Source organism: Chlorocebus sabaeus, chromosome 13 (assembly GCF_047675955.1).
Source record: "Chlorocebus sabaeus isolate Y175 chromosome 13, mChlSab1.0.hap1, whole genome shotgun sequence".
In the NCBI taxonomy this organism is placed as follows: Eukaryota; Metazoa; Chordata; class Mammalia; order Primates; family Cercopithecidae; genus Chlorocebus; species Chlorocebus sabaeus.
This window is the reverse complement of record NC_132916.1, coordinates 17,881,160-18,002,942: the sequence shown is the minus strand read 5'-3', so window position 1 is coordinate 18,002,942 and position 121,783 is coordinate 17,881,160. Positions and strand designations below refer to the sequence as shown.

At 36.9% G+C, this 121,783-nt stretch overlaps 1 protein-coding gene and 1 long non-coding RNA gene across 2 annotated transcripts; one reads left to right on the top strand and one right to left on the bottom strand.

Moving 5' to 3' along the window:
* Nucleotides 1-24,592: 24,592 nt before the first annotated feature.
* On the top strand, nucleotides 24,593-33,826 carry VIP (vasoactive intestinal peptide). Its single transcript, XM_008007626.3, has 7 exons — nucleotides 24,593-24,756; nucleotides 25,971-26,087; nucleotides 27,968-28,090; nucleotides 29,074-29,178; nucleotides 29,933-30,064; nucleotides 30,891-30,979; nucleotides 32,720-33,826. The coding sequence occupies exons 2-6, from the start codon at nucleotides 25,981-25,983 to the stop codon at nucleotides 30,934-30,936; spliced, it is 513 nt and encodes a 170-aa protein (XP_008005817.1). The 5' UTR covers nucleotides 24,593-24,756; nucleotides 25,971-25,980; the 3' UTR covers nucleotides 30,937-30,979; nucleotides 32,720-33,826.
* Nucleotides 28,681-112,157, bottom strand: LOC140713233 (uncharacterized). Its single transcript, XR_012095123.1, has 4 exons — nucleotides 111,926-112,157; nucleotides 40,485-40,558; nucleotides 33,787-33,891; nucleotides 28,681-32,600 (listed from the first exon to the last, which is right to left on the bottom strand). It is a non-coding gene; the product is annotated as an uncharacterized lncRNA (long non-coding RNA).
* Between the last annotated feature and the right edge of the window lie 9,626 nt (nucleotides 112,158-121,783).

Sequence of the window (121,783 nt, the reverse complement as noted above, 5' to 3'; positions counted from 1 at the left end):
ACTACCAAGAAAGTGCCCATGTACATTTAAACAACACTCTAGTAATTTCGTCTATCACATTAGCTTATTATTATTATTATTATTATTAGAATAGAGATGGTGTTTTGCCAAGTTGGCCAGGCTGGACTTAAACTCCTGGCTTCAAGAGATCCGCCCATCTCAGCTTCCCAAAGTGCTGAGATTACAGGTGTGAGACACCGAGCCCGGCCCGTATTAGCTAATTATTTATCAAATAATGAATCTCCTCACTGCTGGCAAATGTACTAAGAAGGGCATGCTCCCACATATTTCTGGTGGCAAGGTAAACTGGCATTGCCCTTTTGGAAGACAGTTTGATGAAATGTATCAGGAGTCTTGCACTGGACAGACCGTGAAGTTTCCTAGCACCTGCCAGGTACACGGTTTTCTCTGAGAAAAGTGGCAATGAACTTGTATGGAGACCAAGCCCGCTATGCTGGCCCTGTGGGACTGGATCAGAGCATTCCGTATCAAATGTGAGTAACCGACCGAACTAGATCTGCCCTGCTTTGCGTGAGAGGGTGGGGATGAAGGGAGAGAATGGGAGAACTGCCACTGAGAGACCTCGAAGGGAAAGGAGAGACTAAAATAATAAAGACCTGGAGTAAAATGGCTGCAGTATCTTTTGAATAAACTTCCATTACTTAAGATTACTCATATCTTTTTATGACGTTACAACTTGAAATAAATTCATCCCAATACCAATTCAAAGAATGAGTGATGGCCGGGCGCTGTGGCTCACACCTGTAATCCCAGCACTTCAGGAGGCTGAGGCAGGCAGATCACCTGAGGTCGGGAGTTTGAGAGCAGCCTGACCAACATGGAGAAACCCTGTCTCTACTAAAAATACAAAATTAGCCAGGCGTGGTGGCGCATGCCTGTAATCCCAGCTACCCGGGAGGCTGAGGTAGGAGAATCGGTTGAACCTGGAAGGCAGAGGTTACAGGTTACAGTGAGCTGAGATTGTGCGATTGCATTCCAGCCTGGGCAAGAAGAGCAAAACTCCGTCTAAAAAAAAAAAAAAAAGGCTGATGAGAAATAGACCATATAGTCTAGACACTGGGATAGTTCTACCCTCACCCAGGCAAGCAGGACCCATGTCTCATGGGGCCCCACACTTCAGAATACCTTCTTTGAAGTTTTCTAAATCACAGTTCAGTGTGTAGAACTGGCCAGGGCTGGCAAGGCCATCTGGCCAGGGCACATGAACCTAGACCAAGACCTGTGTGGATACTAGTCCTTTTTTGTTTTTTCTGTACCTTTCAGGTGATCTTTGACCCTGTATCTAGCATGTCAGGCCAACCAGATGTCTCAGGAGCTCTCCAGGACTTTTATCTATGGGGTCTCCATGGTTGAACCCCAGTTTCAGGAGGACAGCCTGGCAATCAGGTCACTGCTGCTGATGGGAGCGTATTTCTTTCACAGAATCACACGATACTGGACAGCCAGAATGGTACTGACATGCTGATCTGGGGTGACTTTAACTCAGAATGAAGAATCTATGGATAATAACTGTCTAAGTACTTCTTCTCAACTCACTTAAAATATTTATGGAGGCTGGGCACGGTGGCTCACTCCTGTAATCCTAGCACTTTGGGAGGGCAAGACAGGTGGATCACGAGGTCAAGAGTTTGAGACCAGCCTGGTCAACATGGTGAAACACCGTCTCTACTCAAAATACAAAAATTATCCAGGTGTGGTAGTGTGGGCCTGTAATCCCAGCTACTTGGGAGGCTGAGGCAGGAGAATCCCTTGAATCTAGAAGGCAGAGGTTGCAGTGAGCCGAGATCATGCCATTGCACTTCAGCCTGGACAACAGAGTGAGACTCTGTCTGAAAAAAAAAAAAGAAAAAAAGGAAAAAGCAGGCTTCATAGTTAAGCCTCTGCTTAGCTAAAATAGAGAACAAGAGGGCTGAAAGTTAGATTATTGACTACAGTTGGGCAGGAGGAATGGCAATGGGTGCCATTAAGTAACAGAAATCAGTCAAATGGTCAATGGGAATCTGAGAGTAGAGGACTGTAGGGTATGATGGGAGTAGCCTAAGGTACTTGTTCAAAGCTGAGGAGCAAATTGAGGGAAAAAAATTGACAAAATGTGTGACAAGGAGTTAATGCTTTTACATAAAGAGCTCACAGGATCAATTAGAAAAATCGTTATAAGAAAGAAATTAAGAAATTCACTAGTGAAAATGAACATAAAGAATCCTAAGTAGGAAAAAAAAAAACCCTCAACAACCCTGAAAGTGGAAACACTAAAAACTCCTATTAACCCTAGAACTTAAAGTATAATAATAATAAAAAATAAATAAAAATAAATTTTTAAAAAAAGCTCATAAAAAAACAAACAAACAAACAAACAAAAAAAAGAATTCACAAAGAGGCAGGGCATGGTGGCTCATGCCTGTAATCCCAGTACTTTGGGAGGGTGAGGCAGGAGGATCACTTGAGCTCAGGAGTTTGAGACCAGCCTGGGCAACATAGCAAGACCTCATCTCTACTAAAAATAAAAAAACTAGCCAGGCTTGTAATCCTAGCTACTCAGGAGACTGTATTCCCAACTACTTGGGAGGCTGAGGTGGGGGCATAGCTTGAGCCCAGGGGGTTGAGGCTTCAGTGAGCTGTGATCATGCCACTGTACTCTAGCCTGGTGACAGAGTGAGACCCTGTCTCAAATAAATAGATAATTAATTAACTAAAAATAATTCACAAAGAATAGCAGCAAAATATAGTCGAATTTTGATGATTGACAAGCATATCAAGAATCAAGGACAACATGTGCTTTCCAGCTTAGGGACACAGTGTGATTTGTGGAGAATGAGTTAATTGGAGAAAACCATCGTATCTCTGAATATCTGGTTTGGAGAGACACTCATGTTTTGAAGCAGTTAGGAATATAACTTTTCAAATTAAGAAAAAGAACTCTAACAATATCTGAAAACCTCTATAAAAATGCTTTGCAGAGCTATAAGGATTGACTCACACTGATGCTAGGTGCAAATATTCTTTGGAAATTTAACTATGCTAATATTATTACTAAGATCGTTAGTTTTGGTTAGTGCTCCAGTGTCAGATTTCCACAGTTTTTTTTTTTTTTAAGTGGTTTGTCTTTAACCTTATTTTACTATAAGCCCTGCTATTTTTAGCTCTTGGTTTCGTACAACCTGAGGAATACATATATAGTGTTACAGCAAAAACATAAACACCTAAGTCTGTATATGTACGTAAGAAAAATTTCAAAAGTTAAATGATTGCTCTTAAATATGAATGTCTTATCACCAAAGTAGCTTGCTGAATGTCTTATCACCAAATCATCTAAGTATAATGCAGAGAACCCAGCTGAAATCCAAGGTACAGCTGCCGCACAATTCAGGAACATTTCCTAGTAGGATGGAATTGGCCACAGTTAGAAAAACACAAATTAAGGAAGAAACTGCAGAGTCAAAACTCAGACTGCAGACTCCCCCTGCTTTACCCACTTGGTGTGCTGAATATTCAAGCCTACATATTCAAACCTTGTGATCTGCTGAGCACCTACACCACAGGTGCTCAGCAGACCAAAAGGGTCTGAGGGAAACAAGGGATTCCACCACATTCTAATTAGGCAAATCGCAGACTTGGGTAGATCCAGTGGCCTTTGCAAAGTGTTTTGGGGTAGGGATACAGACAGAGTCAGGCAAATATCTTCCAGATAGCTCAAACTATAAAAAGTAAAATTTAAAGGCCCCTTTCTTCAAAATGGAAAGAAGGGAATTAAAGTAACCCTCAGAGAGAGGCAGTAAAAAGTAGATGTGCCAATCACATTGAAATTCTTAGTGTAACCAGGCAGCTTAACTTCAAAATGCATTTTAAAACTTGCATTTTTCTTTTTTTTTTTTTTTTGGATTTCAAGATATAACCTTGCAGCAAACTGCAGAGGCATTTTCCTTAGCCTTAAAATAGATTCCATGTTCCACCCTTTCTCACCATATATACTCCCTTCACATTTATCTAACTGTATGCTAGCATCTAATTATGTGCCATCTTAGAAGTTCCAGGGGCCAATCTTGAGACAGAAAGTCCAAATGTGGACTCAGGTGCAAAATTCCAGAGATTACTTCAAAGTGGCTACTCAACAACTTGGCCATTGTCGAAATGACACCAGTCCACGCTCCCCAGTGGACTGAAACCCAAGATAGCCACTGGAACAAGACACACAGACATTATACTCTGCATAAGTCTTACATGCCATCCATATCAAGTTTTCCCTTTTTGAGTCCTTGCCTTGCCCCTCACAATTGAAGTGCTTGCTTTGGATGGGAATCTGGCCATGTCTCCATTGCTACTTTTGTTTAGTAAAATCACTTTCTACCAGACCTTGCTCTTGTTAATTGGACTTTGCAAGTGGGAAGCATCCAGACTTGCATTTGGTTACGTTGGTCCCTGCAGTCCCTGAAGCCTAGCTATATCTCTCTTTCCTTCATAGGTAATGAAACCTTTATTGGAATCTACTAGATACCACAATCGCATTTTATCAAATTTTCATTTTTATATAAACAACATTAGATTAGGTTACAATAACTTGCCAGAAAGATTTCTAACTAATACAGGGATTCAATACATACTGCTTTATTTCTGAAGCTGATAAATTGAGAAATATGTGTCTAAGCATATTATCTGAAACTATGTTAGCAACTGCTGGCGAAATTAAATATAGAAGATCTCTTTTGGGAAAATAGGCATGTAGACAAATAAAGTATAGGTTATTCAACAAGTGGTAGAAACAGAAAATAATAATGAAAACAAAAATTTAAACCATAAGATATCAGAATTAAAATAGATTACAATCTTTATAAAAATAAATACAATGAGACACACATATACACAAGATAGAAGACTTCTTTTCAATCCAAAATTCTAACTGCAAGTCAATAAATCTTGCCTAAAGTGAAGTGGCTCAGAAAATGTGAAAGTAAAAGGATAGGCAAAAGTATGTTAGTGTGTACCTAGCATGGAAAAAAGTTGGTCAAGATGAAATATGTGAAATAGGACAAAGAATATTACTTTAAGTTAATGAAGAGCACACTCCCAATGAGGAATGAGGTGTAAAGCATCATGAGTAAGCACCAGAAAATGCCTCTTTTTTTTTTTTTTTTTTTTTTTTTTTTGAGACCTGGTATCTCCATGTTGTCCAGGCTGGAGTGCAGTGGCACGATATCAGCTCACTGCTACCTCTGCCTCCCAGGCTCAAGACACCCTCCCACCTCAGCCTCCCAAATGGCTGGGACTGTAGGCGCATGCCACCACACCTGGCTAATTTTTATATTTTTTGAGGAGATGAGGTTTCACCATGTGGCCTAGTTTGCAGAAATGACTTTATAAAACAAACTACAGAGTGAAGGATGCAAAAGAATATATGAGTAAGTTTGGAAGCCTTGTCTTATTTGTGGATAAGAAGTGTAACATTTTAAGATAGTTTATACCCAAATTAATTTATAATTCAGTGTGATGAAAGCCAGAATCCTGACATACAGACTTCTTTTTTTATATTTGCTTTTGTCTTTTAACTTAGATGAAGATAAAATGTCATGTGGAAATAAGAAACAATGTCATCAAAATTCTGACAAAGAAAAATAACAGAATATCCTTGGCCTAGCAGATATCAAACTGGTCTTAAAGCTAAAATAAAAATTAAAGTCATGCAAATGAACAGAAGAAAATAAATAATACTAAAATAGAACTAGGCTTATATGGGAAATTAATTATGATGAGAGTGATTTTCAACAAATGAAAACAATTGATTAATTAATGTTTGAGAGAAAATTAGCTGTAGAGAAAAGTCTCTTTGATTCAAAATAAATTCAAAATGAATAAAGAATGTAAACAAAAAATGAAATAGTGGCATGCAATAAAAATAAATATTTAAATATTTACATGGGAAAACTTTTCTAAGCTAGTCTTTGAACAATGTGATTTCAAATTTTTTTTTAATTTTGAAATTAGTTTTTAAAAGACTAAAGTTTTCAAATACAGATTCAAAATAATTCAGATTTATTATAAGTGTGTAGTATTTATTTACTATAGCAAGTGGCCTTATAAGAAAGGCAGAGGAAGATTTGGCACAGACACAAAGAAGGGAAGGTGATGTGAAAACAGAACAGAAAGAGATTTCTGGAAATTCTGATCTTGAATTTTGGAGTGAAGCAGCCACAAGCCAAGGAATGTCAGCCCCTGTCAGAACATGGAAGATGCAAGGAATGGATGCTCTTAATGCAGAACCGTAAGGTGAGCTAAAGTTAAGACATCAGTGCTTTCTCAGAACCTTCCTGGACATACGCATGGCCCTTCACATGTGTGTGGATTTCTAGATCCCCAGGAATATGTCAGAGCTTTTTCCTACAGACACTTCATTTTTTATTTTTGTGTGTGTGGTTTTGTTTTTATTTTTTTGTTTTGTTTTGTTTTTTGTTTTTGTTTGTGGGGTTTTTTTTTGTTTTTTTTTTTGTTTTTTTTTTGAGACAGGGTCTCACTCTGTCACCCAGGCTGGAGTACAGTGGCATGATATTGGCTCACTGCAACTTTCACCTCCTGGGCTCAGGTGATCCTGCCACCTCAGCCTCCAGAGAGGCTGGGATGACAGACACCTGCCACCATTCCTGGCTAATTTTTGTATTTTTTTGTAGACATGGGGTTTTACCATGTTGCCAGGTTGGTCTCAAACTCCCGAGCTCAAGCAACCTGCCTGCCTTGGCCTCCCAAAGTGCTGGGATTACAGGCATAAGCCACCATGCCTGGTCTTCCATGGTTTTCTTAAACACTTTTTGCTCAGCCTCTTTTTACTCCAACTGGTGTCTCTTTATAATGCAACTACAAAATCAGACAGTTGCTGCTGATTGTTTTTAACAAGCGCCTTGGAGGAAAAAGGGAGTTTTCCACCTAGTGAACTCTGAATGAAGTTATATAAAGACAAGCCCTGTGAATGAGGTTTTCAATAAGTTGCCAGTCAGGTCAAATAGTGACTACTGCTGAGGCATGGAGCTTTTTGAGAAGCTCTAACCCATTTTGACTTCTCTGATGACTATTAAATGGCTGTTGGTTTCTGTAAGCCTGCTGATTTTCATGGCTACCTTGGAGCTGGCAAGAAGGACTTGTGCAAGGACTTAGGCAAGTTAAAATGTCACTAAGATCTCTGTTCTTAACAAAATTCAGTTGCTTTTCTTGAATAAATGCTCCTGGAGTTGTCGCAAGTCTTTGGTTAATTTCCAGAGTACTTAACAAGTTGCTTTTTCTTTTGCCATTTATTTCCACTGTTTTTATGGCAGAGAAAATGTTCAGAAGACCTTATCCCATCACTCCAGAAGTGCTTCTGCTTGTTAACATTTTGACATATAGACAGTCTTGCCTCTTAAAGTCTACTTGCACAAAGAGCCAGGTCCTAAAAATTAAAAAGAGTCTATCAATCCTTCACCAGAATACTGTGGTGATTTCTCCTGTCTCTGCTTTTCTTACGCTATGAAATGAAATGTAGGATTCAAGACTTCCTTTAGAGGTAGATGATTGCTTTTAAGAGCATACTCTTCCTCAATCATAAATACCTTGTGAGACCAGATTGTGGAATTCCTACTGATGGTTAAAAAGTTCCCACATCATATTTCAGTTTTAAAACTGTAACTATATTATTCTAAGGATTTCAATCCTCCAACTCTTTAGAGTAAATCTCCGAATTCATTAAACTTATTTCTGGTTAAGTGCAAAACTTATGGTTCAAATTCCTCCCCAAAAGATTCTGAAGTGAGGAGATGCTCATGTGTGTTAAACACTAAAGACAACTGTGTTGCTTGGCAAAACTGCAATGTTGGTGTTTAGACACTTCCATTCACCTGCCTGGAAGGGAACATAGTCATGAGCAGTGTTCTTTCTGGGTGGAAACAAGAGGTGGGAACCGTGTGCAGTGACACATTTGTCCTTTTTCTTTCCCTATGTGCATGCATGCTTTTCCACAGATTATACCTCATGGAAATTCTCATCAGAAAAGACACTTCAGTAACATTTCCCACATGCTTTGACATTTTTTTTTTCCCGAAAAATGTTTCATTCTATTAGGTTAATTCCACCCCAAGGTATTTGCATAAGTGGCGTGGGTCTGGCCTTTGACGTTATCTTCCTGAATGATCTCTGATTGCTCACTCAGGCATATTGTAGACTCTCGGTCTCATTGAATCTTGTGCTATCTTTACCAAATCAAATCTGTAAAGTTCACTGGCAATTTAAAGTATTGTTTTTGAGTCATCTTGACATTTTGACTTCTTAAGTGTAAACTGAAAAATGCATTTACTGGAAATTTGTTTTTTAAAATAAAACAACATATGCCAGATCCCTGATCTACAGATGATTTATAAAATCAGGCAATGCTTATGAGGTAATGCTGCTGAAAGAAGGTTTCAAAAAAGGAAATTTATCTCCAATGTTTCTAAAGCACATAGAAGAATAAGACTGTCTTTAACAGGAGAAAAAAACGTACAAAGAAGGGTGTAAATTATAAGGATACCATCCAATTTTTTTGTAAAGCAGGTAGAAAGGAGGCTCAAATGCTAAAAGGGTAAAAATGTTTAGCATTGTTGAAAGAACTAGAGGAGAAGATTGTCTTTATTTCAAAGCTGTAAATATTATAAATAGATTAACTTTTTGGTAAGTGAGCCTTTATTAAGAAATAAATGCATATTGGTTTGAATTAATAGAACCTTTGGATATTTCATAAGTAAGATCTTATTTCGTAGTAATATTGAAAGTTGAAGTTTTCCTAGTAGATACTTTTTATTAATAACTTAAGTAGTCTAGAGTTAATTCTTGCTACTGAATTGGATCACCAAATGATGAATTCTGTCACTACATTTACATTAACCATTTAGTTATATCCATGGATATTGATGTTTAGAGGTAAACAAAATGTCTAAATAGAGGCGAAGAGGAACTCCAAATATGCTTACCTCATGCATTCTAAAGTTTAGAAGTTTTGGCAGTTGAGATTTTGCAATCACCAATGGATCGCACAAATTGATGAAATAATTTTTATTACTCTTTTCTGTTTTAATATAAAATTTCTAAAGTATTATAACAATTTGAAATAGAAAATTTAAAATATTTAACTATTTACTTAATTTCAGAATTAAGTGTTTAATTAATTGCTTACTTTGATGAGATCAGGCACATTCAGGGTGGTATAGCCATGGATGAATTGCTTACTTTGAATGAAATGGAATGTAAAGGAATGTAACAGTTTTTTAAAAAGCCCTTTATTCTTTCATTCCATCTTTTATTTCTTTCCCCTTTGCCTTGTTATATGGTTTTTATAAAAGGGTCTCTAAACAAGATAACATAAATATAAAGTAGGTGATAGAGTTGGGGCCAAGGGGAAGTAAAGTGGAGCCAGTAATAAGGTTAGTGCTAAAAAAAACAGAGTCTTGCATCGTAAAAACCAACAAAGGGCCATGGATTTAGTTCTTAGCTTTTTAGCTGTGCACTTAATGAAAGGAAAAAGAACAGATACATATTCACAGTGCTCATAAGATAAAGACAAATATTTCATTCCAAAGAAGCACAGTGAGTTCTGATTTGAGGTCCTAACAATATTTGAATTTTATCATAAAAAGGATCCTATGTGATGCAATGAACAAATTGCTAAGTAATACCCTTAGGATAAATACAGTAAGGAATTTTATGGGGGTGTGTCTTAATTTAGGGAGTTGTCATCATGACAGAAAAAAAATCAGTGAAAATAATCCTATTGAGGCAAATCCCACCATATCAATGAGGCAGAATTCACTTCCATGGTACTGTGAGGGTATCTGGAGAGAACTTCCTGACCAGGTTCAAGACCCCAAAGGGAATTGATAAATTTTGAAAGAGAGCTCTAGGAATCCTATAAATTGTGTACATCGGTGGGTGTATATGGCCATGGATGCATTTTTCTGAAAACAAGGTTTGCAGTTTTTAACAAAGAAACTTTGCCTTAGAAAAGGTTGAGAGTAAAGAATAGGCTGCATGTCCATTATTAATATCTTTTTTTTAAAAAAAAAAAAGAAATTCATGAACATGTATGATCTTTAGTTTTGAGAGTGTACTCCATGCCTACTTCTCGGAATAAAAAAATTCTGTATGACACATTAAAGAATAAAAGCATAAGCTCTAAGAATCAGTCAACAAGAGTGGTTTTCACTTCCTCTTAAGAAAGTTGAGATGCTGATTTAGTGCTAATTGGTAGAGAACCTGGCTTCATATATGCTTGGAAGTAAGCACGGTATATATTCCTAGGAAAGATATAGATCTTAACAGAAAATGATGTTGTGAACGTTCCAAATGAAATTATGAAACTTTGCATTTTTATCATGCAGTGTGTTAATAAGTTTAACACAAGTATTTATAAAGCAGGTATAACCAAAAGCTTATCTTGAATAATACAAAAGAAAGAGTTGAATAAGTCACTCATAGACTGTCTGGCTTTGAGCAATGTAATTTCCTGGAACAATATGCTAAGATAAATTGCTTGCAAAATGTACTTCTCTTTAACTGAATGAGGTACCTTGCTGAATGGGGTTGTTAGCTATAAATAAAATAAAAGATTTTTTTTTTTCTGGTAATACAGAGTTGGGGCAGAAGTTTCTTAAGGTCTTGACTAGATCATGAGGATAAAATTACTATGCCTCTTATGTATGTATGTGTTTATATATGAGTTAAGATTTAGTATTATATATTGTATATTAAGAAAAATATTGGAGATATCTATATCTATTTCTAAAGTCTCCCAGAGAGATTGAATAACTTGCATAAGGTCTTATACTGTATCTATGTGATGGAGCTGGGATTCAAGCAAGTGCAGTGCAGCTCCAGAGCTCCTGTCTTAGCCATTACACTATGCTCCTTCTATGTACGATAATATGATCATACTACTTGCTTATGAAGAAATGTTCACTCTCCACGCTGTGAAAGGGATCTAGGAGAGGAACAAGGCATCGTCTACTTCATTCAAAATGCTATTAAGTCATAAAAGAGCAAGTTATTGTGAAAGAAAGAATAAACCCCTCTTATTTACTACTAGAAATTAGTAACTGCTCTTTCAAGACCTGGTATAATCCATATCTTGTTTAAAGTTTCACAAGGAAGAGGCATACAGAGCAGCTAATATAATAGCTGTATCTCTTCTTTTAGCCAGTGGCTGTTGAAGTGTAGGAAGTATTGTTTCACTTGTACAAAGTTAAGAGGGTTTATTTAAGTGATTTATTTTCCTCTCTCAGTTTCTCCAGCCAGCTTTATGACTGTTTGAACCAGTTGACATAGCAATTCTGTTTCTAAGAATTTATCCCAATCAAATAATTTGAAGAAAGCAAAAAGCCATATTCATGAAGACATCTAGAGTATCTTTATTTGTAACAGAAAATAAGAAAACATTAGTGGGGAAAACCATAGGTCTTATATCAAGGGACATAAAGACAGCTATATAAACACAAATATAAATAATTACAAAAATTTTGTAAAATCGTGGAAATTGTCTGCCTAAATGTCAAGGAAAAACAGCATTAACAACTATCATAGACATATATTTAACAACATATATAGACATATGTTGAACATATATTGTAGACTTGTTTAACATCTATTACAATTTGAGCAATTAAAATGTATACTTGTGAAAGGAAATATGGAGAAAATGGAAATAGCTTTATTTTAGTAAACTTACAATTATTTTGTTATTCTTTCCTTAATATTGTGATTTTTATCTTCCAGTGGACATTGCCAATTCCTTGACAAGTTCCTAGGTTTTCACTAGAGGTTTTCAGGATTTCACTAACCATGAATGGAATTCCTACCTTTCAAATACTGGCTCCTCCACTCATTAACAGGATGACTGTGTGCCAGTTAATTAACTTCTTTATACCATATTTTTTTTCCTGCTGCATATGGAGCGAATAACACTTACCTCATAGACTTGTTGAGATCAAATGAGATAATGTAAATTAATCCTTAAGTTTACAGTGTTTCCCAGCACATACTGTGGGCTTAAAAGAAACAAAGCAAATAACCCAAATGGATTAGCACATTTAGCTACCATTTGTTGAGTATTCAGAAGTTTGGACTAATGTGTGAGACATTACCGTTTTAATGGTGAAAGAAAAAAATGTAATTAACATGTCAGAACAAAATTTAGTTTTGTTTTCAAAGTCATGTTGATAAAAAATATATAATGCATCACAGAATTTTAAATATAAGGCACAATTACAGTTTTTCTAGTCTTTTAGAAACAAAGGTATTTCAGTTAAATACAGCTCAAAATAAATAATACAAATTTGAAAAATACAGAAAAGAATGAAAAAGAGAAAATATTATCAATGGCTTCATCCAAAATACAGCTCCTGTTAACATTTTGGAGGTTTATTTTTAGGCCTTTTTTTTTTTTTAATACACAAAGGATACTTTTTAAAAAAATAAAATTATATTGGGAGTTTTATATTTCTCTTTACACTTAACACTAGAAGTGGTTTCTTCACTGCCAAATAGTTTCCCTAAAAAAAATGGCTACATTATTTTATATCGATCGGAGATTGTAATTTATTAAAATATTCTACTACTTAAATCTGCAATGAATAGTATACCTTTTCACTATTAAAAATAAAACTATTCTAAATATTTTTTAAAATTTTTTTGTTTTAGGATTATTTTTATTACTTCCTTAGCATAGTTTTCTAGAGCTAGAATCATTGGTTTAAATTGTGATTATTTTTAATGATTTTGATATAGATTGATGTACCACACTGCCAGCAAAGAATGAATAAAGATAATTTAAAAATTTTGCAAGATGAGAGTTTCCATAATTTTAACTTAAGCCTCTTTCATTTTTGATGAAAGGCAATAATTTATGATGGAATATTTAACTATGTTAATTGATCATTTTAAGTTTGTATTGCATGAATTTTCTATTCATATTGTTTGTCCTTTTTTTAGGCATTTAATATTTATTACCAATTTGTAATGAATGCTTTAGGTTTGGAAAATATCAACTTTCTGTTATATTTTCTTCAAGGATTCCCTCTGTGTCTTTTTCCATTTTAAGTTTAATATTTTTAAACAGATAGAAGTTTTACATGTACATGTATTCGAGTAAACCCATAATTTCCTTTGCAATTTTTTATTTTACTTGAAATTTTAAATATTTTTAATGTCATAAATTTGATAAATATTCAAGTCTATGTTTTTAAAAATACTAAGTTGTTAGGCAGTTTCATTTATTTGTATGTAACTCTTTAGTCTGGTGAAAATTGAATCCAACTGGCTGTTCATCTATCTGAGGAAGGTGTTTATATTCACTTCTAAGTTTCTTTCTCTTTAGAATTCTTAACTCAGAGTAAGAAGAAAAAATTAAAAATATAAAAATACAGACTCCTTCTTAAATATTTTTAATATATATATCTGTATATGTGTGTGTGTGTGTGTGTGTGTGTGTGTATATAGAGAGAGAGAGAGAGATGCAGTTTCGTTCTTGTTGTCCAGACTGGAGTGCAATGGCACAATCTTGGGTCACTGCAACCTCTGCCTCCCAGGTTCAAGCGATTCTCCTGCCTTAGCCTCCTGAGTAGCTGGGATTACAAGCATGCACCACCACGCCCGGCTAATTTTGTATTTATAGTAGAGATGGGGTTTCTCCATGTTGGTCAGGCTGGTCTTGAACTCCCAACCTCAGGGGATCTGCCCACCTCGGCCTCCCAAACTGCTGGGATGACAGGCGTGAGCCACCGCACCTGGCCTGAAATATAATCATTATCCCTACCAAAAAAGCATGGTAATTTCCATTTCACTTTCTAAAAGTGCTTAGAAATTTGCTTCTTTTCTTACTGTTTAATCATATAGAATTTTTGGCAAACTGACAAAAGAGCCTTAAATAACCAAAAGTAGACATTGTACAAAAATAGAAATCTAAACTTGAAAAATAAGAATAAAATAGTTCTAACTTTTATGAAGTGATGGAAATTAAAGTATACATCTGACGTAAATGCATAATTAGTTGACATCATTTCAGTAAGTTACTCTCTTCCAAAAGAGGCTCCAGTTTGTTTTAAACAAGTATACCTCTCCCAGATGAAATCCTTTTTAGATGGAGCCGTCTTGCTAGGAAGTGAGAACAAAAGGGCAACTATTTTTTACTTTTGAAAAACTAATTTATTTATACAAAAATTTACAGCATATTTAGTTACATTTGATTTATAGATATATTTTTCTTTAGCCATAAGCACATTCTTAATAAGAATAATTTTAGAAATATGAAGTTAATTTTGAAAGGTCTTTATAGGTCAAGTTTATAAAGACAGTTAACGAAGCTGAGAGAGGAGTTTTGGGAAAACCCTAGTCACTTTTTATTTCCTGTGATAAATGTATAGGAGCTATAGAAATGAAAAAGGGTGGCATAAGTGTACCAAGGTTCTAAGAACAGTGAATTGCTAAATAGTTTTTCCCTAGTGTGATGCATTGATTTGAAATTATTTCATAGAACAAAGAAAAAAAATCCCAACTTTGGCAATGTTTCCAGTCTAGGTAAAGTGACTATGAAGTTTTGACATCGAATATGTCCATTCATGCTAAGGAAAACTCTTAAACAGTCTAAATAGAACCCCTTTGCTTTTGAGTGAAGTGGAGATTTTAGATCCTGGAATTACTCTAAAGGCTTTAAAGTTAAAAACATCAGTTGGAACTCTTTTTCCTCTTTTTCGCATAAGAACATTTCCAGATTGTTTTCTTTTTGCTTCAGCAAAAAGGAGGAGATTCAACATTAAGATTAAGTAATACTGGCTGCAAAAATAAACAAAAACAAAAACCTTCCCACTTTTCCACCTTTGAATATTTATTCTGATCAGCACTTATTTGGGGGCAACTTATAATGTACTAGGTATTGGGGATATAATGATACATAAGACGGTTTCAGTAAGAGGCATAATTAAATCAATTGATTACGTAAGTGTGCTGTAAAATACATTATTACAAAAAATACAGATAAAATGCAATAAAAGCAAAGCTAGAAAGGCATTCTAGAGGTGTAATGAATCATAGACTTTAAAAACTGTATGTTTTTTTTTAATAGAAAATACTCCCTTTTCTTTTGTGAAGTTACACTATTTTTCTTTTTAACAAGACCTGGACCAACATTTATGCATTTAAAAATACGTCCCAATAAATGAATCAAGCATTATTCAGATGACTTAAAGGACTAAGAAAACAACCATCATTGAATGAAACTTAGCTCTAGAGAAAAAATAGACATGGCTGAGGAATCTTTAGAAACAAAGCTGGTAGGTTTGAGTAATAGCCATCCTGTACTAAGACTAAGTGTTATTTGAGGCTGGGAAAGAAGTATTGAACACTGGACCAAAAGAACTGAAAAGTAAAACAATAAAAGTTTTTTTAAAAAGACTTGAGGTCCAAATCAAATACAGCTGAAATAAGCACAATTTCAATCTCTTTCATTCTTTTATCTGAAGTAGTTACTGAGCACCGATTACCTAACAGCAACAAGCTTTTGCATGCTAAAAGTGTCTGGCAATGGAGGATATGGCATACACTGTAGTGATCCAACATGCTCAGTGTTAAGCTGAGGGAAATACGGGGTTAAACGAGAGCCCAAAAACACAGCACCTCACCCAAATTTGATGGGAGAAAGGGTTACAGTCTTCCTGGAAAAAAATGTTCTACTGTAAGCTGAGACCCGAAGGATAAAAAGAGATTGGAGTGGGTGTTTCTGAGGGAGGAAATGGTATGTGTGACAAGCCAGAGATATGGGAGAATACGGTACTTTTGAGAACCTGAAAGTTGTTCCACGTGGCTGAGAATAGATTGCGGGTGGATGGGTAGGGGACAATGAGGGGCCATTGATGAGAATAGCGCGATCCAGGTTTGCAAGCCCGTTTCCTTCAAGAGCAATGGGGAACCATAGAAAGATTTTACACAAGGGAATGATATGATCAGAGACATTCTGGGGGAAGATCACTTTAGCTGCATTATGGAAAAGAGCTTGGAAGAAAAAAGGTTGGAGCTAGTGGAACCTTATTTGAGTCTGTAGAAGTTGCACAGGAGAGGGAGAATGGAGGGCGGGCCTTCTTTAGTGGATTCTCAGTTTTGTCATCCAAAGAACTTGAAGTCCCACATTGATTTCCCCCATCACACGTAACGTATGATTGTATACGTGTAAGTATGATTGTCAGAGGCAGAGGTCATCGATAACTGTTTATACACGTAAGTATGATGGTCAGAGGAAGAGGTCATTGATATCTGTTTCTAGAAACTCTGATGACTGCAAAAAGTGTTTTTCATTTCCTTATTAAGAAAAATGCCAAGAATTGTCCTTGTGAATGCAGAGAAGAAAGTAGCACCCTATGCCTTCTGTCTAGTACTTAGACTCAGCACTATTTTGACAGAAAAAGTGACTTTCTCTCTTTCCCTCCATAGTATTTCGATTGTTTCTGTTTGTTTGTTTGTTTGTTTTTTGACAGAATCTTCCTCTGTCACCCAGGCTGGAGTGGAGTGACATGATCTCAGCTCACTGCAACCTCTGCCTCCTAGGTTCAAGCGATTCTTGCTTGATTCTCTTGCCTCAGCCTCCCATGTAGCTGGGAACACAGGCATGCACCACCACGCCTGGCTGATTTTTGTATTTTTAGTAGAGACAGGGTTGTGCCATGTTGGTCAGGCTGGTTTTGAACTCCTGGCCTCAAGTAATCCACCTGCCCCAGCCTCTCAAAGTGCTAGGATTATAGGTATGAGCCACTGCGCCCGGCTCTTGCGTGGGATTTCTTTGAGACACCCTAGAGGCACTGCAGCCACAGAAAGGAGTGTGGATCTAGGAAGCGACTCCCCGTTAGGGTGCATCTCAGCAACATTTCTTTTGGTTGTCATTTGGGGATAAGAACTATTTCCAAGCAAATGTAAATCACTCAATTGAACTGCCTGTTAACATCATCACTACACGTTGCTCAAGCATCCCGGTAAATCCAGAGGGTCACAGCAGCAAGGCAACCACGCCGCCCTCCCCATTCTCCATGCTCTATTCTGTGGGTTTTGAATTTGCTGTCCTCACAACCCACTTGAAGAGAAAGGTGAAAGGTCTGGATCTCAGCTCCATTACTCGTTGGAAGTCACTTGCCTCTTTTCAGTTATGAAGTTGCTAAAATGTCTCAAAACAAAGTGACAGGACTAAATTACCTTAAATTCTTTCTAGCTGAAAATGATGGTTTTATGAGTCAGAAATGAAAACATTAGTGTTCCAGACTTGGAAGTACAGGGAAGTGACTACAGATACAGGACATTAGAATGATGATTAAGAAGAATGGTGATTTTTAAAAGCTTATCAAATAGCTGCAGCTCCTGCTTCCTTGACAGAAGGAGTTTCTTTCCTGAGGGTCAGGCGCCAGCAGCCCTGGAGACGCAGGGCCCAGTTTGCCTCAAGTCTCCTTCCCAAGGCTACTCTACACCTCCTCACAAAGACCCCATGATGGTTTGGTGTCTGGCTTCTGGCAGCACACTGACCTTTTCTCTGGAATTGTGTCAGCAAAGGATCCAGCTTCTTTTCCTGGAGGGACTGGAGGAGCGTCAAGGGTCTGAATGCACTTCTAATGTATTTGTGTTTCAGCTAGTCTTCAAAAATCAATTGTTCACCAATTGGACAGACCTGCCTGGGGCTAGAAGGCCCTTCCTCCAAGCCCCCACACTGATCATTTTAAGAATTCTTCCAATTCAAATGAAAACTACCAAAAATTTTAAAACGTGCAGGCCTTCTGAAGCTATCCAATCCTAAAATTAAATATTGGGTATGGGAGTGGGAATACAACAGGAAGGGTCCAGGAAGGACTCCGAAGGCTCTTTCCAAAGAAGAATTGAGGACAGTTTAATAAGGAGGTAGAACTGAGGAGAGTTTAATAAAGAGGTAGAAGTAGTGAGGTAGCAAGTAATCCATGAATAAGCCTCAGCAGGGAGCCATTGGCCCCTCTAGGGCTGCAGGAGAGAGGCCATCCTACAGAAACTGGATCTTGTGGATGAAGGTAGCCTCCTCCAAGCCATGGCCTAGGGGAATAAATACCCAGAGCTCTCTTTCTCTCCTCTTTGGTCCTTTCATTTCCAACCAGCACATCTCTTTTTGCTGAGCCCAGCCAGCAGCCAGAGGACCAGGGTGTGGAAGATGTAGTCCATAAAGGTCACCTTCAAGGAAGCAAAAACAGTGGAGAAGAGCAGAGAGGGTGCCCAGCAGGGGCAGGAGCTGGGCGGGGAGAGCCTGTGGCGTCAGATCTCGCCCAAGAGTAAGCCGAAACTCAGGGTTCTTGGGTGGTCCTCTAGGGCTGAGGCAAACTGAAAGAAACAGGCTTAGCATTAGGTCCACGGAATGGGTTGGAGAAGCCTAAGGTGAGGAACCAGACAGCAAAGCTGGAGACCAGCTAGAACAACTGAAGAACAAAGAGAGGGAGCGAGACATGTGGCCTCCAGGGTCAGCACAGGCCTCCATCCTGCTCCCGTGCTCCATTCTAGGACAGAGCTCAAAGTTACCGAGCTTCAGTCCCAGGGCCTCTTTCAAACTGGTTTTAACACTAAGTAGGGTATAGGGTCCCTAGCAGGCTCTTCCCAGGCAAACCATGACCATACACTATTCAAGGCCATTTGTAAAGTAACAGTGAGTATGTATTTTCACAGGCCACAGAGTATAATGAACATAAAAATTTGTTTTTAAAATGTTTACCTCTGCCAGGTGCAGTGGCTCACACCTGTAATCTTGGCAATATGGGAGGCTGAGACAGGAAGATCACTTGAGCTCAGGATTTGGAGGCTGCCGTGAGCTACTGTTGTGCCACTGCACTCCCAGCCTGGGTTACAGAGAGAGACTCCAAGTCTAGGGGGAAAAAAAAGTTTAACTTAATCATTTCTAGGTAAAGGCAATAATTTTCAGATGTAAAATTCTGTCATTTCAGATTTTCTGTCATTTCAAATTTTGTCTTTCCAGATGTGGAAAGGGGATTTGTCTCCTCTTTTCCCTCAGAGCAGCATCTAAGCTTCTGAGGGAGGACAGAGCAATCTGAAATCTGGGAGGCTTCCTCTGGGCACTTCGGAGATGAAATAGGGCTGGCTGTCACTGATTGAAATATTCAGTGACATCTGGTCATCTACCCACACTGGCTCCTGGTAGGTTGTTTAAAACCTGTCCCTTGCTAGGCCATTTCCACTCTTTGTTCCCTGGATGGCATTTCAGGTTTTCCCAAGCAGGGTGTGCAACTGTCATCCAGGTTTCTCCTGTACCATTATCCAGAGTGTTTCTCCATGATTTGCTTTGTCTTATGTCAACCAGATGTGAAATGAAGCCAAGTTAACCTCTGTTGTTCAGTCCCTACACTTGATAACACAGGGTTCTGTCATCCACCCCTTCCACTCTACCATAAACTCACACCAGCTTCCCCATCTCAGAGTTGCTTCCCTGGCCCATGGAGAAAAGATGTAGTGGTAGAGGGGCCATGAGAACTCACTCAGAAAATATTCTTGCCAAATCTTCATTCTAACATCTAGACTGCAGCTTTCTTAAGGTTAAAAGCCAGAAATTAGACATAGTTGTTTTTCATTTGATCCATACAGTAAACAGAGGGTGTGATTAAGTTAAAGGTTGGTTACATGAAAAGTGTACAATCATCTCTGAACACTCAGACAGATGCCTGAAACCACTGATAGCACCTAACCCTATATAAACCATATATTTTCCATCTGTCAACAAACTGGCTAAGTGACTACCTGGGAGGTAGCATAGACAACACAGATATGCTGGACAAAGGGATGATTCACATCCCGGACTGGAATGGGCAGGATGGCAGAAGATTTCATCATGCTATTTGGAATGGCACGCAATTTAAAACGAATACATGGTTTATTTCTGGAATTTTCCATTAATATTTTCAGATTGCTGTTGACCACGGGTAACTGAAATCATGGAAAGAGACACTATAGATAAGGGAGAACTACTCTATGTGGTGGGGGAACACATATGTAAGAGATGACATTGTGAAGTAGATAAAATTGGTTTTAAAATCTTTAATACTTTATTTTTCAACTTCCACATCCTAGTATTTTGTGTTCTTGTGATTTCTCTACAGCCTTCTTTTTGAAATCTATTTTCAGGAAATCATCTGATAAATATAACCCTAATAAAGTTCAAATGACTTGCAGCACTTACACATTATTCTTTCTACATCTAATTCGATTTGAAGCAAGAAAATTCTGAGACAAAGGAATAATTTTCTCTAAACTTCTCAGCATCAGTAAGTGGGACAGATAACGAGGTTCTGGAGTTAAGGGAGAAGTTGTCCTCAATCATATCATTTATATCATTACTTGTTTTGCTTTATATTTACTGATATAATTTTAGATTCCAGAATGAATTCTAATAGGTAACTTTAAAGGGAAAATTGAGCTTTATTGTAACATTATTTTCATCAAATCACTAGTATGACAAGAATACAAAATCCTGAAAATAAATTCAAATTTTCTAAGTTAAAAGAATTGAAAGTGTTTATATATACTCTAATATATATTGTAGAGGACTACGTGCTCACTAACAGGGTGTTCCCGATAAGTCCTGCTCTCGCAAACGAAGCAGGGCGTTCCCTAAGCAGGGCGTTGGCGGTCTGTTTATATGTAAATATCTTGAACATCCAGAAAGTCAGGGAAAGGTCAGAAAAACAACAATGTGTCTTGTGACTTGGCAACATTCCACAAACGACTGTATAAAATAAAGCGGAGCGCGCCTTTCGAGGCGGCCGCCATGTTTGTCTTGTCTTGTGTTGTCTTGTGTGTTCATTCCTTTGCTTAGGAAACACGCGGACCCCAACAATATATGCTTTAAATATATAAACTTCTAATATGCTATACAAATATCATACATATGTATATACGTCTTATGCAAATGTATACTTTTAGTAAAAGTATACATGTATATTAAATGTATGTATATATTCTGTATGTTATACATACATACATGTATAATATATTGTATAGGATATATGTATTTATGTACATATACATGTATACAGTACATAATACATTATACATTAGGTATATAAAATATATATACACACAAATATATATTTCCTAATACAAGTTATTGAAGATATTGGATTTAAGAATATTAAAGCAAACATGTCATCTTAAACATCTGCCAAACAGGAGGATCTAGAGGATTGAAAACCTTTTTTTGTGAAAGAACAAATAGTACTTATTTTAACCTTTGAGAGCTGTGCAGTTTGTTGCAACTATCCAACCTTGCCGTTGTAGCACAAAAGCAACTATAGAGAATACATATATGATGAAATGTTTTTATGTTCCAATAAAACTTTATTTATGGACACTGATGTTTAAATTATACATAAGTTTTGGCCAGGTAAGGTGGCTCACACCTGTAATCCCAGCACTTTGGGAGTCTGAGGCGGGCAGATCACTTGAGCTCAGGAGTTCCAGACCAAAACTTGGCCAACATGGTGCGCACTAGTGATCCCAGCTACTCTGGGGGCTGAGGCACAAGAATCGCTTGAATCCAGGAGGCGGAGGTTGCAGTGCACCAAGATTGCACCGCTGTACTCCAGCCTGGATGGCAGAGTACATGAAACTCCATCCCAAAATAAAATAAAATAAAATAATAAAATATAATTGTCATGTGTCACAAAAAGTTCATTTAATTTTTTTAACCACTTAAAAATATAAACACCATTCTTAGCTTGAAAGACATAAACAAACAAAAACAAATTAATGAAGAAACAAACAAACAAAACCCAGAGGGGTCAGTCTATTTAGCTCACAGCCTGTAGTTTCCAGACCTCTGATCTAGACTCACCCACTCAGGATTACCATGGTAGACACTGGCTAGGTCTCAGAACTGGAGGTGAAATACGGCAGGTAAAACCATCATACAAAGAGGCAGAAGAGCATAAGCTTAGGCATTTAATCCATAAGAAGAATATGGACCCTCTACTAGCGTATTGCACTAAAGAAAAAAAGGCAAATTTGGATTTCTGCTAATATCCTGAGCTTAAAAATCCCTTCCATGTAATTCCCTTGCATCCACTATGTTTGAATTTAGAATGTCAGTTTTATTTCCCTGCTCTTGGTTCTGTTGGTGAAAAAGGGGAGAGGAGATGCTAATATTTTTATGAGCTGTCAATGTCCATATCTGACCTGCTAGCATCAAAATGGTGATAGCAACAATTACAGAATATTACCAATTCTAAATTGAAAGAATGCTGACTCAAAATCAGACAGTCTATCTTCCAGTCTCGTATTTATTATTAACCACCTGAGTGGCAAAAATTACTGAAACTTTCTGGAGATCAGTTTACTTATCTGTAAAAGAAGGATCTTGAAGATTTTTCTACCCATATAAATGAATTATAGTTCCCCTTATTACAAACACCACTTTACTAAGAAGGCGTAAGGCAAAAATAAACGTTGCCAGAAATGTAGGCAAATTATGGAAGAATATGTCAAAGGACGGAAAAGACAGATTTAAAGAGTCAATTCACATTTGTATTTTTCTATTTATTTACTAAGTTTTATGGCAACTGAGAATCCAGGATAAATTCAACTGCAGTACTTTTTTTTATGTTTATTTTTTCTGTAAGCATCCATAAGTTAAGCCGGTTAAAGGACCTCTGGTTTACAATTCATTTCCTTGAAAGAAAAAAAATAAACACAATTTTATAAAATCTGTGAATTAAAACTTTGAACCTGCAGATGGTGCTATGGTTCCATTTTCAAATTGTTTTGCCTTCTACTTTAAATTCGTAAGAGAAAATGCAGTTCTTTGATTAAGTTTACTTTTATTCAGAGGTAATAAAATTGAATTATTTCTTTTAATTTTAGTTTATTATTATTATAATAGAAGCAACTGTCTTTTCTATTGAAAAAAGCCACTATAGTTACTCTTTGTAAATGCTAAGTGCTTGCCTAGGCCAAATAATAATCAGCTTTACATCTTTTGTGTTTAAAATTTTTCTTCTTATCATTCAGCAGTAATTTGTCTGTGACCCTCAATTAAGTTGCTTTGCCGTTGCTGCTCTTAAATAAAATTGATTCACTAAGAATTGGGTGATGAAGAGCTAAGGATAAAAAAATTCCATATGAGAACCATTTCAACCTCTAGTTTGTAATAATCAGGTAAAAAAAGATTTCCTGGAATTAAGCCACAGGAACTCTGGCTTGAGTCAGAGCTGTCAACTGGGAAACAAATTTCCAGACATTTTGAAATTTAATTCATTTAATTTTTCTGGTAACTGGATTAGAAAATATGATTAAGCATAGCAGGATAGTCTTTTACTGGATCAGTCTGACTTTGAATGAAGCAAATAGATACTAAAATCTTAAAGTAGAAGAAAGAGGACTGTAAAGTCATTCTTTCTTATGAAACTTACAAACAAAATGTAAAAATAATACACATGGCAGAAATTCTTTAACATAAAAGGAAAAATGGCATTTTACTCTGTTGTTTAGGAAATTTTTCATGTGGCTGCATTTTTTACCTTAAACTCTGATTGAATGTGTGCTAAGCTACCTTTAGTTACAAATCCACAAGTAGAAGTGAAGTATTTATCAAAGTACTACATAAATGTTTTTCAACTAATTATTTGAAGCCACCTGTCAAGTGATTGAATCAGAGATGTTCCAAACTGGTTTGAGCATGTGTGTGTGCATTGGGGGTGAGGGTAGAAAACTAATTCTACATTATGCAAAGACTTATAAAAGTGATGAGGAAAACCTTTAAAAAGAAAAGATAATTAAATTCCTTGAGGTATATAGTCTGACAACAATTTATTTTTTGGATCATTTGACACAGTGCATGTAAAAGTGCATTGGGAATTGTGCCTTTTTATACAAATATGAAATAGCACTACTTCTACTGCTTTGTATACAAATATGAAATAGCACTACTTCTACTGCTTTGTACAACAGCGTGCATATCTTACTATCTTAGAGACTTTCTGAGACATTTATCTTGAGATTAGTTTCAACAAAAAGGAAATGTAATAATAGAAAGGTGAAAATTATCTCTAGAGCTTTTAAAGTTAGGATAGATTTCAAGATTAAATCTAGATCTATATGAATAGCATACAAATTAAAAATATTAACAGAATTGATATTTGGTAATAAAGTATAATTACACATTTATAAGCATAATGAACATAAGTGTTTGTTGCTTTCTGCATTTTTTTCTACACATGAAGTCTTTATTTTCTGAAAGAATCCCAGTGGCCATAGCTATAACACTACAATCATTTTTTTATTTCACTACAATTAAGTAAAGGTTAAAACATTTCACATTGAGCTTGCTACTTTGTTTGTTTAAACAAAAGTAAATTTCCTCTTATCTTACATCTTGAAGTTACTCACTATAAACTTACATAAATTAGACATAATGACAATTAAGTAAGAACTTCAAGCACTACTCATCCCATGGCCGTCATACTGTGACGTCTTTCAGAGCGCTTTGTGATTGCTCAGTCCCAAGTATAAGCCCTATAAAATGATGGGCTTTGAAATGCTGGTCAGGGTAGAGTGAGAAGCACCAGCAGGCAGTAACAGCCAACCCTCAGCCATTGCTAAGGGCAGAGAACTGGTGGAGCCTTCCTCTTACTCCCAGGACTTCAGCACCTAAGACAGCTCCAAAACAAACCAGAACAGGCAGTTCCGGGGGGAGAACGAGTGGGCAAGGTAAGTGAAAACTTTACCTTTCCTCTTCTTTTTCCCTCCTGCCTCTGAAACTTTTCTCACAACATACTGAATTTTTCTCTCTATTGAAAAGAATTTGATAGTGCTCTGCTTTTGCAACAGCAAAAAGACAAGTTTCTCAAGTCACCTGGTAAGGACAGAAATACTTCAATTTCTCTCATATAGATAGATTTTCTGAATTCTTTTGTTTGTAAGATGCTTTACCCTGCTTGCTCTTTTACTGAATACTGATTTTCAAAAATAATTCATTCAAATCAAGTTTACTTGTATGTAGATTTTTGACTGAAAAGTTCAGTGGGCACATTTGCTTTTGAAATTTTCAACTTATTTTTACAGTGCTTTTTTTTTCCTATTTCATATGTTGGTTAAGTGAATCTAAGATGCATTTATTTTTTGCCTTAAGTTTAAATTCTGTAATTTTTATAGGCAGCAAGAGAAACAGATCTTGAACTCCTAAATTTTTAATCTAGAAACTAGAAATGAAATGTGTAAGTTGATTAAATGCAAGAAATGCAAGTTTTGCTTTTAACATATCTTTTTCTTTGATGGAAAAATTCATTTCAGTGACAATATATGATTCAGTGATATTTTGATTATTAATATTCACTACTGAGTTAAGATGTTCAAATTCAGGTGTAAGGAAATAAGTTTCCAGTAATATCTACACTTGAAAGAGGAAAAAGTAATGTAGATACAAAATCTTTTTAAAAATTATATGTATATATACACACTATATTTATACATTTGTACAAACACGAGCAGAAGAATTATTAAATAGATGATACGCCAGTCTTATATTAATCGGATACTGAAATCTTAAAGCGAAGAAAATCAATGTCTTGAAGCTGTTTCCTTCATCAAAAAATACACTAAGCCTGGGTAGTACAGCCCTGTTATGAAAAGATTGTCCCCAGGGTTATTTCCAGCACTATAGAAGTATGGCATTCAATAGATACTGGGGCCAACCATGTGCCCAGACAGCAGGTGAAAAGGATTCTACTTTTTATTCAAGTACCTGTCACTGAGAGAAATACTGATTTTTGAATGTATCATCTTGCAATTTACCTCTTTCTACAAGAGGAAAATTACTCTTTACAAACTCTTCAAGAACCATTGAAAATTACTGCTAGGCACTCAGAATTACCTTGCTGGTAACATCTGTGGTTGGAAGAACTAAGGTGATTCTCTCTCTTTAGAGGCACAGAAATGGACACCAGAAATAAGGCCCAGCTCCTTGTGCTTCTGACCCTTCTCAGTGTGCTGTTCTCACAGACGTCGGCGTGGCCTCTTTACAGGACACTTTCTGCTCTCGGGTAAGCTCCCTTTCAATTCAGACATCTGAGCATTCCTTCTTCATCTAAATGGGAATTTCCTATACGTTTTGTTGGACAACTGAATAGTATAAATTATGTATTATTTATTTACATTTTTGCTTGATGTGTTGAGTGAGAGGTATTTGTCAACATCAGGTCATTCTGAATCTTGGAATTCACTTTCAGAGCATGAGAGACACTGTCAGTGATTAGTTTTATGGGCTGAGTGGATCACATTCCCAAACATGGTGAAAGGAGGCTCTGACTTTCTTTTTATTCAACACCAATTTTAGATGAATAATAAGCTTTTATCCATTGTTAAGTCAGTTCAATTTCTGGTAGAGAAAAAGCTGTTTAGTTGACAACCACATTTTAGTTTATTTTCAAGATTAATCAGTAAATAATTAGAAGATTAGCAGTTGATTAGTGAAACATGTATAAAATCATGTTGCACAGAAATCTATCTAGGCAGAGTCAATTTGCCAATATTAAATATGGGGTAATTGATCTATTGAGATACCCTCCCCCAATAGGTAAATTTTGATATACTTTGTTTGGACCATAAATCCTTAGTTTTATTGTTCTATATGTTATATATTTCAAATCTAGAAAGTTTAATACAACTCATGTTTAAAACTTTATTAATGTATGCTAAAGAAGTAAACAGTAAATGAAAACTACATTAGCTTGAATTTTTCTTTCAGTTTACGGGCACCACTATATCTCCAAAGGAAAAATAATAATTCAGTTGGTTTTTTTTTTTTTTTTTTTTGCTTATTTGCTCATTCTTGATTTTTTGATTAAGGTAGACTTATGCTCAATAGAGAGAATAACCTCTTAGCTATTAGTGTTCTCTGTGAAATCTGTTTAAATACAGCTCCAGTGTTGCTTTGATAACTAAATAAAATGGTTTCATCTGAAGTTCTATCACAGCAGATGAACAGTCATAAGAATGCTGACATTTCTGTTGATTGCTAAGCTTCAGACCCACAGAGGACTACTTGCTAGTGACTCCCAACTCCCAAATCACTGGAAGATATATAAGTGTCCAGGAGCTGACACGCTCCTTAGAGATTTGCCCTAACAGTGAAAATCTGCACACACAAAATTATAAGAGTTGCCAGTGATTAAAATATGTAAGCATCTGCAAATATAGTCATATTCCATATATGCATATGACTATCCTTAGTCTTTCAATGTAACATTGTACATACCTTATTAAAGTTGTGTTAATACATAAGATTAGAAACCAAAAGGCCCCATACAATTTATTGAATTCAAATTCATCTTCATAGATGAGCTATTCATCTATGGAGACATTCTTTGAACTTTGTCAGTACAGAGAAATATATCCTGCCAAGGTAAATGTTTGAAGCAAAGTTTGAGGGTCTGGAGAGAGACAGAAGCAGTTAATACTCCATTCTTCAGAGATGTTTGGAACAGGTGATACTGAACATCACCAAATACATAAATTGTTACCAGTTCTCATTCAGTATTAGTTTTTTCCAAGTTTCTATTTTGCATAAAATCTTTCTACATGTGAAATTTGACTTTGCAAAGTGAAGATATTCTTGGCATAGTAAAGTACACCAAAGAAGTACAGTTTGCTTAATGCTTCGATAAGATTGAATTAAGTAGCTCTTACGTTTTGTATATTCAGCTTATAAAAGTCATATGACATCTACTTTGTAGGACAATAGTAATTTCCTATTTATGCTCTCATTATATGAGCCATTAAGTCAAATTATGTTATTCTCATATTGTGACTGGGTAATATTTCCCAAGAGTTTAAGTATCTTATTTTAAATGGTTGTGGAACCGCTCGCACTGTCTTCTGAAAAGGGAATGTATTATACTTCTCGTGTAACTTTCCCTATCAGGTTGGGTGACAGACTACCCTTTGAGGGAGCAAATGAACCTGATCAAGTTTCATTAAAAGAAGACATGGACATCTTGCAAAATGCATTAGCTGAAAATGGCACACCCAATTATGGTGTATCCAGGTGAGTTTACTTTTTATAAAACTATCCAGTGAGTTTTATTTTAGCAAATGTATTTAAGAATTACAAACGTGCCAATTTTATCTCACCATGAAGCTATTCCGATAGCAAAACACTAGAGGTTTCCGTGTGTCATGGCTTCACTCATCCTGATTTATTGCAGCTCTTGCAGCTGTACATGATTTTCATACTGAAAGGTTGTAACAAGCCAGGATGAACACATCATTCACTTCCATTCTGTTGCACATAATTCCAACATCACAGATTGCACCAATTCTGATAAAACTACAGCATTTAGCATTCCAATGACGAAGAGTTGCCGAGGAGTTTTGTCTCTATATAAAGAAAAGGTATCTGATAGTTAGAGCTGTTCGTTCATAGAACTGCTTGTCTGAGCATCATTTCAAGTACAGACCAAGTAGCTCTACAGGACTTGGTATAGACAAAGTATAAAAGGTTCTTCATTTGAAAGAGAAAAGGTAGAATGATAGGCTTTAATGCCTTCTCTATCTTAAGAGGTTTTGTTTCCAAGTATTTTGGAAAAAGAAAAAAAAAGCTATACTGGGGTTTATGAACTTTCCAAAATCAGAGTATTTTCCCATTGTGTATGTCTTTATTCAGTGGGGCAGACACAAAGCACCATGTACAAATAGCAGCTAATTTAAATAGATCATATTTTTACACCAATTTTTAGTAGAAAAAAAGTAGTTATAAGGATTCAACCATGAAGGAATATTGAAATGTGCTTCTAGAAATGCCTGTTTCTTTAATTTTTCAGTGTCTTGGGCTAGAAATACAGGGTATGTCTTGATACAAGTGACTAGAAGATCTCTTCTGTTAGGGAGTTAAGAAATCTCCTTTTGAACTTTAGTTTTAATGAGAAGCTTTCTTAATAAACCCATAATTTTTTGTTATTTAATGAGCCATAATAATATTCTAGAAAGCCATTTACAAAATAATAGCTATTTTTTTCTTCCTTGTTTTAGAAATGCCAGGCATGCTGATGCAATTTTCACAAGTGACTTCAGTAAACTCTTGGGTCAACTTGCTGCCAAAAAGTACCTTGAGTCTGTTATGAGAAAACGTGTTAGGTAAAGAAACTTATTATTTTTATAAAATGTGTTATTATTCAACCTGAATATTGTACTTTCACTCTTAACAAGTTATTTACCTTGTTTGAAATTGAAAACTCATCGATAATGTTTAATTTAGTTAAATGAAATAACTTGTATTGTTCAATAACATCTATCAAGCCCATGGATTAAGACTTTTTCATAATATCATACTCATTGACTCCAGACACACGTTTTTCTCAAGTAGCAATCGTTTACCAATCTGCAATCAAATTGAACAAGACTCAGTAAAACAATCAAAAAGAGATAGGATAGACTGAGGTAAATGTTAAGGTCAACCATAGAATATTCCTTTTACTTCCTGCTCAAACTAAATGGAGAATGCCAAATGGCTAACAGTCAAATATTTAGATGACGCTGCTCAGGGTAGCATAGCTTCTAAAGATGTAATTATGTTTTTTTAAAAAAGTTTTCTCCCAGTGGCAGAGCACAACTTCAGCTATCCCCAGATTTTTATTTTTGGATGAATTATTTGCTCAGCTGTACAGAATGTGTCATAAAACAGTCCCAGGTCGTGCCAAAATATGGCAGATGATTCCTTGCTTCTCCTTCATCCTTAGGTTTAGTTGTATTTTTCTTTCAGTCTTTTTATGATAGAAAATTAGTTGGCCATGGGAATTCCTTTTTATGTGGCTCCAAAAAACTTGGAACATGTGTATATTTAGCATTTCTTGTGAAAACTCTTTGATTTCCTTTTCCTCATGTTCCTTAGCAGAAACATCTCAGAAGACCCTGTAGCAGCCAAACGTCACTCAGATGCAGTCTTCACAGACAACTATACGCGCCTTAGAAAACAAATGGCTGTAAAGAAATATTTGGACTCAATTCTGAATGGAAAGAGGAGGTAAAGAAAAGGAACTTGCTAAAATGAGAAATCATGACTGACTTTCAAAATAGAAGCTGCACATGAAGACCTCTATCTCACTATCTATCTATACTACATGAAGCAGTGATTCTCAACCTTGGCTGACATTAGACTACCCTGCAGAACTTTAAAAATACTGATGTCTGGGCCTTCCCCCAAACCAATTGCCAGGAAATCAGTGTCTTCCGTGGTGTGGCCTAGGCATTCGTTTCTTTTAAGAGTTCCCCAGTTGACGTTACTGTGCTGCCAGTGTTAAAAACGATGACTATAGAGACATCTAGTCTGAATCTAGGAGCAAGTTTCATCAAAAGTGATGATTTTTAAAACATGTAAAGCATAGTCAATTGCAATTTGGTAACGTGTGGAACTCACTTCATGTGCATATTCAATACTCTTATCTAGTCAAATTAAACCATTAGGTATTTTGTATATTTAGATTCTGTAAAATCGGTATCTCTCCGTGGTGTGTAAACATCGGACACAATACATAAACAGTGTAGTGTTCTGTCTTTTTATTCCAATTGTTTTTGTTTAAATGATGAGTATTAAGGATAATTCTGTTTGGGTGTGATCAGACAAGATGACCTTCTTTGCCCAATACAGATGATAATTCTGTAAGAATAATTTTAGAAACTCTAAGATTGATAAATAATTCATAGGTACTAACAAACTTCAAAGGTAATTGTTTAGCCCCCAATACACTTTCAGAGCACAGAGAACAGCACAGCCATTATGTCATAATAGTTTCTTTAGAACCTTTCTCATCTGAGAGCCTTAATATGCACAATGTTTTTCTGCTCTGCAGCAGTGAGGGAGAATCTCCTGACTTTCCAGAAGAGCTAGAAAAATGATGAAAAAGCCCTTTGGAGCAAAGCTGATGACAACTTCCCAGTGGTGGGTATATTTGTGCATTCCTTCTGTATTCTTACGGCAGTCTCTGATTATATCAGTAGCTAAGAGTCACTTAGTAAGAAACGTCTTAGGGTTAAAGAGTTTCTCATCATGAGACCTCATCCAAGGCAGACACTCCTACAACAGTGGACCCCAACCCAGTAAACAGCTTAGAATGATTCATGTAATTTTTTGATCTCATAAAAGAGCACACTCACAATAAGCAAACGTTTTGAGATCTGAATAGTGTTCCTGGTTCACTTGGGGTTATTTCTACATTTGTATCAAGATAAAAAAAAAAAAAAACAGGAGACTGACTCAAACTGACAAGAAAAAAATGGGCTTTCCTTTTGAGGATCAACCCGTGCTGCTTTTATTAATTGCAGGTTTAGTCCCACAATTGACTGTTAGCACCTCACTTAATTAAGTACAGGGAAATACCACCAAATTAGAGCATGGCCCATTATCATGAAAATATCAGGGCATTCTGGGTCTAACTATATTCCTTGAAACATGGCAAACTTCATACAGCAAAAGTAAAATTCAGCTTGTTTTACCTGTAAGTTTGTTTTACCTACATGACTCCAATAGCATTCTCTGTAAACATTTTTTTTGAGCAGAAAAAACATGGATAGACTTTTTTCTTTGTGAAGTAATAAGCTTGCTATCAAAATTGATTTTATATAAATGTGGGTTCAAGACATATTTCTTTCCTGAGTTATGTCACATTATTATCTACGTTAGCTCATAAAAAATCTGTAATACTGGGCAAGTGCTTAAAGAAATTTCATGCTGTCACCATATGAAAGGTTAGCAGATTTTAAAGGGCTACGGAGTAAAATATGTTTGGCTTTGTGGGCCATCTAGTTTCTGTTATCATGACTTAACTCTGCTATTGTAGCACAAAAGCAGCCACAGTTAGATGTAAAATGAATAGGAGTGACTGTGTTCCAATAAAACTTTATTCATAAAACCTGAAGGCGAGCCAGATTCCAATCCCTAACTAGGTTAAGGAGATTAAAATCACCCATGCTCTAACTAAAGGTAATTCACGGCCTTACCTCAGTTCCTGATGGAGTTATCTAAGGTTTTCAAGAGTCATCAAGAGTGGACATGGTGTCTGGGAAGACACCTGCCTAACTGACTGCTTTTGTCCACTAATTACCCTTCGACCTCTAAGAGAAAGGCAGAGGCAGGAATGTGACTCACATAAACTCCTTATCTTTTATAGACATTTCAGAGAAACAAGTCCCTTTGCTCAAAGAAGAAAGTTAATTACATACAGCTTTTTGAAAGAGTGTTTATAAGAAGTCTTCTCCATCAAATTAAGAAACAGAGTAGGCACTAAAATATAAAGGAGAATTGATTAATCACACTGTGCTTTGTAAATGATAAGATCACTTATGAGATTCCATCCTCCATCCTTTTCTTTTTTAAATGGGTGAGTTTGGACAAATTCTTTGAAGAGGAAATCATGTGGGTCATCCATTTGTGAAAATTACAAATGGTGAATCATTAATAATGGTTAGTTAGACGTCTTTTCACATTCCAGTTCCTCTCTGATAATCAGTCCTCTAGAAGCTGCTCTCTTGATACGTCCCAGGACATGATCCCCTGCTACGGGCTGCTAACAAGGGACAAAGAGAAATAAGTGTTTATCAGATAAGTAAATCAATAAATGAAACTAAGATGCTAGAAATAAAATGTATTTTATGCCTAAAGCAACAATTTTTTCTTTTTCAGAATTCTTGAAGGAAAACGATACGCAACATAATTAAATTTTGAGTTCTACATCAGTAATTCAAGAAAAAAACTTCAATACCCAAACCAAATAAAATGTATTGTGTTGTGAATGTTGTGACGTATTCTAGCTAATGTAATAACTGTGATGTTTACATTGTAAATATTATTTGAGAGTTCTACATTTTGTCTTTAACTCATAAAAAGCCTGCAATTTCATATGCTGTATATCCTTTGTAACAAAAAAAAAATATTTAATGATAAGTAAATGCTAGGTTAATTCCAATTATATAAGACTTTTTTGGAAGAGTAGTAATAGAGCAAAATTGATGTGTTTATTTATAGAGTGTACTTAACTATTCAGGAGAGTAGAACAGATAATCAGTGTGGCTAAATTTGAATGTTAAGCAGATGGAATGCTGTGTTAAATAAACCTCAAAATGTCTAAGATAGTAACAATGAAGATAAAAAGACGTTCTTCCAAAAAGATTTTCAGAAAATATTATGTGTCCCCATATTTTATAGGCAACCTTTATTTTTAATGGTATTTTTAAAAATCTCAAATTTGGATTGCTAATCACCAAAGGCTCTCTCCTGATGGTCTTTCAGTTAAGGAGAACGACCCCTGCTTCTGACATTGAACCTTCCCTTTCTGCTAGTGTTAAGTATGTGTAAAATGTGAAGTGAATGAAACAGTTGTTCAATAATAAATATTTTTGCCATAATGACTCAGAATATTGCTTTCGTCATATGAGCTTCCTTCTGTGAAAGTACATCTAAAGACATAACTATTTTTCCAAAATAATTTTAAGAAATCAAATAGAGAAAATAAAGACTTTTGATTATCACTGCAGATAATTTTTTTGTTTGATTATTTTATATGGTTCAGTAGTAACTCATTTTAGCTCTAAAGTTCTTGGCACTAGATAGCTTTTGTGGTATTTGATTGTGTGCGAGTTCTAAAATAATGGTGGCTTAAATAAAAGAGAAATTTCTTTCACACATAAGTCAAGAAGAAGGTGTCAGGGTTATTATGATGGTTCTGCTCAGCAAAACCCTCAATAACATACACCCCTTTCAGCTCATCCCTCATCTCCAACGGTGTGGCACTTTTCCTCATGATCCAAAATTACAGCTAGTGTTCCAGCCATCATGTATGCATTCCAGGCAACAGGCTATAGGAAGAGGCACAGAAAAAAGGGATCAAATAGTATATGCCAGTTCTCTTTGAACTGATACCTTATACTAACATCCCCTTTACTGGAACATAGTCTTATGGCCAGTCATTTGCAAGAGAGGCTGGGAAATGTAGTATGTTTTCTTTGTTTTGTTTTGTTTTTCTGGGTAATCATGTACCCAACTTAAAACTAAGACTCTATTAATATAAAACAAGGAAAGAGGCCGGGCGCGGTGGCTCAAGCCTGTAATCCCAGCACTTTGGGAGGCCGAGACGGGCGGATCATGAGGTCAGGAGATCGAGACCATCCTGGCTAACACAGTGAAACCCCGTCTCTACTAAAAAATACAAAAAACTAGCCGGGCGAGGTGGCGGGCGCCTGTAGTCCCAGCTACTCAGGAGGCTGAGGCAGGAGAATGGCGGGAACCCGGGAGGCGGAGCTTGCAGTGAGCTGAGATCCAGCCACAGCACTCCAGCCTGGGTGACAGAGCAAGACTCCGTCTCAAAAAAAAAAAAAAAAAAAAAAAAAAAAAACAAGGAAAGAATAAATTTATACAGTGATTAAAAAAAATTTCAGGCTTGGATCTTAAATTCTCATTCAAAAAGCTTAAACAAATAATAAAGAGAGTGAGAGTCAGAGCCTTACCATTAGTGAAGAAGCATTATTCCCAGAAGGCAAAGTTTTGCTTGGTTTTGTTTGCTGCAATTAGGACAAATGGCTACATTGAGAGGAACTAGTCTAGAACTACCAGTAATTGCAAAGCAGTTTTCACAAATTGAAGTAAATTGAGCTCCTTGTATCTCTTGTTCTTATCTGATTCTTCAAATTATTGCATATTTATTAAGTGACATTTTTACGAGAAGCACTGCAGTGAAAACAGACAATTTCTGAGTATTAAGTGTACGTAAGAAGCTTATAAAGATGAAATGGAACCGTAATTTCAGTGTGAAACTAAAGAGTTTTAATTTTATTTTATTAATATAAATCTTTTCAATGTATTCCCTATTGCTTCAAGAAATTCATTGAAGAAATATTCACTGAATGATTATGATGTGCTATGTAGCTATTTGAGAGATTGTTCTGGGCTGAGGGAGCAGCAAGTGCAAATGAGGGAACAGTCCTGGCATATCTGGACAGCAAGGAAGCCCATGTGGCTGGAGCAGGGTGAGCTGGACAGGGACTGAGTAGGAGAGGAGATCAAAGAGGTTACTAAGGACTGGACCTTGTAGGGCCTCACAGGCCACTTTAATTGTTTGTGAAGTGAGATGAGATACTGCAGAGTTTTGGACAGAGGTGTGATATTTTCTGAACTGCATTTTAACAGGATCTTTCTGGATACTCTAATGGGAATAGAGTAAAGGAGTGCTAAGGGTGGGAGCAGGAGGACAAACTAGGGGGCAAGTGCTATAAATCAAGTGGCAGATGATGGTGCCACCAAGGCAGAAGCACTGGAGGTATTGAGAAGGGGTATCTGAATATATCTTGAAAAGAGAGTCAGGTTTTCTTCAGATAGACTGAAGACAAGAAGGAGGAGAGGCCAAGCATGGTGGGTCATGCCTGTAATCCCAGCACTTTAGAAGGCCGAGGTAGGAGGATTGCTTGAGACCAGGAGTTCAAGAAGGAGGAAAGTCAAGAATGATATCGAAGGTAAATCACCTGAGGCAACTTGAAGGATGGGGTTGCTAATAAGTGAGACAGAGAAGACTGGGAGGAGCAACGTTTCAGGGAAAGGTGAGCTTAGTTTGGATGTACTAAGGCGGATGTTGAGTAGGGAGTTGGAGATGTCATGAAGAGGAGATGCTGAGCTGCAGATGGGCAAGTGGGAAACTTCACATATAGATGGGATTCAGAAACACAAGACTGGATGAGATCAGCAAGAGACGAAGTGTTGCTAAAAAACAAAACACAGCAAAAATAGAAACCTTAACACATAATCCTTGAGGGTTTTTTTTTTCTGAGTGCCGTCATAAGAAGGCACCACAGACCAGGTATCTCAAACAAAGAAATCTATTGTCTCACAGTTCTGGAGACAAAAAGTGCTAGAGCAAGGTGTCAACAGGGTAGGCTCCTGTGAGAGCTGTGAGGAAGAATCGGATCCATGCCTCTCCCCTGGTTTCAGGTCGCTTGCAAGCAACCTTTGGCTGGTAGAAGTATCACTTCTACCTCTATCGTGACCTTCAGCTAGCATTCTCCCTGGAGTGTGCATGTCTCCAAATACTCACTTTATATAAGGACATCCATCATTTTGGATTAGGGCCAATGCTAATAATCTCATTTTAAGTTGATTTCCTCTGTAGAAACCCTATCTGAAAATAAAGTTACTTACATTCTGAAGGACTAGGATTAAGGACTTTCACATATGAATTTTTGGGGACACAGTTCAGCCCATAATTTTGGGGCATGCCAACATTAAGAGTTTGGAGTTTTGAGGAACAAATGGGATAAAAACGGACTGGAAAAAGAAGCTATTGAAATAGGAGAAAAATTGGAGACCATGTCATCTGGAAAACAAGTGAAGAAGATCTTTCAAGGAAGAGGGTATAATTAACAGAATCAAATCCTGCTACAGTGTAGATTAAGATTCATTTATTTAATCCTTCTGCAAATATTTATAAGGAACTTACTATCTACCCAGCACCATTTTAAGTTCTGATAATAAAGCAGTGAATAATACAGACCAAAATTCCTGCCCTCATGGAGCTTGCATTCTTTGATTTGAAACAGATAATAAAATAGTCAAGTAAAATATAGTTAAGTAAAATATATATTGTTTTAGAAAATGATAAATGCAAAGGAGATAAATTATGGACTCACAGTTCCATATGGCCAGGGAGGCCTCACAATCATGGCAGAAGGCAAGAAGGAGCAAGTCATGTCTTACAAGGGTGGCAGCAGGCAAAAACAGAGCTTGCACAGGGAAACTCCCCCTTGTAAAACCATCAGATCTCATGAGATTTATTCACTATTACAAGAACAGCATGGGAAAGACCCACCCCGTGATTCAATTACCTCCCACCAGGCCCCTCCCACAACACGTGGGCATTTTGGGAGCTACAATTCAAGATAAGATTTGGGTGGAGACATAGCCAAACCATCAAGTACTTTGGCTTTCTGTGGGAGAAATATCAAAAGCATGTTTGCATGCTAAGGGGAAAGATGCAAGAAAGGGAAAATTGGTGATGCAGAAGGTAAAGTGGGGTTTTACTTGAGTGATGTCCTTGAGAAGAGAGGGAAGTGGGTGATTCAAAAATAGAGGGATTGACCTTTGCTTGGCAGAAGCTCTCTTCAACCACAGTAACAGGCAGAGTGGTTGGCTCCAAGGTGGATGAATGGAAGGGTGAAGTGGTGGAAGTTTATGGAATGCCTCTTCTGATTACACCTATTTTCTCAGGGAAAGAGTTGAGAGTAAGGATAAGTGAGGAGATGTGAGGAAAGTAAAAGAAAAATACAAAAGAGTTGGGTGGATGAGTGGGAGAGTAAATAACTAGGAAAATATGTTTCTTATACTTAGAGTCCAGTGATGACTGAGGTAACTTAGAAGAATGGGTCAAATTAAGTAGTACAAGATGATTTTTTATTATTTTGAAAATTTAATGAAAACAAGGGACCTTTTTCCAGAAATACATGTGTGTATACATGCACACGCACACGCGCGCGCACACACACACACAATATAGTACTTTCAGAGCATTCACCAAATCTTACATGCCCATGCATGAAATTTCACAGTGCTCAGCAGCTGCTGTTTAAGATCCCTACTCCAGAATCATGTAGTGGTTGAAGTCATGTGGAGACCATCCTACAGCTTGGGAAAATGGTATGTAGACCACTAAATTTATCAAGGGTGAGATAATACAGATCTGGATTTAGACTGGTGGAAGTGAGAAAGAATAGAACTTGAGTCTAGTGCCCATTGCTTTACGGAAGGCTGCATCAGCAAACCACTGAAATAAAATGCTTGTTGGGACACTGAGTTTAATTCCAGGAAGAGAGGAAGTGTCAAAACCTAGATTAGCTAGGGTAATCCTGAATTGACTAAGATAATTATAAAATTGACTGAAATTAATTTTTTAGTATTTTTTAATATAAGGGCGGTTTGGGATACAAATTAATTTCAGTTATAAAATTTCAGCCTTATTGCTACATACATGAGTTTGAAGTGAGACTAAGATTATATTAGAAATCATTCTCTACAGATCTGAAAATAATATTCTATCTTCTCCTTTCCTTTCAGTGGATACACACAAAATCTACCAAAAAAAAAAAAAAAAAAAGGAGAGACGTAATATTCCTGGAGTTTCTCAGGTTTAATGTGGTATATTAAGCTCATGAACATGTCTCCCTTTCCTTGCCAAAGAAATATTATCCCGTGCTATCAAAATAAGAGAAAGGAGCCATAAATGGTCAAGAGATTGCAATACATTTCTGGGGAAAGACGGGCAGTGGATTGAAGAGTGGATCCAGGAAATTGATAGGGCAACTTCAATGTTGAACTACTGTGGACAGTTTGTAGCAGATAAACTGTCCTATGGGAAAGCTCAGATTTGACAAATACAAGTGGATATTTCTTCCTGATATTTCTAGGAGACTGTATAACCTTTTACAAGTTCTGAATCCAAAGAGAAATCAGTTGCAAAATCAGGAATGCAAGAATTAAAGCTTAACAATCAACGTAAAAGCGTTGCCCACTTGGAGGCATCTTCTTGTGTTGATTGCCTGAGGTTGCCATAAAAAGAATCATTGAATGGGGAGCTTAAACAACAGAAATTTGTTTTCTCACAAGGAGGCTAGAAGCCTGAGATCAAGGTGTCAGCAGGATTTGTTTCTTCTGAGGCCTCTCTTTCGGGCCTGTGTCTTCACTTGGTCCCCCCTCCATGTACATCTGTTCCCAAATTTCCTCTTCTTATAAGGACATTAGTCATACTGAATTAGTGTGCTCACCCTAAAGACCTCATTTTAATGTAATTACTTATTTAAAGACCCTATCTCCAAATACATCCACATTCTGTAGTCACATTCTGTAGGGTTAGGACTTTAACATATAAAATTTAGGGGGACCCAATTCAGCCCATGGCACTATTGATGTCAAGTCAAAAGCAAGAGCAAGAAATGCTGATCGGTGGAGTTGCCTTTTTGTGACGTTTTGTATTATCAAATGTCTTTATCAGGAAGAAATTATTTTCACATGTTATTGAAAGATATTTCATCACAATATATGGGTATATAATAACAAGCCATGTATTTATTATTATGCTGTTTTTGTTACAGAAAATCTCTGAAACATTCAGTGTGATCCTATCACAGAAAAATTTTCATGGTTGCAGTTTGATTTTTTTTTATTATTTTAAAACATATAAATAATGTGTTATGAAAAATGCAAAACTACTTACAAGTTTGGAAATTCCTGAGAATTCCTGCCAATTCTGATTGATCTTTCCTGAATACCAGAAATTAATATTTGTCAGGAATTTGGAAACACTATAACTGAGGGCAAGCTTGTGGAAGGGCCTGAATACAGGGGCATACATTGAAGACTTACATACAAGATTATTGATCTCCCATTTCTGCTACAGAATGCTGAAATTCCTGGATGCCCAGAAGAAAAGTAATTACAGAGTTATTCTCTAAAGAAATGGGGTTGGACCCGGGGGAGTAGTTGCCTTGGGAGAACTAGGATGACAATTGTGAGAGTCGAACCCAGAGTTAGTTAAGCCTTTCTCCATGTGGGGTCACCTTGGTTACATTTGGCTTCCTACACCTGCTCAGCCTAAAAAGAAACCTGCCTTCGAATAATGCTTTCTCCATGTGGATAGAGAAATCCCACATGTTGTAGTCAGACTTTCTAGCTCCCTCTCCCCTTCCCTCCCCTCCCCTAACCTCCCCTCTCCTCCCGTGCCTTCCCCTCTCCTCTCCTTCCCCTTCCCCTTCCCTTCCTTTCCCTTTCCATTTTATCTAACAGATTTTAAATTAATGGTGGAAGGGGCTATCATAAACGGTGTCTACAAGCGAACAACCAAGGATCTCCTGGCATTTGAAGAAAACTTGAAGAAAGTCCAAAGTTTTTAAAAAGTTAAATATATAGTGAAAATAGATGCTAGATAATAAAAGATAAAGTCTAACCGAAAATGAATAATATTGCACATATAAAGCAAGAACCTAATGCAGGCTGGGTGCGGTGGCTCACGCCTGTAATCCCAGCACTTTGGGAGGCCGAGGCCAGCGGATCACAAGGTCAGGAGATCGAGACCATCCTGGCTAACACGATGAAATCCCGTCTCTACTGAAAATACAAAAAATTAGCCAGGCACGGTGGTGGGCGTCTGTAGTCCCAGCTACTCGGGAGGTTGAGGCAGGAGAATGGTGTGAACCTGGGAGGTGGAGCTTGCAGTGAGCTGAGATCCGGCCACTGCACTCCAGCCTGGGCGACAAAGCGAGACTCCATCTCAAAACTAACTAACTAACTAACTAAATAAATAAATAAATAAAATAAAGAACCTAATGTAGTGTATTAAGCAAGGTTCTCTAGAAGAAGAGGACTAACAGGACAGATATATACATGAAAGGGAGTTTATTAAGGAGTATTGACTCACATGATTAGCAGGTGAAATCACATGTAGGCCATTTGCAAGCTGAGGAGCAAGGAAGCCAGTCCAAGTCCCAAAACCTCATAACTAGGGAAGCCGACAGTACAACATTTAGTCTGTGACCAAAGGCCCAAGAGGCCCCTCACAAGCCACTGGTGTAAGTCCCAAAAATCCAAATGCTGAAGAACTTGAAGTCTGATGCTCAAGGGCGGGAAGCATCCAGCACGGGAGAAAGATGAAGGCCAGAAGACTCAGCCAGTCTAGTCCTTCCACGTTGCTCTGTCTGCTTTTATGCTAGCCACGCAGGCAGCTGATTAGATGGTGCCCATCCAGATTGAGGGTGGGTCTGCCTCTCCCAGTCCACTGACTCAAATGTTAATCTCCTTTGGCAACACCCTCACAGATATATGCAGGAACAACGCTTTACATCCTTCAATCCAGTCGAGTTGATGTTCAATATTAACCATGACATTCAGGATCAGAGAAGAAAAGCTCATGGACTTCAAAAACTGCCTAAATTAAAATAAAATTTAGTTTAAAAGTATGTCAAAATGAAACAAATTCTTAAAGTATTACAGATAAATTAGAGATTAAGAATGAGTCTTAGAAAATCAATAGAGGTCTTGGGTTTGATAAATAGAAGTTTCAGAAAAAGATAATGGAGAAGAGAGGAGAGAAAATAATCAAAGAAATATCAGAAATGTAATGTTACCTTCCCTAGACTGTACTTCATGTGAGATCTGGATACATGCTTATTTTATTCATGAATGAATGCACATTATGTACTATATTAACTGTTTCAGGTGTTGAATTCGTAAGTTGGAAACTACATTCTTTGGTGAAGGACACCAAATTTTCTTTAATAATCACTTCAGATAACTCAAAATGTTTCTAGACATCTTAACTCTGATTATATTTTCAATATCTGGGAAGGTAAATTGTGAATACTTAGTTTTCTAACACCTCTGAAAGGATTAAGGTGAATCTATCCATTCTAGTAATCAAAGTTACACTTTTTCTTCTATACGTTTTTATGTAGAAGATATAATATAATATATATGACTATGAATACTATTGTATTCTATATTAATATTCATACTAACACATACACACATACACACACGTACACATGCACACTCTGGTTTTGGGCTTCAGAAGCAGAAATTATCCTACAAGATATCTCAAAGACAGAGACTAAGAGTTCCATAATCCTATCTATGAGTTCCTAAGACCCTTAGACCTGCACATTTGAGTAGATCTAGATTTTAGAAAAATATACTCTAATTACTGATTTCCCTATTCTTGTTTGGTGTTCCACATTTAAATGGTCTCCTGTCTGGTTAACTGACAACAGCTGCAGTTTTTGGAAAGGAGAAAGAGGGAAAGGATACATAAAAAGCATCTGCCTTTTCACAACCCTCTGTTAACAGCTTTTTCTCCCTGACTATTAGAGAGAAAACATTTCGTTGGTCCTTCTCTTTTGCCTTATGTAATTGCAAATCTCTGGCAAGATGCATCTCCTTTCAGACTTTAACTTGTCTCATTTTTCCCCCACACAATTGTGCTCTTTCTTTTCTTGTTCCTTGGAAACTCGCCCTCGTTTCATAATTTTGCTTCTTCCCCCTTTGCTGTTCTGTTCTCTATAGAGTTATGGGTTCATTCTCTCGGGTATCTCATTCTGTCTCATGTCCTACCTACATATTAACCTCATCTGTTCCAGAGACAGAAAATGCATCTAGATCTCTCCAGATTTCCTTTTGTCTTTTAAATTTTCTTTGCAAGGGATCTTAGACACATGCATCACACTTGTTAAGGTACTTTTCTCAATTTACATTTCATTTACCTTTCTGCTTTAAAAACATAGAATCTTTGAGCTAGAAGTTGCCATTATCTGTAAGTTTGTAGTTGACTTCTGAGGAGATTACTATGCCATTATTCTTAATTTTTCTTCAAAGACATTTCCCCTTACTTTGATTCTTATAAAGAAATGTTAGCTATACCCTTATAAATTTGGGTAGATATTAATGAAATAAGGATTTGGAGCAACAGGCATATACCAAAAAAGAGAGCTTATCACAGATGGGTAAATCTGAAATTGTGTGTAGGTAGTGAAGATAAAACTAATGGAAGAGAACTGAGAAAATTCCCATTTTAAGATATTAGGTCTCATGAGGACTCAAAGGCATGAGAATGATATAACGGACTTGGGACTCAGAGGAAAGGGTGGGAGGGCATGAGGGATAAAAGGCTACACACTGCGTACAGTGTATACAGCTCAGGTGAGGGGTGCATCACAATGTCAGAAATCACCACTGAGGAACTTATCCTGAAAGGACACAAAGACACAAAAATGCGTACCCGCCCCTCCGCCACACCCTATTGCTAAACCCTTGTGTTCCGCTCTCTAATCTCTGCACGTACCAGAGATTTCGTGAGTTCTGTAAGTACCTGTTTTTCTTTCTGAGGCCGGGTCACAAGACGTGTTTAGGTAAGATGCCCCCCATGCTGCCATAAACCGGTTGTGCAACCTGACGCAATATAATTAACTGCCTTTGTGTAAAAACTGCTCTCCCGCCTCAAGGGTTGAACCGAAATATCAGAAATGGCGGGAACCAAGCATAGTTAGCCAAATCGCCTTGTTCAAACACTAGCCAATCATGCATCTGATTTGTATAATAATTCTATGCCCACTTTTCTCAGACTATATAACACTGTTCGGAGCTCAGTAGAGGAGCTCTCCTGCCCGTCTCGTTTCACGAGCAAGTGAGAGTTCCAGGTTCGAACCTGTAATAAAGATCCTTGCTGCTTAGCTTTGACTCTGGACTCTGGTGGTCTTCTTCGGGGAATAAACGGTCTGGGCAAAACAATCCATGTAACCAAAACCCTCCAAAATTAAATTAAATTTCCCCAAAGTTATTGAAATTTTAAAAAGAAATAAATATAAAAACAAACAAAAAGAAAAAAGAAAAAGAAGTGAATCTTGGTTTAAAAAAAAAGATCTTAGCTCTTGTTGAGCAGCTGCTTATAGGAGAGGCTGGGCTGAGAACATACCTGAAAAGTAAAGGACAGTTGTAAATAAACAAAAGATGATAGTAGAAGTTGGGTTATATGTACAGGTTATAATTATAATATTTTAAAATATTATGATGAAACTATATACTGACTTTTACAAATAAAATAAAAATATTTTACTTCCCAAATTGAATACTATTTACTAAATTGTGGGACATAACTACCAACTTGTTTCTAATTGGAAAATGTTTGGAAACTAAATGACAATGGGAATAATTTGTAATGAAGTGATATTGTATGGAATATATTAATTTAGTGATGTTGCAGGTGGAAAGGTAATTGAAGCTACCAAGGTTCACACTTCCTTTTGGGAAGTAATAAGTAAGTATTGATGATACAAGATGTATTGGAACAAACGACAAAGTATAAATATCACTTTTCTTTGTCCCATGACTCTCAGTGGGGCACAAACAGCAGGGGCTAAACAGGAGAGGCTGTTTCTCAATGGACACTGTCCACGTAGGTAGCCAACAACTTCCATCCACCATTAGCTTGAATGAACTAGAATATTAATGTCGTTAGTCATCATGTATTTGTAATAAGAAAAATTGCTAATTAGTGACTCTTCTTAACAGTCTGTATTATCAGAAAGAAAACATGACTCTAAAAGGATGGGTGATGAATAAAGAATACATGCAAATATTCTCTGGTTTTCCTGGAACTGGGAGAGGCCACCCATGCAACTGAATGGCTTTGCAGCATGAAGATGAAGGTTTAGATTCCTCCCTTTTTCATGACTTCTAATGTCACTATGCAGTCTCATGGGAACCCAGGAACTCATTCTCAGGTTTGCAAATGAAGCTTCTGTATGTGACTCTAAAAATGTAGCATTAGAATAGAACTGAGAGCCCAAGTCTGTTACAGAATCTGATGAGGTTCACACCAGAGCAATCGAAGTGCCCACACATACGTTGACATGCAAGTCATAGGCTGATGCAATTTTCATGCCTACATTATTGTTGCCTGATATGGTTGGTGAGTTACTACAAGACAGAATAGAGGCTCACCTTCCCCCCAGAATCAAGGAGTCACAAGGACATCAGCCTCACTGCCTGGAAGGTACAAAAATGTTTCAGCTTCAGGACATTGAATTGAGTGTTTAAAAACTGCATGGTACATCTAAAGTCCCAGACCGGCTGAGAAGCAAGATTCACTTTTCCAGGAATCAAACACTCAGGGTATTAAAGCAGTAGCTGGTTTGCATCAGGACTCTCTCCCAAGGGCCCTCTGCAGCCCAGGAGCTGCCTAAGTCAGGATTTGCCTTTGGTCTCTCTTGGTTCAGTGACCTTTCTTTCCTTCGGTCCATTCGCCAGTACGGGGCCAGCATCTCTGCTTTAAAGGGGGTTAAATGGCCTCAAGAGCCTGCCTCAACCTTAGTCAACAGTTCATTTCTGCTCAAGCGCCAAACTGCAAAGATCAGTTGCTTACCAATCTGACCCACAGATCAACTCAGAGACAGAAATAGCTCTTCCTGGTTCCAGGAAGGGTCAATATTCACTAAAGCACAGTGCACATGGACCCTCGGTGCTTATTTTTTCCTAAAACATAGCTACAGGAGTTCACATAATGGGTCTCTGTTCCGTGCTTACAGTTGCCATATTTGTTTACCTATTTTTCACTTATAATGCCAAAAATGCTTGCAAGGAAATCACAGATTAGGATTTGAGGAAAAATAATCAGTAAGTCCATGTGTTAAATTCATAATTCAGCTCAGATAAAAAGGAATCTGATCACAAATTATAACCATGATTCAGAGCACAGAAAATTGTTTTGGAATTTGGATTACTCAATGTGAATTTATCCTGCTCCCATCTCATTTTAATTTCAATTCTTAAATTATTACTAGGACAAAACTTAAAATAAAGAAATGTTGTGGAAAATAAGATGTTAAAACTATTTTTAAAATACACTTTACTGAAGGCAAAACCCAGTGTTCCCTTCATCAGCATAGTGTACTAAAGCGTCATCAAATTCCAAACTTCCTATTCCAATAAAATAATGTAAGAGTTACTTAACTTCGTTATCTGGTCCAGATATCCATCAGAATTTAGAACTGCACTTCTGTGGATACTGCTACTGTTGAAACTTTCTTAGTTCATCTTTTCAGACGATTATGATAGCCTTCCTTCAGAAAGTAGTTCATTAAGAGAGGAGATTATAAAATTTAAAGGAGTTGGGAAAATTGTGGCAATAATTTGATCCCCACAGCTACTGTAAGCCCCTTGCCTATCTCGATTACTCTCTGAGGCTACTCAAGAATGTAGAATTACATACAATATTTCCCATATTTCTTGACTAGAGGGGGATGTAGTTTACAAGCTACAATTGCATTGCTGGGTCTCTGTAGCCTAGGAGAGGTGGAAGTGGTGAAGGGCTGGCTTTGAAATGGGGTGTTGTGGAGATCACAGCTCACCTAGCCAGCTCTCTCACTGTGCCCTGAGCTAGGTAAGTCAGTCCTACTGCCTCCTAAGTGCCCTCAGCAACTTGAATGGAATTGCTACCTTCCCATATACAAGAGGACTGACCAGCTCTCTCAGATTCTCATGCCCTGAGGAAAGTTTATGAACCTCCAGAGTCCTCCCTCAGCTGGAAGGTCCTTTTAACCTCAGCCTATGCAGAGATAGATGCATTCTTTCCAGCTTACCTCTTACTAGCCCACTAGTGTCTGAGGGAAACCACTAGTCAGACCTCCAACAATGAGGGTCAAACCCAAAGGATTTCAAGAGTCAGGTCATTAAAACACATGCAAGAGAATCTGCACACTGTTCTTTCATAAGATTGGTAGAAACTTTGATCTGTTGGAGACAGACTCTCCTATATAAAGTCATATCATTTTTAAAAAGTATATTTTGTCCAAACAATCCAAGTATTTGGGCCAAATTTACATCTAGGTGTTAGTTTATGATTCCTGAATTCTATTAAAAACTGACATTACTAAGAATAAGCATACAGCAAATTAGGGTTATACTTTCAAGAGTAATGAGCAGCTTGAAAGAGGAAGATCTGGTTGAAAAATCAGAGTAAATGAAAGAAGCAGGAGAGACTATGATGGGGGAACTCAGACATATAAATATAGAAATTTATAACATAGGATTTTATCTTAATACAATTTAAGGCAGCTCCCAATGGAAAGGTCACAGTATGAATTTAATATATAAGTTTTAGGAGTTAGAAAACATTAATATTGTCTTTTGATGAAGAGATACTTCCATTTTGACAACTTTGATTTATTAATTTTCTATTCTATGGTTAGTTTCTGTTGTGTTTTTTTTCCCAAGAAATCTTCACCTGTCCCAAGGTTGTGGAGTATGTTTGCATCTAGAAGTTTTATGGTTCTACATTTATAGTTAAATGTATGATCTCAAATTAGTGTTTGTAAATGGAGTTAAGTAGTAGTAGTTGAGGCTTTTTCACATTGAACATCCTGTTGCCTTAATATTTGTTAAAAATATTTTCCTTGGCTGGGCATGGTAGCTAACACCTGTAATCCCAGCACTTTGGGAGGCCGAGGTGGGAGGATCACTTGAGGTCAGGAGTTCGAGATCAGCCTGGCCAACATGGTGAAACCCCATCTACACTAAAAATACAAAAATTGGCTGGGCATGGTGGCACACACCTGTAATCCCAGCTACTCGGGAGACTGAGGCAGGATAATTACTTGAACCTGGGAAGCAGAGGTTGCATTGAGCCGAGGTCATACCATTGCCCTCTGCACCCCACACTCCAGCCTGGGCGACAGAGTGAGACTCCGTCTCAAAAAAAATATTATTTTGCTCATTTAACTGATTTGGCTTCTTGATTTAAAAAATATCAATGGACAGTATATGTGTGGGTCTCTTTATGGCTGTGTGTTCTCTTCTCTTGGCTTAGTTATTTATGCTAATCCCAGTGCCACAATGCTTTGGCTACTGTAGCTTTATCATAAGTCTTAAAATAATGTAGCAGAGGTCTTCCACCATTGCCTTCTTTTTCAATTCTGCTTTGGTCAGTCTAGGACTTTGGCATTCCATATTCATTTTAGAATGAGTTTGTCAGTTTCTTCAAAAAACAAAGCACCATTCACTTTATCCTATCATCAATATAGTCTTATAATTGCAGGTGTAGGTGCTGGAGCTGGGACTTAGATTTTAGGGAGCAGCCCCAACAAAAGAGCATGTCAGGAGTTTTCATGGAGAAAGGAAATGTCTAAATGGAAGGGAGAGGCAAAATGGGAGGCATTGCAAGATGTGATATGAGAGGAGACGTGAACAGAGTCCTGACTATGGGCCTTACCACTCACCAAGCCCTCACTGGAGTTTCAGTGACTTTATAAAAGAGCCACTGGTACTCCAGACACCCAAGGAACAAAACACAAACAAAAGAACAAAGAAATATGATGATAATAGTACTTCTTCACTTCTCCAGGATAAGATAAAGTAAAATGTCAGTTCAAACACAACTTGCAGGGGAAATACACATTGTAAAAATCAGACACTAAAAGGGTGAGTGCGGAGATGCCTGTGGTCACTCTTTGACTGCTGTGGAGAAATATACAGCTTCAAAGGAAAGAGCCACTTGGCCAGTGATACTTGACTTATGTATCATTCTATTGCCAGAAGTGAGCACCTAGCTGATGAATAACCTCTTTTGCTTTCGAAGAAATCCTTACGTATCCTGAAGCTATCTTTAACTTGTAGATTTTATAGTATTTGGCACTGAACCCAATATAGTCTCAGGTGGAGGCAATTGGGAAACAACTTTTGCACAGCTGTAGTATATAGTCCCACACACCTCCACCCGGGACGGTAGTTACTATTTTAATTGACAGAGTCCATAGGTTTCTAGGGCTCTTTGAAGGTGGTAAGAGGATCTTCTGATAATTTAAACTAGATCACCTTGAAAGAAGTGTAGGTAACTGGTTTTGAAAATGTGTCAGGTGCAGTGTTGTATATTAGACCTATTGAGAAACTATTACAAAAATAAAAATATAAGGCCAGGTGCAGTGGCTCACGCCTGTAATCACAGCACTTTGGGAGGCCAAGGTGGGCTGATCACGCGGTCAGGAGATCAAGATCACCCTGGCTAACATGGTGAAATCCCATCTCTACTAAAATACAAAAAAATTAGCAGGGGGTGGTGGCAGGCAGCTGTAGTCCCAGCCACTCAGGAGGCTAAGGCAGGAGAATGGAGTGAACCCAGGAGGCGGAGCTTGCAGTGAGCTGAGATCGCACCACTGCACTCCAGCCTGGGCAACAGAGTGAGACTCAGTCTCAAAAATAAATAAATAAATAAAAATAAAAAATAAAAATATAAGAAAAGATGAAAACTCAAATGAAGGCAGTGACAGTGGAAATAAATAAAAGACAGATATTTAGAGATATTAAAGTGGTGGCCAGGCGCAGTGGTTCACGCCTGTAATCTCAGCACTTTAGGAGGCCGAAGCAGGCAGATCACCTGAGGTCAGGAGTTCAAGACCAGCCTGGCCAACAAGATGAAATGCCGCCTCTACTAAAAATACAAAAATTAGCCTGACAGTACCACTCCATGAACTTTCACAAAGTGAATATGCTCAAATAACAGCATCTAGAGCAAGAAAGAGGCCATTATCAGCACCCTACTTGCCCCATTTCAAGTAATACACACTGTCAGGCCTCTGAGCCCAAGCCAAGACATCCCATCCCCTGTGACTTGCACGCATATGCCCAGATGGCCTGAAGTAACGGAAACATCACAAAAGAAGTGAAAATGCCCTCCCCCACCTTAACCGATGACATTCCACCACAAAAGAAGTGCAAATGGCTGGGGCTTGCCTTAAGCAATGATATTATCTTGTGAAATTCCTTTTCCTGGCTCATCCTGGCTCAAAAATCTCCCCCACTGAGCACCTTGTGACTCCCACTCCTGCCTGCCAGAGAACAATCCCCCTTTGACTGGAATTTTCCTTTACCTACCCAAATCCTGTAAAACGGCCCCACCCTTATCTCCCTTCGCTGACTCTCCTTTCGGACTCAGCCCGCCTGCACCCAGGTGATTAAAAAGCTTCATTGCTCACACAAAGCCTGTTTGGTGGTCTCTTCACACAGATGCACATGACACACAACCCCCAAGGGTAACCACTGCACTAATTTCTAACAATGTAGATCAGTTTGCCTGAGTTTGAACTGGACATGACTGGAATTCCACAGTAAACGCTCTTTTGTGTCTGGCTTCTTTGACTCAGCATTGTTTTCTTTCATCCATGTTAATTCGCATTGCAATAAAGAATTCTGCTCTGTGGCGGACATACCCTAAAGGCCCACAATGAGCCATGGCCCCTTCCCTCAAGTGAGGAAAGACCTGTGACTTGTCTCTAGCCAATAGAATATGTCAAAGAAGATGAAGTGCCATTTCCATCCTGCCAGCCTTGAAGAAGCCACCAGGTCTGCTATAAATTCCCCACGGAGAAGGCCATGTGGCAGGGAACTGCAGGCTGCCGGTAAGAAGCCAGAGTCCTCAGTCACACAGCCACAGGAAGGGAATTTTGCCAACAGCCTGAATGCACTTAGATGCAGATTCTTCCCTAATACAGCCCTCAGATGAGAGCACAGCCTGGCCCGCACCTTGATTAAAATCTTGTGAGACCCTGAGCAGAGGACCCGGTTAAGTTGTGTTAAGACTCCAGACCCATGGAAACTATGGATAATGTGTGCTGTTTTACTATTCACAATAGCAAAGACGTGGAATCAACCCAAATGCCCATCAATGAGAGACTGGATAAAGAATATGTAGTACATTTACACTATGGAATACCATGCAGCCATCAAAAGAAATGAGATCATGTCCTTTGTAGGGACACAGATGGAGCTTGAAGCCATTGCCCTTAGCAAACTAACACAGGAACAGAAAACTAAATACTGCATGTTCTCACTTGTAAGTGGGAGCTGAACCCTGAGAACACGGACACAGAGAGGGGAACACCACACACTGGGGCCTCTCGGGGCTGTGGTGGGAGGAGGGAAACCATTAGGAAAAATAGCTAATGCATGCAGGGCTTAGTACCTAGGTGATGGGTTGATAGGTGCGGCAAACCACCATGGCACACGTTTACCTACGTAACAAACCTGCACATCCTGCACATGTCCCCAGAACTTAAAATTAAAATAAAAAATAAGAAATAAATAACTGTGTGCTATTTTAAGTGACTTTGTTTGAGGTAATTTGTTATGCAGCAACAGAAATCAAGTATATACTGTATAAATACACTGTAATTAATTTACCATTCTATTATTAATAAATGTCATGCGAGTCTGTATGAAGAGACCACCAAACAGGCTTTGTGTGAGCAATAAAGTTTTTTAATCACCTGGGTGCAAGCGGGCTGAGTCCGAAAGGAGAGTCAGTGAAGGGAGATAAGGGTGGGGCCGTTTTACAGGATTTGGGTAGGTAAAAGAAAATTCCAGTCAAAGGGGGGTTGTTCTCTGGCGGGCAGGAGTGGGAGTCACGACGTGCTCAGTGGGGGAGTTTTTTGAGCCAGGATGAGCCAGGAAAAGGAATTTCACAAGATAATATCATGGCTTAAGGCAAGGACCAGCTATTTTCACTTCTTTTGTGGTGGAATGTCATCGGTTAAGGCAGGGCAGGGCATATTCACTTCTTTTGTGATGTTTCAGTTACTTCAGGCCATCTGGGTGTATACGTGCAAGTCACAGGGGATGCGATTGCTTGGCTTGGGCTCAGAGGCCTGACAATAAGTATTTCAGTAGCTTTCCATTTTTGTCTATTAAATGGTGATGTTATATATTCTTGTGTATATATATATTTTGTGGGGGGTTTTGTATTGGTCAGGGTTCACTCAGAAAACAGAAACAACCAAGTAATTTGAACAGGGAAGTTTCATATATAAAAAAAAATTTTTTGTGTCTTTGCAGGGGATTGGCTACTAAAAAGGGGACAAAAGAGAGTTCTACAAAGTACCTAATGCTAAGGGAGACAACAACTTGGAAGAGGACCCCGCTCTAAGGATGGGATTCAGATCTCAATGGAGAGGATGAAGTTAAAATCCAGTGGAGGCTGAAGTTAGCGGAGTTGTCCCAAGCCTAAGCTGCTCCATTATAGCAGGTGGAGGCCAAGGACTGGGACTGGGAATCAGGAAAGCTCCCTCTGGGGTGCTGGTGGGCGGAAAATCCCCTGCTGCAGTGCCTATGACATTTATGAGATATTTGGAGGGAGATGAAATTCTCTGGGAAGTGGGTTTGGGTCCCTGTAGGACTCACTGGGAAATCACCCATAGGAGATGCTGGGAAGTACCCACAGGGACGTCATTGAAACCAGCTGCCAGTGAGTTCCACTGGGTGTACCACAGCCTAGCCTTGCACTGTAGGAACAACAAGAACAAAAAGCAGGCACCTTACAGGAAGAATCTTCTTCCTGTAGCATCCCTTCCAGACCTTCTAACGGCAAAGGAACACTATTTAGTAGCTCCAGCTCCAGTATCCTCAGCAGGGCAATGAACAGTGGTTTTGTGGCTGAGAGGCAATAAACTGACAACTGGTACAGGTGGGCACCCATAAGAGACTCGTCATCTTTTTATCCTCCTTTAAATTAGTGTGAAAGTAAGAAACAAAATGATTAAAAATTTTTACGGCTCGGCGTGGTGGCTCACGCCTGTAATCTCAGCACTTTGGAAGGTGAAGGTGGGAGGATCACAATGTCAAGAGATCAAGACCATCCTGGCCAACATGGTGAAACCCTGTCTCTACTAAAAATACAAAAATTAGCTGGGCATAGTGGCACAAGCCTGTAGTCTCAGCTACTCAGGAGGCTGAGGCAGGAGAATCGCTTGAACCTGGGAGGCAAAGGTTGCAGCGAGCCGAGATCGTGCCACTGCACTCCAGGCTGCCAACAGAGCAAGACTCTGTCCAAAAAAATAAAATAAAATAAAATTCATAATGTCTTTTCTTTAGAACAAACTATATTGGACAAACTAAAGGCAATAGCAGAAATCAATAAAGTAGAAAATAAGGAAATTATAGAAAAGATCTACAAACCTCTTTTCGCTATCTGAAATATATTAATGAACTTGAAAAAAGAACTTTGGCAAAATTAATCCAGAAAAGTAGAAAGAAGGTGCAAAGATATATACCAAAATATTAAGCACGAGAATGAAGAACTAATTGCACATTGAGAAGAGATTATAATAATAAATAAGGAGATCATCTTTTATGCCAAAAAATTTAAAATTATAGGCACAATGAAAAATATATCCAAGTAGGAATAGAAAGAATAAATTATTTTACAATTATTAAGGAAACTTTAAAAGTTGTTTAACGTTGCTGTGGACTGAATGTGTCCTCTTACATGTCATATGTTGAAGCCCTAATCCCCATTGTGACGGTATTCGGAAATGGGGCTTCTGGGAAGTAGTCAGGGTTACATCAAGTCATGAGGGTGGGGTCCTCAGGATGGGCTGGGCCCCCATAAGAAATGACACCAGAAACCTTGCACTGTCTCTCTTCCTGCCACGTGAAGACACATGGAAAAGACTGCCTTCTACAAGACAGGGAGGAGCCCCAACCAGAAGCCAACCATGCTGGCTTCAGGACCTGGGACTTCTAGACTCCAGAATAGCAAGAAAATAAATTTCTATTGTTTAAGTCACTCTGTCTATGCTGTTTTATTCTAGCAGCCTGAGCTGACTAAGACAAATATAATTTCACAAAGGAGACCCCAGATGCAGTGTCTTGTTTGTTTGTTTATTTATTTATTTATCTATTTTTTTGAGATGCAGTTTCTCCCTTGTTGCCCAGGCTGGAGTGCAATGGCGCCATCTTGGCTCACTACAACCTCCGCCTCCCGGCTTCAAGCGATTCTCCTGCCTCAGCCTCCTGAGTAGCCAGGATTACAGATGCTTGTCACCACGCCCAGCTAATTTTTTGGGCATTTTTAGTAGAGACGGGATTTCACCATGTTGGCCAGGCTGGTCTCAAACTCCTGACCTCAGGTGATCCGCCCACTTTGGCCTCCCAAAGTGCTGAGATTACAGGCATGAACCACTGTGCCCGGCCCCTTGTATATTTATAGCTGAGCAAACACTTAAGGGACAGATTAGTTCAATCTCGGGTCCATTTCCAGGGAATTGAAGAAGGATTCCTATCTAAATCATTCTATGAAGTCAGCATAACATTTGATGCTAAAACTAGATTAAAAAATGCAGGAGAGGCCGGGCGCGGTGGCTCACGCCTGTAATCCCAGCACTTTGGGAGGCCAAGACGGGCGGATCACGAGGTCAGGAGATCGAGACCATCATGACTAACACGGTGAAACCCCGTCTCTACTAAAAATACAAAAATTAGCCGGGCGCGGTGGCAGCCACCTGTAGTCCCAGCTACTCGGAAGGCTGAGGCAGGAGAATGACGTGAACTCGGGAGGCGGAGCTTGCAGTGAGTGGAGATTGCGCCACCGCACTCCAGCCTGGGCGACAGAGCGAGACTCCGTCTGAAAAAAAAAAAAAAAAAAAAAAGTGCATGAGAAAGGAGTGCTACAGGCCAATCTTACTCATAAACATAGACGCAAAATCCCAAACAAAATATTTTTAAAATTATTTTTAATTTTGTTTTTTACAAATTGTAATTGTATAGAATTATGGGATACACAGTGATGTCATGACATATGTATGTTGTGCAATGATTGTATTCCTTAAATACTTATTTATTCCTCCTGTTTAACTGTGACTTTCTATCCTTTGACTGACATTGCCCCATTCTACCACCCTTATTCTCTGGTAACCACCCTTCTACTCTCTGCTTCTATGAATTCAGTTGTTACAGATTCCACATATAAGTGAGAACATGTGGTTTTTGTCTTTCTCAGACTCACTTTTTACCTAGCATAATGTTCTCCAGGTCCATCTATGCTGTTGCAGATGAAAGAATTTTCTTCCTTTTTGTGGCTGAATAGTAGTCTATTGCATATATGATATGGTTTGGCCATGTTCCCACCCAAATCTCATCTCGAACTGTAGCTCCCACAATTCCCATGAGTCATGGGAGGGACCCAGTGGGAGGTAATTGAATCAGGGAGTGGGTCTTCCCCCATACTGTTCTCTTGGTAGTGAATAAGTCTCACGAGATTTGATACTTTTATAAGGGGTTTCCCTTTCTGCTTAGCTTTCACTCTCTCTTTGCCTGCTGCCATGTAAGGCGTAACTTTGCTTCTCCTTTGCCTTCCGCCATGACTATGGAACTCCCCAGCCATATGGAACTGTGAGTCAATTAAAACTCTTTCCTTTATAAATCACCCAGTCTCAGGCATGTCTTTATCAGCAGCGTGAAAATGGACTAATACAGTATATGTACCACATTTTCTTTATCCATTCATCTGCTGAAGGACACTTCAGTTGATTCCATAACTTGGCTATTGTGAATAGTGCTGCAATGAATGTGGGCATGCAGATATCTCTTCAACGTAGTTTCTGGATTATATGGTAATCCTATTGTTAGTTTCTTGAAGAACTTCCATGCTGTTTTCTATAATGGCTATGTTTACATTCTCACCAACAGCGTGTGTAATCTTCGTCTTTTTAATAAGACATTTAATCACCATTTCGATGGGTATGAGATGATATTTCACTGTGGTTTTAATTTGCATTGTGTGATGCAATGTGATGTTGAACATTTTTTCTTGCTTGGTAGAAATGTGTGGTTGAGTTTTTCCTCTTCATCTGGGCAGAGCTTTAGGGTGGGCTTTGAGGCTGCACTGAGTCATTGTTTGAAAGCCTGGATGTACAAGTCTAGTGCCTGAGCTTTGCTAAAAGGGGCCTTGAGGCTGGGGATGGAGGCTAGCCATCTAGGAACTCAAGCCAGGCCAGGCTCTGTGGCTCACATCTATAATCCCTGCACTTTAAGAGGCCCAGGTGGCAGAGTTGTTTGAGGTCAGGAGTTTGACACCAGCCTGGGCAACACGGTGAGACCCCATCTCTACAAAAAATAAATAACCAAACATGATGGCATGTCCCTGTGATCTCAGCTACCTGGGAGGCTGAGGCAGGAGGATCTCTTGAGGCTGGGAGTTCCAGGCTACAATGAGTTATGATTGTGCCACTGCACTCCAGCTTGGGTGACAGAGGAAGACACTGTCTCTAATAAATAAACAAACTAAGACTCAAGCCTAATTAATATGCTCTGGGAGCAACCAGTCTGGCTCTACTGGTGGGCTGTGCTGCTGGTACCTCTGATCGGCACCTCTGCTGGCAGTAATATGGAGCTACCACCAAGATCTGGGTGCAGGTCACTATGGGCAGTGCCTCCTTGCTTTGTTTCTATCTGACCCAAGGCGGTCTAGTCATGCCTTTCTCCCCTGTGTTCCCCATGAGACAAAGTGGGCTTTGGCTTCGCAGGATGCTAGGGGACCTGGATGTGAGTTTTTTGTTCTCTTTTCCTGCTGTTGATCCAGGGGATCCTCTGTGTGTGGTGCTGCGTCGACTTGGAGGATGTGGAGAGGCAACACCTGTCTAACGCTGTTCTTATTCGCTTCCATGGTCCATTCAGGTGTCTCAAGCTTATTCCCAAGTTTTGAGATTTTCACCAAGGTGTTCTTATCAGTGGATAGTTGTAGTTGAGCTTCCTATGCCAGGGAGAGCAGCCTGGGACCTCCTGTTCTACCAGCTTCCTCTGAATACCCCAAACAAAGTACTTGCAAACCAAATTCACCTGTGTTTATAAGATAACACGAATTGATTAAGTTGGGTTTCCCAGGAATTCAAAAGTAGTTTAATGTTAGCAAACCTAAAAGTGCTATTCATATGAGCAGATTAAAGCACGTAAAACTCTATGACAATAGGTGTACATAAACATTTGATGTATTTCAGTACCCCTTCATGGTAAAAAAAAAAAAAAAATTAACAAAGTAGAAATATATAACTTGGTAAAGGTTTACACCAAAAAATTACAGCAAATATAATTCTGAATGGGAAAACATTAGAAGCATCTCTTTAAAAATTAAGGGTATGTCAGAGATACAGTTGTTTTTTCTACTCAATTTTGTACTATGTGTCCTAGTCAGAGAAGGTAGTAAAAGTAAACTCTTGTATATCATCACCAGCAGATATGTACAAGAATATTCCTAGCAACACTATTTGTAAAATCTTCAAACTGGAAACAGCAAATAATGAGAAATATGAGATTTAGATATTCTTTACTGCCCTAGGACCCTTGTATAGTTTAATCTGTATGTAACTTTTCTGGTTATATATAGACCATGGTATCTTTTTCTTGTCTGAGAGGGAGAGATTTTTTCTTTTATGCATACACCACAATGCTTATAACTTAAATCAATACATTAAGTATTTAAAAATAATTTGCAAATCAATAGCAGTAATAATTACTTATAGAAGAGTTAATATTTTCATACTTTATTTAAAATTATATATATATTTACATGTATGTGAAATTATCATGTAACGTTTGAAGCCAATCTCATTTTTGAAGAATTATATTTATTTTCTGTTCCAGTAATCAGTTTCACATTATTCTCATTTATCCTTCTGTGAATATTTGAGTGTAATATAGATATTTTAAATGAAATTAAATATAAGCATATGTGAATATCTTTGGACCTTTATAGATGTATGGGTTATAAGATTACTCACATAGAAAAACATAATGATGCCCAAAGGGAACATAAATATTGCAGATCATAAGTAATTACACGCTCAAAGGCTCATGGAATTGTTAATCCTATTCATGATAGGAATTCACTCACTAAAATTTCCAATTCATCGTTTACACTAGTGAACTATTACACTGCCAACCTGACAACTTAATATTGTCAAGAACTTAGCTGATTTTAGTTGACTTGTATGTAGGAAGGCTTAATGCAATTTATGTGCAATTCAGATATGGTACAAAGCCTAAGAAGATATGAAAAATAGCCTACTCTTGGAATGGTTCACTTTATTTTCCGTGAACAGCTTAAACCAAACTGAGACCACAAGTTAAATTGGGAAATAATTTGTTGTTAGTTTCTACACCCAGAGCCAACAGCCTGCCTAGAACAACCCTACTGGGCATCCATCAGTTATATTTCTTGGTAGACAAGCAGAGTGTAGTAGAGCTCATTTTGAATTTAATTTCGAACCCCATGGTCTTAACCACTTTCCCATTCCTTTCTGTGGCCTCTTAGTTCATCCCTGAGAGTTAGAGACTTATGTTTTCATGAGTGGTGATGAATGCTTAACAAAAAAATCTGGGGACATTTAGTAGAACCCTTGAGGCCCAGCACTGACTGGGTTGACAGAAGCCTTTTGTTTTTTCTGTTTGTTTGTTTGTTTGTTTTGAGACGGAGTCTCGCTCTGTCGCCCAGGCTGGAGTGCAGTGGCACGATCTCAGCTCACTGCAAGCTCCGCCTCCCGGGTTCACTCCATTCTCCTGCCTCAGCCTCCTGAGTAGCTGGGATTACAGGCGCCCACCACCACGCCTGGCTAATTTCTTGTATTTTTAGTAGAGACGGGGTTTCACCATGTTAGCCAGGATAGTCTCGATCTCCTGACCTCATGATCCACTCGCCTTGGCCTCCCAAAGTGCTGGGATTACAGGCATGAGCCATCGCGCCCGGCCGCCTTTTGTTTTTTAATTGCTCTGGGACTAGGGTTTTGAATTGTTGGCCACAGCAAAAACTTTGGTTCTACCTCTAAAAGCTGATTCCAGAAAATGGGAGAGAGAAGAAAGAAGAAATGAGAAATGTTACACCAAAATGTAAACCCTATGGAGCAGAGAATTTCTTTTTCTTTTCTTTTCATTTTTTTTTTTTTTTTTTTGAGACAGAGTCTTGCTCTGTCACCCAGACTGGAGTGCAGTGGTGCAATCTTGGCTCACTACAACCTCCACCTCCCAGGTTCAAGCATTTCTCCTGCTTTAGCCTCCCGAGTAGCTGGAATTACAGATGCCCACCACCACACCGGGCTAATTTTTGTATTTTTAGCAGAGGCAGGATTTCACCACGTTGGCCAGGTTGATCTCAAACTTCTGACCTCGTGATCCACCCACTTCGGCCCGCAGTATTTCAAGCCTGTAATCCCAGCACTTTGAGAGCAGAATTTTAAAAAATCTCCTGTGTTCACTAACATATCCTGAGGACCTAAAATAGTGTTAATACAAAGTTGTTCTGCAAATATTGGCAGAAGGAATGACAGAAGAAAGAAAAGGAAGAAAGAGGAGAGATATACCTGGGTGAGCAGGCGTTCCTGTGGCAGGCCACCATCTGCTTGGCTCTCCTGTGACTCCATCTGGTTGCTCACCTCCAGTGCTTCTATTCTCTGTACAAACTTCCTGACTTTTAAAGCTGCAGCTTTCTAAGGCCACTTGTCTCGCCCTTGGAGGATGTGGCTTCCTGCTTTTAAAGGCACTTTTTAAGCACCCAGTTACCTACTGAGGGTGAGACCATCATTGGGTTTGCCCCACTTAACAAGCTATTTTGAATATATGGAATATATTCAGTCTTAAAAAAAAGGAGATTTAAAATTGTGGCACATGCTACAACATAGTAGATTATAGGTTATAGGTTAAGTGAAATATACCATAGTCACACTAATTGAAACAGAAAGTAAAATGATGTTTGCTAGGGGCTTGGAGGAGAAAAAAGTGGAGAGTTATTGTTTAATGAGTAATAGAGGTTCAGTTTTGTGAGATGACTAGTTCTAGAGACTGGTTGCACAACAATGCGAAGGTATTTAGTATATTACCGAACGGTACAACAAAAAACATATCGAACTTCTAATTGGGTCTGTCGGAAGAAGTCACATTAAAAACAGCAAGCTGAAGTCAAGCCAGAAATGCTCATAGATTTTCAGAAAGCTTGTCACAAGCAAAACTTTGCTATAAAAGAGGAAATCAGATAATCTCATCTGAAAGATTTTAATTACAAAGGACTACATTATTGAGCTCTCTCTTTTTTCCTTTTTTGAACTAGGAAATGTTCTAAGAAATAAAACCCTTAAAACATAGCAATGATCCTGGCTGAGTTGTGGCAATTTCACCAGGATTTCTGTGAAGGACTTGAATTAACTTACTATTTCCCATTGCATGTCAAAGTTCAGGTTTACTTTACATGCTTTTATGAGGTTAGTCTAGCTACCATTCTAGAAAACTTTAGCCGAGAACAGCAAACAAAATGGCTAGATATGGATTGTACATAACTTTACAAGATGAAAGGATTTTGGTATATTTTGGGTAATTTCCAAAAGCTGAGACACTGAAGTCGACTCCTCACTCACACAAGTTGTTTGAGGCCGACAACTGTGCAACTGTGTTCTTTGAGTATGCAGAATTGAAAGCAATTAGATCCCTCTGATTTCTATAAGACACCTTCGAAATTTAAGCATGAGTCATGACTTGCCTTGTAGTTAACCTAATGACCCAACTTTACTTAATGGACCTCTGCTCTAACAGAAGCACACTACCATGGTGTATTTTGTCTATTTCTATCTGCCAAGTTAGCATTATTTTGTTAGCTGTCCTCCCTTTTATCTATCCACCCATCCATTCATTTGCTAGTCTATTTATTTATTTATTCACCAGAAATTCAGCAAAACTTTATAGAACATCTATCTGCTGTATACTTAGGAGGGACTAAGCTTTGAAATCAAATATGAGTAAAACACCCATGAAGACATTCTACCCTCAAGGATGGATGTCACATTGTATTTAGGAACTTGAAAGACTGGTCTCTAGTTCTATTCTTTTTCTCTCCATTTCCGATCTACTTTGAGCTGCCTTCCTTTTCTTTTCATGCCACTGGTCTCGGTTCCCTTACTTTGTTTAATGTAGGTCATTTTGGTCTTGCACAACTGAGTATCTTTTCATTGAAATTATCTTCATTGGTGTTCCATACCAACTTATTTAAGTATACTAACAATTAACTAAACTTCAGTGGTTCTGTATACCTTTTCCTCCTAAAATGTGCCTAATTTTGGAACACGATCCTGATTTCCCTTTGGGAGGATTATCTTTGTTCCATAGAATACAGTCTATTAAGTGTCCAATTAAGTACAGTCTGCCAATCAAGGCACTTAGCTCTTCTGTAGCCAAAGAATGAGCACACGACTGAAGCTAGACTAAAGAGTTGATCTTTCTGGAATGTAAGTCATGAACAGAGTGAAAACAGAGCAAAAATTCACACAGGAAGCAGATCTAAGGGGATATCTATTGGCATCCAGAGCTATGCTGATTCCTGCCTTATTCTGCTTTCTCCTTGAATCTGTGAGCTACCCTCCACCACTCTAATGATTTTCTTTCCTGTTGGATCACATGAGTTGCTGTCTGAAGTTTTCATCCAGAAAACCCTAATTGATTGATATTTCCCTCATTGTGAAATCTCTGGATCTCTAGGGATTATTTGCAGATTTGTGTCTCCAACACTTTCATGGAGACCATAAGAAATATTTCATGAGGACTCACCAGTCAGTCCTCTCAGTTATAAGTGGTGCCTCTGGGCACGATGGTCCCACCAAAGTGTAGCCACCACCTGCTGAAGCTGACCTCTGCTGATCAGCCAAGCCCTCTGTGTCAAAGCTGGCTCTGACTTCCCGACCTTCACATTCTGAAGCCAGGCCATGTTCTTTGCCAACATGTCATGAATCTCTTTACCAATCGTACTAGTCCATTTTCATGCTGCTGATAAAGACATACCTGACACTGGGTAATTTATAAAGGAAAGAGGTTTAATGGACTCACAGTTCCACATGACTGGGAAGGCCTCACAGTCTTGGTGGAAAATGAAAGAAGAGCAAAGGGACGTCTTATGTGGCCACTGGCAAAGAGAGAAATTGTGAAGGGAAACTCCCCTTTATGAAACCATCATATCTTGTGAGACTTAGTCACTATCATGAGAACAGCACAGGAAAGACTTGCCCGCATGATTCAATCACTTCTCACCAGGTCCCTTGCATGACATGTGGGAATTGTGGGAGCTACAATTCAAGATGAGATTTGAGTGAGGACACAGCCAAACCATATCACCAGTAGTGCTGTTCTACTACATGAGTTAAAGACTTGTGCTCCCTTGATTCCCAGTGTCTTAGAGATAGTTAAATAGAATCACACTTTCTATTTTTACTTGAATTTCTTGTCTAGAGAACTGAGAAAGAAATTCATGGGAGCTGGGCCTTGAAAAAGACAAGAATTAAGCAAAATTTTGTTTCCGTGATTGAACCCTGGTAGTGGAGATTAAAACTGCTCTTTGTGAGCTAAGCATATTTCCTTTGATTCTACTGAGAGGTTTTGAAATGACTGCAGAAGCCAGCACCTGCTCGCCTAAATAATGCATTTGTGTCTCATTGAAGATTTGTCTCAATGTCTAAAATATTTAGCTCTTTAAAAGGTCAGGTGGGAACCATGTATGAATAGTATGACTATATTTAGAATTTTTCCATCTGTAATATTGAGTAATGCCCATTCCTTCTATTATTTTTTTTAATTTTTAATTTTTTTATTTCAATAGGTTTTGGGAAGAACAGGTGGTGTTTGGTTACATGAATAAATTCTTTAGAGGTGATTTCTGAAATTTTGGTGCACCCACCACCCAAGCAGTGTTCACTGTACTCAATGTCTAGTCTTTTATCCCTTGCCACCCCCACCGCACCGTTTCCTCCATGTCCTCAAAGTCCAATGTCTCAATCTTATGCCTTTGTGTCTCATAGCTTAGCTCTCACATGTGAGTGAGAACATGTGATGTTTGGTTTTCTATTCCCAAGTTACTTTACTTAGAATAATAATCTCCAATTCCATCCAGATTGCTGCAAATGCCATTATTTCATTCCTTTTTATGTCTGAGTAGTATTCCATTTTATAAATATGTGTGTGTGTGTGTATGTGTGTGTATATGTAACATTTCTTTATCCACTCATTAATTGGATAAAGAAATTGACTTTCTTCCATAAATATAAATGCTTATTTATTTGTTATTATTTTTTAGACAGAGTTTCACTCTTGTCACCTGGGCTAGAGTGCAACAGCACGATCTTGGCTCACTGCAACCTCTGCCATTTGGGTTCAAGCAATTCTCCTGCCTCAGCCTCCCAAAGGTACCCACCACCACGCCCAGGTCATTTTTTTGTATTTTTAGTTGAGATGAGTTTTCACCATGTTGGCCAGGCTGGTCTTGAACTCTTGGCCTCAGGTGATCCACCTGCCTCGGCCTCCCAAAGTGCTGGAATTACAGGTGTGAGCCACTGCGCCTAGCCTATAAATGTTTATTTATGGCAGAAGATGATTGACTTTATTCAATACATATAAATTCAATAATATAAATGTTACATATGTATAATATTTTCTTTGTCCACTCATTGTTTGATGGGCATTTGGGCTGATACCATATTTTTGCAATTGCAAATTGTGATGCTGTAAACAAGTGTGTGCAAGATTCATTTTCATATAATGACTTTTTTCTTCTGGGTAGATAGCCAGTATTGGGATTGCTGGATCAAAGGATAGATCTACTTTCAGTTCTTTAAGGAATCTTCATACTGTTTTGCATAGTGGTACTATGTTTACATTCCCACCATCAGTGTTAAAGTGTTTCTTTTTCACTGTATCCATGCCAATATCTATTTTTTGTTGTTGTTCTTTTGATTATGGCCATTCTTGCAGGAGTGAGGTAGTACTGCATTGTGGTTTTGATTTGCATATACCTGATAATGAGTGATGTTGACATTTTTCCACACGCTTGGTCTATTCACGTCCTTAGCCCACTTTTTGATGGGATTGTTTGTTTTTTTCTTGCTGATTTGTTTGAGTTATTTGTAGATTCTGAATATTAGTCCTTTGTTGAATGTACAGATTGCGAAGATTTTTTTTCTCCCTCTGTGGGTTGTCTTTTAACTCTGTGATTATTATTATTATTTGCTGTGCAGAAGCTTTTTAGTTTAATTAAGTCTCATCTATTTATTTTTGTTTTTATTGCATTTGCTTTTGGGTTCTTGATCATAAAATCTTTGCCTAAGCCAATATCTAGAAGGGTTTTTCCAATGTTGTCTGTTAGAATCTTTAGGGTTTCAGGTCTTAGATTTAAGTCTTTGATCCATCTTGAGTTGATTTTTTAATAAGGTGAGAGGTGAGGATCTGGTTTCATTCTTCCACATGTGGCTTGCCAATTATCTCAGCACCATTTGTTGAATAGGGTGTTCTTTCTCCACTTTATGTTTTTGTTTGCTATTTCAATGATCAGCTGGCTGTAAGTATTTGGGTTTATTTCTAGGTTCTTTATTCTGTTCCATTGGTCTATGTGCCCATTTTTATACCACTACCATGCTGTTTTGGTGATTATGACCTTGTAGTATAGTTTGAAGTCAGGTAATGTGATGCCTCCAGATTTGTTCTTTTTGTTTAGTCTTACTTTGGCTATGCAGGCTCTTTTTTGCTTCCATATGAATTTTAGGATTTTTTTTTCTAGTTCTGTGAAGAATGGTGGTGGTATTTTGATGGGAATTGCATTGAATTTGTAGATTGCTTTTGGCAGTATGGTTATTTTCATAATATTGATTTTGCCATCCGTGAGTATGGGATGTCCTTCTATTGTACAGGTGTGGCAATTTCTGAGTCCTCTGGAACGTCACATCTCTCTACTCAAATGGCCTCATGTATCTGTGTTATCATCCACTTCTACTTACTTTCTTTAAAAATATAGCTACCACTTCTGATTACTTTGCTATCTTTTATTCACCACAAGAAAAAAAAAACCACTCTATGACTGCTGTGTTAAGCAAATACAAGCTACAATGTTTTTAGATTTTTTTTTTTTTTTTTTTTTTTGAGACGGAGTCTCACTCCGTCGCCCAGGCTGGAGTGCAGTGGCTGGATCTCAACTCACTGCAAGCTCTGCCTCCTGGGTTTACACCATTCTCCTGCCTCAGCCTCCCGAGTAGCTGGGACTACAGGCGCCCGCCACCTCGCCCGGCTAGTTTTTTGTATTTTTTTAGTAGAGACGGGGTTTCACCGTGTTAGCCAGGATGGTCTCGATCTCCTGACCTCGTGATCCGCCTGTCTCGGCCTCCCAAAGTGCTGGGATTACAGGCTTGAGCCACCGCGCCGGGCCTTAGATTTTTTTTAATGTAACATCTTATATTTTTTATGTCTCACAGTTTGCCTAATGGAGAGTATTTGATAGTTTACTGTGTCATTTGTTCAAACGTTTTGGCTGCTGCATGTAATGTTTGATCCTTACTAATACAGAATTCTCATTATTCATAAATATTTTCCCATTGATTTTTTTAACTTCTTTTAGTTTAACTCAATTTCTGCTGTTCTCTAATCAGTAAAGTATTTCTCGTAAGCTTAGAAGTATGGTATTAATAGTTATATATCATAGACACTTTGTCTATTCTACTAATCACTGAGTGTTTATGTCTCAACCAAAAGTTCAACATTGTGACTTAAACAGTATAAAAACCATTGTGTTACCCAATTCTTATCTTTCGATGCCAAGAAATAGAGCTGGACAGATAAAATGATAATCTATAAAATTACTGATATGCATAGCAAAATGCAGCAGATTAAACACAGTGGGCATGGGTTGTTACTGTAGAGGAGCTATGAGCTGGGGAATCAATGAAGGTTAGAGTAGCTCAAGGTTGGCATTGGGGAATCTGTAGAGATGCTATTGGGGCCCACCCAGATCACCTTCACCACTCCAGCTATATAGCCCCCAGGTGCTGTGAGTTACTCTGCTTCCCTCACAGTGGCATGCTTCACCTAAGAATCGCCCTCAGCTGAATAGTCGCTGCCTCTTTTCTTTTATTTTTTTTTTGAGATGGAGTCTCACTCTGTCTCCCAGGCTAGAATGCATTGGTGTGATCTCAGCTCACTGCAACCTCTGCCTCCTGGGTTCAAGCAATTCTCCTGCCTCAGCCTCCTGAGTACCTGGGATTACAGACATAAACCACCATGCCTGCCTCAGCCTCCTGAGCAGCTGGGATTACAGACATAAACCACCATGCCTGGTTAATTTTTGTTGTCCAGGCTGGTCTTGAATTCCTGACCTCAGGTGATCCGCCCGCTTCAGTCTCCCAAAGTGTTGGGATTACAGGAGTGAGCCACTGCGCTCAGCAGGTGCTGCCTCTTCTAACAGGACCTTACTTCTTACTTCAAGAGGACAGCTAGAGGTTAATAACGGACTGATCCAGGAGAAAAGACCAGCTTCTTTGTCTCAAGATGGTACAACTTCTAGGGTATATACTTGCCACTTCTGAGCCCCTCAGGGACTCAGATAGATGAGACTCATTTCCAGCCAAGACCACTTTCTTGCTTGCTTGCCTTCCTTCCTGTGCTGCATTCCTTATGCCCTTTCTTCTGCAAATCCTCCTCCAAATGGCAGGCCCAGGCAGACTAATCCACAATTTACAGCAAAGTGTGAGTGTCCAAGAGCCTCCTTAGCTGCATTGACAGATATTCATCTCCTGCAGCCAAGGGGCAAACAGAGCTGAAGATCAGGCACAAACTTCATTAGAAAAGTGACAAGTTTTCTAAGAATTAATTCTGAACCTAGGCAATTCCTCCAAGGCAAAGTCAAGACCCTGATAGGGAAGAAGGGCTATTTGAAACCTAGGATGATTTTGCTCTGGAGACCCTGGGCCCCCTGGACTTCCCTGAGTCCTCCTGGCTTTCAGAAGTGGCTCCAACGCCCTTGATGTAAGGGAGATGACCCCTGTCTTGAATGCTATGCAGAGACCTCAAATGAGGCATTTCACAAGGCAATCAGTGATTGTCCTCCTCAGGCTCTGCTCTTACTTCTCCTCATGGCCACCATAACGAACACTAAGGTTAAATACCAGCATGACCAACACTATTGGGAAGTGCTGGGCCTGTGAGAGCTGCTATCAAGGTATGTTATCATATACTTACTGTCTCATGGATTTTTCTGTGAGAAATATACAAAATGTACTTGTGATTGAAAAAAGTCTAGGTGGACTTCATGGGGATGGTACATTTCCCAGTATGATTTCCTCAGAATAATGGTCCCGTGAAATAGCCCATCAAAGAAGGCTCAGAAAAATTTGTAGGGAATAAACCTTGGTTTATCCCAGTGTTTCTTAAACCTAGTTTAATAGTGGGAAAACTCTTACTTTTCACCTTTTTTTTGTTTTCAACCTCTTAATGTTCTGAAGGACCAATATTTAAAGGATTCCACATCAGGAAATTCTGATAAAGAAAAAAACACAACTCTTCTAAGTAATGAGAATAAAATTTTAGGGCAATTTCTGCCTTTCACTATCATAGAATATGGGTTTCACTTTTCTGGCTCCAAATTTCTTTCTGTATTTTTATCTATTTATCTTTGTCTGTCTGCCTGCCTGTCTATCTGTCTATCATTGTAATGCCCAGACCGTTTATTCCCCGAAGAAGACCACCAGAGTCCAGGGTCAAAATTAAGCAGCAAGGATCTTTATTACAGGTTCGAACCTGGAACTCTCCCTTGCTCGCGAAACGAGACGGGCAGGAGAGCTCCCCCACTGAGCTCCGAGCAGTGTTATATAGTCTAAGAAAAGTGGGCATAGAATTATTATACAAATCAGATATATGATTGGCTAGTGTTTGAACAAGGCGATCTGGCTAACTATGATTGGTTCCTGCCATTTCTGATATTTTGGTTCAACCTTTGAGGCGGGAGAGCAGGTTTATGGCAGCAAGAGTTTATCTTACTTAAACACATCTTGTGACCTTGCCTTAGAACTTATAAAATTTCTGGTACGTGCAGAAAAACAGGTACTCACAGAACTTACGAAATCTCTGGTATGTGCAAAACAAAATCTCTGGTACGTGCAGAAAAACAGGTACTCACAGAACTTACGAAATCTCTGGTATGTGCAAAACAAAATCTCTGGTACGTGCAGAAAAACAGGTACTCACAGAACGTACGAAATCTCTGGTATGTGCAAAACAAAATCTCTGGTACGTGCAGAAAAACAGGTACTCACAGAACTTACGAAATCTCTGGTATGTGCAAAAATTAGAGAGCAGAACAGAGGGTGTGGGGGGGGGGGCGGGTACACATCTATCTTTGTGTCCTTTCATCATCATCTGTCTTGATATCTGTCTAACTTTTTATTTTGAAATAATGTTAGATTTACAGAAGAGTTGGAAGGATAGTAGAGTGTTGCTGTACAGCCTACATTCACCTTCTACCAGTGTTCATACTGCACATAACTGTGGTACATTTATCAAAACTAAGAAGCTAGCATTGATGTAATACTACTAAGTACAGACTTTAAGATTTCATCAGGTTTCCCACTATTGACCTTTTCTTTTTTTTTTAAATTTTATTTATTATTTTTATTATTATACTTTAAGTTCTAGGGTACATGTGCATAATGTGCAGGTTTGTTACATATGTATACTTGTGCCATGTTGGTGTACTGCATCCATCAACTCGTCAGCACCCATCAACTCATCATTTACATCAGGTATAACTCCCAATGCAATCCCTCCCCTCTTCCCCCTCCCCATAATAGGCCCTGGTGTGTGATGTTCCCCTTCCAGAGTCCAAGTGATCTCATTGTTCAGTTCCCACCTATGAGTGAGAACAAGCGGTGTTTGGTTTTCTGTTCTTGTGATAGTTTGCTGAGAACGATGGTTTCCAGCTGCATCCATGTCCCTACAAAGGTCACAAACTCATCCTTTTTTATGGCTGCATAGTATTCCATGGTGTGTATGTGACACATTTTCTTAATCCAATCTGTCACTGGTGGACATTTGGGTTGATTCCAAGCCTTTGCTATTGTGAATAGTGCCACAATGGACATACGTGTGCATGTGTCTTTATAGCAGCATGATTTATAATCCTTTGGGTATATACACAGTAATGGGATGGCTGGGTCATATGGTACTTCTAGTTCTAGATCCTTGAGGAATCGCCATACTGTTTTCCATAATGGTTGAACTAGTTTACAATCCCACCAACAGTGTAAAAGTGTTCCTATTTCTCCACATCCTCTCCAGCACCTGTTGTTTCCTGACTTTTTAATGATTGCCATTCTAACTGGTGTGGGATGGTATCTCATTGTGGTTTTGATTTGCATTTCTCTGATGGCCTTTTTCTATTCCAGGATCCAATCCAGGATAGCACATTCCATTTAAGAATTCCTTTTATTTTTGTGAGGGAGTTCAACAATGACTTACTCTAAGTATTCTTCCAATATCCCCAACTGCAAATAACTGAAACTTAAATTTGAGATTCCAGGAGTCTCAAAAAATGGGAATGAGCAGGCTGCAGTAGGGATGAACAATGAAGTATTCAGTACCTTCTCTTCCAGATGCTGACTGGCCTCACTGAAGACACAGCTCCCAAGTCCGTTATCTGCCCTCAGATGAAGTTCTCAAGAGACAGGCAATGTGATTGGCTCTTAGTCAACCACAGGAGTAACTGCCTTTCCTATGAGTCCTGACCCAATTAGCTGAGGCCAAGGTGGACGGGGTCATTCCTTATATAGAGAAATTCTCTTCCATGGCTGTGAATGAAGCCAATGAATCCATGAGGGAAGTGATATATAGCAGAGAAATTAATGTCTCTGCCATAGGTTGTATACAAGTTCCATTCTGTTGTAATGGTTTGTGGAATCTACTGTTTCCACACTCCTAAAAAATTTCCCATGAGAAGTTAACTAATTCGCACAACAATACTGCCTATTTTATAGCCTCTGAGTCAGCCATGTGAAATCACCACTGAGTGGTGAACTGAACTCTTCCTGATAAAAACAAAACAAAACTATACATCATTACTCTCCTAATTATATAACCTAGCTACATTTTCATTAGTACCAGAAAAATAATAGCTATTGTCTAGCTCTTTCTGGGTTCCAAATTATTTTTCTTTCATAATTCTGGAACCATCCACTAAGATTCTCTAGCAAGTTGAACAGAGAAACACAACAGTGGGTACTTCTTAAGTACTTGTCAGTGATGATAAAACTGCCACATTAAAATACCATTTGTTAAGTATGTAGGTAAGAAAATTTCTTGTAGATTTGTCAGTATGAATGCTCGAGTTTGAACTGTCATGCAGCAATGTGTTGAAGCCAGGCTTAAAGAACAGTCACATACTGGAGAAATAATTTGAGTATAAAGAATTGTTTCTGTTGGGCCGGGCGCGGTGGCTCAAGCCTGTAATCCCAGCACTTTGGGAGGCCGAGACGGGTGGATCACGAGGTCAGGAGATCGAGACCATCCTGGCTAACACGGTGAAACCCCGTCTCTACCAAAAAATACAAAAAACTAGCCGGGCATGGTGGCGGGCGCCTGTAGTCCCAGCTACTCGGGAGGCTGAGGCAGGAGAACGGCGGGAACCCGGGAGGCGGAGCTTGCAGTGAGCTGAGATCCGGCCACTGCACTCCAGCCTGGGCGACAGAGCGAGACTCTGTCTCAAAAAAAAAAAAAAAGAATTGTTTCTGTCGATGAGGCAGAGTCACAATTAAAAATAGGATTGGTATACATTGGCCATCTACATTGAGTAATGAATAAGTTCTGTGTTTATACAGTTTGTGAAGGACTTTTAATGGGACATTTAACTTTGCAGCCACATAATTATCATTCCCTATATATTGTTAAGTTCAAATGAAAAGGAGAGCAGCCATGCAAATCATAAGGTAATGTTTGAAACTGGCTCTTACTAACAACCCATTCACTCATGAACTAAAAGATACAGGAAAATTGTATCTTCAGTGTCTTATTTTGGAAAACTCTAGTGTATTCTAAAGAGTTTATCTTTACATAAGAGTGGAGGGAAGGAAAAAGGAAAGGAGGGTTTGTTGGTGAAACTTTTATAACCTTAATATGGGACACGAGAATTATTTTGAGGGATATAACACTGTAGCGATAAATGTCTCCAATAGCTTTGGTAAAAGATGAGAACGCCAAGGCATAGGTAATGTTAGGAGTGGAGGCAACCTTAGAATTGGCCAGACTTGTAGGAAATGGCCAAATTGTTTTGTAAAAGAATGATTAGGGTTTTTGTTTCATTTTGTTTTTGTTTTTTGGGTTTTGTTTTCTTTTTTGATACTTAGAGAAAAGAAGAGGGGGAAAGAGCAATACAAAAGAGAGAAAGAAGGCATGAACCTGGGTACCACTCAGAGAGCAACAGGCAGAAAGCAAATCTGAAAGCTGGGACATTTAAAGAACTTTTAATAACTGGAACGACTAACGTTGAAGTTGAAGCTGTGTTGTAATGTTGACCACTCCTCTATCCTCCTCTACCAAATTATCACATCTATAATATTTCTAAAGGCCCTGGGAATCATTTGGAGGGAGGAGCCATAGATAGCATCATTATATAAATTTCACGTGTGACTCTATGTGTTGCCCAGACACGGAGAGAGCTTCTGGGATGGTGAGATGATTCATAACTTGAATGAATTTGACCAGTGCAGGAGTCTGAAGATGCATGTGCATTTTACTTGTTATCAACTAGCACCCTAGTGAGATTTAAAGAAATTTAGGGAAACTTTGGAATATTAAAGAAATATATTGGGCTGGGGGAAAACTCAAGGCATCCTTATATATACCCTAAAAATCAGAGAGTCATCAACTGATATCTCATTCAGTGAATACTCCAGATGGATAAATGAGAGAAAATAGTGCCTACCCTGAAAAAGAACAATAAATGCAAATGATTTAGTCATTGTGCTGGACATGACTAGTTCATTCTCAGTCACTTAACTACAATAAGCACATAATAAAGAAAGGTGATATTATTCTACCATTGTATCCTTTTTAATAGATTCCACAGGATTTATATCCCCCACACTATTCTCAACACTAATATTCTTCTGCTGTAAAATGAAGAGCATTTTCTTTCCAATGATACTGACTTCTCAAAGGGTACATTAAATTTTAAATAAATGAAAATCAGCCAAAATATAATTACATATTCTTCTTTGATTCTTACAAATTTCTTCTGTTTATGAAATATCTTTCCACTTGTTACTTGAGCTCCTGCATTTGACTGTAATGTATATGCCATGTTTTACTGTCTTCTTATTCGGAACAACTTCTTGCTTATTGTGTAATGAATTACTTTCTCATCTGCATGGAATATTGTTTCTTAAGAGAAGACAGGAATTAATATTTGTGAATAACTGATAAACATTAGGCATTTTATTCGGTTTGCCAAACTGATTATTTTCATTTGAATAAAATTCTCCTGTGAACATAGCACTAACCTATAAACTGTATAAACTGATTGCATGGGTACATTTGTGGCAGCATACCTTATTTGAGGATGTTTTTTAAAGCTAGCAAATAGGTCAAAATAGAATTAATTTTAAATTACTCTAAAAAAGTCCTTAAACTACTTTTTACTTGCATTATATGTTGTTAATTGCTTTTATATATTTATAGATATATTTAAACCTATACTTAAATATGGACTTATCAATGTATAATATATACCATAACATATAGCACATACGTTAATATAGTCTATAATATTTTAATCACTAAAAAGAGAGAAGTATAATTGAATTTGTGTAAGCTACTCATTAACATTGTAAACGTTTAGAGATATTTTATTTTAAAACATTGAAGATTAATTTTTCTTGTGAAAGTATCCTAGAATAAACAAATCAGAAAGAAAGATTCAAGTAGCGAGTCTCATAATCAATTATAAATATACAGAAAATGTGCCTCAGGTTAAGTGTAAGGAACTTGAGAGACAATTATATTTGAAAGTTTGAAGTGAATAATGAAAAATCATTCTGTATCTTCCTACTTCAAAATTTTATCTTCTCAAAAGTCAGCTTTTCTGACCTGCAATAATGAGATTCCTGTTATTTAAGACTCATTCCAAGAATCCTGCTTCTAATGTGTTAGGTTAACCATTTTAAATTCTCCATTGCTGTCCCAAATGTCAGTGAACTCATTTGGCAGTGAGTGCCTTCTTTCACAGATGAATGCCATTTCCTGGCTCGTTTAGTTACAAATGCAGGGCCATTGCATGATTCTTTGTTAGCTCTTCCTCTCTTGTTTATAGTTAAAAATAAGTGTAGGACAATCAATAGCCTCAAAATAGAGGAATTTCTGTTGTCTTAGGAAACAAGATTTTGACTCTCATCATCTCTTGGTCTTTCACCTTAAAGATGCAAAAAGTTCTTCTTGCCCTATTATAACTATTCCCTATTAATAAAATTTGGCGCATGCCATTTTTCTGCTGGGAGAAATATTTTTAAGGATTCATATTAGATTTAAAGATCTATTGTACAGTTAGTTGATAAGAGTAGTAAGCCATCCCTTCATATCCAGAGTTGCTAACAGGTTCACTGAACACCGTGAGGGTCAATCGCACTTTCAAAATACTTGCATGTGAGTGACAGACTCAAAACATAGGATGGTAGCTGGAGGTGAATGTGGAGTTTAAGGATTGTTTTTGAGTCTTTGTCTTAGTTTTCCATTTTTATTTTAAAGATGGCTATTGAACAGGAGAAGAAAAAGCAAGTACTTGGTGCAGGCTTTCATTCAGCCTGTTTCATCAGCAACCAGCCTTGAAAGCAACAAATGTTTCAGATTTCCATTCTGAATTAGAGAATTTCAGAGAAACACACTAATTCTTGAGAACTTTCTGAGATTACCCATTGCATTTTGATAGCATGGTGACCTTCTTACTCCTTGATATACCTTTCAGTTTTATTGTGAGAAACAGGCTGCCCTGTGGATAATCCTGAATTCTTAATCCATTGGCCATCCCCTGGCCCAGAGAATCTCACCTCTGAGATTTTCTCAGTTTCAAACCTGGGTCCTGTTTGAGGTTAGTGTCTGTTTGATTAAAAGGGAATTCATATATGATTTCTAAACCAAAGCTTTAGCCTGCTCTAACAAGGCCTTGTTTCAAGTAGCAAGAATTTTTAAAAGTTATTTTCCCAAATGAAGAATATGTTCCTTTGTCTGAGAAGTGTGATGCATGAGTCAAAGAGACTAACTTTTTAGATGCCAAATGGGTCTGTATTCAAAGTAATTCCCAAGATAAAAGGCATGATTTCATTTCAGGATTAAATGATTCAGAAATGATGACAAATCTTGTGTGTTATTCCTTCAATTTTCTGGAGGAGTCAAAAAGAATAAGCACCTCGATTTATCCTTCACTGTGGGCTTATAGGGTCTTAGGGAGCTTTCCTTCCTATGTGGCATTCTTCAAGTCTGACACAAAACTAACCTGTTGTCCTACCTATGCCACCACCTAAGACCACAGGCTTCAATCTGTATATCTAAGTCAAAAACTGGAACAGGACACAAGCAAACTATGGTGTGTGTCACATGTTTGCTGGTGGACTTGGCAAATGACATTAAGAAATGTGATTTTTAAAAAACCCTAAAAATAATACATGGTATTTTTTTCCTCTTTCTCAAGAATCCAAGGATAGGAAGTGTGAAATAAATTAGGGAAAATGTGACTGTTTTCTCAGGAAAAAATGTGATTATATTAGTCCATTTTCACACTGCTATGAAGAACTACCTCAGACTGGGTGATTTATAAAGAAAAGAGGTTTAATTGACTCACAGTTCCACATGGCTGGGGAGGCCTCAGGAAACTTACAACTGTGGTGGAAGGGGAAGAGGAAGCAAGGCACGTCTTACATGGTGGCAGGAGAGAGAGAGAGTGAGAGGGTAAAAGTGCCAGACATTTATCAAACAACCAGCAAGGGGGAGGTCCATCCTCACGACTCAATCAGCTTACACCAGTCCACTTTCCCAACATGTGGGGATTACAGTTCACGATAAGATTTGAGTGGGGACACACAGCCAAACCGTATCAGTGACAATCTTTATGAAGGAGCTTACCTTTGCCTCGTTGGCCAGGAACATGGTCCCCACTGCACAGGAGAGGCATACCTTATCTGTCCTGCCCCTTGCTCCCTGGGAGAAAAGAAATAGATTCTCTAATTTCAGCCAAGAGGTGCACTTTCCCCAGAAGGTGCTGCCCATGAAGTTTAAATTTAATGAGAGAGACGTGGCAAGTTCACACCACATACCCTGTGCCAAAAGATGCCATTGTCATTTGCACATGAAGGATGCTCTTCTTGAATTGCTGTTTGTTGAATCCACATCTGTATAATTCTCAGAGAAAACCTATTTATTGACCCTCCCTCCTTCTACTATATTTGCAGACTTTGTTCCTTCCCATTTGGAGAATTTACGCCAGTCAAGGAGCAAATCGTTATCCAATGATCTTAGAAAATTAACAACATATTGCATATTACATTATATATCAAAGCATATGCATTCCCATGCAAAATATGTCTCTTTTCACTTAAAGGCCCTAAATCATGTCAGACCTGGGCTTCAAGAAAAGTTCAATATTCTGTATTCTACCTTTCTCTTTGATTTCTCTGACATTATTTCTGTGATGAGATTCTCTTTCTAGGGGCTGCAGTGTTTACCCTCTTAGTTGTGTGAACCCCAAAACCTCATCTTCTTTTCTGAAAACTTGTAGCTAATTAAATCTGTTTATGGTTTAATAATGTGTTCTATTTGGACACTGTGGTTTTGCACATGTTAAATTCCTAAGCCATGTAGACTTTTTTTTTTTGGTGTGTTCTCTGAGGTAGATAATAGCATCTAGAACTTCTATAATTCCACTGACTTGCTTGCTTCTCATTTGAGTGCTGGAATAATCCTTAGCACATAAGAGATTCTCAATATAAAACACTTAACTATTGATGTGTGATTTGGGAAACAATTTAAAATGCGATGATGCAGATAAAGAAATAAAGGGGTGGATAACTGGGGGGTAGGTCAGGCTTATGAACTGATGTAGAGCTCCATTCCCCAAATATCCCCTTAATTAGAGTGTTTTCATTAGAGTCATTTTGGAAATTGTTACAATTCTCACTGTAATGATGTTACAACTCTGTGTCATTAATGCTCCGTGTAAAAGCAAAAATACCTTCATATAATTCTTTAGTAAAAATGTCAAAGACGGATATGATCACTGAAAACTGGAAGTATTAAGTAAAATAATAAAATCATTCAAGCAACACAAACTCTTGCTTAAGCAAACTTACCTACCTTCCTTTCTCCCTTCATGGCAAAATTTCTGTGAATAGTCATCTTTACCTTCTCTCCTCTTACATGCATTTATCCTTCAGCTCGTTTAAATACTGATCTTGCCCTTTTGTACCAACTAAAATGTTCTTCAGTTACCAGAGGCTGGGAAGGGAAATGGGAGTGAGGTTGGGGGGAGATCAGGATGGTTAATCAATACAAAAAATAATTAGAAGGAGTGAATAAGACCTGCTTTTTGATAGACCAACAGGGTGACTACAGTCAATAACAATTTAATTGTACATTTAAAAATAACTAAAAAAGTGTAATTGGATTGGTTGTAACACAAAAGATAAGTGCTTGAGGGGATGGATACCCTATTCTTCATGATGTGATCATTATGCATTGCATGTCTGCACCAAAACATCTCATGTACCCCATAAATATATACACCTACTATGTACCCACAAAAATTGAAAACAAAAACTAAAAAAATATTGCTCTAATTTACTAGTGACAGTCCAAAAGTGAAATCCAATCCAAATCCAATAGTGAAAATCCATCTTCGTCCTACTTGACCACTCTTTAGTGAATCTCTTACTTTGTCAAGCTTGCCCCTTGCTCAGCATCTAGAACTTCATTCACTTGTATCTCTTCATACTTCTCAGATGATTTTTTTTTTTCCTTTTTGGGGAACGCTTCTTCTTCAGTTTAAGTGAACTAAAGTAGAAACGATATCTTCTCAATCACAATATAACCTACCAGTTACAATACATTATCAAATAAAATAGGTGTTTTTATTTAAATGAATGGATTTTTAAAAATGAATTAATATCAGAAATGAAAGAAAATAATTTCTGACGTATAGAAATTGAGATTGATGGAAATTCAGTGATGAGTCCATGGTCACAGAGCCAATTACCAACAGAAATGGAACAGGAGCTGAGATCTCTGTGCAAATTATACATTCTCTTCTTAAACCACCACAAAATAAATGCAACTATTTTTTCCCTAGTAAGCCTCTATAGAGTTAAAGTTATGTGCATTTTATCTGAAATCCCATAGGAGACTAGAAATTGAAAAAATCCAAAGCTGCCGTGTCATCTAAATCATTTATTCATACAAATACATGTAATAAAAATATACCTCTAAGATGCCTAGTTCAAAATGCCACTATGTACTAAGTCTTTTTAATTATTCCTCCAAATATATTTTTTCTTATTTCCTTGGCTTTTTTTCTGAAATGAAACTACACTTTACTAATCTTACTGCTTTTATTTTAGAAATAAGCCCAAATCACTTAGCTAGTTTGCCAAACAGTGGAAGGGCTACAATGAATCAGAGAGTAATGTTTGTCCCTTAAGCCATTGAGTCACTTCAGAGGATCATCTTAAGAAACATGAGAATCATACAATCTTCTCATTGAAAGGGACTAACAAGGTCATCTACCTCAAAATTTATCTGAAGCGTTAATTCATCGATGACCATTTACTTTGTAATCGATCACAGTTCTGAAGCTCTGCTGTAGTTCTTCTCATTTCTCTCAGTGCAAGCTGGTGCTTCTCCAGACTGGACAACAAGCGAGACTCTGTCTCAAAAACAAAACAAAAAACAAAACAAAACAAAAAAAGGTTCAATATTTCACAGGAGTGATTAGTTGCTTTTTCAGGGCAGAACAGTCTGAGTTCAAATCCTTTCTTTGCCACTTAATAGCTATGCAATTTTGGGCAAATTAACTAATACCTCTAAATCTTAGTATTCCTCATTTCTAAAACACAGATGCTTAATCACAGAACTAAAATAAGAGAAGTTATGATCGTGCTGTATAGTAGAAAAGCTTCAATAAATAGTAATCATCATTGTATAGTAAACAATTATTTGAGAATTCTCTCTTCCCATCATGTTCCCTTGCTGACAATTTCTTGATGCTGGTTTTGATTCTCTAACTTCTTTCAAGTTAATTTCTTTTCTCTAGAGATTTTTCCCTCTCTCCATGGAGTTTGAGCACAAAGGTACTTTTGTAAGCTTTTATGTTCTCCACTCTAAGGTTTCCCAACTTCCATGTATAGTTTACATTAAATGGTCATCATCTCAAACACAAAGACAAATTAAGCATTTGCTAGGGGGGTGCATAGGAAGGTATCCGTATCAATACTTTATATGTCCTAGGCCTCGAATCAGACAAATTCCCTCATGTTCCCCCTTGAAAATTTCACATGGAAATGTCCATGGCTGCCAGATTTTTAGGTCTCTGATTTTGTAGAGGACCTCAAAGTTCTGATTTTAAATCTATTAGATGACTTCCCTTTCCTTGGTTCTTCCTGCCGAAAGTCACTGTCAAGCCTGGCCCCCCTTGGAAAACATAGGAGCATATATATGAATGTATATGTACATATACATACACATATATACATATACATACATATATATACATATATATGTGTATACACACACACACACACACACACACGCACACATAACCCCAGTCAACCTTTACGAGAGTGTGGCTCTTCTAAGATATTTGCCCAGGGCTTGGGATTTCAATTAAATGATCTCATGGTCATACTTACCAGTCAATGCTTAGGTGTCATGCATCTACTTTTATCTCAGTGCTCCAAAGCTTTGTGAATTTCTTGATCATTATCCACCATATCTTCCAACAAAAAGTTTATTTATATCAAAAGTTGTGTGATTCTAGTCTTACTTCTGATATGAATTCCAGTTATGAATCAATGAGAAAGAAAGCTCACAGATGGCCCAAAGCAAATTTGTGAAGTCTTCTGTCTCTCTTTCCATCTCCTGTGTGTGCCTGTCCTCCCTTTGTTGTTCTCGTTCCAGTTTACCTTAATTCCATGAGCATTTTTCCACCTCCTCCCTCCAGACAGAGACTTGTCCTTCCATAGTTCCACTTGTTTTTATTTCCTGTATCTTTCTTGAGTAAAATTTGGACATAAAAGGGGTTTGAAAAAGTCCATGTCCTTTGGCTCAGTAATACCACTTCTGGGAATTTACTGTAAAGAAACAAATCATGAGAAGTAAAAAGATATTATGGCAAAGAAATTTATAATATTTACAATGATAAACTGAAACAATCTAAATATTGTAATATATATCAACCAGATGGAATGATATGTGGCTTTTACAAGATTAAAGGCTTTGCAGTAACGAAAAACTGTGTGAAATAATATTATGGAAAACATATAAAGTAAAATTATATTGCATATTATTAGAACAATTTCGTTTTGCAGAAAAAATATTAATGCTAGTGTAAGCACCTTAATAAGGTTGTACCCAAATAGTTTGCCCTTTTTTTTTCATGTTCATTTCTCTGTTGATTAAATATTGATGCCTAATACTTTCATCTAGTCAGGAAGTTTTCTAAGGCCTTTCCACGCATTTAATTTTTACATCTCATTTAATTTTCACAACAATTCCCTAATGAAAGTGACAAAATATGTCCATTTTACAGATGAATTCAAAGAAGATCAGGCACAAAGAAGTAACCTGTCCAAGGAGCTGACTTAGAATTTATTCCAGGTAGTCTATCACCAGAATTCATTCTTTTAATCATACTACTATGCTAACTCTGATGTTTACATTGGCTTATAAATTTATTGTTTTTGTCAAATTAGTTAGAAAAAAATAATGCTAATTTATTTAAGCTATAATTTGACGTTTTTAAAAGTGTTGATATGTCATGGTAATATCAACATACACACACAAGCAATGCACTGATTTCAACTATGTAAAACCCCACCTGACTCTATTTATGCTAATTACTGGTTGAAAGAAAAAATCTAGGAAGGAGACCAGCAGGGTCACACTGATAGAATTATATTAATATTTTCATTTAAATCCATTTAGTATTATTATAACATCATATTACATGAAATGGAAAAACAAAAAATAAAATAAACAAAACAAAAACTTGCCTATTGTGGGGTCTATTTCCATGAAGATTTACAGGGAAAAGATTCGAAGAAGCCAATTCTTTTTGAGGAACAGAAAATCAAGATCCAGTTTCAATAGTGAGAGCAATATTTAGTGAATTATAGATTACAAAATTCAATATCATATAAGTTTGATTCTAATGAGGTAAGACAAGGAATATTTTCTCTACAATTTACTTATAAACAAAGCTATTATTGCCCACTCATCTGAGGATTTTTTTTTTACTTTTCCTTTTAATATCTTTTTTTGGGGGATTCAGTGGGTACAAGTGCAGGGTTGTTACATGGGTATATTATGTGATGCTGAGGTATGGGATACAGATGGTCCCATCAACCAGGTGGTGAGCATAGTACCCATTAGGTAGTTTTTCTCCCATGTACCCCTGTCTAGTAGTCCCCAGTGCCTACTGTTCTCATCCTTATCTTTATGTGTATTCAACGTTTAGCTCCCACTAATAAATGAGAACATGTGGTATGTGGTTTTCTGTTCTTGTGTTAATTTGCTTAGTTTAATGGCCTCCAACTACATCCGTGTTGCTGTAAAGGACATGATTTTCTTCTTTTTATGGCTGCATAGTATTCTATGGTGTACAACTTCTTCATCCAATTCACTATTGTTGGGCATCTAGGTTGATTCCATATCTTTGTTATTGTGAACAGTGTTGTAATGAATATATGATTGCTTGTGTCTTATTGATAGAATGAATTATTTTCCTTTGGGTATATATACCCACTAGTGGCATTGCTGGGTTGAATGGTAGTTCTGTTTTAAGTTCTTTGAGAAATCTCCAAACTGCTTTATACAGTGGCTGAACTAGTTTGCATTTCCATCAAAAGCATTTCTTTTCTATGCAGCCTTGTCAGCATCTGTTATTTTTTTGACTTTTTAGTAATAGCCATTCTGACTGGTGTGAGATAGTATCTCTTTGTTATTCTGATTTACATTTCTCTGATAATTAGCTATGTTGAGCATTTTTTCATATGTTTATTAGTTGCTTGTATGTTTTGAGAAGTATCTGTTCATGTCCTTTGCCCATTTTTAAATTGGATTATTTATTTTTTGCTTGTTGGTTTAAGTTTCTTGTAGATTCTGGATATTAGATCTTTTTCAAATGTATAGTTTGCAAATATTTTCTCCCATTCTGTAGGCTGTCTGTTCATTCTGTTGGTTTTTTTGTTTGTTTGTTTTTTGTTTTTGTTTTTTTTTTTTGCTATGCAGAACTCTTTAGTCTAATTAGGTCCCACTTGTCAATTTTTGTTTTTGTTGCACTTGCTTTTGGGGACTTAGTCATACATTTTTTGCCAAAGCCCATGACAAGAAGGATATTTCCTAGGTTGTCTTCCAGAATTTTTATAGGTTGAGGTTTTACATTTAAATCCTTAATCCATCTTAAGATTTGTATATGGTAAGGGGTAAGGGTCAGGTTCATTCTGCATATGGCTACCCAGTTATCCCAGCACTATTTATTGAAAGCGAGTCCTTTCTCTATTGCTTACTTTTGTCGATTTTGTTGAAGATCAGATGATTTCACATGTGTGGGTTTATTTCTTAGTCTTATGCTGTTCCATTGGTCTATGTGTCTGTTTTTGAACCAGTGTCATGCTGTTTTGATTATTGTAGCTTTATAGTCTAAAGTTGGGTAATGTGATGCCTCTAGCTTTGTTCTTCTTTCTTAGGATTGCTTTGTCTATTCAGGCTTTTTTGGGTTTCATATTAATTTTTAGAATAGATTTTGTTTAATTCTGTAAACATTGGGGTTGGTAATTTAATCTGTAGATTGCTTTGGGCAATATAGCCATTTTACAATATTGATTCTTTAAATCCATGGGTATGGAATTTTTTCCATTTGTTTGTGTCATCTCTGATTTATTTCAGCAGTGTTGTGTAGTTATCCTTATGGAGACCTTTAACCTCCTTGGTTAGATGTATTTCTGTGTATGTGTGTGAAGTTGGGGGGGATGGGAGGTTTGGGGGGTGTGTGTATGGCTATTGTAAATGGTATTATGTTCTTGATTTGTCTTTTAGCTAGAACATTATTAGTGTACAGAAATGCTACTGATTTTCGTATGTTGATTTTATATCCTGAAACTTTACTGAAGTCATTTGTCAGTTCCAAGGTCCCTTAGGCAGAGTCTTTAGGGTCTTCTAGGTAATAGAATTATATTGTCAGCAAAGAGAGATGGTGTAACTTCATCTTTTCCTATTTGGATGTCTTTTATTTCATTATCTTGCCTGATTGCTCTGGTTAGGATTTCTCAATAACATTTGAAATTATTTTTTAAGCTTTAGTAGAGTTTTATTTTAAAAAGAATTTTACTATACTATTTTCTAACTTCTTTAGGTTAAATTGAACATATTTACAAATGAAAGCACTCTAAAGTTTTTGTGTATAAAATATTATATCTTCATTTGCTAGTAGAATCTCAAGATTCTCTTCTGATTACTCAACCAGAAGTGTATTCACCATTGTCTAAATACTTTTTAATGCTTATGTTGCATAATTTCCTGGATGAGAATTGATATGGTTTGTCTGTGTCCCCACCAAAATCTCATTTTGAATTCCCACACGTTGTGGGAGACACCCAGTGGGAGGCGACTGAATAATGGGGGCAGGTCTTTACCATGCTGTTCTCATGATAGTCAATAAGACTCATGAGATCTGCTGTTTTTAAAAAAGGGGAGTTTCCCTGCACAAGGCTCTCTCTCTTTGCCTGCCGCCCCCCATATAAGATGTGACTTGCTCCTCTTGCCTTCCGCCATGATTGTGAGGCTTTCCCAGCCATGTGGAACTGTAAGTCCAATTGAACCTCTTTTTTTTTTGTAAATTGCCCAGTCTCGGGTATGTCTTTATCAGCAGTGTGAAAATGGACTATTACAAAAATTATGTAAATTATTTAATATAGATGAACTTCTAGTGAGCAGCTTCTTTTGACTGTGTACATCCTGCTTAAGTCACAGGGGACAATAACAATTCTGGTTCCTTTCCAACATTTGAGCTTTTGAACCTACGTGCAAGGTGTGGGAATTGGAGAAACAGTTACAAGTCACAGTAAGATCTCTGAAATCCAGGCATTTCACTATAGCAGAACGTTTGCTGTGAGTCTGAACAGTAAGGACATAAAACTAAAAGTTCTACCTGATGAAGTACAGAATGCTTTGTTGTTTATTTCTTTGAGTAATTCAGCTCTTTCTAAACTGAAGAGTGAAGGAATACTTAGTAAAATCGTATCAGAGGAGAAGAGCACTATTTTGTGCTTCAAAAAAAAAAAAAAAAGCAATTAGTGTCGTCCTTGAATTAGTTTATCAATCATGCACGTTAAAAAAAAAAATAAGAGCCTCAATCAGAGGCTAACTTCGCCCTTGCACAGAGCACTGCTAAAAATCAGATTTTAATTTATTAGAGGAAAACATTATTCTTTGATTTGTCATGCAAATTCAAAATTTCATTATAACCAAGAAAAAACAGTTTCTGATTGATCTTAGAGCTGCTGTCAGTGAATTCGATCTATGAAATTGACAATAAAGGTCTTTTCTTTCATTTTTAACTTTTTTATGAATAAAAAGCTTAAGTCACAACCATGAATACTGAATCAACACATAATACATTTCCCTAGGTTTTTTGCAAGCATTTAAAAAGCTTCAAGGCTTTGATTATTCCATTTGAAACCTGAAAGTACCCATAGAATAATCAAATTTTTAAAATTTGGCATTTCTTTCACTGTCATCTGGCTTTTATAGTTTCTGTTAAGAAATCACCCATCAACCTAGTTGTTATTCCTTTGAAAGTAATCTATTCCTTCTCTTTGTCAGATCATTGTTTGTTTTTCTACTTCATATTTCTTTTTCTATTTTAAAAATATATTAAACTTCTTTATTTGATAGTTTTTATTAGATAAACCAATATTTGAAGGCTGTTTTTTTTTCAATTTTTTTTATTCCAGTAGATTCCTACTCATACTGCCTTGTGATCTTGGTTGGTGTTGTTTTGTTTTGTTTTGTTTTTCTCCATTAAGAGATTTTATTTCCTGAGGATCTACACATGAAAACTATTATAGGCTTGTGATTAAGTGAGGTTCATTCTCAGAAGATTTGCATTTGCTTTGAGCCAACTCACTGAGACACTCTGTTAGTCTGTTCCCGCACTCCTGTAAAGAAATACCTGGGTAATTTATAAAGAAGGGAGGTTTAATGGGTTCATGGTTCCGCAAGCTGTACAGGAAACATGATACTGCCAACTGCTTGGCTTCTGGGAAGGCTTCAGGAAACTTACAGCAACAGTGGAAGGCAAAGGGGAAGCAGACTCCTCTTTTTACATGGCTGGAGCAGGAGCAACTAAGAAAGTAGGAGGTGCTGCACACTTCTGAACAACCAGATCTCAAGAGAACTCACTCACTATCACCAGAATAGCACCAAAGGGGATGGTGCTAAATAATTTATGAGAAACCACCCTCATGATCCAATCACCTCCCACCAGACCCAACCTCCAACACTGGGAATTACAATTCGGCATGAGATTTAGGAGGGACACAGATCCAAATCATATCAGGCACTGGAACCACTTTATATATTTGTATCTTCCATGTAGTGTGCGTTCAGGCTGCAAGCCTCCACAAGGGTTCACTTCCTTTCCTATCACATGAAGGTTTCAAAAAGTACTTACCATCTTTCAGATCTCTTCTGTACAGTGGGTCTACTTCTTGCTCACCCTTGATGAACAAAAGATTCAGTCTTTATTTAGCTATTTGTTTGGAATTACTGTGCTTGATTGTTTATTTTTAATATTTTTGCTGATTATTCTTAGAGTTCCACAAATTCTAGTTGTCTTTGGGCTTTGTCTCCTGATCTCTGTGTCTCATAACCCATGGAATCCAAAGTTTGTGCTACCCCAGGTTAATTAATGTCCGCAAGGCAAAAACTTACTTCATTGTTCCATTTAGCTTTCTGGCTTTCATTTTTTATTTAGTTTTGGGTCTTTGTGGATTTCTTACTTTTTTATCAGCTCATTAATGTATTCAAAATTTTTAAAATATTTTATCCAATCATTTTAGTTTTTTTCTTTATTTATTTCAGGGAAAGAGTTAGTGAAATGTGTACTGTACGAAGCTGCTAGAAATAACCACATGATTTAAGATTCTTGGTCTCCTTAACTATAAACATTTTTAAAGATATTAAATTCAGGTAGTTTCTTCTATGACTATGTCACGTTTTTACTTGTCTGTTTTACCTTCTAAAAATTTAAATTCCAGTATTCCCTTATCTTACGGCAACCTTTCTGTGCTTTCAGTTCTCTTCCACTAATCCTCCATTTCAATAATATTCCACTTGGATATTCTATACTCATTTAAATCTCAATAGTGTACTCTATACTGATATTCTTTAATTATCCAGACAAAAGATGAAGAGTATACGCATTAGTATGAATAAATCAAAATGCTGAATGTTTAGGGTTTTAGGTCAAGTTATACTCTGATGTCCTTGTATTTTCTAGGTGAAATCATCCAATGTGATCATGCCTATGTACCACAGAGATAGCAGCTACAGCCATCTATTCCTCATTGTCTGGACTCCTAAAAATGCATTTAAATGAGCTCAGATAAAAAACATTGCCGTTAATTGGTAAGGGCTGCATGCTAGCCAGACTTCTCAGCAAAGAGATGGATGATGATCAGCCTTTTCATGATATCACTACCAGTAGTTCACTCAAATCATCTCTAAATTTATTATCTCTTTGTTGCTATTTAATTGTACATTACTTGTGAATTAACGTTTCATGAAAACAAGTTCCATAGCATCCCATAAAGGTCTTTCAAACTGAAACTTGACTTTTATATTAGACTTGCTTTAAAAACAAATATCCATACTTAACTTTTGTTTACAAGGTGAATTGTACAATAATTTTGCAAATGTATTCCCAAATAAAATTAATGTTCTCCTGAACACACAATAAAGCTAATATTTTTGTACAAATTCTTACACAATCCAGCATTTTTCAAGAGAATAGTAATGTATTACCAAGTGGTACTACTTGAAAAGTACTGATGCCAGAATAAAAGGATTGGTTTAATAAAGTTCCTAAAATAAGCCAAATAGATACAAATCAAGTATGTTAATATCAATATAATTCAAATAAGTAGGTGCAGTATTTAATAAATATGTGGGAACAATTGCTTTTAGATCTCTATCTCATATCATACAGAAAAACAACTTCCAGAAGAAATAAAACATGAATGTAAAATTTTTTTAAAAATGAGATATTATTCATTCAACCTTTAAATCACAAACCAAACTTTATTACCAAACCAAAGGAAACACAAACCAAACTTTATTACCAGTTTTACTAACAGTTTGTATTAGATGCATGGGGCTTCCTCCTGAAAAGTTGAAGCTTCACAATGTCTGTCCTGTTCACCATCCCCTTCTAAAAGATTTGCACCTCCATCTGTCTTCTGCATAAAATTCCTTGTAGGAATTAGCCGGTCCTGCCACCATAACCCCAGACTTGATTTTTCATGAAAAACTATATAATCCAGTTTCCAACTAAAGCTAGAAAATGTTCTTAAGGTGAAGTAACATGAGAACTTTGCTAAAAAGGAAGGACAATGATGAACTAGTAGTACTAGTGTGAGTTTTCTCTAGAGGACTAATAGGATAGATGTCTATATGAAAAGGATTTTATTAAAGGGTATTGACTCCATGATCACAAGGTGAAGTCCCACAATAGGCCATCTGCAAGTTGAGGAGCAAGGAAGTCAATCTGAGTCCCCAAACCTCAAAAGTAGGGAAGCTGACAGTGCAGCCTTCAGTCTGTGGTCCAAAAGCTGAAGAACCTGGAGTCCAATGTTGGAGGTCAGGAAGCATCCAGCACAGGAGAAAGATGGAGGCAAGAAGACTTAGCCAGTACAGTCCTTCCACGTTCCTCTGCCTGCTTTTATCCTGGTCACACTGGCAGCTGATTAGATGGTGCCCACCCAGATTGAGGGTGGGTCTTCCTCTCCCAGTTCACTGACCCAAATGTTAATCTCCTTTAGCAATACTCTCACAGACACGCCCAGGAACAATACTTTGCATCCTTCATTCCAATCAAGTTGACACTCAGTACAAGTAGATATTGGGAGTTTTTAGTTCCAGACACAGAGAGAAGGACAAATTCCGATACCATGGGACAGTAGAAGTCATGACTAAGGGAAAAAAGTCTTATATAGACAGATACCAGAGATAGAAAGATAAGGAGGGAGGAAATCTTTGTAATGTGTAAATCAAGAAGAAAATAATAATAGAAATAAAAAGAGTCTTCAAAGAGTCAAGAAGAATATTTCAGGAAATCCTATTGAAAAATGAATAGCAAAAAATTTAAACAGCAACCAGTTACATTTCACACCTGTCAAACGCTACCGAGGACACTGGGAACTGACAACATTTGGGCACTTTTGTCAAGAGTGAGCCGATATAGCCACTTTGAAAACCAATCTGTGCTCTCAGGAAAATCAAATATTGAACTATGAACTATGTCTTTCCAGCAAAGAGGCCCAAGAGCGATGTGCTGCACAGAGCACAACGGAGAAGCCCCACCCTACATAGCCTGGAAAGGGAAGTGTAGGAACGCCTGGCAGAGGCTAGGTCCCTTTTCCAGGACTTCTCTCTGATGTGAAGTACTTTAAAACATTCACTTGAAAATCATATTCCGTGGAAAGCTTTGATAAATTCATGACAATCTACACACCCAAACTGGGAGCTTCACCTTCCTGAATGACTAGATGGAAAGTAAACTTCATTTTCTGTGACTATATAGTCCTTCAGTTATTCGTTTGAAGGCTTTAAGAAAATAACAAGGGAGCCACGCACATCAATTTTCTTTTTTATATTGTAAATCCCAGGTCAGGTGGGTGGGCAGTTCTCAGAACTGTTTGCAGGTAGCTCTTTTGATTTTGCAACTTGCTTGTGCGATTCAACTGTTTGTTCTGTTAAACTCACACAGAGAGGGCTACAGGAGTAAGGATAGTAGTTGCTTAAAATCCTGTCTAATCTTTATTAATTATGTGATGTTGGCAAGTTATTTTGAGTCCAATTTCCTCTACTGTAAAATTATGATAATTCCTTCTTTGTGGTATTGTTTTAAGGATCAAACAATACATGGTGTGGAAAGCACCATGCCTACTGCATGGTAAAAATATTTAACAGATGTTAATTTGTCACTGTCATATGGAATCTAAGATGACTTTCAAAATAGAACTCAATGATGTAAAAATTATTCCTTTTCCTTTGTATTAATAGAAAGAAAACCTATTTTATCTTTGCTAAAAAAAATTAAAATATATTACATTAAAAAGGAACTCTTGAAAGTACAATTCAGACTTCAGGAAGGAGTATTTCTTGTAATATCAAAAAGTTGTTTTTTATCTATTCCCCACTCACTCTAAGTAAAGTAATAAGACTCTATTATGAGAGCGAATAAAAAATCAGGGTATGCAGGAAAAAGAATAAACTGAGTGAAAGTTTTGAGACCACCTTGTTAATAAACTCCATTGGAATACTGGTGGTAATATGGAAACAGAAAATGAAATATGAGCTACAATTGCAAATAATAACAGCCATTCACGTATTTTGCAGAGTTTTCAATAATATTCTATTATCATAGAATAGCATTAAGATCAAGACCTCGAAAAATACCAGGGAAGAAAGCACTAGATAAACCATAGATTGGTTTTAAAAAACCACAATTCAGAAAACAAAGGATTAATATTTAAAGTATAAGTTTTAAGAAATGAAAAGCTCAGATTAGAAAAAAGTAACCAAAAGTTGGAGAAATGCCAATTAAATTAGCAAAATATGCTTTCTACCAATCAGACTATTTAAAAAAACTTTTTAAAATTGTATTGCTGATAGAGATCAGGTAAAGGTTATTACAGTACATTGCCATTACAGGATATGTAGCAGCTTTGGGTGCAGAAATATATAACCTATTAAATTAAACATCATTTCTTTTGATCTGAAAACCCCACTTCTAGAAATATATCCCATAGGAGTCAAAGTACCAGGATACAACATTTCTCGCAGGGATAAAACACTTCAACAAGGGAATGACTGAACAGATTATGGTACAAGCATGCAGTGAAACATCATGCATACGTTATACCATGTATTCATTAATAAAAATAAATCATTTCACTTGGATAGCTTTCCACAAAGAGTTGTTGAATATGAAAAGATGCAGATGGGTATGTAAAATCTCATTCTGTTTTAGAAAAGAAAACATAGAGAAAGTATAGACTGATATATACTAGGCTGTCACATGAGTTACCAGTGGAGGGGAGTGTGAAGAGGGTGGCTCGGGAAAGAAGATTGAGAAGCCAAGCCTATAGTCCCAGCTACTTGGGAGGCTGAGGCAGGAGAATGGCGTAAATCCGGGAGGCGGAGCTTGTAGTGAGCTGAGATCCGGCCATTGCACTCCAGCCTGGGCGACAGAGCAAGACTCCGTCTCAAAAAAAAAAAAAAAAAAAAAAAGGAGACAAGAAACAGACGCTTACATTAATTTCTACAAATGTTTGTAAGCACTTTTATCTAAAGTTAGATGCATGTGTCTGTAGTAAAAATTTAAAAATTAATCAGAAACAGCTCTCTAACCCCACAGTATCTCCAGTCCCCAATTTGGAAGTCTTACGTGGTTTAGCTGGTAAACAGCAACTCCTCCCTCCATTTTCAGTTCCAATTTAAAACATGGAGAAATCCTTGGTGAGAAGTAGTGATGGGAAGTAAATAAGTGTGCTCCTCAGTTCTAAATTCAAGGGATATATTTGCCAACTTCTTTCTCTATCAGAATCATTTTATTAATTTACACTTCAAACATACCACGAAGAGTCTGACTGACCCTGACAAATCTAGTGGGTTGGAAACGAGTGCATTCTGTTGTTAATGGACTGAAGGAAGAACATTTGTAAGCAAGGGTCCATGTTTCCTTTTTCTCTTAAAATTAGTACTGGTTTTCCATGAAACATGAACAAAACAGAATAATTGAGATTCATGAAAAAATTCTGGGGATAAAAAAAAATGAAAGAAAGAAGAAAAATCCTGGAGCTAATACTCCCCTAGAAATGTCCAATCTATGAAAGGCAGTATTTTAAAGCAAAAATTTTATCTATTTTCAGGGAGATAAAACAAAGCATCACAGCTATGAGAATTAATTTTGAAAATGAACAAATAAGATTTCTATGGAAAGCAGATGGAAAAATCAATTCTTTCAAAGTGAAGGTAAATAATGGAAGGTGAAGCTAATAATAAATAAGGAAAAAAATAACAATGAAGAGAATGAGACAAAAATGACAGGTGTGGAATAAAAAAAGAAAGAAAACGTTCAAATCATAGAAATTACTGACGAACAAAACGGAGTAGGAAAAAGTTTTATAGTGAAAGTCATGAGGCAAACTAAAAAACCGGTATCATTGGATATTCAAAGTGCTTTTGATATCCGAGCAAAATTAATCATAAGAAGTCAGCAGTTCATAGTTTGGTGCAATTCTTTAAAGGTTATTAAAAAAAGTCTTCAAGCTTTTATATAAAGAAAACTTACTTTCAGGGAATTAAAATCAGGACTCCTTTCAGCCTCATCACAAATAGAGTATCAATCAATGGCCTGGTATCTGAAAGGAAAAAGATCTTAACCAAGGCACTCAGGAAATGTGTCATTTTGTGTGTGAAAATAATAGGAAGACATTCTTCGAACTACAGATTCCCACTTTCCCACCTAGAAATTCTTTCTCCAAAATAGACAGCAGGATATAAAACAGAACTCCAAAACGTTGAATTATATGTAAGCTCTCCAATTGGATTATGGACCGGAAAAAAACAAAAAACAAAAACATTTGATGGCCATTAAAACCGTGTTCCCATTACAGAGCAGTCACTAAAGTGTATGGTTGTTGTTTATAATAGTCAGTGAGGGGTCTAACAAGGGAAGAGGTGCTGTAAGTCTAAATAACTGGAGTAAATTAAAAAAAAAAAAAAAAGTAGAATAAACATTTTGAATAATAAAACAAAAGTTTATTTAAAGGTTAAAAAATGGGATTTCAGATTCTAAAATTTAGATAATGAGCTAGGAGAAGCCACATGGCTTTGAGGTTATACCCTGCTTTCCTTAGAAGATAATTTAGAGTAACAACAAAAATAAATAAATAATAGCTACATTAGAAAAGCTAAAGGGAGTTTGAGATAATCATTATGAAAGCAAAACAATAAAAACAGCTTAATTAATGTTTCAAAATTAGGGAGATTAAAAGAAGCACAAAATACATTTAATTATTGACACGAATATATTTCTTTTTAAAACTATGGAAATAAGGAAAAATGTTTACAATACTATATTAATACAATATTAAGCAGAAAGAACAAATTGGTAAAGTATACATACATGTCTGTGGACAAACCAGTACAAAAATAGAAATAGGCATCCTATAATGTAACATTATGGGTAATTGCTTTGTTTACTCATAAAGCTTTAAAAACTTTTAAAAATAAATAAAAACAACTCTCTTAATTTCATTGTTAAATTACATTAAGGCAAGATTAAACATTTTAAAAACATGCCAAATTCAATTTTAAGACACAGCATATACTGCTACTTTTAACAGATGATAATTTAACTGCCGAGAAAGACTTTCATTTCTTTCTTATTATAAAAAAAGTAAAGAATTGTAATCACTATCTTATCATTACTTTAGAAGACAAGCTATTCAGTGAACCTATACAATCTATGTATTAAGTAAAGATGTTTTTGCTCTTGGGTAAATAGGTTCCTCAAAGCTGGCAGGGCCTCTAACTAAATATACACCATGTGCAGGTTATTGAAGTAAAAACAGAAGGTCTGTGTGTGACATTTGCAGATACTAAAAATGATGCTTAAATACAAACATGATTTTCCCATTGGAGAATGAGGGCTTGCCACTAAGATAAGAACACTGCTTTCAGAATTTCCTTCTGAACTTTCTAGGCAAGCCTGTCTAGTATGCATTCTCCAAAATCAGATATATTACTGAACTGTCAGATAGTCCAAGATTGTAAATCTTTGGTTCATACAATGTTAGGGATCATGGAGAAATTTAACATTTAAGAAAAAGAAAGGTGTCTGTGGATACTGAAGGAGACTTTATAATCGTATTACTCTTTCATTTTATTCATCATCCTAATTTCAAAAATTAATCTTGCTTCCCCCTCTACCTTTCCTGTACATCCTCCATATCAACCAGATCACCCTTGTTTTAATTTTTCACTGTTTTAAAGAGCACTTTTAGGTTTACAGCGAACTGAGAGGAAGGTACAGAGATTTCCCATATTCCTTCTGCCCTGACACGTGTACAGCCTCCCCAATTATCAGTATCCCCTACAGAGTGGTACATTGTTACAACTGATGAATCTACATTGACATACCACAGTCATCGAAGCTTCATAGTTTACATCATGGTTACCCTTGGTTTTATAGTATCTATGGGTTTGTACAAATACATAATCACATGTCCCCACCATTATAGTGCATACACAGTATATACATTGCCCTAAAAATCCTGTGTTCTGTCTCCTCATCTCTCTCTCCCCTCCGATCCCTGACTACCATTGGTCTTTTTACTGTCTTCATAGTTTTGCCTTTTCCAGAATGTCATATAGGCTTTTGATGTTTATTTATTTCACTTAGTAATATACATTTATATTTCCTCGATGTCTTTTCATAGCTCATTTTTTTTTGTCACTGAACATTTCTTTGCCTGGATGTACCACAGTTTATTCATCCATTCACCTACTGAGGAACATCTCGGTTACTTCCAGATGTGGGCAATTATAAATAAGGCTGCTATAAGGATCCATATGAAGATTTTTGTGTGGGCATAAGTTTTCAACATTTTTGGATAAATATCAAAGAATGTGTTGGCTAGATCCTATGGTAAGAGCATGTTTCATTTTGTGAGAGAACATCAAACTGTCTTTTAAAGTTGCTGTGCCACTTTGCCTTCCTGCCAGCAATGAGTGGGAGTTCTTGCTGCTTCACATCTTCCCCAGCATTAGGTGCTGTCAGTGTACTGGATTTCGGCCACACAAACAGGTATCTCATTATTGTTTTAGTTTTCATTTTCCTGATGATGTAATATGGAGCATCTCTTCGCATGCTTATTTGTCATTTGTACAACTTGTTTCATGAAGTGTCTGTTAAGTTCTTTGGCTCATTTTTTAATCAGGTTGCCTGCCTGCCTGCCTGCCTGCCTTCCTCCTCTCTTCTTTCTTTCTTTCTTTCTTTCTTTCTTTCTTTCTTTCTTTCTTTCTTTCTTTCTTTCTTTCTTTCTTTCTTTCCTTCCTTCCTTCCTTCCTTCCTTCTTTCCTTTCTTCCTCTTCTCCCTTCCTTCTTTTCTTTTCTTTCTTTCTTTTCTTTCTTTCTTTCTTTCTTTCTCTTTCTTTCTTTCTTTCTTTCTCTTTCTCTTTCTTTCTCTCTTTCTTTCTTTCTTTCTTTCTTTCTTTCTTTCTTTCTTTCTTTCCTTCCTTCCTTCCTTCCTTCCTTTCTTCCTTCCTTCCTTCTTTCCTTCTTTCCTTCCTCTTCTTTCTTTCTTTCTTTCTTTCTTTCTTTCTTTCTTTCTTTCTTTCTTTCTTTCTTTCTTTCTTTCTTTCTTTCTTCTTTCTTTCCTTCTTTCCTTCCTTCCTTTATCCCTCCCTCCCTCTGTCCCTCCCTCCTTTCTTCCTTCCTGCCTTCTTTCCTTCCTTCCTTCTTTTCTTCCTTCCTCCTCATTTTCTTTCTCCTTCCTTCCTTCCTTCCTTCCTTCCTTCCTTCCTTCCTTCCTTCCTTCCTTCCTGATAGGATCTCGCTTGTTACCCAGGATGAAGTGCAGTGACAGTCACCGTGGACTTAAACTCCTGGGCTTAGATGGTTCTCCCACCTCACCCCACCTCACCCTCCAGAGTAGCTGGGGCTACAGGCGTACCACCACGGCCAACTAATTTTTTGTAGAGATGGGGTTTCATCATGTTGCCCCAGCTGGTCTCGAACTCCTGGACTCAAGTCATCCACCCGTCTCAGCCTCCCAAAGTGTTGGGATTGCAGACATGAGCTACCACACCCAGACTTGTATTCTTACTGTTGAGTTTTAAGAGTTCTTTGTAAACTTGGATAACAGACCTTTACGAGATGTGTCTTTTGTAAATATTCTATCCCAGTCTGTGGGTTTTCTGCTCATTCTCTCGATATTGTCTCTCACTGTGTGGAAGTTTTTAATTTTAATGAAATCCAGCTTATCTTTTTTTTTCATAAATCATGCCTTTGGAGTTGTATCTAATAAATTACCACCATATCCAAAGTCATCTAGATTTTCTCCTATAGTATCTTCTAAAAGTTTCTAGTTTTGCATTTTACAGTTAGGTCTATTATTCATTTTGAGTTGGTTTTCAGGAAGGATGTAAGGTCTATGTCTAAATTCATGACTATTCTTTAGCCTATTGATGTGATGGATTACATTAATTGATTTTTTTTCTTGTTGAACTAGCCTTGCATATCTGTGATAAATGTCAGTTGGTCATGGTGTATAATTCTTTTTATACATTGTTGCATTTGAATTGCTAACATTTTGTTGAGATTTTTTGAGTCAATGTTCATGACAGATGTTGGTCTGCAGTTTTCTTTTTTTGCCATGTTTTTGTCTAGTTTCAGTATTAGGGTAAGCTGGCCTCATAGAATGAGTTTGGAAGTATGCCCTTTGCTTTTATCTCTAAAAGAGATCTTAGAGGATTCCTCTAATTCCTTCCTTAAACGTTTAGTAGAATTCATCCCAGTGAACCCATGAGGACCCAAGACTTTATGTTTTGTAAGGTTATTATTTATTTAATTTCTATAATAGAAATAGATCTATTCAGATTGTCTATTTCTCCTTTTACAAATACTGGCAGATGGTATCTTTCATAAAATGGATTCGCTACAATCAACCAATAATCAAATCTGTGGGCAAACAGTTGTCCATAAAATTCCTTTATGACCCTTTAATATCCAGGACATTTTTATTTTGTACCCTCAGTCAAAACTATAGAACATACATATGATCTTTTACTTGTTGAAAAATATTTGTTGCCTTTCTTTTCAAAAAATTACCTAAAATAAGTAAAAGTTCTTATTCTTCACTTAAACAAATGGAACGCTTTATTATTGTGTGTGCGTTTAGTTGGCTATTATTTCCACTTCAATTTCTCATTTTTTATGTCAGTGGTATTAATCAAAAGCATTGTGCCATGTGGCTGTACATTCTCTTGGATAAGCAAAAGGATGCTGGACTTGTACAATATGTGCCTGTGATCACATATATTCTTAAATAAATGTGAAGGGCATGGCTTTGTAAGGAGGCTTTGAATTTCTTGACTTCAAGTTTCACTTCTAATCATTAAATCAATTGGGATTTTCTTTATGGTCATTTTAGAGACTATTATAAGCTGTTACTATTTACCGGCTTTTCAGACTTAAAGAACTTGGAGTTTTTCCTTTTATCTTTGAAAGGAGGCAAGCATCTCTATTGTCAAAATCAGCCTCCACACAGCATGATGGGTATGGCCATGTTTTTCTCCCTAGGAGCATTGCATTGTCACTTGGGCTGTTCAAGATTCGGGATGTGATATTTGTCATCTGAACTTCCAGGAACCCGTAAATATAATTAAATGATTCTGATGAAACCAGTCCCAAATATCCGGGCCACGACATTTACTTCATCATTTAATTAGATAGAGAAACAAGCATTAATAGAATCAATTGGAAATTTTAATCAAGCAAACAGGCAGATATGGAGAAAATCTTCACATTCCCTTGCATAGCTCATCCTCGTTGTTGCTGCTGTCTTCTTTCTCTGTTATTATTCTACTGCTAACCTGAAAATGTCTTCTTACATTCTTTCCATTATTCAAATGCATCCATAATGCAAAATAATAATTTCTTCATTCATTTTCTGAACTCAGTAACCTACAAGGGAATGCTTGATTGTTGGCTATATCTGTTTTCTCTAGTAATTTCATACATGCCTCTGTTTCTAAACATTGTTATGCTTCTGAAGAATAAGAATCATAAAATGGCGGTCCACAACCCTTAAAGATGTAAGAAATTTGAGCAATATTTAGACACGATGCAAGGATCTCTTTATTTTCAATGTGGAGAAACTGAGCCCCAGAAGATTTAAATTCATTCAGTCATATATTCGATAAATGTTTGAGCATTCACATTGTGGCTGGTACTGTGTTGAATGTCGTGTATACAATGCAGACCAAAAAATAACAGAGTTTCTGTTCTCATGGACTTCAGTCTGACAGAGGGATTCAGCCACTAATCAAATAGACACTTAAAAGGTAAAATTTAAAATTGTGATCAGCATTTTGGGAAAGCATCTATAGTGACACAAGAGAATATACTAGGGGAAACGGACCATTCCTTAGGTTCTACGATCAGCTAGAACAGAGTATAAATTAGAACCAAATTTTCTTCTTCACAGAATAATCCCTTAGATTGTTGACCACATAGTTTACATTAGATAAATTCTTCCCAATCAGTTGATTCACTATTGTTTAGGTGATCTACAGTTGAAGATAAGCATGGTATACAAATTTGAGTACTGAGGCCATTTATCTCTTTAGCCATGGTTTCATATAGCTGATTTTCTGCTCTCTTAGGAACCAGTTCTGAGAAAAATATATAGGAGTTGTTATTTACGTTGAATTTTGCCAGCATGACGTAGGCCAACCAATCAGACCTACAGCTTCCGTGTTCTCTGACTAGGCTCCAACCAAAACATGTTTAACCATCACCTAGTACTTGAAATTTGAATTCAGTATAACAGCTACATGACTACCTGGTGTATACTTGTACTTCTCTGGCATTGAGAAGAACTCTTTTAGGGCAGCACATTCCATACTCAGATAGATCTTTTAGAGTTGTAAAAATGTTTGTTTGATATAATGCGTTAAAGTGTAGCTACTTTCCAACAGTTAGAACAATTAGCACCGTTTTCTCATCCAGCCACTGAGATATGTGACAAGTGAAAAGTGGTGTAAGATATATATGCACACATATATTCCTGGTGGAGACAGGCTATGACAAGTTTCTGACTTTAATGTTGCAAATGATGGGGTACTTGACAATGCTGAATCACAGAAAAAAAAATCCAAAGCCTTCTCTGTGTATTGAAACATCCATTTAAAAATATTTAGAAAGAGCCACCATGCACTTGTGAGCATATGTGCATATACCCGCAGTTCCCTTTGCTCTGGAAAACATTCAAGTGGAAAGCTACTGCTCTGTTTCATAAGTAACAGCAATTTGTGACAAGCATGGAATATGCTGGGCATCATCAACTGCATTGTTATCAGCTGCAGTACAATTTAATTGGCGAGCCTGAGTTTGATTATCTGCCAGTGCATGCTACCTTAACTGCTCTGTTCCAGTTTGAGGACTAAATTTTATCTGATCGTGTTAACATATTTGAGAGCATACCTCAAATTCTCAAGTGTTTTGTTCGTCATATTATGCTCCCGCATCGGCAAAATTATGTTAAAAGCCTTGACGTCAGCTCAAAATATTCTCAAGTGAATCAAAAGCTTGTTATTTCTGGATATAAGAATACCTTGACTTCATGTTAGATATGATTTCCTCATTCACAGTGCTGCTTAAATCGGGTGAATGTAAAAGGATATATTGGTCACTATAATTTCAAGATTTTTATTTCGATGTGTTTGTGTGTTTGTGTGCATGTTTCAGAATGAGCATAGTTCCGGCTTCAGATAAGGAAAGGAAGTTTAGGATGACAGGAAGAGGACACAGTAGCCAGACAGCCAGATGACAAATAATAAGATTGTCCAGGCAAGGTATCAGAATCAAGGCGGTCCAGGAAAGGGCTAACAGGGCATCTCCTAGAGCAAATGCAGACAAAGACAGATGTCACATCAGCAAGCACCGGTCAGAGTCGTTTGTGTCTGAACTTCAGATGCCAGAAACAGCAAACTAGAGGGCTTTGGCCTCTTCAGTTTGGCTCTCAATAAAGACACTTTCCATTTGTAGAGGCTGTCAAACACTCATTCTTTTCATTGATATTCTGTGCACTTAAAATTAATGGTAACAGTTAGCAGCGAAGGACGGGACCTACACATCAAATATCGACTCAAAGAAAACATTTAGGAGGAGCTGGCTGAAGAATATATGAGAAGGTTTAGCATATGGTATTTAGTTTTTTCTAACATTACACAAATGCAATATTTTCTTTAAAATGTCTTTCACGTAAATGTTGGCAGAATTTATATTGTTAATTGACTTCTGTCTTTTTGGATAACTTAAGTGCTTGTATATTACCCCCAGCCAATTGTAAATGCTTGGAAAGGAAGCCTTACCGTATATGCCTTTGTTACACCCGGCACTGTGAATTACAGGGCATCTGCCTAACCAAGACGTAATAAATTTAATATTTAGTGTGTATACTATAAACTAAAATCATAATAACGTACTAAGTGCAGTATGAAAGCCTTAGGGGATGAAAAAATGCAAAATTCACATTGTGTTAAATTTTGTCTCATGTAAGTGCACCTGGCTTACAGAGAAGATAACTCAGTGGGGTCACAACTGAACATTTTGATTTTTCTCAAATCACTACCCTTAACAAGACTCTGTCTAGTATTTTTTTCCCATCACATAATGGCATCTTTGAAGCTATGATCTCAAATTTTATCTAACACTGTCTTCTTTTCCCATCAAGGAGGAACCTACATAAGAAAGAGCCAATGACTGAAGTTCTTCTCCTCTCACATCAGGGTCTTGGAGAAGACGGCGGGGAAGGTAAAAGTATGTGGACTTCTCTTATTTACACACCTTCTTCTCTTTCTTTTCTGGGTCTAGCTTTTCTTGGGGTATGGCAGAGAGGAGAAAAGGTAAACTGAAGAATGTTCAGATTTAGCAGACCTGGCCATGTATTGGTGGTAGGGAGGCAACTCTGGTGCCATGTGGGCTTCATCTAGAGACCCCAGTCTTACTCCGGCACAAATTCTTCTTTTCTGCTGCTAGTGGTGTCATCGCCTTAGATGTTTCCCTGCCGCTGATGTGGATGGCTTCCTTTGGGTGATCTTTAGAACAGTCTCAGTGAGACACAGACACGTCTCCCTATAACCCACCTGTGCCTTAGGCTCGCTCGTGGGCCTCTATCTTACTTTGTCTGCTTATCTCCCGGGTGGGGACCTTGTCTCCTGCCCTCTCCCCTAAACTCAGGTTTCTTCACATAAAAACACAGAAATAGCAACTCTTTGACACTGTTGGTGGGAGTGTAAATTAGTTCAACCATTCTGGAAGACAGTGTGGCAATTCCTCAAGGATCTAGAACCAAAAATAACGTTAGGCCCAGCAATACCATTACTGGATATATACCCAAAGGATTATAAATCATTCTACTGTAAAGACACATGCACACGTATGTTTATTGCAGCACTGTTCACAATAGCAAAGACTTGGAGTCAACCCAAATGCCCATGAATGATAGACTAAATTAAGAAAATGTGGCACATATACACCATGGAATACTATGCAGCCATAAAAAAGAATGAGTTCATGACCTTTGCAGGGACATGGATGACACTAGAAACCATCATTCTCAGCAAACTAACACAGCAACAGAAAACCAAATACCGCACGTCCTCACTCATAAGTGGGAACTGAACAATGAGAACACATGGACACAAGGGTGGGGATGGCATCACACACCAGGGCCTGTCAGGGAGTGGGGGGCAAGGGAAGGAATAGCACTGGGAGAAACACCTAATATAGATGATGGGTTGATGGGTGCAGCAAACCACCATGGCACATGTATACCTATGTAACAAACCTGCACGTTCTGTACATGTGTCCCAGAACTTAAAGTATAATAATAATAATAAAACAGAACCTTGAAGGTCTCTTCTACGGCTTTGAGAGTTTTGATAACTGGAATGAAAGGATGGGGTTACCTCCATTTTCTTCATGGCACAACAGAGCAACTGTCCCTTTTGCCATGCTCTTACGAATGCTTCAGGCAAGCATGATTCTCAGAAATCTTCAGGTGAAAAGCAAACACCAGCCTCTCCTTCATCCATACCTGCAAGCTCCAGAGAGCAGATGGTAAGCTCTTTCTCCTCCCTTCCCTTGGGCAAGCATTTCATTCTCTTCTGAGGGTGACTCTCTTGTGCCTGCAGGTACTACTGCCAGCATGACTGTCCCTGGGACTCTCGCTCATGCAAGCCCCGTAAATAATCATGAAAAGTCCTAAAAAACACCCATCATGCTGATTTTTTTTTTACTTCATAGACACCGTTCTTAGAAATAAATAGATACCCTGCCTATCATCATACACTTTTACTCTTAATTTATGTTTAAAAATAATTAAGTTATGATAAAAAGGCAAAAGTAATCTACTAGGGATTCAGAAAAAAAAAATCATTATAACAAAGAATTGTTAGTCTTAGATGTCAGAGTGAATTCCTGCATGAAACTCTGTAATCTTCTCACTAAAAGTCATTAACTTTCATTATATATAGAAATAGGAGAATAGTTAAAATAGCTGTGTACATTAATAGATAATTTTAACAAGTAAAGAACATTCTGGGTAAAGAACATTCTGCACTGTGGCATTGTAGTTAAAAATGTGGAACCCTGAGTGAGAAGAATCTGGGTTCAGGTTATGAACTGTGGCCTTGAGCACATTATGCAACCTCCTGAGCTTCAGTTTCCTCATCAATAAAATGGGCCTGGTGATCCCTAGCTCATAGAATTATTGTAGGAATTGAAATAGACAAAGCATGTAGACACGCAAAAAGCTCTTAATAAGTAGTAAACATCACCTTGTACTCCATAAATATATATAAATTGTTTGTTAAAAATTAAAATAAGTAGTAATTATCTTTATTATTTTGACAAAATATCCTATATTATCCTATGTATTTGATTTGTGGAAAGACACAATTATCCTCTATACTTGATTTGTGGAAAGTCAGACTAAAACCAAGAGAGAGAAAAATTCTTCTAATAATTCTTTTAAACAAATTAATTTCATTTTGGAAAACAATGCCAGTTATCCTTCTGCTTCAAACATAAGTATTCAGTTATCTTAAGACTTTATGCTTCAGACTTAAGTATTCAGTTATCTTAAGACTTTATCCAAGGATATATCAGAATAAATGTACAGAACATCAATATTTCACTGAGATGGTATGTTTCACTAAGTTATTTGCATTGTGTAATGTAAGATATCATCTTTTAGGTGGGAAATGAGAAACATATTCCGTAGATGATGAGTTTGCAAACATTTTGACCCGAAAGGAATTCATATGGAAGACGAGTTTTAGAAATGCTGAGGCTCATAGTTTGAAGCCCATGTTCTACCCTAACTAGTGTGTGCATGTATGTGATCACATTGCATCACATAACATAATGCAGAGGTCAAACTGTGCCATTTCTAACATCCCTTCGGTTCTAGCTTTCCACAATTAAGTGAGTGGAATCCTGCTGAATGCAGTTGTTCTATTTTTAAGTTTCGTTTTTGTCTGTTCTTTTCCTAAAGCAAAGATCACCTCGTCTAAACTTCAAGGATTATAAGATGTTTTTTTCCCAGTCACAAATCCCCTACCCAAAACTTTAGAATTTTGTGCCCCTGTCAGTATTACCTAATTAGTATTTCCTATCTATTCCAATCTAAAAAAAATACATTATAACAAAAAGAATATTCTAAACTTTGTATCACTTATTTTTATTTCATAATAAGGCAAAGCTGTTACCATATTTGAAATCCTACCTGTCCCTGAAAATCCTGGTCTTTAATGAAGAGTAAAAATAAATAATAACTTCTTTTGGGGTTATGTTGTGATACTCCTTTAAAGGCATTAATACAGTAATTGAGTTGTGTTTTGAATTCAGAATGATCCAACTTATTCAATGTGAGAAAGAATTTAGAAAAAAAGAAGGTAAATTCACTTTCACACTAAGGAACTCATATTAATATTAACCCTATTAATAATGATAAACATAATGGTTAATACTTGTAGCGTTGGGCATTTTGTACACACTGAATTCGCTCTATCCCTAGAGCCATCCTAAGAGGTAGGTATCAATCATGTTTCCTCATTATTGTAGTGACAAAACTGATAAACAGGAATTTTAGCCACTTACTCAGGTTTGCCTAGATTGTGAGTAACACAGACAGTATATTGGAAAAAACAACCTTAGTGAAAAATATTTTACCCGTGATTCTGAGCTGCAAATATTTTAAAAATTGTATAATGTACTCTAAAAATTGATGATGATAATTTACTACAGTAATTATATTGTAAAATAGAATGCTCTTAAATGATGTAACACTAAAAATGTAAAACAACATATAATATGCATTTTAAAATGTTAAAAGGAAAGTAAATATATTTACAATAAATAACATTTAGAATCTATATGATTAGTATGTTTAATGAGTACTAAATATTTCTCTTTACAGAGGTACAGGAAATTCTGGTTTTGAGATTCTGTAATTTGTACAAACTCATTTGATTAAGGAGATAAAATGGTGTTTAGAAATAGTCGAAATTGTTCTCTATTTCTACTAAGGAACCATCCTCTTCCTCTAGGCTATAAACTGGATCTTTTCCCTAACTCCCTGCTTTTTTGAAAAAGCAGGAAAGTAATGATCTGGACCACTTTTAAAGCACATTAGTATAATATTTGGATTAAATGTGTATTAAACATTCTGACATTAAGCATCATCATTCTCATAGTCCCTAGGCCTGGGAACACAGTCTGGCATGGGGGCAGCATGAGGGCAGCAGGTAGCTGCATGATGTTCCCAAGAGAAAAGAGGGGCAGGAAGCTGAGACAGACACAAGAGAGCTGGGAAAGCGTAGCAAGGGGGAGGGAGAGAGAAGAGGTCTGGGTTGAAATCACGGAATGAGCCGGTTAGAAGAAAATTAACCTGCTAAGGAGGTCCAGGAGGAGGAGTCAGAAGTAGGGGAAGAGAGGAAAATGCAGACACCACTGGAGATCAGTTTGGTAGACCTGCCAAATGATTCCGAAGACTCGGAAGTGGAAACATCTTCTTTTCCCATCTGCAGCCTCTCCAGAGAGAGATGATGATGATCATCAAGGAGCTGAGACAGAAGTACATGCTCCTCTCTCCTCAAAGAGAAAGATCAAAGAAATTCACCATGCTGAGTGCTCAGACATTACTTTTCAAGGAAAGGGTTCCAGCTCAGGATGGGGCTTAGGGTGTGGCCTAGGAGGGACTCTCCTGGGGCACAACTGTTTAAAGGGTGCTAGAAATTCCAGTAATCAAGATAAATAATATTTTAGTGCAATATTTTTAAAAACTAAAATTAATACAAAAAATTTGGGATGCACAGAATATCAGAAATTTTAATAAATTCAGGCTGTTTTACCATGTGGCATTATTGTACAATAGCAATTGTCTCAGTCCATGGCCAGGGCATCTGAATGTTGACAATGGCGTGAAAACGGATTGGGCAACACAGATTCATCTGTAGTCATATTTTTAAAAAACATAGAACTGTTATTGACTTCTCCACTTGGCTCACACTATGAGAAGATACTGTGATAAATATATATGGGGTTCTTATTTTTCCTTATACTTTAGGCTCTAATATGGGACTGCTTCTGAAAGCATATATTTGATGAGGCAAAGTTAAAAAGGGGAGGCAAAGTTAAAGAGGGAAGCCAAGCAGGCTAAACACTTGAAGATGTTAATTTAAAAAATAAGAAGCTGGGTACAGGGACCATTCCCTAAATTGCATTAGAGAATTGTATTGATGGAGTGAACATACGGGTAAGGGGGAATTTAGAACTAGATGAAACCAATTTGACTTGATGTCTCCATTTTACAAGATAATTTTGTTTGCAGTAAATACTAACAAAGTAGCTGGAGATTTCAGAGAAACCAAGAAGTGGTCTTTAAAGAGGCCACGCAGGAGAAGTTATTGAGTAAAAGTCATTCCCTAGAAAATAACACATTAATTAACATATCCAAGCATAGACACATGACTGTTTGACACAGGTGGGCTCGAAAAGAGGCCACAAATGAATTAAATGACAAATTCTACACAGCTCATGCAGTGATGCTTTTGCTTAGGCAGTAATACAGATTAGAATTTTAAAATGAAGTAAATGAACGTTTAGGGAGGACCAGCCTCGCTAAGATTATCAATAATAAATTCATGCTTCATTCAGACTCAGGTTAGACAGTTCTCCGTTATAAAAGAAAATGTATCCATTAACTTGTTATCTTCAAGAACTGGGATTTTGCATTTTCAATGGTTTTGAGTCAAAAGTTTTCTAGATTCCTTCTAAACATTTACTGCTTATTTACAATTATGCGTATCATTTACTTAACTTAAGTTGAAGTATATTCTGCTTACATGTTATTAGATGTCTTGTTATAAACAAATGGATAGTATTTTAAGATGAAACATTTTGTATATTAATGTTCACTGCTTAAAACTAAAAGGTGAAAGTTAAAATTATTTCATTAAAACATTTATTTGTATGTTTGTATAATTTCATTTGGTTTAAAATAGCCTTCATAAATAGAGAAGGGATCTTGCACTGATATTTTAAATGTTGGGATCTTTGCTTGTGACCTTGGTTTCTGAATGAGAAAAGGAAAGCAAAGTGATATGTAAATAAAATTTAGATAAAATCATCAAAAATTTAAAACTAAACTATTTGAGTCATTATTCTCAATTTTTTTGTGTTAAACCCAAACATAAATGGACATTCACTGTACAAAACAAAAATGTAATATTTTGTGGAATTTAAAATATATATGTAATTAAAATTCATGACTATGATAAACAAACCAAGATTGCAGGTGTAGCCTTCAGAGTAAGCACTAATAGAATGTGTGACTAACACATTAATAAGAAATTAGTGGACGAATAGAACTTTTGATTAATTAAAGAAAAACGAATGCAAAGAAAGAGAACCATAAATTCAGGGGGTCAAACGGAAATAACTGATAAGACATAAACACAACTATATCAGATCTTACAATAAATATAAGTTAAACTAAATAAACCAAATAAGAAATAAAATACATTGAATAGAAAAGAAAGCCCAGCAATATGCAGCATAGAAAAAACACATTTTAAATACAAGAACGTATAAAATTAAAAGTAAGAGAACAGAAAATGTTTACTACGAAAAACATTAACAAAAAAAGATCGTCTAGCTATGCTAAGATCAGAAAAGTATGCTTTAAGGAAACGGGCGTTATAAAAGTTAAAGAAGGGCATTTCAGAATGATAATGGGGTCATTGAAACAATACAGTGACATACTCCTGGGTCTGCATGTACTCATAGACAAGGTTTCAAAATATATGGCAGAAATGGAAGGGAATAAAAGTGAAATAGAGTTCCAAAAGCTGATAGAATAATGGGACAAAAAATTTTAGTAAGGTTTGAAAAGATTTGAATATCATTATTAATTTGACTTTGTTAGCATATATAGAATAGTGCACTGAACAACAAGGAAATGCATGATTTTTTAAGTGCAATGGATACCAATATTAACCATATGCTGGCCACAAATTAAGTCTTATCAAAGAATTTACTAATTCAGACTATATTCTCTGATTACAGCAGAATTAAGACAAAATAATGAGAAGAAAGCTACCAAAATCCCCGCCTACTTAGAAATTAAGCAATAAATATCTATTTAATACATAGACCAAAAAAGAAATCAAAACAGATATTAGAAAATATATTTAACTAAATGATAATAAAGATATAGCATATAAAAAATCTCATGAGATACAGCAAAAGAGGTGCTTAAATAAAATTCTGTGATCTTATGTTGATCCAAGGGTACCTACCAACTTTCTGTTATAAAAATAAGATCTGGGGATCTATGTACAGTATGGTGACAATAGTATTGTATTGTATTGTATAGCTGGAATTGTAATTGCAATTCCATTGCAATTTTGTAATGGAATAATATTGTATTGTACAGCTGGAATTAGCTAAGAGAGTTTATCTTCAGAGTTCTCATCAAAAAAACAAAAATTAAAAAGGGAAACTATGTGAGTTGAGGGATGAATATGTTAATTAACTTGATTGTGGTAATCACTTTACAATACATACCTATATTGAATCTTCATGTTGTACACTTTAAATATATACTTTATTTATTTATTTATTTTTTGTGAGAGAATCTTGCTCTTTCGCTCAGGCCTGGTCAGGAGTTCGAGACCAACCTGGACAACATAGCTAAATATATAGTTTAAATATGTGAATTTTATTTTTCAGTTATTCCTTAACAAGCTGAAATTTTTTGTAATTTTAAATGTACATATTAAAAGCAATAAGAGAAAGATTCATCAGTATTTGCTGCTTCACATTGCACAATTACATTATGGAGATGCCTTCTTTCCTTAAACCTCATGTACCCACCTCTGCTAGCTTCCAACTTTTTTCTATGGCCTCACCTCTCTCAGCTTCCATAGAAGAAGTTCTTGCTTTGGATTAGGCTTCAGCTTAAGGGAATGTTGTGGTGGGTTTGACCTTCTAACCAGACCACTAAAACTTTTTCCATATCAGCAATAAGGCTGTTTTGCTTTCTTGTCATTAATATGTTCACTGGAGTAGTACTTTGAATTTCCTTCAAGAACGTTTCCTTTGCATTCCCATTCAGAAGTTGGCCAACTGTTTTTTTGCAAGAGATTTAGCTTTTGGCCTATGTTGGCTTTCAACATGCCTTCCTCACTACCCATTTCTAGCTTTTGATTTAAAGTGAAAGACGTGTGACTCTTCCTTTCACTTAGAGGGCATTGCACTCATTTACCTAAATTCAATACTGTTGTGTCTCAGGGAATAGGGAAGCCCAAGGAGAGGGAGACAGGGGAATGACTGGTTGGTGGAGCAGTCAGAACGCACATAACATTTATTAAGTTCACCATCTTATATGGGCACAAGTCCATGGTGCTCCAAAACAATTACCATAGTAACATCAAGAATCACTGACCACAGATCACCACATCAGACGTAATGATAATTTTAAAAGTCTGAAATATTGAAGAAATTGCAAAAATGGGACACAAAGACACGCAGTGAGCATATGCTGTTGGAAAAATGGCACCAATAGATTTGCTTGAAGTAAGATTGTCGCAAACCTTTAATTTGTGAAAAATGCAGTATCTCTGAAGCACAATGAAGTGAAGCATGATAAAATAAATTTTTTCTACTATATATATATCTACTATATATATATCTACTATATATATATAAAATAAATTTTTTCTACTCTATATATATATAGATAGATAGATAGATAGATATATCTACCGAAAGAGGAACTGACAAACTATGGCCCAAGAGCAAATCTTGCTCACAATCTGTTTCTTGAAGCTAGGTATGGTTTTTATATTTTTAAATCTTTATGAATAAGAAAAGAAGGAGAAATGGGAGAAGATTTGCTATACAACATAGTGCCTGTAAATAGCACTGGTATTGTACACCTGAAAATTTAAGACTGTAGACTTACGTTAAGTCTCCAAACAATGTGTAATCTTTCGTTGAATTTAAAATATATATTATTAAAATTCATAACTACAATAAACAAATCAAGAATGCAGGTATAGCCTTCAGAGGGAGCACTAATAGAATGTATGACATACACACATACGTATACACAGAGACACACACAAAAAGGGGCATAGGGAAACTTCTGGAGGTGATTCACGTGTTTATTATCTTGATTTTGATGATGGTATCACAGTTGCGTGCCTACGTCCAAAGGCTTCAAGTTGTACACATTAAGCATGTGCATTTTTTATATAGTTACATCCCAATAAAGCTGATAAAGGTATGTCAGGGAGTTAATTAATAAAAATGTTGAGTTATTTGCATTTTTAATGTTTGTGGTATTTATCAGCCTTTATAATTAGTAACTGAGGAAGGTGTTTTTACTCATTCTAAACAAATATTTACTTTTATTCCCAACTCTGGGTTTCTTATTTTGCATTTTTAAAAAAGTTTCTCCCAATTGTAAAAGTTTCTGGGTCCACAAAATCTGGACCTGCTCCTAATTTTTTGCCACATATCTGAGTGTGGATATTTTCTTCATGGCTTTTAGGGGGCTTTAGGGCTCTACTGCCATGCCCATGATTCCTAGTATTTGGAAGGTAACTGGAGGTTGCAGACCAGAAGGAACAGAAAGCCACCTGACCTGAGCTCTAGCTGCAGAAGACAAAAGTGGTATGTAGGCCTGCTGTGGTGACAGAGGACTAGTTACGTTACCTGTCCCTTCGCTCTACACAACTGAAACTATGCATAGTCCCTTCTACCTCAATCCAGTCCCTGTTACCTCAGTATTGTATCAGCAAATTGTAATTTGTAAAAAAAAAAAAAAAAAAAAAAAAAAAAAAAAAGAGCCATAATAAAAAGGACTCAGATATGCCATGATTTTGTTTTATCTTATTACAATTTATTTTGAGACAGGGTCTCACTCTGTTGCCCAGGCTGGGGTACAGTGGTTCATTCACGGGTCACTGCCACCTGGACCTCCAGGGCTCAAGAAAACCTTCCACCTCAGCCTCCCAAGTAGCTGGAACTACAGGCCACGATGCCTGGCTAATTTTTAAAATTATTTTTGTGGAGACAGGGTCTCACATGTTGCTCAAGCTGATATCAAACTCCTGGGCTCAAGTGATCCTCCTGCCTTGGCCTCCCAGGCACGAATCACTGCACTTGGCCTCCGCGATGTTAAAATATGTGTGATTTACAGCATGCTGAACAATCTCTTACATGGTAATTAGAATAACCTTTAAATATGTAAATTCTATCCATGCCTTAGAGCACATTTTAAAATTCCTTGTCTTCTATTATATTAACTGTTCCCAAATATTCAAAATTATTAATTCAATTGATCGATTCTGAGAAGATGGTGGGGTGATGGCTTAGTTTTTCAATCTCTCTAAATCTCCACACAAAAATAGAAGGAACAGTAAAGAACCAAAAATCTTGGCATCTGTTAGGATTTAGCAAATATTTTTTGCTATTTATCTATGATATGCTCTATTTCATGTGAATATAATTTGTTTTACTAACTACTATAATTCCTTATAACCAAGACTAATATAATAGATTTTCTGTATTCCCCAGTAGATCTAAGTGAGTTTCCACTTCAAATTGAATCATCACTAAGTAAACCTATTTATATTCCTGAGGAAATTTATATTTGAAAACAACTGGGAAAGCAGGCCCTGAAGTAGGTGGTAATGATAAAAGTTAATTGTGATGGAGTGACTTTTCAAATGAGTCAAATGTATCCAGTAACTCCTAGTCTATAAAGAATACAAAAGTAAATTCAGCCCTAATTTGGCAAATTAATCACTTTTTCATTTCATTGACTCTTGAACCAAGGGATTATGTTCACTCTTGAATATAAAACCTCGCTCATTAAAAGACAGCCTTTGACCAAACCAGTTCCATTTATACAAATGCAATGAATTTAAAGGAGCTGAGTGCTCCTTTGCACAGTGCTTTGCAGCAGTGGTATGCTCATCAAATCCAATATGGTTGTTTACAGTTATTCTGGAAACATTATCTGCAATGAGCTAGAACGACTTCTAGGAAATGTAGTATATTTATCTCCAAAATGTTTTCTTTCTCAAAATTATTTTATCTATAAATGATGAAACAGCAAGATTTATCACTTTTTACTCCTATAAGTTACAAATACTGAAATGTCCCACATAAACCTTGTTCAGTTATGAACACATTTATGAACCGTAAATTATGGTGTCTTCAAATCATTTGCATTTTTGGAGCAATAATTTTTAAATGTTATTTCCTCAAACAATTCATGACAGATGATGTTCAAATATGGATGTGCTCCTTCCCATGCCTACAATTATATTTTGATGAAACCCAATATTTACAGAGACGTAAAGCACTGCAGTAATTCATGCATACTGCTTTTATTAATGACAGGTGGGTCCCAGATGGGACCATCAACTGCTGGTACAAGGCACAGTGTCCTGACCATAATCCAGTCCTATCTCCCCAACTCAGGAAAATTTACCAAAACACCAATAACATTAGTATGACAATAACCATGTTCTACTCTGCAAAAAAATGTTATGAGTTAAAGTTTTACTTTAAATATTTGTGGAAATAAGTCACTTGCAGTACTTTGGATTAGTATGTCATGAGATTAAGAATTACAGTTGGAGGTTATAATCAGATCTCTCTATTCAATTTCCTGCCATAAACTTTTCATTAAAAAACAAGTCAGGATTCAATCTATGTTTGCTATATAAAAGTATTAAGTGCATAAGGAAAATAAGTGTATATATATTATAATATTGCAATTTATATGTCTTTGGAGCTCAGGGAGATTAAGTTGTCAAGCCTGTGCTCAGCCAGGATTAGAAATAATTCTTTTTAATTCCAATTACTTTAAATTTTACTAAAACCTCTTGACTAAATCTAAAAGTAAAAAAAAAAAAAAGAATTTAATTTTGCAAGAAATGAAATTTTATAAACATTTCTAGAAAACACAATTTCACATGTACTAAAAAGTTGCAAAAATTATACAGAGAACTTTGGGAGGCCAAGGCAGGCGGTTCACCTGAGCCCAGGAGTTCGAGATCAGCCTGACCAACATGGTGAAACCCCATTTCTAGTAAAAATACAACAATTAGACGGGCAGGATGGCTCGGGCTTGCAATGCCAGCTATTTGGGGGGCTGAAGCAGGAGAATTGCTTGAGCATGGGAGGTGGAGGTTGTAGTGAGCCGAGATCATGCCACTGCACTCCAGCCTGGGTGACACAGCGAGACTCCATCTCAAAAAAATAAATAAATAAATAAATTATACAAAGAATCTCTGTCAACCATTTGCTAAAGGCCCCAAATGGTAACATTTCACATTTTCTTTACTCGCTCTCTCCATAGATAGAATTATAAATTATATATATAATATCTATATTGTATTTATATACATATATGTGTATATATAAATTTATTATATTAACACATACATATGTTATATATAACAAATTTATATATACACATACATATGTGTATATGTGTGTATATATACATATATATATATATTCTGAGTCATTTAGGAGTAAATCATAGATAGATATCCTTTTATTCCTAAATTATTCAGTTTGTATTCCCCAGAAAACAAATTCACTTATATAACCACCTAACAGTGATTAAAATTAAGAAATTAACTTTGATACAATGTTATAATCTCATGTACAGAGACTTTATTCAAATTTCACCAACTTCCCATTAATATTCTCTAAAGAAAGGGCAAAAAATAGTTTATTGTGCAAAATATAATATAAGGTTCCTTTTTTATTTAGTTGTTGTGTACCTTTGGTCTCTTTTGACCTGGAATTGTCTTTTATGACTTTCACATTTTGAAAAGCACAGATCACTTATTACAAAGAATATTGTTCATTTTGTTTTTATCTGATGTTTCCTCAGAGTTAGATTTCAGTTATGTGTTTTGTGCAGAGCAGCACAAAAGTGATGTTGCGTACTTAGTGCCTGACATAAGAATGTACATTACAGTACACAATTGTTCCATCTTGCTCCCTTGGTTAAGATGCTGTCTGCCAGGCTTCTCCATTGTATAGTCACCATTTTCACTCTGTCACTAATAAGTATTTTATGAAGGAGATACTTTGAGGTTATGTAAACATTATCTTTCTCATCAATTTGCATCCATTAGTTTTTAGCTTTCATGGATGTTTCTTGCCTGCAACAATTATTATGGTGGTTGCCAAATGTTGATCTTGTATCTCTATTTTTCTTTTAAAATGTGTTAGCTGTCATTCTACTATAAAAAATGCCTTCATTTATCCATTTATCATTTTTTATTTCAGTGGGTTATAATTCTTTACTGCCATTATTTTTATCCTCAGAGTTATCCTATGTTTGGCCAGTGGGATGCTTTTCAAATAGACTCCTATGTCCTTTTCGCATGTTCCCATCATTCTTTGAGCACATTCTTATTTTCTGACACAGAAAGCTTCTCCAGGTTCATCTTGTATTTTTTCATTCCATGCCTGAGAATTAGCCAGTTCTCTAGGGAGCCCTGGATCTTTTTAGAGAGGAAAGGTATTTATAAACAAAGAGCTAAGGGCTATGTGAAGCCTGTAGCAATCTACTTCATAAAAACATTTATCTTTGTAAAAACATTTATTTATACATACACACAAATATCTAGCTGTCTATACATTTATCATCTATCATTTATCTTTATAACTATGAGCTCATCCCCATCCCTCCAATTCTAATAAAATACCATATGTCATTCTAGCATCATTCAGACTTGGAATTTGATTTTACCTTATTTTAATGAGTTAGCCTGCCACTGTTTCATGCATGCTGATAGAAGATACAAGACTTCTGAGTCAGAGACAAAGGACATTTTATGCGCAGCACAGCAAGCAATATGATTTGCGTGGGATCCTCTTGCTCTCAAGTCCTGTGGGGATGATGCATGAGCCGCAGGTGGAAACTGGATGCACGGTGGATTTGTGGCACGGCTGAAGAACTTATTGTTTGGTAGCAAAATAAGTAAACCTGTTTTTTGTCTTCTAGGGAGTCATGACTTCATCTCTCAAAACTGCTAGCACATCCAACGCTGAAAAATGGCCTGGATGGAAAGTGATGAGGGTGATGCATTCCTGGCATACCCAGCAACGATGCACAGGGATGCCCAGAGCCCTTCATGGATTGCTGCTCCAAATGCTTACCCTTTCCATTTTGTGATACTCTTTTCTGATAATAACAAACCTGACTTCTACTATGCTTAATTCATTTATGTATCTGCTCAGTCCTACAATATGTACTAAGAAGTTTCAGAATTTCTAAACTATACCTCTGAAACACTAACCTACAAACTACTAACTTTTTTGCCTTTTTTTTTTTTTAGCCAGAAAGTATATAGTCAAAATACCAGATTCAACAAGTAATTGGGTTAGTTCTTTATTTCTCAGTTGAGTGTATTATGTTATTCATTTCTTTCTGTTTGTATTCTATGTGGCCCTTCCCTTTTTATTTATTTTATTTGTTTTTGAAGATTAAAAAATAACATATTCTTTCCCTGAAAATGGAAAAAAAAAACAAAAGAAGATAGCATTTTCTAACAGACACAGGGGCCTATCTGAGGGTGAATGGCGAGATAAGGGAGAGGATCAGGAAAAATACTTATCAAGTATGATGTTGATTACCTGGGTGAGGAAATAATTCATACACCAAAACCCTGTGAGACATAATTTGCCTCTATGACAAACCTGCACATGTACTCCTGAACCTAAAATAAAAGTTCAAATTAATTAATTAAATAGCATGTTCTAAAAATCAAATCCATACTGAACATATACTAGGAAAAATGTCACTCCATTGTTATCCTATCCCTATCCCTTCTCCCCATAATATCTATCTCATTTCAAACCACCCTGGTGAAAGACAAGTTTCTCATTTTTATTTCTTCTTCTCCAGTTCACCAGCTTTTCATTGTCAATATTCTGAATCACATAATTTTTGGATAAAAAATTACTTTCTAGACAACCAATCATATTTTTACAAAAGATTATACTCTTTGGCTATTCATAACCAAGTGAAAATGAAAGAAATCAACCTCAAACAATTTTGTCCCACTTGAAAATAAGGAAATCAAATCAAATTAGAACTGTTTTCTAATGCCTGCTGTGTTGGAAAGCTCTTGATAAAGATATACAAATCGTCCTAGTTTATTAGGAATAAATTTGGGAATTAACCCTCTATTCTACCTTTCTTGTACAAAATGCATTTGTGAGTAATCAAACAGTTGATGAAAGAACCTTCTTTCTGAAATAATTCTAAACAAATTCAGAAAGAATTTAAAATACATGTAATATTTTTCCTAATCAAATCATAGATCTAGGTAACATTCATCAGTTTTAAAATCCTTAGGTGAAGGTCAGTAGGACACCTTATGATGGATGGATCAGGTTGATCACACATGAATTCACAGATCAATCTTAATATCAAGTAAAAGAGATTGAAACAAGATACCATGTACCATCTGATGCAGAGCAACAGAAAGCACGCACAACCACCTATGAAATGTTGTCAAGAGAAATTTAGTTAAGCATCTAGATCTGACTTCCAGTTCACAGGACATTCATAGAGTAAATGAGCATCTTTAAAACAATACCAGGATGCTGCTATTCAGATTGTGGGAAATTCCAACAAACAAATTGCAGGAAAAAATGAAGGAGAAAAACTGTAATATATTAAGAGGCTTAAGAGGCATATTACACAAAGGCAATGTGTAGACTTTGTATCATTATTTGAATAAGCCAACTGAAACAATACATTTACAATAGAACCAGCAAAATTGGAACAGTATTTAGATACAATTTGATGCTCTGGAATTGTTGTCTTTAGGTGTGATCATGATATTCTCATTATATTTTTTTAAAGTCCCTGCCCTTTAAAGATATACTGTTAGGTATTTATAGATAAAATGATATCATATCTAGGAATTCGATTAAACTATTCCAATGGCGGTGATTAGGCAAAAATATGAATGAAACTACATTTTCATGTTTGAAATTTTTTGCAATAAAAAATGTTTTTAAAAACCATTTTTTAGGCTTTTTTCCTTAGGGACAGTAAAAATTTTAAATAGAAATTTGGACATTTGTAAAACTAAGTTTTAAAGACTACAGCTATTAAATAAAATAGTTGCTTTGTTAAACTTTATCAAGCTAAAAAGACTCTAATATTTATGAAGACTCATTTCACTTGAGTCACCTCCTTATTTTTATGACTTGATGTATCATTTGTTCTTGGATCCTGTAGCCTGAGTATAGCAAGAGAGTGGGGGAAACATGGAGAGCCAGTGCTAACTGATACAGGCTGATTTTGAAAATACTATTACTTGTTTGAAGTTGAGATTACTTCAGACCAATTTTCTCAAGCAGCTAGTGTCTATGTTTTCTAGAGTTACATTTATTTCATATTACAAATATTTTAACCGGAGCATGGTGGTTCACTCCTCTAATCCCAGCACTTTGGGGATGCCGAGGCAGGCAGATTGCTTGAGCTCAGGAGTTTGAGACCAGCCTGAGCAACATGGTGAAACCACGTCTCCACAAAAAACACAAAAATTAGCTGGTTTTGGTGGCCTGTGTACCTGTAGTTCAGCTACTTGGGAGGCTGTAGTGGGAGGATCACTTGAGCCTGGGAGGCAGAGGTTGCAGTGGGCTGAGATCGTGCCATTGCACTCCAGCCTGAGTGACAGAGGGAGACCTTGGCTTAAGAAAACCAAAACAAAAACCCAAGTATTCTATCAAGATGTAAAATGCTGATTCAGATTAAATTTTAAATAACATTTTATTAAAAGCTCAAATAATAGTAATCTGGCAAATTGTGTGTGTCTGTGTGTTTGTGTGTGTGTGAAAATATATATATAGAGAGAGACATAGCTTACCCTATTATGTTGTTCTATTTTATTTTCAATTGACAATGATTATATGTATTTACGGGGTACAGTGTGATGTTTTAATACATGTATACAGTTTGTAATGATTACATCAGGGTGGTTAGCATATTTATCTACTGTATTAGTCTGTTTTCACACTGCTGTAAAGATACTACCTGAGACTGGTAATTTATAAAGGAAAGAGATTTAGCTGTCTCACAGTTTCACATGGCTGGGGAGATCTCAGGAAACTTACAATCGTGGCGGAAGGTGAAGGGGAAGCAAGCACCTTCTTCACAGGCAGCAAGAGAGAGAAAAAGTGAACTAACGAGAAAGTACCACACAATTTTTTTTTTTTTTTTTTTTTTGAGACAGAGTTTCACTCTTGTTGCCCAGGCTGGAGTGCAATGGCGCGATCTCAACTCACTGCAACCTCTGCCTCCTGGGTTCAAGCGATTTTCCCACCTCAGCCTCCCAAGTAGCTGAGATTACAGGCACCCGCCACCACACCCGGCTAATTTTTTGTATATTTAGTAGAGACAGGGTTTTACCATGTTGGCCAGGCTGGTCTCCAACTCCTGATCTCAGGCCAGCCACCTTGGCCTCCCAAAATGCTGAGATTACAGGCATGAACCACCACGTCCAGCCAGTGCCACACTTTTAAAAACATTAGATCTCATGAGAACTCCCTCACTATCATGAGACCAGCGTGGGGGAATCCACCCCTATGATCCAATCACCTCTCTCCCTTGACAGGTGGGGATTACAGGTTCCTTCTTTGACACATGGGGATTACAATTCGAGATGAGATTTGGGTGGGGACACAGAGCCAAACCATATCATCTACATTTTATATTTACTCAGTACCATCTGCTCATACCCCTTCCATATGGTACCTCTCCTAATGTTAGTAAAATATAAAGGACTCTAGGATTGTAAATCTTCACAGCAGCAATTCACACCCCTTGGCTTGACAAGGCTATTCTTTTTAGCCCTCCCCAGGTAGTATTCCTTAAACATTCCTGTAAGGAATGAAGACTCATTCCTGTAAGGAATGCCTCTTCCCACAGATCTCTGCTTTGTACTCTAATACTGTGGGACTTCAGTCTAATTAAGGAAGAACATCAACTCCTAATTGAGTGGAAGATATTTCTAGAAGTCTCACAGAAGATGAGTTCTTAGTAAACAGATACCATTGCCAAACATGCATCTCCAGAGATCTCTGAAGTAGAGATTTTGATAGAGGCCTTAAAAATTCATTCTTTGGGGAGGTAAGTGATATTTTTGATACCCAATAGATTCTTTTTATAGTTTGGTTTCAACTATGAAAAGTTATTTCAGGGTCACAGCAGACTTAATTGAAGATAATAAGGGATGTTTATAATTAGATGAAAGGCCCCTGACTTCATTGGGTGCAACCTTTGTTAAACAGCAGTTTCCTGTGTACAAATAGCTTGGAAATTGGAAATTATTCAGGAAATTGCTCAAAAATGACAGAATGGCTTAACATTTTAATGTCAAGTAGTTTAAACAGTTGTACTGGAGACATACAAAACTCTGAGGTCAATTCTGAATTGCACAATTGAGTTATATACCTCAGCATCTAGAATCTATTCTACTAGAGGAGGTTGAAAGTTTAATCATAAAGATTAGGAAGAAAGATTAAACAATAAGTTGAAATAAAAGAACTTGGTTATAAAAATGAACAGATCTATAAAAGAGACACTGTAATAGATAAAAGTTCTTCACATTCTATATTTCAGAGGCAAAAATGGCCTATAACTGTTGAGTGAAGACAGGATTATCAAAAATTCTGGAAAGATTTGAGTCAACATTACTGAATTAGGAATGATAAATCTCAAGCGAGCTCTGAAACATGGACACACAGAATTGTTCCAACTTTAAATGGCAGACACAAACATGACTTTGATCACTCAATTATAAAGCAAGTATTTTTTTTTCTAATTTTAGGCAGGTAACATCTATTTGTTTTAACGTAAGTATACTTATTTCAAGGGAAATAAGTCATATATGAATTCTAACATACATTTACAAACATAAAGAATATAAAAGACAGAGAAAACCAGAATCTTAGTTCGAGAACTAAGATGCTCCTGTGCTCTAAACTATAAAATTAATGTTTCAGAAAGCTCATTCATACCCTTTATTTTTTTCATAAAAAATTAAGCTGCTTTTTAGCTCCTACATAAAATAGTGGATGTTCAGTTTTAGAATTACACCTGGTGTTAGCAGACAAATAGTAAGAAATGTAAATCTGGCTTTGGCTCAGGGTTTATTCCCAATGTCTTTTACATCTTCATCTTGTGTCTTTTATATCTTCAGCTTATAGGAGGAGCATATAAAATTGTCAGAAAAAATTACAAAGGCTGGTTAATTACTCCAAAACATATAGAACTATAGGAGCTTTAATGGCATGGATAATCTTGTAAATATTCCTAACACCATTCTTTGTATGACCTAATTAAAGAACTGCTGACATTTTGAGACAAATAATACTGAGACTAGCTTCCAAATTTGCTTGTTCTCATATTTTCAGAATTCCAATGGATACGTTTTGTGTCTGAGGGTATGAAATGCTTTCATTATCTGTAACCCAACTATCTTTTAGGTAGGGTGGGTTCTGCCAAATGAAAATCATTGATGAATTTGATTATGCAAATTTTAGGTGTAGAAATGAGAGACATGTAAATAGCTACCAAAGGAGAATTGACAAGTCTGAGCAGAAGTGCAGATATCAAAAGGCAAAGGAGGAGGAAGACTTGACAAGGATTATTAATCTCACAAAGTATATATTGATTTTTTACAAGAAAAACAAAAGGTAGAGACAAAGTTGTCTGAGTCTGATCTGACATGAACAAAACAAACCAAGGTATGAAGGATCTTCAAAAAGTTCATGGAAAAATAAAATTAAACAAAAAAATAAGAAATATCAACTTTATTTTTCAATCTAAGCTCCATCATGTTCAAGACACTTTTGTAAGCAATGACACTGACATTTCATCCATCCCTAAAGAACTGAGGATCCTGAGAATTTAACCATGTCAATGCAGCCAGTTTTATACTATTAACTGAAGAAAAATGGATGCCCTTTAAAGATTTTTCAAATTAGGGGGAAAAAAGAGTCACAGCCAACTCACGACTATAAGGTGGATGCCTATTTAACATCAAAACTCTCAAAATTGCCTTTGTTTGATGAGAGCATGGAGCAGGAGCATTGTTGTTGTAGAGGACACTCTCATGAAGTTTCCTAGGCATTTTTCTGCTAAAGCTTTGGCTTTCTCAAAACACTCTCATAATGAACATACATTATTGTTCTTTGGCCCTCCAGAATATTCACAAGCAAAATGCCTTGAGTATCTCAAAACACCATGACCTTTGCTCTTGACCAGTCCACTTTTGCTTTGATTGGGCCCCTTCCACCTCTCAGTAGCCATTGCTTTGATTGTGCTTTGTATTTAGGATCATACTGGTAAGGCCATGTTTCATCTCCTGTTACAATTCGAAGAAATGCTTCAGGATCCTGATCTGCTTGTTTCAAAATTCCAGTGAAAGCTCTGCTCTTGTCTGCAGCTGATCTGGGCACAATGGTTTTGATACTCACTGACTGAAAAATGTGCTCACTTTTAATTTTTCAGCCAGAATTGCATAAGCTGAACCAATTGAGATGTCTAGAGTGTTGGCTATTGTCTCTATTGTTAACAATTGGTCCTCTTCAATTAGGGCACAATTTTTTTTTTTCCTTGCAAATTATCGTGGGTGGTCTGCTGCTGCAGGCTGCATCTTCAGCATCGTCTATTCCCTTCTTAAAACAAGCTATCTATTTGTAAACTGCTGGTTTCTTTGGGGCTTTGTCCCCATAAACTTTTCAAAAAGCATCAATGATTTCACTATTCTTCCACCCAAGCTTTACTGTCAATAGATATTTGTTCTTCATTTTAGCAGAACTCATGTTGCTCTGATACAGACTTTTGTAAACTAATGTCTTATTCTTCTTAGTATCTCAAACTATATCCTGTTCAGATATGTTATAACAAGTTAGTATGAGTTTAGAGTGATGCAAAAAAAGTTTTGAAATCCATGCATAGTTTTTTTCTTAATAAACATTTTCCATGAATCTTTGAAGACTCGCATATATGAGTTAAGGAACCTGGCACAAAAGAGTGGGAGAACACCAAGATATAAGCAGATATGATAGAAAGGCGTTGAACTTCCAAGGGAGATCTGGAGATATCTAAGTCTCAGAGATTAAAGAGGGCTCCAGCTGCCTTCTGAGTTACAAAACATTTGGAGACATGTATGTAACTTTATGTTTTAAAAAAATTAAAATCTCTTCTAGTTTATTTGTAGGACGTATAAAAAAAGCAAAGCTGAAAATTTATAACTAATTTTTTCACCTTGTTCTGATAACTTATAGAATCACTATGAGGAGGGACAGTTCTCACTATTTTTCTTCCTTAGAACTAAAGACTTAAAAGAATATTTTACCTGTAATGATAATATATGCCTAACAAGTGTGATCTTTTCTCCAAAAATAAAATTGGTGTAGATCACATAGAACCTGAAAATATAAAGAAAGTAAATAGATAACTATGGAAATGTCAACTCATTTTATTTTAGTTTAGTTTAGTTTGGTTTTGATTTTGCTTCAAAGAATTGCATAAAGGAACATGTTTACCATGTAATGCCAAAGTCAGTTTAAGAGGGCAGAGTAAACTAAATGTTTAGCAAACAAAAGAACTTCTGAGAGTAGAAAAATAAAAAGAAGACTATTATAAGAATGCCTTTCTGCTATACATAGGAAATATTTTTCTCATCCAGTTTTTTAAAAGCAGAGAGAATACATCCAGAGAGCAGATCAGCTCTAAGAGTACTTAGCCCTTCCTGCAGAAATCTTCACTCTCTCAGCTCTTATGGCTCTGAAGGCCAACCCTTCCATTCTTGCCTCAGGAACCTAAGGGTTTTGGGATTTAGCAGATTTTTTTATGTCAGTCTCGAAAGGGGGGAATCTGATTTTCAAAGTTATCATGTATTATTTTAAATATCCAATTATAACAAACAATGTATGAGGCATGTGCTGGATGAGGAGTCAGAGTCGCAGCAATGTGAAGTGATCAGCTTACAGGTAGTAAGAAGAATTTACCGACAATAGTGTAGGTTTGAAATCCTTTTATTAGATAGGATTGAAGTCTATTATTAGATAGAAAGAATGCTGCAGAAGAGTGCACTGGGAAGCCTCAGCAAGAGAGGACTGACGGAGCATGCCATGGTGGATTTTCCTTTATGGGTATTTATGGACCTTAAAGCAGGAGCTTAAGGATAATCTGAACCATATTGACCATGTAGGTCATGATAAATTATTACATTTATAGACATTTTGGTGCCTTAATATTAACAAGGGTTGCAGAATGAGTTTCAATATGAATGCATTCCAGAGATGTATAGACATTCTAGTTATTTATACATTTTAGGAAAGAAGCCCAGTAGCAGATCCTGGAAGTCTAATTACTTCTAAATTTCTCAGATAAGGAGTTTTGCCTCTGGATGGTCTGCTTGATGGCCACTAAGTGATCTTGGCTCTCCTCAGTATGTAAAGAAACTAGAAACTATGGTTCATACACAGGAAAAAAAAGTGGCCATTAGAAACTGTCTCTAAGGAAGTCCAGACAATGATTTCCTAGATGAAGTCTTTGAATCAGCGATTGCAGATATGTTCAAAGAAGTAAAGTAAACCATGTCTCAATAACTAAAGGAAAGCATGAGAGTGATATCTCACCAAATAGAGAACACCAGTACAGAGTCAGAAACTATAAAAAAGAACCAAATAAAAATTTTGGAGTTAAAAAGTAAAATAACTAAAATGAAAATTTCACTAGGTAGTCTCAACAGCTTATTTGAACTGGCAGAATAAACCATTGGTAAATTCAAATATAGGTCAGTTCAAATTATCTAATCTTAGAAACAGAAAGAAAAACTCAAGAAAGGGAAATGAATATAGCCTCAGAGATCTGTGGGACATCATCAAATGTATCAATATACAAATAATGGAGGTCCCAGAGAGAGAGGAAAGAGAGAAAGAACAAATAACATATTTGAAGAAATAATGGCCAAAAGCTGCCCAAGATTTATGAAAAGATTCATTTATATGTGTAAAAAGCTTCATAAATTCCACATAGGATAAACTCGCAGAGATCTATACATCATAATCTAAATGAGACCGTGAAATCTGTGAGAGAGAAGCAATCCATCAGGTACAAGGGATCCATAAGATCAGTAGCTGATTTCCCAGCAGAAAACATGGAGGCCAGAAGGCAGTGAGATTACATAATCAAAGCGCAAAGCGCAGGAAGGGAGAAAGGTAGGCTGCCATTAGCTTATATTTCTCTGAGTCCCACAACTGCCATCGTCTTGGTGAGGATTCTTTGCCTCGTCCTTGAGTCTTCAGTTCAGAAATCACTTTGATCTTCCCCCCCGCCCATCCATTTGCCTTAACTCTGATAGGGTAAAACTGGAAAAAATAGGGCAATGACTTCAAACAATTGGAATTAATTAGAGGCTCAAGTAATATGCATGCATGCCAGAATAGTAGAACTAACTAAAAACAGAGAAAGTAAAAAGATGAGTGATGATGTTGCTGAAATATGAAAAGAGACAAGGTTCTGAGTCAGATGAAATTTTACATTTTGATTCTTCATTTCTGTTTTTCTACCAAGGAGAAGTCCTGTTACTCTCTCTTGAAGTTTAAGAGATTAATAAAGATTCTAATGGATCCTGAAGTTCAGGATCAGCAGAAAGTTTAGAAGG

Bases quoted from the DNA above. Each gene is read 5' to 3' on its own strand.
- VIP (XM_008007626.3), top strand. From the start codon at position 25,981: ATGGACACCAGAAATAAGGCCCAGCTCCTTGTGCTTCTGACCCTTCTC. The intron at 29,179-29,932 runs GTAAAGAAACTT...CATGTTCCTTAG, and splicing joins GTTATGAGAAAACGTGTTAG to CAGAAACATCTCAGAAGACC. The intron at 30,065-30,890 runs GTAAAGAAAAGG...TCTGCTCTGCAG, and splicing joins ATTCTGAATGGAAAGAGGAG to CAGTGAGGGAGAATCTCCTG.